The sequence below is a fragment of the Tenrec ecaudatus genome, chromosome 3 (genome assembly GCF_050624435.1).
Source record: "Tenrec ecaudatus isolate mTenEca1 chromosome 3, mTenEca1.hap1, whole genome shotgun sequence".
NCBI classification, from domain to species: domain Eukaryota; kingdom Metazoa; phylum Chordata; class Mammalia; order Afrosoricida; family Tenrecidae; genus Tenrec; species Tenrec ecaudatus.
In genome coordinates this window covers 155,793,011-155,937,189 of record NC_134532.1, presented here as the reverse complement: position 1 = coordinate 155,937,189, position 144,179 = coordinate 155,793,011, and the positions used below count along the sequence as shown (strand labels likewise).

General features: G+C 37.2%; 2 protein-coding genes across 2 annotated transcripts; one reads left to right on the top strand and one right to left on the bottom strand.

Annotated features, from left to right (window-relative positions):
* The first annotated feature begins 6,363 nt into the window (after positions 1-6,363).
* STAP1 (signal transducing adaptor family member 1) lies at positions 6,364-55,598 on the top strand. The gene is made up of 9 exons (XM_075543574.1): positions 6,364-6,483; positions 16,721-16,792; positions 24,978-25,091; positions 28,267-28,323; positions 34,485-34,657; positions 37,242-37,370; positions 42,304-42,373; positions 51,614-51,710; positions 55,537-55,598. Exons 1-9 carry the CDS (start codon positions 6,364-6,366, stop codon positions 55,596-55,598), a joined length of 894 nt encoding a protein of 297 aa, XP_075399689.1.
* Positions 55,599-61,530: 5,932 nt separating this feature from the next.
* On the bottom strand, positions 61,531-137,091 carry UBA6 (ubiquitin like modifier activating enzyme 6). The gene is made up of 33 exons (XM_075544252.1): positions 136,930-137,091; positions 131,322-131,384; positions 124,361-124,455; positions 123,855-123,883; positions 119,479-119,573; positions 118,944-119,055; positions 117,289-117,369; positions 112,212-112,334; positions 110,296-110,419; positions 108,447-108,550; positions 107,548-107,610; positions 106,773-106,849; positions 105,954-106,020; positions 104,444-104,587; positions 103,125-103,192; positions 101,871-101,949; positions 100,369-100,449; positions 96,999-97,076; positions 94,213-94,394; positions 90,361-90,466; positions 88,731-88,820; positions 88,534-88,614; positions 84,782-84,910; positions 81,375-81,426; positions 81,230-81,293; positions 79,875-79,944; positions 79,004-79,075; positions 75,872-75,989; positions 74,255-74,448; positions 73,141-73,268; positions 72,445-72,532; positions 72,152-72,246; positions 61,531-63,354 (listed from the first exon to the last, which is right to left on the bottom strand). The coding sequence occupies exons 1-33, from the start codon at positions 136,998-137,000 to the stop codon at positions 63,219-63,221; spliced, it is 3,159 nt and encodes a 1,052-aa protein (XP_075400367.1). The 5' UTR covers positions 137,001-137,091; the 3' UTR covers positions 61,531-63,218.
* Between the last annotated feature and the right edge of the window lie 7,088 nt (positions 137,092-144,179).

Sequence of the window (144,179 nt, the reverse complement as noted above, 5' to 3'; positions counted from 1 at the left end):
GTGCCCAGTCAGCCCTGTGCACAGAGGAGTGAAATGCAAAGGGGATGTAACAGGGCAGCAAGGGGACCAAGGTAAGCAAGTCTCTGAGGACTCCTGAAAATAGACTTCTGACTTGTGGGACAGGGCTTGGAACCTCATCAGACTTTATGGGAAAAAATATATGTCAGCAGACAAACCTGGAACTATCTATTTTTTTTTGTGGGGTTCTTTTCTTGTTTTGTTTTCGGTTTTTGTTTTGCCCTATGTCCATATAAGATAGGCAGGACAAACAATCCCTAGGAGAAAATAACGGCCATCTAGCTGAGAAACAGCAGAGTCCACATGGAAGAAGCACACCCGCCTACCCTGACACTATCACTGAAGACAAATGGGTACATAAGCAAATGTGGTGAAGATAGCTGATGATGCCCGGCTATCAAAAGATCTAGAATCTGGGGTCCTATAGACTGGAATATAAGCAAGTGGCCATATAACAGAGAAACAGCAAAGCCCACATGGAAGAAGCACACAAGCCTGTGAGATCACAAGGCATCGACGGGATCAGGTATCAGGCATCAAAGACAAAAAAAGAAAAATCATAGCATTGTGAACGAGGAGGAGTGTGAAGTGGGGACCCAGGGCCCATCTGTGAGAAGTTGGACATCCCCTTGAAGAAGGGCTGCGGGGCAGAGACAAGCCAGTCAGGGTGCAGTGTAGCAATGATGAAACATATAATTTTCCTCTAGTTCTTGAATGCTTCTTCCCCACCCCCTCCACTATCATAATCCCAATCCTACCTTACAAATCTGGCTGAACCGGAGGATGTACACTGGTACAGATAGGAACTGGAAACACAGGGAATCCCAGGACAGATGACCCCCTCAGGTGACCCCCTCAGGACCGTGGCAATACTGGGAGGGAAGGTGAGGGAGACAGGGGGAACAGATTACAAGGATCTACATATAACCTCCTTCCTGGGGGACGGACAGCAGAGAACTGGGTAAAGGGAGATGTTGAATGGTGTAAGATATGACAGAATAATAATAATAATTTATAAATTATCAAGGGTTCATGAGGGAGGGAGGGGAGGGGAGGGGAGGGAGGGGGGAAATGATGAGCTGATACTAAGGGCTCAAGTAGAAAGCAAATGTTTTGAGAATGATGAGGGAAACAAATGTACTAAAGTGCTTGACACAGTGGATGGATGTATAGATTGTGATACGAGTTGTACAAGCCCCCAATAAAATGATATTTTTAAAAGTAAAGAAAACGAAAATCTTAAAAAAAAAAGTCCCATGGACTGCTAGAAGAAAAAATATGTTTTGGAATAAGTACAGATAGACTGACCTTAGAAGCAAGAGTGGGAAGACTTCATCTCATGTAGTGTGGACCCGCTATGAGGAGAAAGCAGTCTCTGGAAAGGACAGCATGCTTGGTCAAGTAGAAGAGCAGCCAAAAAGAGGAAGGACCCTTTGAGGTGGACTGACACAGTGGCTGCAACAAAAGGGAAACATACCAATTGTGAAGATGTTGCCGAACTGGGCAGTGTTTCATTCCATTGTTCACAGGGTCACTATGTGTCAGAGTCAACCGGAAGGCACCTAACAACCACATAAGTTAGAATGCGCAGTAGGGTTGACAGCAGGGTTGGTTCAGGTCAAAGAGCACTGTGGCACAGTGGGTTAAGGGTTGCATTACAGGGCAAATCCACTCGCTACTCCACAGGAGAGAGATGAGCGAGTTCACTTTTGTAAAGATTTACATCCCGTGACTCAAACCAAATGCACTGCCATCAAGTCACTGATGACTCGTAGCCACCCTAGGAAGAGGATAGAACTGCTCCTGTGAGTTCTTGATACTGGAACTCTTTACAGGAGTAGAAAGCTTCATCTTTATTCTAGGGAGTGGCTGGTGATTTCCAACTGCTGATCTTGTGGTTAGCAGCCAGAGTGTAACCTGTTATACTACCAGGGATCCTCAGCCAGTGACTTACTGTCTCATTCCAGCCATGGTTTACTGAGCATCCTATCTCTCACTTCCTTCTCTCTTTCCCTTTTCTTTTTTTTTTAAATTACAAAAGGAAATGTATTTCAAAAGCATAGGGAAACATTTACATTGGAACAGGTGATAAACAGGCATCTTGCAAAAGAAAATCAATAGCATGAACTTTCTCATTCAAATTTTTCCAGGCAAAACATAACCTAAGTTGTACACTATTGCTTCATGGAAGGGGAACAGTGAGGGAAGAAACAAACTCAATATTCACCTTTAGAAAGTGAAGTCATTTCTGCTCAGCTTTGAGTTTACAAAAAAAAAGAAGAGTTACCCTTAATTGTTCAAATGTTTATAGCTGTTTCTGTACTTGAAGGATAAGTGCCAGGTTCCCATGTCGGTTCAGATTTTAAGAAAGCTTAGGTTCAGCTCAGCATCTTTTGGAATGTTCAGAGATTATTGCCACCGCTCCAGAGGTAAGCTGACCAACTTCCTTTGTTCCCTTTTCACTTTGCATCCCCACTTTCACTTCCTCCCTCTAATATACCAGTTCCCAGCTGCTAAGAAGGTAGATTAGATCACTTATCAAATCAGAAAAGTTTTCTAATTTTTATTCAGCCCACTTCTTAAAAACCAAATCATGATATTCTCCATTGCCTCATAAGCATGTGAATGTTGGACATTGGTTAAGCAAGAATGAAGAATAATTGATGCATTTGAATTGTGGTGTTGGAGAAGAATATTGAAAGCGCCATGAACTACTAAAAGGACAAACAAATCTGTCTGGGAAGAAGTACTTCCAGAGTGCTCCTTAGAGGCAAGGATGGCAAGACTCTGTCTTCCATATTTTGGACATATTGTCAGGAGAGCCCAGTCCCTGGAGGAAGACATCATGTTTGGTAAAGGGGAAGGCCAGCGAAAAGCAGGAAAGACCTCAGTGAGACGGCCTAGCGCAGTGGCTGCATCAATGGCTGAGGCATAGGACCACTGGGAGGATGGCGCAGGACTGAGCAGTGCTTTGTTGTGCAGAGTAGTTGTGGGTCAGAACTGACACAGTGACACCTAACCCACCAACACTAGAAATTGTTTCTCACTAGAGAATTTGCTTCACCTGAAAATGCATGATAACCTCACCCCTAGACTCTTCCAATTCTCTCGACTGGACCAAAGGCAATAGTTCCCTGCCTCTTCTAATTCATCGGTCTTTTTGTCTTATCTAGTTCCTGGGAACCACTGACACTTTACTTCATCTCCCAATTCATATTTCAAACCAACAACTTATAAATATTTAAAAATCCCCACTCCCCCAAATCCGTAATGCACTCGGTCACTCTTCTCTAGTTTACTGATAGTATGCATGGTTGTTTCTTTACTTGACAACTTCACTCCCAATATCCACAGCTGCTGTTTCAGTGGGACCCACACTGGTGAGACAAGCCATGCCGTTTCTTCATTAGGAAAAGATTAGATTTGCAATTTCTGACTTGCTTTGATTTTGGGGAAGAGACAGGTTAAATGGGGAGAAGGATTTAACATAGAGACCCCCTTGAATGAACTGAACCCTACCTTGAAGCTGCCTGCACCCTTGGACTGAGGGCTGGGTACTTGGGTGGGAGAAGAAATAGAGTGGCCTCCCAAGGATTGTGCAACCGGCGGTCATTGAGCCTTGGAATGGGTTTGGGCTCGCACTAAATCCTAGCTCCAACTTAAGAAGAATCAGCTCTCACATCATGGCCCCGCTCATGAAATGATCACTGAAGATAAGGGTGCTACAGCAAAGTGTGGTGAACGAAGCAGATGGTGCCCAGTGGTCAATCGGAAGAGTGGCTGGGGTCTTAAAGGCTTGTATTCAGATAAGCAGCCATCTGAGCAAGGAGTCAACTAAGTCCACATGGAAGAAGCACACCAACGTGCGTGATCAAAGATGACAATTAAACATTTGAATATGGTGAAGGGAAAGTATCAGAGCTAAAATTATGAACACCAAATTTGTAGAAAGCTAGGAAGGGCAGTGGGGGCCCAAACCCATCAACAGAATGTCTAGTCAAACTGAGCCACTGGCAGATCCGCTGTAGCCATTGACAAAAGGCTCAAACAGCCTTACTATTGGGGAGAGACCCTTGTAATCCCGATTATGCTTGATCGAACTTGACACTTGCCCAGACGACCTCCCTATAGACCTATCCTGAATTGGTTCTGGGTGCAAGTATTTCTTACTTGTTCCATGACAGAAATTTCTTCCCTGGCTTTTTGAATGTTGATGGGGTCTTTTCTTTCTTACTCCTTATTGTTTGCTTGGTCTTTCTATTATAATTATTTTATCCGTATTACTTTATTTAGATGTTGTTTTTTACTGATGCACAGGAGGAGTGGATGTATAGTGATAATAACTGATACAAGGGCTGGTGGGGGACGCAGGGGTGGGGGGTGAGTGACAGGGAGGGAAAGGAGATTTCAGGAATAAAAAATGAAGGCGGGAGCAGAGAGGGAGCACTAGAACTGACTGTGATTGCGCAACTTATTGTAAAGGCGATTTAACCATGGGAGAGGTCAATTCTAAAATTGATATGGTAATGAATGCATAGTTATCCTTAATATGACTGAACGATTGAATTATTGAATTGTTGATATGTAAATTATGTGCCCATAAAACTGTTATAAAAAATGTCTGAAAGGAAATGGGAAATAAAATAGTTAAATGTTTTTTATATTTAAAATAATACTATTGTAAACCATGTGCTGAATATCCTTCAGATCAATTAAACTTATAATAGACCATACACATTTAAATAAAATCATTTTTTAAAATTTGGGCTCATACAACTATTATCACAATCCACACATACATCGACTGTGTAAAGCACCCTTATACATTCGTTGCCCTCATCATTCTCAAAATTCACCTTCTGCTTGGGTTCCTGTAATCAGCTCATTTTCCTTTTTTCCCTCCCCCTCCCTCCCCACGTCCCCCTCCCTCATGAACCCTTAGTAATTTATAAATGATTATTTTATTTTATCTTACACTGCCCCGCATCTCCCTTCACCCACTTTCCTGTTGCCCATCCCCCAGAGAGGAGGTTATACATAGATCCCAGAGATTGGTTCTCCCTTTCTACACCCCTTTCCTCCCAGTACCACCACTCTCACCGTTGGTCCTGAGGGATTCATCTGTCCTAGATTCCAAAATAAAATCTTTAAGGCAGCACATTGACAGACTAGTTTTCCCCATGGAGTAACTAGTGAGTTAGAACTGCTGTGCTTGAGGTTAGCAGTCAACTGCTTTACAGTGAAACAGGCACTCGTAGACACTCTTAAGTCTCCTGTGAGACAAAACAGCTCAATGTTCGCATCTCACATCAGTCTTTGTCCTATGCCAGACCGGTCTCTCAAGGACCAGGTCTCAAAGATTTGGTATATTCTGGACCCAGATCTCTCACTAGATCACTGTAGGGATCCCACCTGTGCAAGAAGCTATCAGCGTTCCACAGATCAGATATAATAAAAATAGGAAATCTATAGCTCCCTTTGATAAATCTTTGCTAAATACCCACTAGTAATCAACCTATTCATAAAAAAGGAAAAAATGTTAATGCTCTCATATCGATATGTGGCTTACATTTAGTGGGCCATCAAAATGGCATAGAATCAGTTGAACCTTAGATTGATTGGTTGCTTGGTTGGTTGATTGATTCATTAATTCAAGCAAAGCTTGGTCCTGAAATATAAGGAGCCCTGGTACAGTCGTGGGGTACTCAATGGACTGCCAACCACAAGGCTGCAGTTCAAAACCACCAGCCACTCCACAGGAGAAAGATGAGGCTTTCTACTCCCACAAAGGGTTAGTTTCAGAAACCCTTTGGGGTCACCATAGAGTTTGGGCCTGAAATATTTAGGCAACAGAAATAGAGCTAATAAGATTATCCCATGAAGTAATGTTTAATGAAGTGGAGTTTATTCAAGTCGTGTTTTCTGGGAATAAAAGTGAATAGCAATAAGCAAACAAAAAGCAGGTGGAAAAATATAGCTTGTCCTTCATCTCTCCCCTCAAATCCGCATGCTCTGCACCTGTCTGTTTCTTTCATCCTGGGGTGATATTAATCTTCTGTTTATTTTGCTAATATAACTCAAACCCAGGTACATGTAGTCCACAAAGATTGTCCTCTAAAAAATTGGTGTTCTTTCTCACCTCAAAAAGGAAAGGAAGTGTGTGTGTGTGTGTGTGTGTGTGTGTGTGTGTGTGTGTGTCCTGTGAGGCCTGGTGGTGGTGCTGGGTGGTGGTTAAAAAGCAAGTTTGGACTTCCTCTTTGCACTGTTGCCTTTTCCCCTAACTCAGGGAGAGATCATTTTGTTTGACACTGGATACAGCTGACATCGAACTACCTACCAAAGGCTATGATGGATAAGAAGCCTCCCAAACCGGCCCCTCGCAGGATCTTCCAGGAAAGGTTAAAGATTACTGCTCTACCCTTGTACTTTGAAGGCTTTTTATTAGTTAAGCGGCCAGAATACCAGGTAAGTATAGAGATATTGACATTAAATCAGAAGCTTCTGCTTCATATAAAATGTATTTCATAGTAATGTAATGCGATAAGGCAGCTCCACGTTTCTTTTGGGATTAAACTTTCCCTTCTTTTCCTGGAGCTCAGAAAATATGATTCCAACACTGCTTGCTTTCTATATGATACATGTGTGTATAACTGGGCTGTAACAAGTCTCTGGGAAAGCTCCTTTGGCTTTTAGTTCTATTTTCCAGAGAATTTTTGAAATCCTCAGATGCGTGTTTATGTGCATACATAAATATAAGATTCAAATTAGTGTGGAAAGGTTTAAAAGATAGAATTGAGACTGTTTACCACTCTGATAGGAATGGGGATGGATCCAGCAATGCTTTGTGCTGTTTGACAGGGGCTTGCTAGGAGCTTGGGGTCACTCCGCGGTAGCTAATGACACTAGCTAGCCTGAAACACTGCTCAGGATCATTTAAAAAATAATATTTAGGATATTATGTATGGCCTTAGGTTTTTTATCCTGGCTGTTGCATACACTCACTAAGTCACGTAAATCTTTTTGTTGTAAGAAAACTCACAAAATGTTCCATCTTTTTAAATGTCAACAATTAAAACCTACAATTGGCTAAATCCGTTCTTTAAAAACAGTAATTTTAACTAATTTAAAATGAATGAGAGCAATACATGTGAATGTGCTCGTTAAGATAATTGTTTTAATTTTATGAAAATTTGGATATAATAAAGCAAGAATTTTAAGCATTTTCTGATATGAAATTTTTCAATAATAGCAAAATGTCACTTGAGGATATATTAAACATATAGAAACATGTGTGTGAAAACATCTACAATGGCATATTTTTATTTCTTGTGTGCATCGTTAGGTCATTTACTATTGCAGAATGAAGATTTGGTGATCTGAACTCTGTTGTGGGTGTCAAACATGTGCTAATAATACATGTCAGTTACGACTTTGGATACATGGTTTGAAAAGATTAGTCCTGGGAAAAGGACGTCCTCTTTGTTAAAGTAGAAACATGGACTGAAACATACCAGACGGTGAGGCTATGGAGGATCAGGCAATGCTTTACTCTAGTTTAAGTAGGGTCACCATGAGTCAAAGACAAGTGGACAGCAACTAGCAACAACACTGGCATGGTTTTCAGTTGACCACCCAGCTTAATCTTAGATATTTTTTTGTAAAAAGTGCCATCTTGACATCACAAATTCATCACATTGGTACACTGACAGGAGAGAGGAGTAGGGAAGGGAACAGTTTTTATTTGAAATTTACATTTGATTATTCTTTTAATGCCTCCCAAAGTCCTAAAATAATGGTTACAGAATCAGTTTTCTCTTTTAAATGATTACATACTTTTATTGGGGGCTCTTACATCTCATCACAAGATATACATACATTGTGTCGAGCACATTTGCACATATGCTGCCATCATCGTTTTGAAAGCATTCTTTTCCCGCTTGAACCCCTGATATCGGCTCCCCATTTCTTTCCCCTCCCTCCTGCACCTACCCTCCCTCACGAACCCTTAATAAGTTATAGATTATTATTTTCATATCTTACATTACCCCTCACCTGTTGTTAGTCCCCTGGGAGGAGTTTATAGATTGATCCTGTGATCAATTAATCAGCTTTCTTTTAATGTTTAAAGAACTCATGCCATTGGTATGGGTAGCAGAATGAAGAATTTTAGAATGTTAATAAAATGGGCCTTTAACTACTGGTGTGCCACTTGTAGTTGGTGATCTTGTGCAAGTTCCAATCTTTCTGAGACCCAATTTCCTTAATTATAAAATGGGATGAGTGTCATTTGTTTCCTTAATTATAAAATGAGAAGAATGTTATTTGTCCAATGCCTGGAATATATTAGGTATGTAATCAATTGACTTATTCAAACAATTTTATTGAGTGTCTTCTATGTGCTCACTCAGTTCCAGAGACACAAACATGAAGAAGACTTAGCAAGTTTCTCTTTAAGAGGCTCACAGTTAATAGGGATGATTGACATGATTGCTTCTCCTTAGCTTCCTTAGAAATTAGGCTTTGAAATGATAGGAATAAACTATAGGTATATGTATTTCTGATGTAATAAATTTTTCCATTTGGATTCATACCAAAGGATCTATTTACATGAGAGAGAGAAGAAAGCAAGAGGACAAACATAATGTCAACTTATTGGTTTCAAGGACTTAAAAGGATAACATAGATGAAACACCTGATGCAAATTGCTTCCCATTTCATTATTAGGCATATGCTTATCAACTTAATCCATTTGAGCCCACAAGTCATATGGCGTAAAGGAGAGCTATAATGATAGAATTTGATGATATGAAGAAAAGTTCAGGAAAATAGTGAGATTTCCAAGGACGCAGTAGCAACATGCCAAGGAACCTATGAAAGGAAAGTGGCCCTCGGCATAGAGGAAGGTCCTATTTGAAGCTAATGGCCTGTAGAAAGGTGGGACGTGAAATGGAGACCTTGAAGCTAGAGAAAATATAGCTGATGAGTTACCTGCTCTATAATAGGGCACTTTCACATTGAGAGCTGTTTTGGTTTGAGCTCTTTTTGTACCATGAACAATCAAGACATTTCCTTCAGGAAAATATTCCGTAAACATACACAGAAACCATTGCATGCAATTGCAGACAGACCCAGGTCAAGAACCTATGACTAACCAGGAAATCTTCATTGATACTACCCAAAGCCAACCCACTGCCACGCAGTCCATTCTGGTTCATAGTGAGACCGTCCTGTCTGAGGCTCTGAAGCCTTCGCAGCAGTAGCCAGCCTCAGCTTGCTGCCTGGAAGTGCTGCGGAGTTTTCATCCCAGGCCTTTCGTTAGCAGCCCAGCCCTTACTCCGCGGCACCACGGTACACAGTACACAGTGCTGAAATGCCACGGTGAGGGACGCAAACCACTATCGTTATAAATGGTGAAGTCCTATATTTTTTTAATCGTTTGGAAACAAGAGAGACTTTTGACAGTTTCTCACAGTTTCTTTAATTGGCCGTGTGCTAAAGTTAAAAATAGTGTGTGTGAAATGTCTTCTTGTTGATCTAACAACAAAGACACCGTCATCATAGTGATCTTAAAATAAAATATCTTTGATTAGCCTCCTACTTGCCTCTAATTCTCTAGGAAAAATTCAGCCTTGTCTCAGTTGTGTTTTCCAGCACAGTTGGCTATTTCAGTAACGTCCAAAGTTTTAAAATCACACTCCTTTTAAGAAAACCCTTTGAGAACAGATTCCTGACAGGAGACTATTCATTTATATGGATATTACATGTGTGTTCCTGTAATAATGCTCCATGTAAATTATTATAAATATACAACAAAGAAATTAATAAAGGATCTTAGTGGCACAATAGCTAAGCACTCAACTGCTAACCCTAAAGGTTGGTAGTTCGAACCTACTAGGAGGTCTGTGAGGAAATTTTGGCAATCTGCTCCCATAAAGATTGTTATTGTTATGTGCTGTTGTGTAGATTCTGACTCAGAGCAACCCTTGCGAACAAGTAGAACTGCCCCATAAGGGTTCTGAGCCTATAAGTTTTCCAGAAATAGACAGCCACATATTTCTCCCAAAGAACAGCTGGCGAGTTAGAATCACAGAGCTGTAAACTAGCAGACCTGTTCTGCAACTAAGACTCCTTTCCCAATTCTCTGCTTGTGGAGGCAATGTGAATCTGAATTGACTTGTGGGCATCTAACAATAACAATAGCAAAGGGTTTTTAAAGAGGAATTAATGAAATCATGTATCCAAGATACGAGTCATTGTTCCCAGCACTGTATCCAATAAAATAATACATTTTAAAAAGAAATTAAGAAAGCGGAAATGCAGAATCCAGACTGCTTGGGGTCAGGAATACTGCATGAGCACCTCCGAAACGATTGGCCTGAACTGACCTTTCTATGCTAAACCAACAATATCACTTGAAGGCATCGATTTGGTTCGATTGTTTGTAATTTTGCATATTGTGTGGTTAAGAATACATGTGCACAGCAACATAACAAAAACACCACCAACTCAGCAGTGTACACGCACCATTTGGTGACAGTACTTGGAATTGTGCAGACATCTTCTTCTTCTTCCTTTGTTGAGTTGTTACTCCCCGGCTAGCATAAACTCACTGCCCCCTATTGTTTCTGTCCATTTGGTCCACTGTAAGCCAAACCAAGTTAATTCTGATTTACAGAAATTCTAGAAGACAGAATAGAATGGTACCTTTGGGTTTCTAAGGCTATAAATCTATGGGAGCAGAAAACTTAAGAGCCCTTTCGTTAGCAGACCAATTAGTAACCCACTGGACCACTAGGGCTCTTTTGAGAGTCTATAGATAGCTCTTTAAAAAGCTCAAGACAGATCTTCTTTACTCATTAAGCTAAACTATTGTTTGGTTTTTAAGCCCCAATGACCTCTCTCCTGAAAACCTTCTGACAGCCCTGTGGAGCCCAGTACTCTGACGCCCACGAGGTCACCAGGAGTGGAAATCTTCATATTAACTGGATTGGGTTTTTTGTTTGTTTGTTTACTTACTTTGGAACTTTGGAACATGTTGTGAAAAGCCTGAAATCAAGAAATATGAGAAATCCCCCCAAGAAAATTTGAATTGTTTTATTCTGTAACCATAGGTCAAATCTCAGAAAATTCAAGTATTTTTCAAAAGCATCAATCACTTGCTTTGTTGCAGAAATTGCAAACAATGACACGAAACAAAATGTGCATGAATTATTGGATGGAAAATTTATGTGCTCTGTAACATTCTTCATCCAACTCACAGTTATTAGAGATGAAAGAGGAGGGGGTGGGAGAGGAAGGGATCAGTCACTCTCATGGTTTTACAGAACATTTTTCTGATCATAGAGACAGTATAGATTATAGCTTCTTGGATCAATTTCTAAATCCAGTTTTTCAATCTGTTGAGGAAATTACGGTAGGGTAATTTATAGAGGTTAATTATTCTGGTCTACTAAATACCTTTTCATTCACACACCTTATTTTTGTGTGCTGTCGAGTCCGTGTGATTGCTAACAACCCTCTCCGGAAAGGGAGAACTGCACCATAGGCTTTCTTCATGGGAGCAGACCTTTCAGGTTGTTTCTTCCATGAAATGGCTCGTGGGTTCAAATCACCAACCTTCCAGTTAATAGTTGAGCATATCCACCCTTATGCAACACATAATCCTATTGTAAAAGATCTATTTTAGATGCTTCTACTACCACTCACCCACATAAATTACCATGTGGAAGAAATACATCATGAAAATGTAAAACAGTTATCAATAATTTGAGTGATAAAGTGTTTCTGGTTTACCCACAACGGTTAGCTTTAATTGGACACCTGCTACGTTGTAGGCCCTAATACCTAGCATACATACCCTGTTAGTATATCCACTCCCTCTACGACTCTATGAAGCAATGCCTACTGTCTAGTCTCCCTTCTTCAATGAAAGGACTTCAAAAAGATTCAGGAAAATGGAATAAAAATAATGGAATTTTCTACACACTTTTGAAGCCTCCTCATATTCTTGTTTGCTTAACAGTGAACATCCACACCAAATTCTGCCATACAGTCGATGCCGACTCATAGCAGCCCTGTAGGACAGGGTAGACCTCCCCATGAGTTTCCAAGACTCTTTCTGCCAAGGAGCAGCAGCTGGTGGCTTGGAACTCCTGTGCTTTCGGATCACAGCTCAACACATAACCACCACCCCACCAGGGCTCCCTCATCCAACATACACAGTAATCGTTATGATTACTACTTTCGCTTCCATTTAAAACTCAGTGGAACTTTTGTCCGTTCACAGCGTTGTAGCACCATCACACTACCTACTTCCAGGACGCTTTCATCATCTCACAAGGAACCCCCTAGCAGTCATTCCCTATTTTCATACTCTGTTTACATGTTTCTACTCATGTGTTGAATAATCAGTTGAAAATGAGGGAATTATACATGCACGTCTACTTGTCACTTTAATTATTGGAAAAGTCTATAAGTAAGCAAGCAGTCCCTGAACAGCACCAATGGCTACGCATTAGTGGAACTGGTCCAGAAATATCTCTGGAGTAAGGCCTGGCAATCTGCTGCCGAAAGATCGCGGGTTTGAAACCCTACGGAGCGCCATTCTACTCGGCACACTTGGACGCACCGTGAATTGGCATTGATGTGAAAGCCACTAAGAGCAATCACAGTAAACAAATGGTCTAAATGTTGAGGCCACACTGTGCTACACTCTACCCCAGACTTAAACAGCGATAAGCCTCCTTTCTCTGAGGCCCTTAGTTACTGGGCAGGAAACAGCAAACACCTAGGCTTTCCTGATAAGCTGAGCTGAGAGAGAACCGGAAGAAGCTGTACTGAGCAGACCAGCTTTCCCAAGTTCACCTCCTAGATCCTCCGCAGAGTCATGCCCTCTGGCAGCACTGTGCAGACTGCACAGAATGAGAGAGTGAAGAAAAGGCACCAGTGAGACCACTAACGGGCAGTGCGCTTTGCTTATTGCATGAAAAGCAATGAAGAACATGCTTCTGATGTTGCTGACATTAAGCTGTGCCCTCTTGTCTTCATACATTGCTTAACTCTGAGATGTGTCAGTTAGATACGAATCTGGATTTAAAAAAACAGTAAACGCTTTACCTAGTTTTAGAATTTCTCCTCTTGGGGCCATCTATTGGCTTGGCTTACAATCAGATGTTTGTTGTTGCTGTTGTTTTTAATCAGATGCTGTTTTGAATTAGTTTTTTCTCTTATGGTAATTGCTTCTTGGTTCAGAAGCATTCGCTGTTTCTCCAGGGGGAACTAGGCTTTAGAAACACCACTGGACTTGGACAAAGAAACTTTGCCGTTTGGTAGATTACTGCAGCAGTAACACTACCAATGTCTTCTCGATTCACGTGCCTGTCCTCTTGAAATGGGAACTTCCTGTTCGTCGTGGAGAGCGCAGTCTACTTTTCTCTCGGTTGGCCATGAGACATGCTTCGGTAAACATGGCCTAAGGAGAAGCTTGGATAAGGCTTGCACCTTGGGGATTGTGCTCTCTGGCTCCTAGAAAGCGTTCTGCCACTCTGAACAAGTCTAGGCTGCCTTCAACTTGTGTTTGAGAAACACAGTGTTTGAGAAACCATATGGAGGAAGGCCCTAATTGGTCCAGTGTTCCCAGCCGTTCCCATATTCCTAAATGCAAGACAAATAAGTGAAGCCAACCTAGGTTATTTAACTTCAGTCAAGTATAGCCGGATCAGAGGAACCAGTGAATGAGTTACAAAATGGTGACAGACAGACAACATTTCCTGCTTTACTGCACGAGGTTTGAGAAGGGCTGGTTATACTAACCACACAACGGCCAGCCAGTCAAGTGTCATTCATAGCGACCTATCGCACAGGCTGGAAAAGCTACCTAAGGTTTTGGAGGCTACACATCTTTTGAAGAGAAATAGCCTCATTTTTCTAGTGCAGAAATGTTGGTGGGTTTGAATTACCAACATTGTGGGCCTTTTTTGGCTACAAATTAAATTCACCGCCATCAAGATGATTCTGATTAATGGTGACTATAAACAGATTTTCTCGGCCATAAATCTTTAAGGAGTTAGAGAGCTTCACCTTTCTTTCATGGAGTAGCTGGTGAATTTGAACCACCACCTTGCAACTAACAACCCAACACCTAACTGACACCACCACCAAGGCTTCAGTATCTTACTAGGTATCACAAACTACGAAGATCCAGGGAGCGCATGTGCAAAGACATGGCTGTCATTAAAAAGTGAACTTAATCTTGAGTTTTCAGGAGATACGGCAAATCAAAGTGAAATTGATTCTAGAGTTTTATTATTTGAGAGAGTGTATGCATTCCAAAGAGGTATGTTATGCAGGGAATTACTTGATAAGGCTCTTTTAGTCAAAATATTTGTAATTCCCACCAAATGACAGGATTGCATGCAAATAAGACATGGAAATCTAATGAAAGGATTGATCAGTTTGTCATCCTGCTGGATTTAAAATGAGCCGTTTCAGAAACAGGTATGGAAGAGGGGATCTCGTGATTATCAAGCAAGAAAAGCCGGTAGAGCACATCCTTTGGACCCTGAGTTTCCTTGCAAGCGGAATCTTCTCAATCCAGGAGACACGGAAGTGTGAGAGTAGAGCAGTGGCAGAGGGTGAGCAGAAGAACCCGAGCTTGAGGGTGAGATGGAGTGACGGGGTCAGGTCGACCGAATGCATAAAGCGGAGTGCCTTCCGCAAAGGACTTCTTGCAGAGTAGGGTGCCTGCAGGCACTTAATTGAAGGCTGAGGAGGGTTAGGTTTGGAGACTCTTGGAGCTAGAGCAGAGCACCAGGCTTAGGCTTTTGTTGGAGTCAAGCGTTTGGGGACATTGACAACAGTGCTAAAGGAACTTTGCAACATTTCCTGGGCAGGACAGGAGCCAAAGGCCACATGGCTGAGAGGCTGAGGACTAGAGAGACTAAGCTGGCACAACTGTGAAAGGTCCTCTTGGGTAGAAGAACTGTACCGTGCACATTTTTATCCTGTAACTTTTTAACTTAATAAATCACATAATCATGAGTATTATTCATGAGTTTCTGTGTAGAGACAGGTGGTGCCAGAATTGGTAGAGAAGGATGGAGGCATGTCTGATCTCTGACACAGACTCAGCCTTGGGCTAATGTTGAGTTTGAGTCTCCTCCTCCTTTGTGAAGTCAAAAAAGACAAGATGTGGCCCCTGTGCCATTCTTACCAGGTTTGAAAATAAATGTTTTGCTGGTAACCATAATGATCAAACACTATGTGAGAATTCGGCTTTTCCAGAAGTTTGAAACCACTAGCTGCTCCATGGGAGAAAGGCAAGACTCTCTATTCTCGTAAGAGTTACAGTCTCAGAAACCCACAGAGCAGTTCTGCCCTGTGCTATAGGGTCACTGAGGCCAAAATGACTTGATGGCAGTCAGGGGTCATCCAGGACAACTGACGTAAAGCCTAGTCCATAAAGACAATATTCTACAGACTACTTTGGTGAGTAGTGATTGAGGTCTTAAAAAGGCTTATGAGTGGCCAGCTAAGATTCAAAAATATATCTCATTCCATCCAGTGTAAAGAAGAGTGAAGAAACCAAAGACTCAAAGACATAAGTAGTTCAAAAGACTAGTGGATCATATCAACCACAGCCTCCACTAAACTCTGACGAGAAAGTCTAAATCTAAACCAGCTATCACAATAGTCGATGCTGAGTAGAACGAGAAAACAAAATTCAAATTTATAAGTAAGACCTAACTTACTGCTCTGATGGAGTCTAGTGGAACCCCTGAGACTATGGTCTTTAGACACCCTTCAAAGTTGGGACTGAACTTAATTCCTGAAGATTATTTTATAAACAGGCCTATACAGTAAACAATAATACCAAAGAGGAAAATGTACTTCAAAGCAGTCAAGTATATAAGACAACAAGGGTACCATTTTTCCAAAAGGAAAGTTCGGAAGGCAAGTAGGGACAAGATAGACGGGTGAGTGGAAACAAAAACAGAGGGTGGCAGGGGAGTCTGCTGTCACATTGAGGGTCTAGCACCCAATGTCACAAAAGAAGTTGTGTGAAAATTGTTGAATAGGAAGCTAATTGCTCTGCAAACTTTTACCTAAATCACAATAAAGTGCTACTTTTTAAAATTCAGTCTTGTGAATGTCATAACTAAGTCATTGCTCTCTGAGTGAAATTTTAATTTCAAGAATCAATGATAACAGTGTCAAATAGTTTATATCAATTTCTCATATATCCTTGTAATAACAATAATATTGACATTTCATGGAACTCAAACTATGAGCCAAATCCTATGCTTAGTGCTCTGCGTGTGTTAATTCATTCAATTGTTTCAACTGTCCTTCAAAGTATATATTATATGCTTCTCCTATTATGACCGCTCAAACTGATCGTTTTTTCGGTGTAAGCTTCCTCTAAAAGTACATAAAAAGTCAAATACCTCAAACCTCTGGGGAGAGCTTTGGGAAATGAAGACAAATAAAGTTGAAACCTCATTACAAATTACATGCTAAAATAATTCTGAAGAAGATTAAATAATCAAATGTAAGAATTGTATAACATGAACATTTAAATTATCTCAGGATGAAGAACCATTTTATATGAAACAAGTAATTAATAAAGTCACAAAGGAAATAAGCGGCAGGACAATGTGTGGATGTACACTAACAAAATATGCTTCTAATTTTTTTCCTACAGGAATTTAAATATTATTGGACAGAGCTGAGAGGAACTACACTTTTCTTTTACAGCGACAAAAAAAGTACAATAGTAAGTAGTTAAATATGTTTAGCTGATTCAATATTTTTCCCAATATACACTTGTCACATCATCTATTATTGACTTTAAATTGTCTCTCTTTCAATGAAGATGGTCTAGTAAAACCAATTAAAACAGGAAAATTTAAATCTCTAAAGGCTGCTAATTATGAGAAGACGTGTTACAGTTCCTTAGCTAACTCAGTAAGAAGCCATCAAATCATGCTTTTCTCTGTGCATTCTTCTCCTTCGGTCCCAGCAAGAAGAACTCCATTTGAACATAAGTTGTTTGGTACCAGGTGATAACTTAACTCCCCCCGCCCCTACTTTATCTTGTAGCCTGCAACTACATTCTGAAATGAAGAAGATAATTTCAAGAGCACCATATAATATATTACAAATAATTATTTTTTAAATTCTTGCAACTGTGTAGAGTGGGTACTATTTTAATCCCCGCTTTATAGAATAGTCTAATGGAAGGGTTAAAAATTGCACAAAATCATACAACGAATAAGAAGAGTTCTTGCTGTTGTGACCATATTCTTAATCATTATACCAAGAAGAGGTTGCTAGGATGAAATACCATGGAATTGTTGTTTACCAATATTGATAAAGGACAATGCAGTTCGCTTGGGAAATTTGGGGCAGTAATTTCAGGAGAAAGCACAGGGCCAGAGTAGGTAGCAAATGTTGATATTTACCCAAAATATCCAAAAACCAAACAACCAAACAAAATTAACTGCTGAGTCCAGTCTGACTCATATTGACGCTATAGGACAGGGTAGAAATGGCCCTGAGGTTTTTGTGACGTAATAATCTACAGGCGTAGAAAGTTTCAGGTGGTTTCAAACTGCTGACCTTGCAATTAGCAGCTCAGTATCAGTGATTTCCTGGAAGGAGATGCAAGCATCAGAAGGCAACTAGACGAGATGATATTTAAAGCTCTTTTAAAACTACAATTAAAGTGGTAAACCAAAAGTTATTATTTCTGCTTGTGTAATCACTCAATCAATTTAAGGTATTCTATCTAAATCTAACACCTCACTACCTCGGTGGCTTCCTTCGTTGTACCAGCGAAACTCACTCAGCTTGATCTAGACAATCTATAAGAAAAAGATCCTTATTCTAAAGACTTAATGAAAAAAGCTTACCTCCTTTGCTTATACTTCTCAATTTTTAGTTGTTCTTTATTCATTAAACCTAAATAGGGCAACCTAAATGCACCTTCAACCTTGTCATTGTAGAAATAACTCCACAAATTATTAATGTATTTGTTTTTTAATATACTATATTATTCAGAAAAATAAAATGAGAATTTCTAGAAAGCAGCAAAATAAGTTAAACTGGTGTAAATATTATCCAAATGTTTTCAATGAATGATTTTTCTAAAGCAGATTGCCAGCCCTTTCTTCTGAGGGCCCTGTGAGTGGAGTTGATCTTCTAGTCTTTCATTTAGCAGCTGAGTTTATTAACCAGTTTCGTCACCCAAGATTTCAAACTGGACATAACAGAAAGAAAAATAAAAAGAGATAAAAAGAAGAAGGCTTTTTATCTCAAGAGGCTAATTTATCTCATATTATACTGTAAACATCCTACCAAGTTTATTTCAGGAGGTTTTAATCTTTCTAGAACAGTGGTTCTCAACCTTCCTAGTGCCGCAACCCTTTAATACAGTCCTCATGTTGTGGTGACCCCCCCAACCATAACATTATTTTCATTGTTACTTCATAACTGTAATTTTCTACTGTTATGAATTGGGTAACCCTTATGAAAGGGTCGTTTGACCCCTATAGGGGTCGCAAGCCACAGGTTGAGAACTGCTGCTCTAGAGGGTAAGTCAGGCCAGTGGCATACGGATCAGTTTATATATATATCAATTACTCAGAAGAAATCTTTCTAAGTTCTTGACCATAAAGAATTTAAAAAATATGATCCTTCTTATCAGTGTTGTGTGGTAAATGTTTAACAACTGCCTCTCTAACCAAAAAAATATATTGATACATATATTGTATGTAAATTTATAAATATTATCAAACAGATCAGGAATGCTTGGCATACAATTAAAAAACTAATAAATTGTACAGTGCCCTTTGTTGTAACTTCTATGTAGTCAATTGATTCTCTGACAATGATCTTTAACAGACTCTTGTAATAGTACAGATTTGCAGCTCAGTCATAATTTGACAAATAGAGTTGTATTCTAATTACTGTTTGCCTAGTTCACTTGTCATAAAATACAATATATGAGAAGGCTAGCTGATATTTATTTATAATAATGTATAAGCAGAGAGTAATGCAATGATTATGTATTCAGAATGTCATGGGTTCATCAATGACACGAGCAATTTCTTCGTTGAATTAGATATTTAAGTTCTGAATGAATGTCTTGTCTAGTTGGGGTTGATTTACATTTTCTCCTTCAGTTCCTTAAGTCTAGGCCAGGGGTTGGAAAATGATGGCCACCGGCCTAAATTTGACCCCTGACCTGATTTTTATAAAGTCTATGCAAGTGTTTCCCAATGTGGGTGATGCTGCTCCATGGGAAGCCCTGGAGTGATCTAGGGGGGCTTTGAAAAGCAGATACCTATACTTTATCCTGGATTATGGCCTATAGTACAAAAGTTTGAGCTAACAATGGTTTTCAGTTTTAAATAGTTTTCTCTTAAAAAATGTGGCAGAGCCTGTTTGTGGTTTACACAACCTAAAATACCTACGCTAGGGCCATTTGGTAAAAAGTTTGCTGACTTCTGGGGACAGCCAACAAAATAATAAGCAGGCTTTGGTTTGCAATGTTTGCCAGTTTCCATTGTGTAAAAATTTCCACCAGGGTTTATTTAGAAATTGAATAATAGAATTTGTAAGACCAAGATTTACTTGTGAACAATACCTTTTTCATAATTAATGATGACAGAGATGGACTTCCTGGCTGGAATGCATATGAATAGCATTGACTATATCTGTGGGAAAAGAGGATGGAAACGCTCACTATCTTTAGTCGGAACAAGGCCGTGGGGTGGAACAGATCATTAATTGCTCGCATGCAAGTAGAAGACGAAAACATAAGAGCCAAGGAATGACCGCAAGTATATTCCTCCTGAATTTAGAAAGCATCTCAAAACAGAGGTGATGACAAGTCGTGAGATGACATCAATGGCACCATGCACAAAGAAAAGAAGAGGCTTTTGAAAAGGCCAAAGGAAACAACTGACACGGATGTCAGAAGAGACTCTGAACTGTTCTTTTGAGTTTTACTAGAGTAGCGAATGCAATAGGAGAAATGATGTAATGACAGAACTGAAGATTTCAAGGGGATGGCTTGAGAAGAGAAAATACAGATGTGCAAAAAAATACTTGGAGTTATAAAACCAAAAAAAGAAAACTGAAAGACCTGAAGTACAAATTCAACTCAAGTAACAATATTAAGAATCCTGTGCGCAGAATATTGAATGACACAGGAAGTATAAAAAGAAAATGGAAGGAACGCATGTAACACTATACCAGAAAGTTGCTCAGTGTTCAATTCTTCTAGAAGGTGCGATAGGATCAAGGTACTGAAGGAAAAACTTCTAGCTGCACTGAAAGCATTTCCTAAAATAAAACTCCACCAGCTGAGATGGTGCCTGCTACCAGATAAAACAGTATATGGGGTCTTAAAGGCTTGTTTCCAAACGAGCAGCCATCTAAGTGACAGCTCAACTAAATCCACATGGAAGAAGCACACCAACATCAGTGGCAGAAGGATTGTAAATCATACAATCCAAAGCCAAAGAAGAGAAAAGCTAGTATAATCGCTAGGGACGACAGTGGAAGCCAAGATACATTTGTGAGATTTACCCAGGAAATAAATCTCCATGATTCCCCTCCAGAATAGAGGAAGGGAAGGAAAGTGATTACCAAGTAGAGTGTATTGGAAAGATGACTATAGGAGATCAAAATAAGAAGGCTACCTTGAACAGTGAAAACTTTGTCAGTTGACCACCACCCCCCACTCTGATGCACATGAAGCTCGATCTGGTCTTCAACATGTTCTTTGTTTATTTAATACATATTGGGGTTCATCTCAGATGTGTCATGTCTTTGGGGTCACCTTTTGACTTTTCGTTATATGTTTTTCTATTTTTCAGTATATGGAACCCAGGATTGATGAACTTAGAGGGACAGCAAGTAGAATAATGGTTTGGGGAGGTGTGTTGGTGGGGTAAAAGGGGGACAATGTCAAGGGGTCCAAGAAGGAAATAAATGTTTTGAAACTGATTCTGATAGCAATTGTGCAATACTGCTTGATGTGATGGAACTGTGGAATGATATATCTTTATTAACTCACAATATATTGGTTATATTAAAAAAACGCAACCTATTGAAATGTTTCAACAAACGAATGCAGTACCAGAACCACTCAGAAGTCAAGAGATTTGGGAGGCAGCTTTCTGGCTAATCAATTCAAAGAGGATCCATATTTGTGTTCATTTCAAAGAAAAAATGATCCTCAATGGATGGATGGATGGATTGTGTTAAGTGCTGTAAGAGTCCCCAATAAAATGATTTTTTAAAAAAGAAAATAAGTGATCCAACAAAATGAAGAATTATCAAACAATATCATTACTATCACATGAAAATAAAATTTTGCTAAACATAATTCAAAAATGGTTGCCGTAGTACATCAACAGGGAATTACCAGAAATTCAGTCTGCTCTCAGAAAAGAGGTATGAGGGTATCGTTATTGATATCAGATGGATCTTGGCTAAAGTCAGAGAATATTAGACGATGCTTTATTCACAATGCAAAGGTATTTGAGTTTTTGTGGAGCATAACAAATCACGACTATAATTGGGGAGAATTGAGATTTCAGAATATTTAACTGTGTTCATGAAAACTCCGTTCACAGTACCAAGAGACAGTACTTTGGACTAGAACAAAGCGATCTTGTGAGATTTATAAGCAAGAAGGGGCCCATCAGGGTTGTATCCTTTCAACATGCTGGTTCAACCTGTATGCTGAGCAACTAGAGAAGCTGGAAAGGAGCTCTAGTGGTGTTGCAGGACTGCTAACCACAGGTAAGTAGTTCAAACCCACCAGCTACTCTAAGGGAATGAAATGAGGCTATCTGCTCCTCTAAGGATTATCAGCCTTTGAACCCCTAGATAGGCCTCACTATAAATCATAACTGACTCAATGGCAGTGGGCTTAGGTTTGTTTGTTTATTGGACTGTCTGAAGAAGAGTGTGGCATCAGAATGGAGCCATTAAAAACTTGCAATGTGCGTATGTTACAACCTTGCTTGCTGAAAGTGGAAGCGATTTGAAACACTAATGAAAATCAAAGTCTTTAATGTGGATTACACAACATAAAGGAAACTAAACTGAATGAAAATCTTCATCAGTCTATATGAGAAAAGATTGAAATTGTCAGGGATTTAATTTTACCTGGATCCATGACCAATGTAGTTATATACTCATTTGTCAATTTGAAAGGATTAAGAGTGAAGGGGTGGAGTCTAGCCTGTCAATCAGGTCGTACCTAATGAGGACTCTTTGTGGGCTTGGCCTTCTCCTGAGGATTCTGGGAACTCTGGTATTCCTCTTTGGAGGTTGGAGACTCTCTTTCTGCTCACTCCCTGCAAGACATTGCTGTGGAGAAGAAACACGGAGAGAGGCTGAAGCCACGTGAAGAACCCTGCCAGTGCTGAGATGATGTTTACAACACCACCACCACTGGATCCACGACCTCACTTTCCACCCACTGGCCTGTGATCCTCCTGCATTCAGCATCATTGCATGTGTTTTGTGAGTCGGAAGAGGACTTTATAGATTGGTATCAGACATAGGGGCTAATTCGGGCTTATGGACTTGATCTGGACTGGGCTGGGATGTTTTCTTAATGTTCAATTGCTCTTGTATATAAAGATCTTTCCTACACACATATAAGTGTCTATGAATTTGTTTCTCTAGTCCACCTTGGCTAACACAAACCAAATAATGAATTATATTGAGAAAACCTGCCACAAAAGAACACCTGAAAGTGTTAAGAAGCGAAGATGTTACCTTGGGGACTGAGGTGCACCAAACCCGTGTCATGGCATTTTCAGTGGCCTCATATGATTATGAAAATTGGACGAGTAAGGGAGACTGGAAAATAATTTATGCCTCTGAATTATGATGTTGGTAAAGAACTTGAAATAAGCCATGGACTTCCAGAAGGAAAATAATCTTGTCTTATAAGTATAACCTAACAACAAATGTGACATAATTGGATATGCTGTTGGGAAGATATGTGCAACACTGCATTATTATTTAGTATTTATCCATGCAGATATAGACAAATAATAAAATGAGTGACATGTTTGAATTTTAATTGCCTTTCAAAATAATTTTTCATTTTATTTTTTAACTTATAACCTATGTATATAAATACATATTTTATAGAGCTCTATTGTTTTTTATTCTTATTATTAAAATATAATTTTATTGGGCCCTCTAACAACTCTTATAACAACCCATACATCAATTGTACCAAGCATGTTTGTACATATGCTGCCATCATTCTTTTCTAGACATTTACTTTCTATTGAGCCTTTGGTATCAGCTTCACTTCCCTCCCCCCCCCCATGACCCCTTGATAAATTATAAATTATATTTTGAGAGTGATGATGACAACAAATGTACAAATGTGCTTGACACAATGGATGGATGTAAGGATTGTGATAAGAGTTGTATGAGCCTCACTAAAATTTTTTTAAATTATTATTATTTTCATATCTTACACCAACCCTTCCCCCACAGTTTCTGTTGTTTGTCCCCCTGGAGGAGGTGGTGTGGTTATGTGTCAATTATTGGGATTGGTTCCCCTTTCCGCCCCCTACTTTCCCCCCACCTTCCTGGTATTGCTACTCCCATCCCTGTTCCTGGTGAGCTCTTATCTCTTACCTGTACCTGTGCACATGCTCCAGTCTAACCCACAGTGAACGGCAGGACCGGGGTCATGAGAGTGGTAGGTGAGGAAGCCTCAAGGAACCAGAGGAATATTGTGTGTTTCATTGGTGCTTTACTGCTCCCTGGTTGCCTCATCCCTTTCTTGTGACCCCTCTGTGAGGGGAAGTCCCATTGTCTGCATATGAGCTTTGGGTCTCTGCCCCAACATCCCCCAGACCCCGACCTTCTCAACAATATGATTTTGTTTGTTTGTTTGTTTGTTATGGGTCTTTTGATATCTGTTACTTGGTCCAATGACACCTCATGATCGCACAAGCTGGTGTGCTTCTTCCATGTGGACTTGTTGCTTCACTGTTAGATGGCTGCTTGATTATCTTCAAACCTTAAGACCCCAGAAGGTATATAGCGCTATTCATTTTTAAAATTTTTTATTTATTTTAAAAACATTTTATTGTGGGCTTGTACAGCTCTTATCACAATCCTTCTATCCATCCATTGTGTCAAGCACATTTGTACATATGTTGCCATCATTTCCAAAACATTTTCTTTCTACTCGAGCCCTTGATATCAGCTCATTTTCCACCTCCTCCACCCTCCGTCCCTCATGAACCCTTGGTAATTTATAAATCATTATTTTTTCTTGTCTTACACTGACCGATGTCTCCCTTCACCCACTTTTCTGTTGTCTGTCCCCCAGGGAGGGGGTTTCCCCTTTCTCCCTCTGCCTTCTCCTTCAGCTCCTGGTATTGCTACTTTCATTGTTGGGCCGGAGGGGTTTATTTGTTCTGGATTCCCTGTGTCGTGAGTATAGCTCCGTTCTTACAAGAAGTCCTGGTGGCACAACTGGCTGCCAACTGCAAGGTCAACAGACTGAAGTCACTAGGTGCTCCATGGGAGAGAGATGAGGCTTTCTACTTCCATAAAGATTTCTAGTCTGGGAAACCCACAGGGGGAAGTTCTACTCTGTCCGATAGAATCACTATGAGTCAGAATCAATACACTATTAATAGTGCCTGTGTTTAATACCTGGTTTGAAAAAATTAGTGACAATTTAATGATTTGTTTTTGCCAAATCTGTTTGACCAGAATACTACCTGACTGTCAAAGGTGTTCTGGTTTGGGGTTGGGAAGCTTTGTGACACCAAGCTGAGAACCAGAATATTAGAAAAATACAAATGATTTCAAAGGACATCAATTTCCTTCCCTCTAAGATAAATGTCTATTATCTGTGAACTATAATTTAATAAGATTTCCCTTTATCTTTGCAGTATATTGACAAATTAGAAATAATAGATCTTACTTGCCTAACTGACCAGAATTCAACTGAACACAACTGTGCAAGATTCACCCTTGTTTTGCCCAAAGAGGAAGTGCAACTGAAGGTGAGTAAGGAAAAGCAAATCGTCTGTAGTAGATTGTGGCTATAAGCAGTATTCATCTCTTTCTGAGTAGTTGAGATCAAGGATATGGTAGGAAGAACATTGGCTCTTGTACTTTGTTAATATTTCTTACCATTAGCCAAGAGCTAGTTTTCTGACTCGGGATTTAAAATGACCTGTTCTGTTGTTTAGTGTAGAAACATGTTGAAACCATATACTTCTGTCCTCTGGCAAAGTCAGGCATCTACCTGGTGTTTTTCAAAGCTTTTTCTTTGTGAATCCTGAGAGTGAGCCAATTAAAGTTAATGAAAAATTATAGTAGCAATAGAAAGAGAACGTGAAATTAAATACAATGGAGTCAGAGAATTTCCCAGGAGACTATCAACTGATCTGGAAAACACTGGTCTTAAACTTTAAACTCTGGTATAATAGGAATCATTTGTGTATAAGTAATCCAGGTCTTCTCCTGAAATCTGCGTCCAGGAATCTGCAGTTTTAAGCAAGCTCCCTAGATGATTCCCTTGTTATGGTTAGGGGCACCGGATTAGAGTCAGATTGCCTAAGCTAGAATCCTGGCTGTTTTCATTTTTAATTGTGTAGTCTTTGGCAAGATGCTTGGGACCTTTGTGCTTTCATTTTCTCAGCCAAAAACAAGTTTTGCCCAAGTGTAAACCTCTCACTAAGGCCTATCTGAGCCGCTACAATAAAATTGCAACTCTCCCTTCCTAGTCCCACTGGCACTCCAAATCTCTTTTACCTGCTCTATGCTGTCATTTTCCCATAGTTGTTTCCATAGTGTTAGAATCTAACACTCTGTAATTTACTCGTTTATTACATGCATTGTCTCTAGGAAGACTAAACTCCACCAGAACAGTGTTTTACTCTGTTTCCTAATGTAAACCATTACCTAGGATAGTCTCTAACACATAAAGATTTGGTGAATGAACAAAATTTATAAAAGGAAAAACTGTATATCTTAAACTGTATATCTTTAGTGAGGCACCCTGAAAAGTAAATCAATTTATCCTCAGAGAACACATCAAAGTACTCAGTAGATGTTGGCTGTTATTGCTATTAAAAATAATAACAGTAATAATAACTGCTAAGAATTGAAAGTATTTCTGGATGAATTGCATTACTACTTCCTGGTTGTCCCAAAATTAAAGTAAATAAAGATTAAGTAGAGTATCAATGAATTGATATACAGCAAAGATAATTTTACTAATATTTACTTTTTTAGTTAGATAAACTTACACATAGTTTTCTTCTACAAGCAAACAAAAATGTATATATTGCTATAATAAATTTAAATAATTTTGTCATTGAAAACACACACAGCACATACACCAATTCAACAACTTATACATGTGTTTTCTGGAAACAACAGGGGAAGTTTAAGTTTTGATTATTATGTTTGGATGTAGTCCCTGTTTCTTCCTGTGTGAAATGGCAAAACTGAATGCTGTCAATGTATATGTTGAGCTCAGGGGTAGAATTCACCATTTGGTTATCTCAGAAACTATGCGGCTTATGTAAAATGGCTGACAGAAAGCCTGGATCGGTTTTGATACTCTCAGAGACCTGATCCCATAGTTTTGTATCAATAGGATAGTTTAGATAAGCTAAATAAGGATTGAACTTGACTGTTTTAAGAACTCAGTTTTGTATCTGATTCTACTTTGTTTATACTGATTTCTTCTGCTTATTATCGATATAACAATTGATAGAAATGTTTATTTGGAAGTATGAAAGTAGGGAGCTTGTAAGCCCACTTGCCTCAAGCCATTAATTTGATCTTTAGATGGGTTTAGGGCACACCTGGAAAGAAGGTTTTGAAAGGATTTACCCCCATCCCCAGTACCATAATGTGTTAGTCCAGGTAGATTAGAGAAACAAATTCATAGAGGTTTATATACAACAGCAGTTAAATAATGAGGAAACATCCTAACTCAGTCCAGATCAAGTCCATAAGTCTGATATTAACCCATATGTCTGACACCAATCTATCAAGTCCTCTTCAGACTCAGGAAACACATGCACTGATGCCGCATGCAGGATGATCATAGTCCAGTGGGTAGAAAGTCTTTGGATGCAGTGGTGTTGTAAGTATCTCAGCACTGGCAGGGGTCTCTACATGGCTTCTCCGGTTTCAGAGGTCTGGTAGCATCAAGGTAGGTCCATGTGTAGTTCCATGTGTCTTGTCAGCTGCAATCTCTCCCAGGGAGTGAGCAGAGAGTCTCTCCAGCCTCCAAGGAAGACAAACCCAATTTCCAATAATTCTCAAGAGAAAGCCATGCCCACACAGAGGCCTCATTGGCTATGATCTGATTGACAGACTGGACTCCACCCCTTCACTCTTAATTCTCTCAAGTCCCAAATTGATACCAGATTCTGTAACTACCACACTGTATGTTTAAATAATTTTGTCATTGAAAACACATACAGCATATACACCAATTCAACAATTTCTACATGTACAATTCAGTTACATTGATTAAATTTTTTATATATACACCTATTTCCACCCTGTTTTTGAGTTGCTTCTCCAGCATTAACATAAACTTACTTCCCACTAAATATTTATCTCATCTTTCAAGTAGCTATAGTCCATTTGATCATATATAGATCTTAAAAGAGAACAATGCTCAAGGGATATATTTTTAATAGCTAATCTAAACTGTTGTTTGATTTAAAAAGTACTTCAAGGGATATTTTATGTTTTATGTTTAAATATTATTCCAGGGGATTAATCCAGAAAATTGACCCAGAAAAGCTTAAATTTCATAGCAATTTGAAATTCTGTTCTGCCTACCATTTTTGATCAGGATTCTTCTGTAGAATCTTTGATCAGTTTTTCTGGTGTCATTCATAGAATGTTTATTTTGACAAAAGAAAATAGTATTGAAATATTTCATAATAATTTACATTAGTTGTTCTAAGAAAAAGGAAAATCATTTTCTTATTCCTTTCAACTGATTTTAAAAATTACAATGGACTTTTTAAAGCAAGATGTTTCAATAAAAGAACAGGACTTTGGTCAATCTTGGTGAATTTTGATGGATTACATATGTTGGGTCATAAGGTTATATGCAAATTTAAAGTTATTTGAGCTTAATAGAAGTATGACTGTTCATCATCACCTGTGGGTTTTGATTTTGTCTTTGTCACTCATTTTTAGACAGAGAATACAGAAAGTGGGGAAGAATGGAGAGGCTTCATTCTTACAGTAACGGAGGTAAAAAGGTTATTACTTGTGCATCATTCGTTCAACAAATATTTTTTGAACACCTGCGATAAGTAATCATAATGAGAGAAGGAAGATACAGATAATAAAGGTCATGAAACCCAATTCATCACTCATTTAAATTGTATCTTTGAGGGTGAGGTGTGACGGGAAGAGAGGTCAAGGTCTTGGTTTTATCTTTTGGGAACAGTGATCCTTTAAAAATTCGACGTGTAGTTTATGTAGCATCTTCTAAACCCCGACCAAGTCCCTTCCTGTTTATTCCCTTCTAATTTATCCCTATTCACTTTACATACTTAGCAAATACTAATGGATTCTGTAAATTCCATAGACCATCTAACAAGAGAGATCATCAATTAAAGTCATCTTTAAATATTGGTTTAGTGAGTCTTAAGAATATCTATTCGACCCTGTGGTGTGAAGTCAGAGGCAACTTTTTTTTTGCTTATACTTAACCATTGCAGTAAGATATATTTTTAAATAAAGCCACCATTGTACTGTCTTAGAAATATGAAGTGCTTAGAATACTAGCCCCCAAAAGACCACTCATTACCGTGGTGTCGATTCTGACTCACAGTGACCCTGTAGGAAGGCACAAAAATATCCTTGTGAGTTTTTGGTTTAATATACATGTTTATGGGAGTAGAAAGTCACATCTTTCTCCCTTGGAGCAGCTGATGGATTCTTACTGCTGACCTTGTAGCTAGCAGCCCGACACCTAACCCACTATCTCAGCAGGACTCCACCAAAAGAGCACAGTGGTCTCTAATAGTTTTTTAGAGGCTATGAAAATCTTCCATTTTTATTCTCCCCGCCCCATCCCCCAAAAAGGATCAAACCCACCCACTGTCTTTTTCCCCAGCTCATAGTTATACAGAGTTTCCAAGGCTGTAAGTCTTTATAGGAGCAGCCAGTCTCATCTTGCTCCGTGGAGCAGCTGGTGGGCTCACAGAAGTTCAACACTTACCCAACAATGCCACCAGGACTTGAACCCAGACTCCATCCCAATGTGATTTTCAAGTAAATGTTTTCCAATTACATGAAAAATGCCTTATCCTTCCCCAAATGGATACAGGTACAGCTGCTGGTTCTCGGTCTTAGGTAATAATAGTTAAAAGGTGGAGTTAGTGAAGTCTTGCTGTTGTGTCTCCTTGAGTTGAATCCAACTCCATAAGCAGAGGAGAGCTGCTCCCACAGGGTGTCCTAGGTTGTGGTGTGAATCACTGGCTTCAGTTAGTAATGGAGTGCAGAGTGCTTCCCCAGCAGGTTGCCCAGGGAAGTCATAGGAAGCGGGAAGGGGGGAAGGCAGACAATGAAATATGTGAAGAGTATGTTAGCTTGGATGGCGACAGGGAGAAATTATTTAGAGAACTGTTTTCTATCACTGTTTCTCTAGTCTCTATTTGTTGTGGAGAGCAGTCGTGGTGATTCTCAAACTAGGGTACAAGACTAGGTATCCTAGAATTGTTGAGAATAAAAACAAAAGAAATACTAGAGATTTATAGTTTCCATTAACAGTTGGATTGGGGCACACACAACTTAAGCTGTACATTTCAAAGACAGGAAGCTACCCTAGGGTTCATATAAGAGAATTTTTAAAGTCTTCGTGGTTTTGGCTGTTCTTTCAAATCATTCTTGAAAATGGCCTTCAAAATCTTTTTTTCAGAAATGTGGTCTTTTCTTAAGATGACATCCTGACTCACAGGGGTCAATCCCTGACAACAGAGCTCTCAGATAAGCAGGTGTCTCCTTTTCTGGAATGCAGGCATTAGAAAGAAAGGATTATATATAAATTTACTACCCCCTTCTAAAAAAAGCTAGTTATTTCTGAGTTAAAAAACAAAAAAAATTACTGGGAGTCATTCCAGTTATCATAGCCTTCCATAGTTCCATCACCTTAGGCAGTATTGTACAATTGCCACCACAATCAGTTTCAGAACACATTCTTTCTTCTTGAACTCCTTGACATCAGCTCCCCTTTATCCCCTCCTTCACCACCGCCCCCACAGGAACCCTTTTTCTTTATGCCCTATCTTACACAATCCAATATATCCATGCACATACAATTCTGTTGTTCAATTCTATCGATTGGCATGATGCAGTCATCAGTGCTATCAATTCTCTATCCCCACCCCCACCCCATCTTCCTGTACCATCAGGGAACCATTACTCCTGCTACTGTTCTGAAGGTCTATCTATCTTGGCTTTCATGTACTGAATGATCTTTTTTTCCCCTTTAAAAAATTATTTTATTAGGAGTTCATACAACTCTTATCACACTCCATACATACATCAATTGTGTAAAGCACATCTGTACATTCATTGCCCTCATCATTCTCAAAACATTTGCTGTGAACTTAAGCCCCTGGCATCAGGTCCTCATTTTTTCCCCTCCCTCCCTGTTCCCCTCTCCCTCATGAACCCTTGATAATTTATAAATTATTATTTTGTCATATCTTGCCCTGTCCGACATTAACCCTTCCCCCACTTTTCTGTTGTCCGTCCTCCAGGGAGGAGGTCACATGTAGATCCTTGTAGTAGGTTCTCCCTTTCCAACTCACTCTCTCTCTACCCTCCCAGTATTGCCACTCACACCACTAATCCTGAAGGGAACATCTACCCTGGATTCCTGTGTTTCTGGTTCCTATCTGTTTCAGTGTAGAATTGGGATCATGATAGTGGAGGGTGAAGGAAGCATTTAGGAACTAAAGGAAAGTTGTATTTTTCATCGTTGCTACATCACACCCTGACTAGCTCGTCTCCTCCCCGAGACCCTTCCGTAGGGATATGTCCAGTGGCGTACAATTGGGCTTTGGGTCTCCACTCCGCACTCCCGCCCTCATTCACTATAAGATTTTTTGTTCTGATGTTGCCTGATACCTGATCCCTTCGACACCTCATGATCAAACAGGCTGGTGTGCTTCTTCCATGTGGGCTTTGTTGCTTCTGAGCTAGATGGCCGCTTGTTTACCTTCAAGCCGTTAAGACCCCAGACACTATATCTTTTGATAGCCAGGCACCATCAGCTTTCTTTCTTCAAATCATCTTAAATAGATAAATGAACCTACACAAATATAACATGATAAATAAGGTAAAACAAATAAAAAACATAATAGTACGGGGAGGAAATAGTAAAGAACTAAAGGGGAGTTATGTGGTTCATCAGTGCTATACTGCACCCTGGATTTATCATTCTTTCTGTGTGGCCCTGCTGAAAGGGACTGTCCAATTATCTTTCAAATGTTTTTTGGGTCTCCACTACATTCACACCCTTTCTCAATGATTTAGTTGCTTGTTTTTGAACTTCTGATACCTTTTCCAACAACATCTCCTCATCACACATGTTAGTGGGCTTTGCTGCTTTCCTCCTAGGTGGCTGCTTGTTTAAATACAAGTCCTGTAAACCCCAGAAGGTATATCTTTTAATCATCGGGCACCATCAGCTTTCTTCACCATATTTGCTTACGCACCCATTTTGTTATGAGATAGATAAATTATTACCATGTGGAACTGCATGCTGGGTAGCAGCCATGCTCTTCTACTCTCAAACTTAACTCTTCTTTCTTCCCCCTGTCCCTAGCTTCCACAATGCTGTCTCCCATAGTACTCTCTAGTTTTTATTGTCTATCTCCTGTAGCACTTTCTACTTTTCTGTTGGATTCTGTAATTCATTGCAGATGATAAATGAATTACATTTCTTCTCGGTCAGGTCCACCAGCAAGATTGGTGGCCCTCAGTCTCTTGCGCTGTCTTTGCCCTGCTCTGCAATGTTACACACCTCTTTTAGGGCTGCCAATAAATGTTCAAAGGGCAGGCCACTCTGTTATAAGCTCCAACCTGAAGGCCCTCTGCTCCAGCTCTGTGGGTTAGGAAACCCAGCTCCCCCACCTGGGTCCCCAAAGGCGTCTCAATACACAAGCCAGCCTCCTGTTCCTAAGAACTCCTCTTTACTGTGAGTGGGGACATCCACCATTTTCTCTCATACTCTACTGGTTTCTCTGCCACTCCTCTGTTGTCAAAACTGTCTCCTGTATCAAAGAGGTTCAATGTGCAGGGTTCTCAGGGTCCTAAGGATGTGCTCTTCTCTTGGTTTTTCTCTCTTGCTGGTAATGAAATCCCTCACTTCCTGGTCTGGGAGATACCTCATTTTATACCCAGCAGGATGACAGTCACGGCTAACCCTGTTCACAACCACTCAGAGCTAAATAACATAATCTGTCATTATCTTCCTCTACTTCCTTACCCACACCTATCAAGAAAATGAAGGGCATGTCGGTGGGAACAACAAAGGCCATGTCTAGAAGAGCCATGTTAAACAATTCACTGCATCACACAAAGCTACAACTAAAACAAGTGGATAAAACTTGATATACTTTATTGGAGTACCAAATATACTTGAATATAAGCAGAGTTTTTCAGGAAAATTTTAATGCAGTTTTTGTGGTAAAATTAGGTGCCTCAGCAGATTTTTCGGTCAGCTTATACTCGAGTATATACAGTATTAATTATAGATGATATTTTAGCCCAAATTTTCTTTTTCATGTTTTTCCCTCAAGGTAAGGATAATGAGCATTATTTTACATTAAAACACATATGGATAGAGCCAACCCATGGGTTGCAGGCTGGATGCATTCCTATATCTTTAAGAATTTATAGAAAGTCAAAACACATGCATATAATCTTTATGTAGCCTTATTCTAATGTAACAAAAGGCTCAAAGCCGTTCTAATGATTTCAAAGCTGCAATTTCAGCAAGTGAAGGTGCTTACGAAGAAACATTTGTTGCTACTGGGGTTGGATCAATCTTTACAAAGTGAAGGCAAATTTACATAATATGAAAGTACAAGAAGGCGTTGTATATAAGTCAGAAGTTTATAACCCAAGGAATGCCTGTATATTAGTACGGAAAATCAAGTCCATATGAATTTCTAAGAGAAGGTACGTTGCCCAGAGTGTTGTTTTTGGTGTGATCCCACATCAGTCAGTGTGCTACTGTTAGAATTTTGGTGGAAAAGTTTTGAGAAGCTTATATTGTAGTTTAAAGAAGTGAGACTTCACTTTTGAACTGCATAGACTTATGTTTGAGACTCAGTTTCACAACTTACTAAGTATGTGACCCTGTACTACTTTCTCTTTAATGCTTATGAGACTTTTTTTTTTTTTTTTGTCAAGTAGCTACAACCTATCTTGTGGAAGGAATTGAAACTATGCATTTAAAATACTGGGGATGGGAAGAAGGTGGTCACTGAACAGAGTGCATTGGAGAGATGATTATAGACGACCAAATGCATAAATCTCACTTGAACAGTTAAAACTTTGTCAGTTGATCCCCCTCTGAAGCATGATGGATCTGATCTGGTTTTCAGCATTTTCTGTATTTTTGTTTTGTTTGTTCATGTTACACTGTATCTCAGAGGTATATGTCATTGTGGATCATGCCCTTGAAGTTGTGTTATATGTTTTTATGTGTTCCAGTATATGAAACCTAGGATTGATGAACCCCATGGGACAGGAAGTAGAATAAGGGTTGGGGGTGGGGGTATAGTTGTGGCGGGGCAAAAGCGCAACAGTGGCAAGAAGTCCAGGAAGAAAAAGAACGTTTGGAAATTGACTGTGGTAACAATTGATGTGATTGAACTATGCAATGATAGATGTATTAACTCCCAACTAATAATACATTTTTAAAGTACTGGGGACATAATAGGCAATCTATATAGATTAGCTCTTGCATTATGAGTCTAGGTGATACAAATGGTTAAGCACTCCACTGGTAGTTGAGAGCTTGGCAGTTCAAATTCATCCGGAAGCACCTTACACGAAGGGTCTAGTGATCTGCCGTGGAGGTGTCTTGAAAGCGCTCTGGAGCCGTTCTACTCTGCACGTAAAAGTCACCATGGGTTGGAATTGATTCAGTGGCAAGTAAGACTATCAGCTAGGTGGGGGTACTCTGCTTTGGGGAAAAAAGAAAAGAAATATTTTCTCTTCGAGTTTTAGTTGGTTTTGTGGTAATTCTAAGACTTACCCAGACTAATAACTTTCACGGGTGATGCATCCCATTCATCTCAGCCAGTAACTGTAGGTGACTAACACCTGGTCAGGCCAACCTGCACTAAGCCCAGCTAACGGTTGACTGTCCTTTTCATTGGTTTCAGCTGTCAGTTCCCCAGCATGTGTCACTTCTACCCGGGCAAGTAATCAGACTGCATGATGTCCTAGAAAGAGAAAAGAAAAGGAGGCTGGAGACGGAGCCGCTGCCTGGTGCGTCTGCTGAAAAAGAGAGAGAAGCCCGTGAAGAGTGTGTGGATACAATGAACCCTATGCCAGTGTAAGTCCGCGATGAATACGGGTTATTCACCAGATGGTTACATCCTGCTTGGTATAACAGAAGTGCCTCAATGGACATCGGGGCAGGAACAACAGGCTCAAACATAACAACAGTTGTGAGGATGGTGCAGGAAGGACAGTGTTTCATTCCGATGTACACAGGACCCCTGTGAGTCAGAATGGACTTGCTGGCACTAACAACTGTTAGTTATCGAGCAGAGCTAGCCACCTGAGATACTACGTTGTCTTGGTGTAAACGGCCTATCTCTGAATATGCCACATTTCCTCTTCTATGCTATGATAAAACAAAAACATACATTTCAACCAACTCCTTCACCACAAAGGAAACCCCCTACCACCCACACCTTTAGACCAAATAGATATTCTTTTCAAAACTCAAAGCTAAATGAAACTGCTACCAAGAACGAAGAAGACATTTTTTACTTTACAACTCTACGACTGACCTTTTCTGCTTGTGAGAAAATTATACAAAATAAATGAACATTTCTGAATGTTTTATTCAATGAAAAGGCAATCAGGGAGTAATCATTGATCCTGTATTTTGAGGAAGAGCTCCTGAATGTGTGAGGTGATTTTGAGGTGGGAGGGAAATCCTAGAACATGCTTCAGCCACATCCAGTACGTCCACCTTTTATACTGATATTGTTGAAAACTAGTAAGAGCCCTTTCTCCGGGATACATGGTTTCTGTGTCAATTAAATCCGTCCTGGTACCCTCTTTGACAACAGATTCTGATACCTATTCTAGCTGTATTAAAATCACAGGAACATGCCAACGATCACTTTTAGCTAAAGCCTGTGATAGCTGAGAACTGGTAGGTCATCTAAATGTTTTCCCCCCTCAGAAAAGTAAGGTATATTACTTACACAGAAATAAAAACAATATTAAAAATCCTTTTTTATCACACCACTCAAAGGTAATTGCTGTTAGCATTTTGGCGTCTTGCACAGCCTCTCAGATCCTTCCCACACTAGTCCCTGGAGAAGGACGTGATGGGTAAAGTAGAGGGATAGCGGGAAAGAGGAAGGCTGCTCATGGACTATAACTGGGTTGACAATGGCTGCAAGTACAGGCTCAATAAGAATAGGACCAGGTCGTGTCCTTAGGACTGCTGGGTCAGAACTGACTAGATGGCACCCACAGCAACAACCATAGCTGTGCATCCCAGTAACCAAAGACATATTAAAAACATGTGCTTTATTTTTACTCTGTACACTAAAGCACGAGTAATGTCATAAGAAAGTCATATTATACAAAATTGGTGGGCAAGGCATACCTTATAGGAGGAGGCTTCAGAAATTCACAAATTCTCTGTAGGCCCTCTGGTATGAGTTGCTTAAAGTAGAGGCATACAGTAGAAGCAATCATGGAGTTGTTTTTCATCCCTGAAAAGAACCTACCACCAAAAATTAAATATTCTGAGACTGGGGATACATTGCTAGTTCTTTACTTAAATATTGAAGTGATAGTGGTGATTATATACTCATCCATAGAAAACATTTTGTCTGGGTAGAGCAGAGGACGTACACTGGTGCAGATAGGAGCTGGAGGCACAGGGAATCCAGGGTAGATGATCCCTTCAGGACCAGGGGTGTGAGGGGCGATACTGGGAGGGCATAGGGAGAGTGGCTTGGAAATAGGGAACCGATTAGTAGGATGTACATGTGACCTCCTCCCTGGGGGACAGAAAACAGAAAAGGGGGTGAAGGGAGATGTCGGACAGGGCAAGATATGACAAAATAATAATTTATAAATTATAAAAGGACTCATGAGAGAGGGGGAAGCGGGGAGGGAGAAGGAAAAAAAAGAGGACCTGATGCAAAGGGCTTAAGTGGAGAACGAATGCTTTGAAAATGATGAGGACAAAGAATGTACAGTTGTGCTTTGCACTACTGATGTATGTATGGATTGTGATAAGAGTTGTATGAGCCCCTAATAAAATGTTTTTAAAAACAGTTGTATGAGGCCCAATAAAATGATTTTTAAAATTTTTTTAAAAAGAAAAGAAAACACTTCAAGTTTTCTTTGCTTAAAAGACCGTGGAAGCATACCGGATGGAGGGTCTCCCCGTGAGCATACTCCTAGAGGCACAGTCTTGGGAGAGTTGCCATAAAAGGAAGCTTGGAAGTGCCGTGGTTCAGTCACTGGGCTGCTCACATGGTGGTCAGCAGTTGGAACAGACAACCACTCCCACAAGAAAGATGTGGTCATTTGTTAACTGGAATAAGAAATCCCCAGGAGCGAAAAGGGCAAGGGCTCCAACACCAGCCAAAAGGTTGAGGGTTTGAATCCATCACCCAAAGGCTCTTGGGAGGAATGGTGGTTTGATTCCAAAAGGTGACAGCCATAAAAACTTTATAGAGCCAAGTTCTGCTTCAGCACACATGGGGTTGTCATGAGTTGTAATGGATTCAATAGCAATTAATACTAACAATTATAATAAAGTTGAAAGATTTGTAAAAAAGTTAATAACTGCAGATCTCATAGTTATTTAGTAACACCTTTGGGTAATGTTTTCATCAGTTGAAAAGCATACAAAATTCTAATTATTTTTTCTTTTATAGATGTTTTTATATAGTGTCCCGGAAAGAAGCAACTGAGATGCTTGAGAAGAATCCTTCACTGGGAAATATGATCCTGAGGCCTGGAAGTGACAATGGAAACTATTCCATCACTATTCGGCAGGATATAGAGTATGTTTATTTTTTAAATATATGGAGTAGTTAAAAGCATGCTATCAGTTGGAAGACAAAACCACATAAATATAGACCAGCACCTGCTATGCATTTTTGTTGAGGCTAAAAATATGAATAGGGAAGAACTGTCTTCTAAGCAATGTTGAAGAGTGAGCCCAGGCCACGAACAAATGATTACCTTTCATATAAATGCATCCACAGAACTCTGATTCTTGACGTTACTATTCTCTGCATATCATATCTAAGCAACTTCAGTAAAATTTACCCTGTGGTAAGTCAATTCTTAAAGCTAATTCTGACACCAAACTTCCTGCTATGGTTTGTGCTTTTGAAATTGCTGTGACCTGTAGATAGATACTTTGGAAAGTCACTAAATCTGTCCATCAATCTACCCCATAAATAGCAATAATTTTAAGTATGAGGACATTGACATTGAGAATGAAAAATGCAATTAAAAGGAAGCATTAAGTTATAGGTTAAAATTAAAATAAGACCCTGCAGGTATATGTCTGGAATGATCCACGGCAGAGTGGGCTTCATTCGCTCTGCATAGACAGAATGGCCTGTATGCCAGCCATGTACACGGAACAGATGACAGGAATGTTAGATGGTAATTCTGACCCAGAGAGAGTATTGTTACACTATTGATGTCTGCTTCAACTTAATTTTATAGCTGTATAACTTTGTTTTTCATAGATTAATATTTGAAGTCACTAGATTTTCAAGTAATATGATAGAATATAATAGATTATCTAGTTAGACCGTTTTGAATTCAGAATTTAATTGATTATCTGGGCAAACCCCGAAGAGATAGAAGTTATGACTATTATGATAGTCAGAGAGTTTGGAAGAACTCAGCGTATACTGGTGAAGGATATTGTCCTGTGCCGAGTTTAGAAAATTGAGGGTTACAGAAGGTACAGAACGTTTCTCTACTTCTACTTTTTTTTGCCCTAATCATTTTTCCTCTTCTTTTCTTTTTTTACATTTTATTAGGGACTCATACAACTCTTATCACAATCCATACATATACATACATCAATTGTATAAAGCACATCCATACATTCCCTGCCCCCTTCTCAAAGCATTTGCTTTCCACTTAAGCCCTTTGCATCAGGTCCTCTTTTTTTCCCCCTCCCTTACTTCTACTTTAAAAGGAGACACAACTGAATAAAAAATTAACCTATGAGATACTTTAAAGGAAACCATCAATCGACTTGAAAGTGAAATGAGAGAACAAAAAATGTTTCGTTTTCTTCATGTTTTACATTTCTAAGTCATATTAAGTATTTGACCTATGTGCATGAAATCATGCATGAAATTCTGCGTGAAAAAATCTCAAGACTGAAGGGCTCTTTAAAGACTGTTTTCCAGATCACTTGTAAAATGGCCTGAAGTAGTGGAGCTTCTGCTTTGTGGTTTTTACTTCTATGTATTTGTATGCATTTATATCTACCCAGGAGCATGAATCTAGCAAAGGTGTTGGTATCTAGATTGTGCAGCTGAATTTTTGTAAACTCACTTTTGATTTGAACTCATATTGAAATTCATGCTTTTGTATAGCTAATGGTCACAAAAAGTAGGTTTTTTTAGGGGGCACGGAAGAAACTCTGATGACGCCCCCCAAAGTTCATATTTAGAAAGTAAGAAGTGAAAGCAAATGATCGAACTCGAGTATTCGACACTAGAGTCAGTTTGTGCTTATTTGGGTTTCAGGGGAGAATTTGTACCTGGAAAATGGTTAAGACTTTTAACTGCGACTACAAGAGTTTGATTTAACTAGATATTTCTGGAATTAAGGATTATTACATGTGCTCTCGCAGGCCTCAGTGCACATCTCTTAGAATGCCTGTTTTAATAGCTATCTTCACAGTAAATACTACAGTCTGAGCTAAAATTCAAATAAAAAATTTAATTGGTATAAGTGTAGGCTACTGTGAAGCACCTATGTTATCCACAAGACCAATTCATTCTCTCAGACTGTAGAAGTGTACAGCTATACAAGTGAGATGAATGTATTTGGTAAAACACCAGCTAAAAAGGACAATTTGGTTTACAAAGCAGTACTTGAAAATAAAATTATCTCCCATCTGCTAACCTCAGCTATGGGATGGAAGGCAGTTCTTTGGAAGAAACAAAAGTCATTCAATGCCAAATTGCCAGGTGCCTCCTCTTGGTGTAAAATATCAACCCAGTCATGTATGAATTCATACGATATCAAAGGGAGTCTTACAACAAACTTCCTGGTTTGGTTTTGTTTGCCTGAAATTGTTCCAACCAGGTGGCAGATTAGTAGCAAAGTCATTTTAGAAAGCCATCAGCTGAAAAGCAACAGAAAATACTTAAAATTAATTCTTGGAGGTTCCATAGAAGTTACTTCTATTATCTCTAAAAAAGCCAATTTAATGTTGCCACAAAAGTGGAATAGGATACATATACACCTTAGATATATGAAGATATATAAGAAGATGCACTTAACTAGCACCTCAACCCTAAGAACAAGCAGGTCTTACGATGCAGTCATGATCAATACTTACTTTAATGGAGGGATCACTGAAGATGGGAGAGCTACAGCAAAGTGTGATGGAAAAAAATCAGATGGCACCCAGCTACCAGAAAAAAATAGCATCTTGCCTCTTAAAAGCTTGTCTTAAAAACAAGCATCTATGCAAGAAATCAGCTAACTACAAGGTGGAAGCATGCCAGCCTGTGTGATCCAAGGATTGTAAATAATAAGATCCAAGATCAAGAGAAGGAATAATATTAGAGCTTAAATTCTGAGCACCTGGTTTGCAGAAGGCTGTGGATGACAGTGGAAACCCCAAATCCATTTACAGAGTCTCCATGGTGATTAAGTCTCCATTGAATTCCCAAGACCACTGGCCAAGTTTGTGATTGGCCTTGGAAAGTGAATTAATGCAGATATAGTTATGTTACATTTTAACATCTTATTATTTGTTTTCCCTTTTGATGCATTTTTAATTTGCTCGAGTTTTCCCTAATTTCTATTCTCTTTTGGCTTGAGGGGTTCCTGTGCTTTATTTTGTTTTTGTTGTTTTTATTGCAGGGAGGTTGTATGATTTCCTTTATAGGAAATCCAGGGTAGTTAAATCTATAGAGACAGTAACTAAATTAATAATTTCTAAGGATTGTGGTAGGAGGGATTGGGGGAAAGTTGGGAATAATGAAGAAAATGTCCTGAAACTGATTGTGCTGATTGCCAAATTCTTTTTAATATATTCAAATAATTTAATTGTATAGTGCATGAGTTATATGTAAATAAAACTGTTAAATGTATTCCTTTGCAAAAAAGTTTTATTTGAGGCTAAGAATAAGAATTTATAATAAATCATATTCATGATTCATTACAACAGGCTACTTTTTTGAGGCCATAATCAGAAAAAAGATAGAAAATTGTATCTATCTTTTTCCTTTTTCCAAGAGGAAAACAAAACAAAATATTAGGAAAGAGCATAACATCTAAGAGTTGAATCTAAGTAACTATGATGAATTTGTTTTCCACCAGCTTCTCTCCTTCAAAAGTTAATCTTTTCCCCTGGTCTGTGTGACATAAGCACATAAGAGAAAATGAACATTAGAGGAAAATGAGCTCCAAAAGGTTTTATATGTATATATCCATATCTATACACATGCAGTTTTTTATTTTGAATTGGGTGAAGGTTTATAGGACAGATATGCTTTCCAATAAAAATTCATATATATAACAATATATTGCAATCCCCACGATGTAACATTACTTAACCCACATTCTCCCTTTGTTTCCTGTTTCCATGTTCCCATCTGTCCTACCCCTTCTGAACTTTGTCCTTGGGTAAATCAATCTTTTGATCTCAAAGGTTGATTATTCTAAGGCATGGGTTCTCAACCTTCGGGTCATGACCCCTTTGGGGGTCGAATGGACCCTTTCACAGGGGTCGCCCGATTCATAACAGTAGCAAAATTACAGTTAGGAAGTAGCCATGAAAACAATGTTATGGCTGGGGGTCCCCACAACATGAGGAACTGTATGAAAGGGTCACAGCATCAGGAACGTTGAGAACCACTGTCTAAGGCATGCATACTTCCCTAGTGTTACTGTTCCCCATCGAGACTTGTCTTCTATTTGGCTGAAAATTGAGCCCTGAGGGTGAGTTCTTTTCCAGACGAAAAGCATAACTAGAGGCCAGAGTCTTGGGGCTTCCACCATTCTCTATCCAACAATAATCTTGGTTTTTTGAATGTTTCAACTGGCTAAACTTAGCCTTATTAGTCAAAAGTTACATGAGACCTTTTGACTGTTGCACCTTTTCCTCTAGCCACTTTGTTGTGAAGGATGATGATGAGGGTTGTTATTATCATTCATTGCCCCTGTTTGTAGAGTACCATTTGTATGCACTGTGTTAAGTCATCCTGGAAAAGTAGCAGATATCCATAGTGGTATATAAGCTAATATGAAAAAGAAGATAATTTTTATTGGATTGGTGATAAAGCTAGGTAGAAAATAGTTTTTTTACACTAATTAGTTTCTGTCTCCTTTTATATAGAGGACAAATATTTAATTGATACATGGTGGTGTAGTGGTTATACATTGGGCTGCTACCTGCAATTTCAGCAGTTCGAAACCACCAGTAATTCTCTCACTCCATGGGAGTAAGACTAGGCTTTCCACTCCCCTGAGGAATTACAAGCTTGGAAACCCACAGAGGCAGGTCTGCCTTAGGGTTCCTCTGAGTCAGAATGAACTTGATCACTATGAGTTTGGTTTTGATTTGACATGCAGAAATAGTGAACAAAGTTTAAAAAACAGATTTAAAAAACACCAAAACTTTTTTACCATAGCAGTCATGGGAAAATACGATATTTTATACTCATTTTGGCATTGATCTAAGAGTACAATTAAATGGAGATTAACTGTTTGTTTCATTTTTAGTCTGCCAAGAATCAAGCACTACAAAGTCATAAGGAAAGGGAAAAACTACACGATTGAACTGGAAAAACCTGTAAGTAAATATTTCTTTGTTGTTGATGAACTTTTTTCTGATCTTGCCAAGCCTAACTTAGAGAAACCAAAGAAAGATGGAGAAACAAACATGTTGCTTAGGAACCTAGTCCTGCTGAAAAAAAGAGCAGAAATTCAGGGTGATAAGTGAAGTTTAGGAAAAACTAAATGAAGCAGAATAAAAAAGAATATGTTTCTAACTATATTTTTTTCTCATCAAGTCTTTATGATTATTATTACTTCAGGGAGAAAAAATATTTTTTACGAAATTTTATTTATTTATAATCATTTTATTAGGGGCTCATACAACTCTTATCACAATCCATACATATATCAATTGTGTAAAACACATTTGTACATTCATTGCCCTCATCATTCTCAAAACATTTGCTCTCCACGTAAGTCCCTGGCATCAGCTCCTCATGATTTCTTCTCCCTCCCTGTTGCCCCCTCCCTCATGAAGCCTTGATAATTTATAAATTATTATTCTGTCATATATTGCCCTGTTTGACATCTCCCTTCACCCACTTTTCTGCTGTCCGTCCCCCAGGGAGGAGGTCACATGTAGATCCTTGTAGTAGGTTCCCCCTTTCCAACCCACCCTCTCTCTACCCTCCCAGTATTGCCACTCACACCACGAATCCTGAAGGGATCATCTGCCCTGGATTCCTGTGTTTCTGGTTCCTATCTGTACCAGTGTACATTCTCTGGTCTAGCCAGACTTGCAAAGTAGAATTGGGATCATGATAGTGGAGGGTGAAGGAAGCATTTAGGAACTAAAGGAAAGTTGTATTTTTCATCGTTGCTACATCGCACCCTGACTAGCTCGTCTCCTCTCCGAGACCCTTCTGTAAGGGGATGTCCAGTGGCCTACAATTGGGCTTTGGGTCTCCACTCCGCATTCCCCCCATTCACTATGATTTTTTGTTCTGATGAAGCCTGATACCTGATCCCTTCGACACCTCAAGATCATACAGGCGGGTGTGCTTTGTTGTTTCTGAGCTAGATAGCCACTTGTTTATCTTCAAGCCTTTAAGACTCCAAACTCCAAACATCTTTTGATAGCCAGGCACCATCAGCTTTTTTCACCACATTTGCTTATTCACCCATGTCTTCAGCGATCATGTCATGGAAGTGAGACACAATAATATGATATTTTGTTCTTTAATGCCTGATAATTGATCCCTTCAGCACCTCGTGATCACACAGGCTGGTGTGTTTCTTTCATGTGGGCTTCGTTGCTTCTGAGCTAGATGGCCGCTTGTTTACCTTCAAGCCTTTAAAACCCCAAACGTTACATTTTTGGATAACCGGGCACCATCAGCTTTCTTCACCACATTTACTTATTCACCTGCTTTGTCTTCAGTGGTTGTGTCGGGAAGGTGAGCATCATGGGATGCTAATTTAATAGTATTCTTGCATTGAGGGAGTACTTGAGTGGAGGCCCAATGTCCTTCCGCTACCTTAATACTAAACTTATAAATATATGCACATAGATCTATTTCCCCATCCTCATGTATAAATATATTTGCATTTGTACATGCCATTATCTAGACCGCTATAAATGCCTGTTACCTCCTAGCTCTTTCCTCTATTTCCTTTGACTTTCCTTCTGTCCCACTATCATGCTCAATCCCCACCTGGGTTTCAGCAATTCCTCTTTACTACATTACCCTTGGTCATTCCCTGCCAGGCCTCTTACACCCTTCTCAACACCAATTTGGATCACTTGTTGTTCCCTTGTCCCTGGATTTGTTAACACCACTACCTTTCCTCCCCCTCTCCCATGTCCGCCTGGAACTGTTGGTCCCATTGTTTTCTCCTCCAGATTGTTCATCCAGCCTATTTTATTTAGACAGACCTGCGGAGATAATAACATGCACAAAAACAAGACAGAGCAAAACCAAGCAACAGTATACAACAAAATAACAACACACCAATGACAAAAAAAGAAAACACAACACAACAAGAAAGAAAAGCTTGTAGTTAGTTCAAGGATTGTTTGTTGGCCTTTAGGAGTGTTTTCCAGTTCAGTCTGTTGGGGTACCACGCCCTGGCCCCAAAGTCCACCTTCAGCATTCCCTGGGGACCTCACCGCTCTGTTCCCTTGCTGTTCTGTTGCACCCCTTAGTGGCTTTGCCTTGGTGTGGTGGGATCAGATCGGGCACAATTCCCACACTGTCTTTGGTGTTGTCTCCTGTGGCTATGGGTCAGTGACAGGTGTCTTGTCTTATAGTGGGGCTGGGCATGTGGTGCTCTCTGTGGACTGGCTGCTCTAGTTGGGAACATCATTCTCACGGCCTGGTGGGCCAAGATGTGCTCCACTCTCTCCTCCTCCCCCTTCATATGCTCCTGTGTGCTGTGATCAGATATGTCCCTCTCCCGGAGATTCAATGACATCCTTTGAAATAAATTCTTCTGGGGGGAGGGGCAGATGTTCACGTAGTAGTTGGGATTTGGGCTGGCCCCCTAAATTTTATTTTTTGTTATTGAGATACATACAGCAAAATCTATACCATTTCAACAGTTCCTACATGTACAATTTAGATTGTTTTGAGTTGTGTAACCATTCCCATGCTCCATATCCGAGTTGTTCCTCACTATTAACATAATCTTTCTTGCCCTAAATTTCCTTCTAATCTGATCTCAAATAGATCATTTAAAAAAATCATTTTATTGGGGCTCAAACAACTCTTATCACTATCCATACATCCAACCATGTGTCAAACACATTGCACATTTGTTGCCATCATTCAAATAGATAATTCTTAAAAGAGTATAAGGCTCCAGGTAGACCTTTTTCAACTAGTAAATGAAACTAATGTTCAGTTTTAAGTTGATGTCAGAGAATATATTTGGTTTAAGGTTTAAATATTATACAGGGAAATAGTTTAAGGTAGTGGTTCTCAACCTCCCTAATGCCATGACCCTTTAATACAGTTCCTCATGTGTGGTGACCTCCAAACATAAAATTATTTTGGTTACTACTTCATAACTACTGTTTGCTACTGTTATGAATCAGGCCATCCCTGTGAAAGGGTCATTTGACCTCCCCCAAAGGTGTCACGACCCACAGGTTGAGAACCACTTGTTTAAGGGGTTCATTCATTCTCCATAGTTCCAGCAAGTGTAGTCTGTGAAAATCTGAAATTCTGTTCTGCATTTCCCCACTTTTGATGATGATTCTTCTATAACATCTTTGAGAAAAAAATGTTCAGTAATGGCAGTCAGACACCATCCAGTTCAATAAGGCACACATTTCATGTTGTGTTGTAGAATAGCTCCAACTAGTAGTGACTCTATGTGTAACAATGAAATACTGCCTCGTCCGGTGCTACCCTCCCAGTCACTACTGTGAAGACACCATGTCAGTGCATTTTATTCAAGGTCTTCCTCTTTGTATTAGGCTGGATTCTGTAAAGAAGTAAAACTAGTGACATACATATATTCAAAGAAAGAAATTTATATCAGGAACATGGCTCACACCGTTGTAGAAGCAATCAAGTCCAGTCTGGTGTAAGTCATGTGTCAGATTCTAAGCCAGAGGTTGTTCCTGACTTGGGTAGCTGCCAAGGCTGAGGAAACCAGGAAGCAAGAGGATGGAGCAGGAAGACAAAGTAGGAAAATCACAACAGGTGGATGTAGAGACAGATTAGCAGTTCTGATGTTAAACTCTGACAGTTCTCAAAGTCAGAAGTCTATAGGGTAGGCTGTTAATAGCTTCCAGGGTCTGCAGGCCAGTGGCTCAAGTACAAAGAACTCATGATAGATTCAACAGAGCCAGGATTCTGACCAGCAAGAAGAGGGAGGGGCAGCTTTCCCACAGTGTCTATTTATGTATATTAAGTAGGCCATACCCCCATGGAGACATCATCAGGCTGAGACCCGAGTAGAGGGTTGAACTTCACGCTAATCTTTCCACAAGTGCTAGATCCAGGGAAGATCCCATCCTGGAACTGTTTACATTATGATAGGTGAGAAGAGCTGCGATGAACATTGATTGGTACATACATCTCTGTTTTAGTCTCAGCGTTCAATAATTTGATATACACCTAGGACTAAAATTGCTGGGTTCAACGGTGGTTATATTTTTAGAGTTTTTGGTTTGTTTTGTGGAAGCACCACACTCTTGCATAGGGCTGTCCCATTTTGCATTCTCAGCAATGGAGAAGTGTTCCAATCTCCCTGTATCTTCATCAACATGTAGTACTAATTTTTAAACATCCTAGTTTTCCTACTAGGAATAAAATACAGCTCATTGTGATTTTGATAATGGAGTTGAGTATTATGAACTTTTAAGATCTGCATGGGCTCAAAATGACAACAGTAATTCAAAAGATTAGATAGTAACCTTAGAAGGTGGAGACTTTGTTAATTAGTGAGGAAAAACTAAAAAAGAGGGTGTGAATGATTGTATAACTCAAAGAATTTAATCAATTTTACTAGATTGCACATATAGAACTTGTTGAAGTACATTTCACTGTATATTCTCAACAATGAAGTTTCAAAAATAAAAATCATGTATGGGTTGAGAAAAAAATGTTTGTTAAATGTTTTACATCCTCCAGTTACGAACATTTAAGGAGCCCTGGCTACATAGTGGTTATGTATTGGCCTAGTAACCACAAGGTCAGCAGTTCGAAAACACCTGCCACTCTTGGGAGAAAGCTGAGGCTTTCTACTCCTGTAAACAGTTACAGCCTTGAAAGAGCCCAGGGGGCATTTCTACCCCATCTTATAACGGCACTACAAGTTGGAATTGAATCAATGGTAGTGAGTTTGCTTTTTGTTTGGAATAAGAAACATTTGAATGTGCTTAGTTTTATGGGGAAAATTCTTTGAATGCCTAGTTCTCTAATATCCAAGATAAGCAAAAGTTCAGAAATTCCCTTTTATTTATTTTAAAAATTATTTTTAATCCCCTTTTAATAACAACAATCAGTGAAGAAAGCAGGTTTATCTGTAACCCCTCTCCTACTTTAGCTGATAATCATGGAGTAAAAAATATAACCATTGGATACTAGTGTTTGACTCCAGAAATTCCCTTTTATTTATTTTAAAAATTATTTTTAATCCCCTTTTAATAACAACAATCAGTGAAGAAAGCAGGTTTATCTGTAACCCCTCTCCTACTTTAGCTGATAATCATGGAGTAAAAAATATAACCATTGGATACTAGTGTTTGACTCCACTGAAGTACTTTACATACATATATTATCTAGTTTAATCTTTGTCATCATCCTGAAATTGATATTGATATGCCTACTATCCAGGTGGGAGAACTGTTATTTTCACTGATCTTAGCCATGGAGTGATGTGGCTTGAAACTAGGGTACTGAAAAAGTGTAATATAGCTTTGTGTTCCTAGACTACGGTAATGGGGGAAAGGCAGCCAGGAAATGTTTTTGATAACATTTCAATGGAACTGATGGGCCTTGTAAATATGTATATTTCTCTAAAATCAAACTGCTCGTTTCTCTGCTTCTATAAACCCATTTCTTTGACCAGGTGGATGAAGGGACAGTATAGTTAAGTTTATGTTTTGACGATAACTCCTAGAATGCAGTAGTGACCTCTGCCAACAGCAAGACAACTGTTACCTACATGCCGTTTACACCTTGTCATAAATGCCTTCCAGCTATTCATATGTCATAACCATGGTTGAGTAAGCCTTTTCAAGCATTCAAAAGGAGACAGAAAACTATTATGAAAGTATAATGCAGGTAATTAAGAGAGGCAATGGTCAGGGATGAGGGTACCGCTGCATCTGGTGAACAGGAGCTCATTTACATGTTGTTATAATACAGAACCCATAGTTTAAGGAAGGCCTACAGCCTGAAATAGCCTTTAACCTTTCATCGTCTCCAATACCACAGCACAATCAAGGTCTTTTTGTGAATTGTATTCCTTCATCCAGGTTACTCTGGATAGTCAGGTTAAACCTGACTTCACATGTAGAAAAACAGGGGATGGTGACACATTCAGTTACCCGTATCCAAGGAAGGCATTCTCTTTCAATGTGGTATTAAAATGCTCACAGTCGCTAGTTTTAAGGGTTCTTTGATGTCAAGAAGAAGAAACCAACTATAGCTAACAAGCAAAAGTTAACTTATTATAAGAATATAGGGAGCACACAAAATGATTACAAGACTAGAAAACCTTCAAGAACAGCGAGCAGTTACTTGTTACTAAAAAGTATCTGAAAAGAAATTGTAACCTTTACTTATTCCTCTACATAAAATTCCAATTCCAGGATGGGAGCATTTCCTGGGCTAGCTTGAGTTATATTATAATTCCTCACCTGGGCAGAGAGCAGGCTACCTCATTATTGGTTTGTTACTGGATCCAACAGGAATGGAGTATTTCTTCAACCAGAAACTATATTTGGTTAGAAAGGGGTTAATGAAATATTTTTACAGTGCATTACTTCAGGTACTCCAGAGAAATAGAACCAATAGCATACACAAGTATAAGCACATATACAAGTGGGTACCCCAAAAAACACAGATGATTTTTTTTCTCCAAAGCTATGTATTTAATTTTTTTACAAAACCACCTTGTCACCTTCAAAGTACTTTCCATTACACACAAAATATTTGTCAAATCTGTGATTCCATTCTTGGAAACATTTTTCAAACTCATATGTTTGGAATAGCTGACAGCACCTCCTTTTTTCCTTCACTTCTTCTACACAATGAAATCGCTGTCCTTTCATGTCCCTCTGCGCTCGTGGAAATCACATAGAGAAAGATCAGGTGAGTAAGGTGCATGGGGCAAGAGAGACATGCTGTCATTTGTCAAAAATTGGCACACTGAGATGGCTGCATGAGCAGGTGCACTTGTCATGGTGGCAAAACCAGTCCACCATCTGCCACAATTCAGGCCTTTTTTTGGTCACACAGTTATGCATCTTTTCAGAACCTTTATAGAAAGCTTGATTGACAATTCGATCTGGTGGAATGAACTCCAAATGCACTATGAATGGACATTTTCACCTGTTCAGGAAGTTGACAGACATCCAGAATGAGGTTTTTAATCACTCAACCAACAATTCACCTTTTTGAAGTGAGAAAACCATTCATACACTTGGTTCACATCCCCCCTCCCCTGCCACCCCACAGCACTTTCCTTATAATCTGTGTTCAACATCACAAGTTTCTGTGGCGTTTTTCCTTAGCAGGAAACAAAAGTTCACAGCTGCACTATTCCCTTAAATTGGCCATCTCTCTCTCTCTCTCTCTCTCTCACACACACACACACACACCCCTGCACCATTCTCTTAAATTGGCCATCACACACACACACACACACACACACACACACACACACACACACACACACACACACCCTGCACCATTCCCTTAAATTGGCCATCACACACACACAGCCCCTGCACCATTCCCTTAAATTGGCCATCACACACACACACACCCCCACACCATTCCCTTAAATTGGCCATCTTACACACACACACACACACACACACACACACACACACACACACACACACACACTCTCTCTCTCTCTCTCCCCCCCCCCCCCCCACACACACACACACTCTCTCTCTCTCTCTCTCTCTCCCCCCCCCCCCCAAAATGAAGCTCTAGCAAAACTATTTTTACAAAAAAATTTACTGTGACCAGAGAGAACCTTTCCAACCAAGCTGCTTGGTGCTCGCTGTTGGGGGGGGGGGGGGGAAGGGTGGTGGTGGTGGGGGGGTGTGTACTATGAAAGCTCCACCAGTGTAGCTTTTTTCTACTTTTTTAGGGTACCCTCTTGTATTTCACCTTTGTCAAAAATCTGTTGACTGCATTTGCCTTCAGCATTATACTCTTTTATGAACTATCTCAATGGAGTCAAAATAGCAGCTCTAAAGTTTAGATACATATGAGGTTAAGTAAAAAAAAGTATTGCTTTAAAATTATTATAACACTTATTACATTAAAATTTCAAAATGCCGAGTGAAGGACTCGTCGACACATCTTCCATTTAGGTCTATAGACTTCTGAAGGCGTTTCCATTTTCCTCTAAGAATTATGTACTTTCAGTTTGCATTGTGTCAAAATGGGAGTATGGGTGTCCTAAAGGGACTCAGAGCATGTTCCTTTTCAATGATATTTGAGTTTTAGGAACAGAAAGAGCTGAAGGGGTGAGGTGAGGAAAGTAGGGTTGATGGGTAAGGTTTCCTAATGAATTTCATGACATCCCTCGTGACCCATGAATAATGTGATGCATTGTCATGACAGAAAAAAATGCCTCAGTGTAGCGTTCCTGGCCTGTTTCTTACCAATGCAGTTTCCAATTTTCTCCCGAAGCCTCTCTGCTCATCCGGCATCCTTTGAGAAAATCTACCAAGATTACCCTTTTGGAACTCCCAAAACACCATAATCTGAGCTGACCTCTCTGCTTGAATTGACTATCCAGTAGATTCCCTAAGAAGTAACTGTTTTTATTGAAACTTTTTTGGGAAGGTACCACAATGAGACTAAGACAAGTGTACTAATGGATGAATTTGTATGCAGCCATCCACAGACAGCAGAGACGTATTTAAACACATTTTGTTTGGGATAGGCCCATGCATATATGTATTGGAACCTTAGTAAAAATACTGTTTTGCATACCTCCCTATATATACAAAATATACACATACAAAATATATAAATGCACAACTTTATCATTGTGCCAAGTGAATCCTCCCTCACAATCACTCCACGGGGGAGAATATAGCTGCCCCGTTTGGGTAATAATCAAGTGGGTTTTTTTCCTAAAGAAGTGGTTGGTTGGTTTGAAACACTGAGAGTTCAGTTAGCTGCCAAGAACTTAACTCTGTGCCACCAGTTCTCCTTTATGTAAAATTAACACAAAAATGTGCCCATCCTAGGTGGGTAAAACCATGGTGCTTTAGTTATCGAGTGCTACTGGAATGAAACATACTGTACGAGCGTGACTTTGAAGAACAAAATTTATTTTCTGAGTCCCTTCTTTGTCTCCATTGTCCCATGGAACTTGCCTGGTGCCTCTGTTGCCTTTGTCTGTACCTCCCTTTATTAGATCCCATTTAGGAAGGATTGAGTTTAGGAGCCACTCTACTCTGATATGACTTCTTTGCTGTAGCAAAAGAAACCTGTTTCCCAGCAAGATCAAATTCCTAAGTATAAGGCTGCAATTTATACTTCTCAGTGGGACATAATTCAGAATACATTGTCATTCAGTTAATCTGTCCTCTCTTTCTCTTATACAGGTGACACTTCCAAACCTTTGCAGTGTCATTGATTATTTTGTGAAGGAAACTCAAGGAAATTTAAGACCATTTATATATTCAGCTGATGAAAACCTTGGTATGTTCATTTTATTGCTGTACTCAGTAAAACAATTAAAAAAACCTCTGCCTATTAATAATAATAGCCGGGAAGGAACTGCGGTTTAGATTTTAACTGATCTGTTTTGAAATCATTTTGGTGTTGACTTAGAAAACCAAGGGAATATCAATGTAGCCTGAGTTATAGAGTATAAACTCATTCTAGCCGAGGTATACTGTCAACAAAAATTTTATTCCATCATTCTACTTGCCTTTAATACACAAGCTCAGGGATGAGAAAACCAAACTCATGCAGAGACATGGACATCAAACAAGGAATTTGAAGGAGCGATCTATCAGTTATATTAAACGCTCCAGTCAAAGTCAGTTAGATGAACATTAAGGGGAGAATGTGGGGAGGAGTCATTCAGCAGTAGGTAACTTGAGAGTTTTACTCAAAATAAAGGGAGAAGTCAGATGGCAAGATAAGGAGTGGGTGGTGAGGAACTACAGATACAAATATTAGTAAGGATCACCTATGGAATTTCTGAGCTTTTTGATCAGTATTTCAAGAAGGCGATATGGTTGAATCAGCTTCGATACACAGCGACCCAGTGGATAACACGAGAAGAATGCCCGACCCAGTGCCGTCCTCACTCATTGCCGCTGGAACTGTATCAATCCATCTTACTGAAAGTCCTCTTTCTTTTGCTGACCCTCTGCTTTCACCATCTTTCATCCAACATATGAGATGAGGCCTTCCCATTTTTGCTTCTAAGGGACATTCTAGTTGCATTTCTTTCAAAACAGACTTGCTCAAATGAAAATTAATAAAAATGGAGACAGCAAGACATTAACCCCAGCACAGTCTTAAACAGGCTATGCGAGCTTGAAACTGGCTGTTTGTACTGCAGTCATTGGCAGAGCGAGGCACGTTCTTTGTGGTAGTCTCTCTTCTCCATCATCCGAAGCAGTATCTGCTGCAGTCGTTTGACAAGCCCTACACATATTTAATATAATACTCCCAATTGGTCTGTATTTCATAGTTACCTAAACAAGCCTTTGTTCTGACAGATTATAAGAGAAACAATCTTATTTGGTTGCCACCTGTTTGGAAAATTTTACTAATGAGTTAAATTTTACTAATTAAATAAGTTTAAAGTTCAAGTTCCTTTTGAACTACAATTGGCTACACTTCCTAGAACTATAGGGTAGTGGGGAGCATAGAATTCCCAGTCCCCCCTATTTTTCTCAGCGTATAGGGTTTCCCTTTTCATAGTTCTTCTGGCTAGGTCTTCATGCTGCCACTGCCAAAGAGCAACTCCTTGACTTGGAGTTAGTCTCAAGGTCAGAGTGAGCAGAACAAACATTAATTGGAGAATAAAAATGCCCCCCAAATGGGGCACTTAGACAAGAAACATTGCTTTCTGAAAGATGGCAACCAGGTAACTACTGCTCTGTGACTGAACTGGTTAAGTGTGCTTTGTGATTGGAAACAAATCACTCAAACACTGCAGATTTCTTTGTTACAAAATAAAGATTAGGGGGAAACATGGAATTGGAAGAGCTCAAGGAGAGACTTCAAATAATTGAACTATCTACTGAAGAATGACGCGTTTTCTTTCAAAAGCATTTAGATGGTGGATGCATAAACAGGAAGAGCAAATGACAGTGGCAATAAAACCCTCAAGAAAAGCTAAAAATAAAGGTTAAAGTCCATTTTGAGAAACAATGCTTTTTAAGGAAACAGAGGAACCTTAGAATTGTTTCAGGAGTTTGGAGTCATAGCTAAGTGTTTTAGTCTGGGTTCTCTAGAGAAGCAAAATTACATATATATCAATCACATATATGCTACACGTCTAAATTTATATGTGCATATCCATATAAGTCTAAATGTATACATGTATAGGTAGGTCTATACATAGAAAATTTTATCAAGAAAATAGCTCACATAGTTGTAGAAGTGGGCAAGTTCAAGACTGGGCAGGTTCTAAGTCCATGGGTCAGATCTTAGGCTAGAGGCTTCTCCAGACTCATGGGGCTAATGCGGCTGCTGATTAGAATATTAGCACAAAGGCATAAGGCTGGTGACTGCAGATCCAAGGTTGTCAGGTCAGAGGGAAGGCCTCTTAAGACTCCTAGGACAGGTAAGCAGTACAGTAGGCTGTTGGCTTGAAGGTAAAGAACTGGAGATGAATGAGCCAGATGCAAGGTTTGTGCCCAGCAAAAAGTAAGCTTTCCCACAGCATACTCTTATATTGAAGGGCATATTTCCGAGGCAATTAATTGCATCAGGACTGTGACCCAAGTAAGGGTGTTGCATTCTACCCTAATCTTATTCCATTGGGCAATGCTGCAACTGATTCCTTGTGAATGTGTTAGATCAGGTCATGGGAATTATTTAGTGTAAACTGCAAAACGGGTTTGGGCATACATGGGCATGTGGGAGCCTGTGATAAGTCATTGTCAACTTCGCTTGATGTTGCAGTTTGGCAGCGGGTCTCCCTTCTCAGTCCCTGCAAGGCTCGCGCCAGTTCACAGCCTGATGCTGCTGCCTGGAGGATTTGGCATACTTGATATAAGTAAATGCTGCAAGGGGTCTTCTCTTTTTGCTTGGTGAGGCCGCCACATGTCGCTGCCCAGTCTCGCCTCTCCGTTGCACGGGTCTGCTGCAAACCACTTGTGCCTGCCTACAGTCCAGCACCGCCTATCTGCGGGGTACTGCCACCTGCAGCCCACCTCCATTTATAGTCCAGCTTTACCTTACTGCTACCTGCTGCCGTCTGTTGCCCGCTGCCACCAGGCCTTTCATTTCTGCTTCCTGCATCTGGCAACCATGTGAATTGGAAGGGCCTTTGGCCTAGCACCTGACTCAGGGTTATTAGCTGCCATCTTGGCAGCTGTTCAAGCCACTCTCATGATGCAAATTTCTTCTTTGATATAAATGATTTTTATATACATGTGTCTTGGATTTGCTTCTCCAGCAAAAACAGCCTAACATTATATCTGTTAAGAAATGGAAGTTTTAAAACACATAAGGCAGCAGTTCTGAACCTGTGGGCCACGACCCCCTGGGGAGAAGGACCCTTTCACAGATGCCACCCAATTCATAACAGTAGCAAAACTAGTTATGAATTAGCAACGAAAAATTTTTTGTGGTTGGGGGGGGGGTATCACCACGACATGAGGTACTATATTAAAGGGTCACGGCATTAGGAAGGTTGAGAACTAGGGAACTGAATAAAGGCATTTACAAGGAATCTTTTCTACAATAAAATGGTATTTTCTCTGACCTTTTATTAACCCCAAGTCTGCACTCCAATTTCCAAAACTAGAAGGCGAGAGAGAGAACCAAAATGGTTGATGGTCAGAAAATAAGTATTTTGAAAATATATGCTACTTCAAAAAAAGGGTAGGGTGGGTAACAGATATAAGCTAGAGAGAAAAAATCTATACAGAAAAATTTATTGGGAATTGAATTAGAGGTCCATGATAGAATAAAAAGCAATTCAATATTATTATTTCGTTAAAATTTTATTAAAAGATCCTTGGTGATACTGTGGGCTAAGCACTGGATTGTTAAAGGTCGGCAGTTCAAATCCACCAGCCACTGTTTTGGAAATAGATGAGGCTGCCTACACTCCAGTAAAGATTGTCATGGAAACTTTATATAGGGTGACTATGCATCAGAATTGACTTGATGGCAGGGTACTTGCTTTTAATTATTTTTTCTGGTTTGGAACATTTATTAAATATCTATATTATTTCAAGCACAGAAATGAAAATAAACCTAAAAAGAAAATTAAGAAATAACTTGCTTAATGGTATTCATAATTTAATTAAGTTTTCCTATCCAAAATTTCTAGGCCAAGATTCCAAGATAAATGGGAAGAGAGAGAGATTGAAGAAACATTCAGATATGAAGTGAAGAATGATTGTATTTTTAAATTTTTGCTTTTAAAGAAAATTGCTTGTATCCTCTTGATTGTAATTTCCAAGTCACTTGCTTAGACACAAGAATTAAGCGTTGTATCATATAATTTCCCAGTCTTTTCAGAATGAATACAATTTACTGGAAAATTACAGAATACAGGAAACTGGTATACATATAAAAATTGAAAACATGAGGCCCTTTTAAAATGGAGTTTTAATTTCCCAGGCTTCCATTAAATATAATTCCGTAACACAATTTCCTTAAGTGTCTTTAATACATCAGAATTCTAATTGTAAAAAAAGATCACTACATGTATTAAAATTGTTTTACCAACTGATCAGATAAGAACCATTCTAATATTCTAGATAGAAGTTTGAACACATTGAAGTCTTCTTTCCTATTACCCAATGCTATATTTCTATAATTGGAAATAAAACTTTGTAAACCTATGATTTCATTTCCCCAATATTATCTTTTTGCTATCTCAAAATCAACTAGTACCTGCTTTAATAAAGATTAATCTGTAAGGATGTCAAACGGCTATACAACCACCTTATTTCAAAAGGCTACTTAACATAACTACCTCATTCGTAAGGATAGCCGTTGGAGCATGGTTCGAAGTAATCTACTAGATGACTAGTCAGCATCTAGTCAACTCCACAAAATTACTGGTTCCATGACTCTAACTAGATCTGAATTAAAATCTCATGAATATTTTCTACACACATTATTACTATTTTGAAGGGCCAGAGTTGGGTCCAACTTAGTAACTCTATATACAACAGAATGACACATTGCCTGCTCTGTCTTCCTTGAAATTGTTCTTATAAGCCTGATTGCAGTTATTATATCAATCTACATCCTGGAGTCTTTTTCTTTTTTCTGATTGTATCATCTGCACCTTTCAGGTTAATAGTTAATACGCTTTTCTCAAACCCTGATGTAGCATTGTTCATATAGTCCAGCTGCAGTACTTACATAATTTCATGCCAACATGATAAATCTAGGGTTGGAGCATAGCCTGTCAATCAGGTGACAGCCTAATGATGCCTCCTTGCGGGCGGCATGCCCTCATGAGGATCCTGGGAACTTCCTCTCCCTCTATCGTCCTGTTGACAAACCATATGCAGACCAGACCCATGCCAGAGTAGAGATGCTTCCATCGCCACTGGGTCAAGACTTTTCAGCCACTGGCCTGTGATCTTCCTGCATTTGGCAACATTACAAGTGGCTACATGAGTCAGGTTTCATGGACTGGTATTTATTGGACTTTGACCTTGATCTGGAATGGGCTGGGATATTTTCTCAATATACAATTGCTCTTTGATATGCTGCTGCCTCTTATATACATATGAATGTACCTGGATTTGTTTCTTTTTCAATTATTTTCTCAGCATGCAAACTGAATAAGGAAAGAATACAATCCTGATGCATACCTTTCCAGGTATTAAACTATGAATTTATTCTCTTGTTCTGTTCTACCACCTATCTCGTAATCCACACACAGAATGTACATGAGCACAGTGAAAGGTTCTGGAATGCCTATTTATAATATTATCCATAGTTTCTTACATCTACACAGTTGAAAGCTTTGGCACAAACACAAGATCTTTCTGGTAGTTTCCACTTTAAGTTAAGGCCCACCTGTAATTAACAAGGCTATCTCTGGTGTCGAATCTGGCAGCTGTTTATAATCCATGATCTACAGCAAAATTTTACTTGCATATTATGTACATGTTCAGTAACTAGTGGTACAATCCAGACACACTCACATGAGAATGCTTTACATCAAGAATTATATATCAAGCAAAACTCCCAGCCCAGATCATGTACTTAAGTCCAATACTAGTCCATAGGTCCTCTTCAGGCTCACGCACCCTCATGAAATGAAGCAAAATGCAGAAAGCTAACAGGCTAGGCTTGTGGATCCAATGCATCTACAGGGCTCCAGCAGGTCTCAGCATCCTGACTGGCCAACAGGAAGGTGAAGCAGAGAAGGGAGGTGGGGGGAGGATCCTCTTTGTGAAGACGCACCCACCAGGAGGTACCATCAGACTGACTTCATCAAATTGACATGGAAATTATGTAACTACCACACCATGTCATTACTCTTGAATTTGTCATATTCAGCACAATAAACTATCAAAACAACACCATGTTGTGTGCAGTGAAAATTAGATAGTGGCTACCTATCAGAAAGAATAGCTTTGGGGGAGCCTCAAGACTTTTCCTAAAACAAGCAGCCATGTAAATCAGGTATCACCCAAATCTGCGTGTAAGGAACGTATCAGCCTGTATGACCCAAGGATTATAATAAAATCCACAGAGAATCATAGAGTTGCCAACCATGCATTTGTGACAATTTTCCTTGACCATCCACCTTTTGTATTATCAGCAAACCCTTGGACACTTATGATGACCTCATACTAATGATCCCCATCCATCTAGAGGTGTTTTGTCCTGTTTAGACTTTAATATTCATAAAGACAAAACTGCAAATATCCTGTCCCACTGTGGTCTGATTTTCCTCTCATGGTGTTCTTTATATGTATAAAGGATCCCTGGTAACGTTATAGGTGAGGCATTATGCTAATTGTAAGATCAAGGGTTCAAATTCACCAGCCACTCCAAGAAAGATAAGGATGTCTCCTGGAGATTTAGTCTCAAAAACTCTACAGTGGGTCACAATGAGTCAGACAGTGAGCGGTTTTATCCAACAAAGGGCAGGATATATATATTTTTATAAATCAGTAAGGAAAGTCAATAGAAAAATGGGCAACATATACCAAGACAATTTGTCAAAAAGAAAGCCCATTCGACCAATGTAACTTATGAAAAAGTGAGCTTTTAATTCTAGATACCAAGTAATATCTCAATTGTTCCTTTATCTGAAAGAAAGCCCATTCGACCAATGTAACTTATGAAAAAGTGAGCTTTTAATTCTAGATACCAAGTAATATCTCAATTGTTCCTTTATCTGATTGACAAAAATGAAAATGTTGTCCAAGATGTGAAACAGGATTGCTTAGGAAAAAAAACAACCCCAAAAACCCAAACACCTCACATACACACTAAAAGCAGGTAGGAACCCTAGTAGTGTAATGGTTTGCCACCCTATAGAATTGCTATGAAGTGGAAACCACTCAATGGCAGTGAATCAAATAGTGAATCTTGTATGATATAGCAATTTCACTCCTAAATATATACCTAAAAAAATTCTCTACATATACACTAGGAAATATATACACTATTCACTGTGAAACTAATTGCCTCAAACTAAAAATTGAATGCAAATTATATATTATAGGGTAAATTATGAGGCTTCAAAAATTTTATGGGAAAATGGAGTAAAGACAATGAAATCTGTCCAGAAGCTTTTTGAAGCCACCTCATAAAGCAATGGTAACCAAGTACAGTCTTAAGTACCATGGGTGAATTAAATGATAATCCTGAATGACGAGGGTCACAAAAGAATGCATACAGTATTAATTTCTAAAAGGTCAAAAGTAAACTTTAATGCCTAATTTACACTCACAGGTGGTAAAACATAAAACAAGAACATAGTTAAAACAAAAGACACGACAGAGCGTTTGCTTGTGATTTGGAAGGGACATCTTGGGAACTGCTGAGATGTAGTTAACGTTCTACTTCTTGACTTGAATGGTTACAGAAAACTAAAAAATAATTCCAGTTATAGAGACTAGCCAGGATATGAGAAGAAAATGAACACAATTACTTGCTGATTACTATGAATCCTATGACCTCAAATTCCCAACTTTTTCAATCTGTGAAAATAATCGTTGAACCCATACTTAGGATTTGCAATCATGATGAATTTATGACTATAATGAGAAAAAACATAGGTCAAGAGATGTTTCCTCAAGAACATAAGATAACAATATATTTGGTCTACATTTGTACTAATTCCAAAATAAAACAAACCTGTCTTACAAGTACGGCCAGAATGCTCCTTGAACCAAGGATGCTGAGACTGCCTCGTACTTTAGACATGCTATCAGGAGAGATCAGTCCTTGGGAAAAAGTACATCATGCTTTGTAAAGGGTGACAGACTAAGAGGAAGAGCCTTGATGGGATGGACTGACATGACTGAAAAAATGAGCTCCAACATAACCATTGGGGGATGCAACAGGACGAGGCAGCAGTCAGCAGTGTTTTGTAGTGCACAGAATCTGTCAGTGAGAACTATCATCTAACAGTTACAAAACTGTGAACTCTAAATAAAACTGATTTCTAAAAAATGTGTTGTCAATGTATAAAAAGTAAAAACAAAGATACATATCTATTTCTGAGTTCTACTTTTGGGACAAATTGTGAGAAATTTATAGGTAAATAAAAATACTGCTCTGCACTCTAGAAAGACTCTGAAAGTCCCCAACCAGCAGTCGCATTTTTATCAGATTGTTCAGTTTTATGTGGTCACCACTTCCTCCCATCTGTTAGCAGAGGTTCCAAGAGGGAAATGGTAAAGGAACCATACTCACTATTTATCTCGACTGTAGAACTCGGCAATTAGAGAACACCCAAACCTTTTTTTTTTTCACAAAATAGCAGAACTGAAACCTCAAGAGCCAATTATAAGAAGTTATTTATAAAGATGTTGTCAATTTTCTTATTTTTACTAAGTAAAAAATTACCCAGTGGTACTGTGCCAAGGAATACTGCATAGCTTAGATTCAGAAGTGTGAGAAAGGGTTGTATCCTCTTTTCATACTTAATTTGTATGCTGAGCAAATCATCAAAAGCTGGCTTATATGAAGACAAGCTTCTATGACATCCGGATTGAAGGAGGGCTATTAACCACCCACAATAGGCAGATGACACAGCTAGCTTGCTGAAAGTGAGGACGTGAAGCACTTACTGGTGAAGACTTGCTGATATAGCCTTCAGTATGGATTTCAACTCAATGTAAACAACACCAAATCCTCACAATTGTACTCATGTGTACCATCATGGTAAATGGAGAAAAGGTTGAAGTTATCAAAGATTTAGTCTTTCTTGGATCCACAATCAATGCTCATGGAAGCAGCAGTCAAGAGATCAAAAGATGTTGCATTTAGTAAATGCAGATCTCTTTAGAGTACTGAAAAACAAGGATGTTAACTTTGAGCACTCAAGAGTGCAAGACCCAAATCACGGCATTTTTAACTGCCTCACATGCACTTCAAAGTTGGGTAATGAATATAGAACACCGACGAAGAATCAATACATTTGAGTTGTAGCGCTAGAGAACAATGTTGAAAATATCATGGACTTGTAAAAAGACAGGCAAATCTGTCTTAGAAGTATAGCCAGAGGACGCCTTATTCACCTTACATACTCAGGATATGTTGTCATGAGACACCCAGTCCCAGGAAGACATGCTAGGTAAAGTTAAGAGCAGTGAAAAAGAGGAAGGCTCTCAAGGAAATGGACTGACACCATGGCTGCACTAGTGGACTCAAGCATAGGAACATTTGTGAAGATGGTGCAGAACTGGGCCATCTTTGGTGCCTGATGGCACCTAACAGCAACAACAGTGTACAAAATCTTATGAATTTTTCATCTGTTACTGTCAATTGTCAACAGTAATTCCACAGTAGAGAAATAAATCAATAAGAAAAATGTCATTAACTTTATCCTGGCTTTCTAAATAGAATTATGTATGTACCATGGGCAAAATACCCCAAAACAAAAGACGACAAAATGGCTGTTGGTTTAAATTATTAAATGAATTCAGTTGCTTACTGACTTGATTTTTGGCTGCTAACACTGACAACATGGTTCTAAATTTACTTTTGAAGAGGTCTGTAGACAGGTCAAATATAAGCATACTATCAAGGTCACATTTAAGGATTGACAAATGGCTTCCCAGAAAGTATCGGTTATTGTCCAAAAGCAAACAAAGTAATAAGGCTGGAAAAAAGATTTCTTAAACAAACATTATTTTATTTTTTCTAGCCAGTGATGTTCCAAGTCACAGGGCTTTAATTTTCCTGGATTCAATTTTAAATAACACAAATTTTAAGCATTACAGTTAGTGGCTATGTATGATGGGAAAAGGTAAGACATAGAGAACAAAAGGTAATGATTGGCTTTATTTCAGGGAGCCAATTCCTTTCAAACTCATGTCTATTTCTCCCCACTTGCAATGTATTTTCTTTTAACCATACAAAGTCACCTATCACCCCAAAATGTATTTTTCTAAGTGAGTGTTTTAATGATACTTTTACAGAGTAATCAAGCAATCCAACTGGCCAACGAAGTAAACAACTTGTACCTGGAGTAAGACTAAATACAGAATGTAAAAAGGGACAAAATTGGAATAATACTGATGTGAATCTAGCTTTTAGTTTACTACAGTACTTGAACTAAATAAGAGGACAGAAAATAAGTTGTGAGAGATAATTACTCTCGGTAGTTACAAAATGCCAACTGCTTTACAAAGCTTGGCAACTTTAGAAATAAAAGAGTTACTTGCTATTCTCATTGAGTTTACACAGTGGTAATGCACTTTGTATCATTTCAATGAAAGCACTTCTGCAATAGTTTTATACCAGAAAACAAAGTTTCTATTAATAAAGGCTTAAAAAAATAAATTTTTATTTTAGCCAAAATCCTCCTTCTGGAAATGGAGAATAAAATAAGCTCTTCTTTAAAATAAAAATGATTATTATGCTAATTTTTGTCCACTGGACTGTTGGACAAAAAAAAAAAAACCAAAACAAAACTGAGACTCAACTAGTGAAGATTTTAACATTTTTAGTTTCTATCTATTTCTAAGGACAACCCTTTTACAAACCCTTTCAGTTTTATATATTCTGGCAATTAGGTTTCGTTTCAAATAAATAAAAGTCTACTAGAACGCATATATAAGAACCAAAAGATTAGCAACATTTATATGTTCACATTTATGGATTCTTTAAAGAGGGTTGTCAGAGTCAGTATAATACTTAAACATTTAGTCAAAAGTTAACATGTATTATCTGATCTGCTCGTAGCTTACAACAGTGATGCTATCAACAGTAAGCCCAATTTTTGGAATGATAGTGATATAACAATGTAATAGAGGTTAATGGGCCGTATTATTTTAACTACACAATTTAAAATGTCACTTTTCAGACACTGCCACCACCCTCTCCTCCTTTATCCACTGGTGTTAAATTCTCAGGCTGAATAAAAGTGTAGGCTGCCAAACACTACTTGGATAGAAAAACGGGCATCAAATACTAACGGAGGTAAAAAAAAAGGTAAATTTTTTTTGCAAGGTGTGTTTGTTACTTTGAATTTCTTGATTGATCCTCAAACTCTTTTGGTCATGGATGGATACTTTTCACTCCATCCAGAGAGGCTAACACATACATTTGTTATAAGCATTATACAATGGAATTCCAGTTCAAACTTGTTTGTGATCACATCTGTGCAAGAAGCACTAAACAAGTATATACTATTTTCCAATTTCCAATGTTTTACAATTCTTCAGTGTTGTCTCCTCTTGGTGTCTCCCTTAATTAAGCCTTCATCAGGGAGAAATCCATCGTATTATGAGCTGATATTTTTAGATTCTGACTGCACTCCTTCTAGAGAGCAAAGAGCAACTAGAAGAAAAGAATTTGCTAATCAGTGTCATTATTGAAGTAGTATCTTACTGGAGGTCCAGGCAAATCTTCATCTCCATCGCTGTCAGGGGCAAATGATACAGTAAGATCCACATATTTCTTTTCAGTCGAAGGCTTCACAAGCTTATGCATTCTAAGGAAAATAAGTATGAATAAGTAATTTGGTAAATTCCATAAAATGAAAAGCGTGAATTGCTAACTAATGTGACCCAGAGAATCTGGACTTGTGGCTAGATTCTAAAGTCATCTTCTATTATATAACAATTTTTCTTTTGAAAAATGCTAAATGTTAGGCAATCATTTACTAACAGTGAGTCAAATTGTAGTTATGTTTTCCAAGGCAATAAGAACATCTTTCTCCATCATTACAGTCTGTAGGTTTGAACTGCCCATCTTTTGGTTAGCATCTGAGACCTTTAACCATTGCACCACCTGGCTGTGTTTGAATAGATTATGTGGGTAAGGAGCTCTGGTGGCACAATGATTTAAGCACTGGGCCATCAACTAAAAGGTCTAAAATTTGAACCCACCTGGTGCTCCCTAGAGAAAGATGTGAAAGCCGGATTTGATCAACATTTATAAGCTTTGGAAATCCTATGGGGGCAGTTCTACTCTGACCTGTAGTGCTATTCTGAATTGATTCAAAAGCAACATTTAAAAAAAAATAAAACTGATCTGGACCACGACTGGTAATAATAAAGAATACAGTTTAACAAAAAAACAAAAACAAAGCAAAATGTAAACAATGCTTTTAAAACACTAAATACCAATCAAGTCTGGAGGCATCATTATGTAAGCTAGAAACACATGATTAAAATTTACCTTTCCCTTAATCTATTCTAATTAGTAAAAATAAACTTTCTACTTGCTTTTTATCAATAGTGCTCTAAATCAAGCAGCTTAAGAGTCTTATCAGCTTTTACAACTGGTTCCCAGCTACCCTCCCCTCTCTAATCAATAAAGGTACCAGAATTTTAAAAATGTAAATTTGATGCCATTCAGCCTCCTGATAATCTACCGTTTCCCCAAAAATAACATTGTTTTATATTAATTTTTGCTCCTACAGAAGCGCTAGGTCTTATTTTCAGGGGATGTCTTATTTTTTCATGAAAAATATTTATACCTATTTATTGTTTATTGTTTTATTAAAGGAGACCTTGCACTTCCTGTCTGCTCCGGCTGCGCTGCGGCCAACAGTAAGCTGCACGGAGGCGCCTGCCACTGAGGTTCAGTCCAGAGTTACTGTAGCTTTGGGGGCCTTTTTCTCGGGGGATGTCTTACTTTCTGGGAAACAGGGTATCAATATTGTGTTATTCTTTGTCAGATTGTTTTTGTTTACCTACTTCATGCCAGGTTTTGAACTATATGGTCTTACTTAATCCTCAAAAGATCTTCATTTTACAATATTTAATCCCATTCTATCATCTTTCCATTCTATCATCCATTCCTATCACATCCTTTATGATTCAAAAATATGTGATTTCCCAAACAGATTATGCATCATACAATGTAATAACAACAGAGAGAAGTGAAGATAAAACTTAGAAGGGAATCGGGTCATTTAGAACCCTATACACTATTTTAAGATGCTTGGCTTTACCTTGGAATGGAAAGCCATTTTAAGATGTTGAGCAAAAGTGGCATGATACAACTGGTGCTTTAAAACATGCCGTGCTCAGATGCCTCTAAGGAGTAAGGTCAGATGCAAAGGCTGTGAGGAGTCTACTGCAGGAATACAGGCAGCACATGACAGCGGGTATAGTTGAAGTGACAAAAATGGTTAGGTTCTGGATACAAATCTGGACAAAGCATAATTTCCTAATAGATTAAAAAAGAGATATGAAAGAGTAATAAATGAAGATTAATTAATTGCCAGTAGACCAAGGTTACAGGAAGGCTTTCATTTAACTGTGTTAAATTCAAACTTGGACTGAGTTTATCTATTAATAATTTATGCCAGTTTTAAATTTGTTTCTGTTCATCTTTTTTTGCTCTGCTCTGTGACACTCAAGTTGTTGGTGTTAGGTTCCAGCAAGTCAGTTCTGACTCATGATGACCCATGTACAACAGAACAAAACAATGTCTGGAACAGCTCCATCTCCAAATTGTTGTTATATTTGAATTCATGGTTGTAGCCACTGTGCCAATCCATCTTGTGGAGGGTCTTCGTTTTTTTGGCTGCCCTTCTACTTTATAAAGCTTGGTGTACTTCTCCACAGAATGCTCTTTTCATCCTTGCCTCTAAGGAGCAATTTGGTCACACTTCTACCAAAACATATTTGCTGATACTTTTAATATTCTTCACTAGCAGCGTAATTCAAATGCGTCAGTTTTACTTTGGTCTTCCTTATGGAATGTCCAACTTTCATATGTATTATGAGGAGACTGAAAATTCCACAGCTTGGGTCAAGTGCACTGAAGTTGGACCCTCTAAGTACTTCTAGTCTGCTGGCTGGCAAAATGTTAAGATGACATTAACAAAGGACACTAGGGTGATATTCCACAATAATAGCATCAGGAAGACACTTTCTGTGTTTTGGTAAGCCATTTTATACTCAGTGCATTCACTATCAGTCTTTACCACCAGCTCAAGTTGTGAAACTCCTACCCAGTCGCCTCCTTCTAGTAGGTTCTATGATAGCTGGAACCATAGCCTTCAGAAACTGTCATTTTTATACAGAAGGCTACAGTAAACCTTTGATGCAGTAAACCTTTGCTGATCTGCAGTAAACCTTTGCTGGGTTTAATTTCCATTGGCCAGCTACATGCTTTTGGTAAGCACACGAGGGTAATTATTAAAGTTATTGCTACCAAATAATTAGAAACCTTTATAAAAAGTATCAAAATATGAAGCTACTGTTTTACAACACAGCTGTCATTTGTAACTATTCACTTATGAAGGTGGTGTTTCCATCTCTCTAACCTTTCCCTCAAGAATTCTGCACCTGCTAAATTACGCATCAAAACAAGATTGACATCCTGGAGGGCCTCAAACTGTGCTCATTGTATATTTTCCTGGTGTTTGGGGAATAAAATTCAAACTGAATGGGCAAAATCAGGGCTGTATAGTACATGGGGGTAACGTTTCCAAATAAAATTCCTGTAGGAAAGCCCGTGCCATCCTTGAAGCACCAAGGAATAAACAGGTACACTGTGATAGAAAAAAATCCTTGGTGTAACTTTTTCTGGCTCTTTTCTCTAAACTTAAAATAGTACATGAGAAAAGTCCTTTGGAAAAAAATCTATCTGGATCGGTCCTTAGGACCCCCTTAAACAGTCTTCATAATTTTATAATTTGACCGCTTAGCCTAAAACTGAACTAGCCTAGCACGTCCCACTGAAAGCCACTGTTTTGACTGAATTTTGCTCTCTGAATTGGCATATTCAAGACGCCTCATAGTTACTATTTGTTCTAAGTTATTTTAATTAGCCTCAATGTTGCTTAAAGACTGATGGAAACATTACATCTTTGAGCTAGCTTATCTTCATGGAAAGCCTTTGGTATTCATCAAACCAAAAATTGGCTAAGGCCAAGATGTTTGCTTAAAATTAAACATGCTGATCCACAGGAGATTGAAACTCCTCTCTCATCTTTTGTTGGTAGGTGCTATTCAGTTAAGACTCACCATGGCCCAATGTACAGCATAAAGAAACACTACCTGTTCCCGCACCATCGTCACAAACGTGATGTTTGAGCCCACTGTTCCAGTCACTGTGTTAGTCCATTTGAGGGTTTTCCTGTACTTCATTGCCCTTCTACTTTATAGCAAGTTGTCTTTTTCCAGGGAATAATTTCTCTTGTAACAAACTCTTCTAAGGAGCATTCTGGCTGTACTTCAAAGATATTTGTTCTTTTGACGGTCCATGGTATCCTCAGTATTCTTAATGAGCACCAAATTCAAATGCACTGATTCTTCTTTAGTCTTCCTTATTCAATGTCCAACTCTCAGTGCTTAACAGGCAGTTAAAAGTACCATGACCTGGGGGTCAAGTCCACTTTAGTCCCTCAAGTGACACCCTTGTTCAAGAGCTTACGTGATCTTAAGCAACATATTCCCACAATACCTCATTTGAGTTGACAGCTGTTTCCATGAGCATTGATTGTGGATTCAAGCAAGATGAATCCTTGACAATCTCAATCTTTTCTCTGTAAGATTCCCCAACAAGTGATAATGTCTCTAAAGTGGACAAAAACCTGAAAAACAAACTAACTGTCATCGAGTTGATGTTGACTTAAAGCGACCAGAGAAAGATAGAGTAGAACTGCCCCTGTATTCCGGGCCTGCAACTTTTTCCAGAAGTATGTATGGGTTATATAAAGTGGAACGGGGACATATATAAAACAACCAAAGAAGAATGATGTTGAGCTTGCACTTAATCAAATGCCCCAATCTATAAACAATTTAGCCCTTGCAATATGTCCCTACTAAGGACCGCTTTCATGAAGATAAGGGTTCCACAGCAACGTGTGTAGACGTCAGATAGCACCCAGGTATATCAGAAAAACAGCAGATGTAGCAGTGGTTCTCCACCTGTGGGTCACGACCCTTTTGGGGACTGAACAACCCTTTCACAGGGGTTGCCTGAGTCATAACAGTAGCAAAATTAGTTATGAAGTAGTAATGGAAATAATTTTATGGTTGGGAGGGTCACCACATCATGAACTGTATTAAAAGGTTGCGGCATTAGGAAGGTTGAGAACCAATGATAAAAGAGTTTTACGGGTTTGTGTTAAGACAAGGAGCCATATATCTGAGTGAGATGTCAGCTAAGTCCATATGGAAGTACACGAGCCTGTGACTCATTAAAGACTAAATAATAAAATTGAAGACTAGAGGGAATGGGATCAGTGTTTAAAATCTGAACACCTGGATGACAGTGAGGGCCCAAAATTCATTTGTAGAATCCTCATGTGGATTAAGTGTCTACTGAATACTTCTGATCATATACCAGAGATGCGAATAGATTTGCTATTAGATTGCACTGGAAAGTGGATTCATGCAGACGTAATTACATTAAAATTTAACACCCTACCACTTGCTCTTCCTTTAGATTTAAAATTTGTTATTTTTATGAGTTCCTGCTTTCTTTTGGATTGAGGCTTTTCTCAGTATGATTTTTATATGAAATCCATGTGTGGTAGTTACATAATCTGTTGTGAATTTGAGACTTAAGCATGAAGGGGTAGAATTCAGCCTGTCAATCAGGTCACAGTTTGATGACCTCGTTTAGAGGTAGAAGAGATAAATAGCTTGCTGGAGACAGGACACATACACACTCATGGTGAGATATTCCTGGTAAGAAGACACGTGGAGCTAAGCTAAAGTCCTAGAGCCATGTGGAGAACCCTGCCAGCACTGAGATACTTCCACTGCCACTGGTGCCACAAGACTTTCCACTCACTGGTTTGTGATCTTCCTGCATTCGGCATTAATGCATGTGTTGCACGAGGAATTTATAGACTGGTATCAGATATGGGCTATTATCAGACTTATGGACTGGGCTGCTTTTTCAATATACATTTATTCTTTGATATAAAGCTCTTTCTTATACACGAGTATCTTTGAAATTGTTTCTCTAGTCCACCCAGGCTAACAAACCATGTTAGCTAAATTCATACAGTAACTATATTAATTTTCTTAGGGCTATGATAGAGGTAGTTGGGGGGGGGGGGAAATGGGGAGCTAATGATAATGAGTATAAGAATGAAAATCATATTCTAAATTTGATTGTAGTGATTGTGTAACTCTTTTTAATATATTTAAATCATTGACCAGTATATGTGAATTATATGTCAATAAAACTATTAAACATTTTTATCCTGTTTATCATGCTGGCTATTGGTCCAGTTGTAAGGATTTTTTTTCTTTACATTGAGTTGTAAACTATATTAAAGGCTGAATCTTCATCAGCAAATACTTCCAAGTTCTCTTTACTTTCAGCATGCAGAGTTGTGTCATCTGTGTATTACAGGTTTTTAATAAACCTTTCTTCAATCTTGATGCCTTGCTATTCTTCATATATAGTCCAAGTTTCTGATTAGTAGCAGATGTTTGCATTTGTTTCTTCTCATTTTTAGTTGTGTCATCAGGAAATGAAGGTCTCACCTGGGTGCAGTTTGCTATGCATTGGCAGCTTGCGTGTTATGATGATGCTAAAAGCAATACCACCAGTATTTCAAATTATTAAGCAGGGACCGTCAAGGTGAACAGTTTTCAGTAGAGCTACCAGATGCATCACAAACTACAAAGGCGAGATAGGCTGTGGATGCCAGTGGAACAATGTCATATAAAGCCTCTCAGAATATGACTGAGGAAGCGCTGCCTTCTCAAAGAGAGTCAACCATAAAGGGGAGGTGTGGGAGCGGGAGCAAAGCTTCCAGGACTTTCATTTGCTGATAGGTATGGCTCGAAATGGAGGAAACAACTGAAAACCCATTTGTGGTGAAAACCCGTTAAATGGATTGACATGATTCTTCCATCAATAGTTTTTATAAGTCACTGGGCAGGAATATGTAAATAAAGTGAAGAGGGTTCTAACTTGGTAGTAGTCAGTTTCACCATTCCTATGAGAATATGTTAGGCATGTCAGAAGAAGGAAATATCAAGATGATCAAGAAAGAAGTGTTACTCGAGAGCATGCTATGCTAAGATCAGAACACGGAGTAAAAGGAGATTACCAAAGTGCAAGTATAGATGGTGATAAATATAGAGTTTGGGAAAAGAGGAATCAGCAAAGAATCAAGGAGTAAGGGAGCATAAAGAAAGCCAAAAGTATCTTGGAAGCCAATGACAAAAAAATTGTACGAAGGAGGAAAGAATGACCAGCTGTGACAACTGTTACTGACAGACCAACTAAGTCAAGAACTAAGAAATGATTATTTAGCAACATGAAGGAAACTGTTAATCTTAGAAATAGGCTAATCAGATGAGAATAGGCAAAACTGAAGTAGAATAAGGTTAAGAAAGAAAACTTGGAAAGGAAGGATCAGAACAGCAGGCAAGTATAATTCTACCAAGGAATAGTGTAAGAAAGGAGCACCAAGATAAAGGGTTGAGCCTGGAAAATGCGGGTCAAGTGGGTCAACATAACATTTCTGAAGATGGGAAAGACGACTAAGTCTCTATGCAAGGAGTATGATCCAACAGAGACTAAAAGCTGATTCCGGAGGAAAAAGTAAAGACTGCTAAAGAATGCCCTTTAATAGGGAGAGGGATGGTGTTCTTGTATACACCTTAACATGAAAAATGTCTTCTGAAGACCCTTACTGGCAACACTGATTTACATTGGTTGGCAAGATAGATAATATGGAGTGTCTTGTTCAAAAGAGGGGAAAAAATGTTAGCACTTAAAGAAAATTCCTTGAAATTTCTCTGCAAAAGTTTTACTAGGATTATCTATTGTAACTACTCAGAATCTAACTAAGCTGACATTGTACTATTTTAGAAAATAGGGTATTAGAATGATATACAGAGATTCACATATGCAAAAAAAAAAAAAGTAAAGTGATAGGGACCTAAATTAGCAAGGTCTCCTATTCAAGTAACATTCAGGTTAGAGTAAACCTTATACCAACAGTTTATATACAGGGAGGCTTCAAAAAGTTGATGGAAAAATGAAATAAAAAGTTAACAGTTTTTTTCATGATCTTTTTGAAGCCGCTGTGCCTGTCTGTAATAACTGTAGAGATTTCTCTAAACTCTCACTTCTAATTCATGAGTAAACCCTATAGACTTTACAAAATAGACCCCAAATCAAGCCATTTTCTATGTCAACTGCCACCATCCTGGTTGAAGCCACCAGTGTATCTGGCAAGGATTATCACCAAAAGCCTCCCAACTGGTTTAAAGTACCTTTTCTCTCCCTCCTATCTAGTCTCAATAAAGGGATCAAAGGTACTTTTTTTTTTAAATGGGAGACTATGTCACTTGGTTAGAATAAGTTCCTCTTTTGCCCAACTCCCATGTTCATGACCTTCCTTATATCAAATCATCACCAGTAGCAACTACACACCAAGTTTAATTAAGTTAATACTATTTACATTTTCCCTATCTCTTGAACCAATTAAGAATATTTTCATTGCAGAGCCTTTGACCTTAAAATCCCTGAATTCAAAACTTCTTACAAATGTCATTTTTGCTTTCTCTCTTTGAGTCTCTGTACAAATCCTTCTTCATCAGGTAGGCTTTTTTCAGATCCCAGAAGAATACTATTATAGCAAACTAAAACATCCATTCCCCATACTATTTTTTTCTCTTTATTATGCATTACTATTTCCATAGCATTTTATCACCACCTGACAAAACATACTTATCTAGTTGTTATGAAAGATTCTGGAGGTCAACTTTATTTTGCTTAATATGGTATCCCTGAAATTTAGAACAGTGCCAGATACCTAACAGGTATACTTAAAAAAAAAAAAACTTAAGTAAATGGGTAAAATTCTGTGGCATTTTGGTTTTGTTACTCTTATAATTCTGGTCATTGGACATGGATCTACCTTTACTCACTATGTTGAAAAATATCAGATTTTTAAGGCGACTTGCTTAAGAACTCACTCTAGAAAGTAAATTCACAACGGTTTTATACGCCTATGATTTTTTCTTGAAAGGTAACCTTTTGGCATACTCTTCATCTTTATGGATGCCATTAGGGACCCAATTTCATTAAGTCGATTCTGATTCATAATGACCCTGTCTAGGATTTCTGAGGCTAAGATGGCAGCTAGTCTTATCCTTCTCAGACTGAGAGGCTGATGGATTTACACTGCTGACATTATAGTTAGTTCAATGCATACGTGCATGCCATTAGATAAAGGTAAATCACATGTTTTTATTTGAACTTTTATACTCTATATTTAATTTTCTAGTGCATCATTAGATTAGATTTCAATTCCTGTGAATCTTTCACATACACTATTTGATACTCACGTTAATTTCAACCTTTTAGCATGACCAGGCATTACAGGAACATAAAGCATCTTGACTCCCTGTACAACCATTGTTGGCTCAATTCCATATTTTTCCTAAAGTTAACACACAAAACAGAAAGTCAAAACATCATCCAAATATAAAATTTTGGGTTATAATGTTGAGTTACAAACCAGTAAAAAGAGACTATAGAAACTCCTGTTAAATACTACTGGTAACCTTAAATGACAGATATAAATGAACAAAAATAAACTCAAAATTATGTATGGACCAAGTAAGTAAAAGTGCCTTACTTTAACAGCATTTATGAAATCCAAGAGGGTAAAATCTTCTTTTCCATTTATAATCCATCTGTCCCAAATTGTAAATGATATTCCATTCCTGTTGTAAAAAAATTAAGACACATTTCATTTTTTCCCCTTTAATTAAAACACAAATCCCAGACCAAAATTAAGCACACAAAAAAGTAAGTTCACTGCTATCAATTCGCTTCCAGCTAAGAGTGTCATGAGATTAGTGATATACATAGAGCTAGAAAGCAACATCAGGGGGACAACTTCTCAGAATATTTCAGAATCTTGTTTCTCCATCACACTAAACAGGTAATCATTTTTTATGAGTAGCTTGGTGATCCTTTCATTAGCTAATGCATGTGTTCTTCTGTCTGTCTTTCTCTCTATAACAACAGTTGTATGGGCTTCATTTTCAGGACGTTGCCATTTCCTAATGCTGTACAGGTGGGCCGTTTCCAAATAGAATCAACAGTCAGATAATATAATGCCTTGTAATTCATCCGACATAGAAAGACACGTATCGAACAATAAACAAAGCATAATGCTATATAGTACTTTTAAAGTTCTTTGGCTGCGTTCAGCCAAGAAATGCCTCAGGGAGATAATATTTGATTTGGTTTTACACAAATAAGAGGAGTTTAATCAAGCAACGATTTTATTTTACTTTCATTACATGCGAAAGTCCTTCATGCTTACCTGATTTCAGTTTTTCTTACTTCACATGTCTCTGTAAACACTAAAATTGGAATGGCTAAGTTAAGGAAACAATTTTTGTAAGCTTCAAATGGATAGCCACCAGCTACTTTAAGCATCTCCAATGCAACCTAGGTTAACAACAAAAAAAGGTGATCTGATTATATATAACAGGCTAAATCATCATCTATTTAATTTTCCTAAATCATTCTGAAGCACTTCCTTATAAAAAGTAAAAAACTGTTATTTTACTGTAGTGCAAAGTACTTCTAAGTCTCTCCACATTTAGTACATTTTATACTTACAAACTGTTCTGGACATGAACAAAATTATTCAGAAAAGTTACTAATTTGAGCATGTAATTTCATATGTAGAAAGTCACTTACATAGACTCCAAATCTGCTACGAATAACAATATAGTACTAAATAGTGAAGCATAGCATTTGAACACCATACTAAATATCCTGAATCATTAAGAAATAATTTTAATGGGAACAGAACTAAATGAAAGTATCACAGAACGGTATGTACCGAACAAGATGTGTAGAAATACGTATTTAAAAAGAACTGGAAAAAAAAGGACTAGACAAATCAAAATCTTAAGGAATTCCAAAGCATTGATAGAAATTACAATTGTTTTTAACAGCAAAGAACTTAAATCTACTCTATCAAAGAATAAAGATGATGGCAGTTAATTTTATTCATAATAAACAGAGCCTCTGCTCTGTATATAGAATACAAATGTTATTGATAGGACTATTACCTGTAAGAAAAATTCTAATTTATTTATCTTGAGCATAGTTTTTTTTATATTGAAATACTTTTTGTTGAAATATTCAAAGTAGAAAGCCTCTTTTTCACCTGTGGAGCAGCTGCTGGTTTCAACCTGCTGACCTTGCAGTTAGTTCTATATAAAACCTATGCCACCAGGGATCTTTTCAAAGCACAGATTACTGTATTTTTAAAATGTTTACAATGACAAAAATATGATCAATAATTTACCCCTTCACTCTAAAATCTGAGTGACTAGAAATGGTTGAAGGGTTATAGGAGGTTAATAAACCTAAAAGGCAACAAAGAAAAACAACATTATAGTTAGAATTGTCAATAAACTCACCAAACCAGACACTGCAGCAGTGGATGTTGCTATAGCAGGTATAATTTTACCAGCTATACGTTTTGTTTTGAAACGGTTAGCTGGTTCAATGTTATACATCTTGGCACGAAGATTGGATGCAGCTGTGATGAAATCTATATGTCCATTATTATCATCATCTTTTTCAAAGGAAAGTACTGCCATCTGAAGGTCACCTGATAATAGAAATAAAAGTGTCCAAAAATAATAAAGCTGTAACTTGGTAAAAATCAATTTGAGCTTATTACTACTGAAGAATAAAAAAAATAATTTCAAAGATGGGAGGATTAGAAAACTGAAATTATTGGAAGGTCTTTACAATGATGTACTTAATATTACTAAATTAGAAGTCTCTATATAAATAAATGCTTGCCCCTTCAGTGAAGATAGAAAAACACAAAGATAAATAAGGTATGTATAACAAGTCATGTTATCTTGTGGTTTACAATAAAAATAACTGAAACTTAAGACAATATTCTAAAACTGATCCCATAAGCACTATTCTGGAACATTTTCTCTCTCATAACTAAATACAGTGGGCCAATGTAGCTCTCAAGATCATCTTGTAAACAGGAGTAGCCTGCTCTGTGAAGAAATGAGAAAATAAGAAAAGGTAGTATGTTGTATTAAAATTAAAATTATTAAGTAAAAACAATTACCTTTTACTTGTAAATGAAAATTTTAAATCATTTTACATAATTTCTCTTAGAAAAGTCATTGGTACATGCACAACATTAGAGAAGTATGGAACTGTTGATTTGTAAACAAAATGATGGTAAACAGGACTAAAAACATTGATGGTTGCTATAAAAACAGGACTTTATGGACTAAAAGTACTGTTTCCCTATGTTTTGATATTCAGTATCATTTAAGAAAAGTGCTTCTGGGTCAACTTAAAAGTCCCAACTGGAGGTTAAGAATCTAAGACAGTGGTTCTCAACCTTCCTAATGCCGCGACCCTTTAATACAGTTCCTCATGTTGCGGTGACCCCTTAACCATAAATTTATTTTCGTTGCTACTTCATAACTATAATTTTGTTAGCTATGAATTGGGCAACCCCTGTGAAAGGATTAGTTAAGCCCCCAACAGGGACACGACCCACAGGTTGAGTATCGCTTATCTAAGAGAGATGTTTCCTTTTATGCCTATAACTTAATTGCGCCTAATAATTAAGTCTATAAAGACCCCATTTTTGTTATTATGGTAGGCACAAATTAAACTGAGATCATGAAACAGAAACAAAAACTAAAGCAAAGCCGTTACTTGACTTGGAAAATTAAATATCCTTTGTGGATGGAGATGCCAACAAACCAAATAAATCCAGGTCTGTCAAGTCCATCTCAACTCACAGCAACCACAGAGGGTAGACTGCCACATTTTCCCTGCAAAGCCACTGGTGCGTTCTAATCACCGACTATGCATTAGGACGAGAGTTAGAAAATGGAGAATTTAGTCAGTTTAAAGACTATCAGCGACTTCCATGTGATTATAAGCTCAATTAAAACCATTGTTATTATTTAATCCCACAAGCCTTTGGTAGATCTTAGTGAAAATAAAGATACCCCATTCAAAATCTTTTGATAAATTCTTGCTCTTACGTTTGGTAGCTTCATTAGCTGAAATAGCCTTTTCTAGTTGGAAAATAGCATTCCTCTCATCTTCACTGCTAATAGGAGCATGATCCGGTTTCCTGGCAGATTCATCTGTTTGAACAACCTTTAAATAGATGTCATATTTTTGTTAATGTTAATATAGTCTACATCTATTTACAGTTACCATTATTTCCATTTATCCACCTATCAAAGAAAGTTGTATTCTTTCCTCCATTTTCATCAGATTATTAATTATAGTATTCATATATTTCATTAGTAACTAATAGTATTATTACTTATATATATGTCTACAAGTTTATTGCCTCACTCTGGCATGTACATTCTGTAAGAATAGGAAATCTTTATTTATCTTGTTCACTGAGACTGCCAATATACCTAAAACAAACTTGTTCCTAGCAGCCTCCCCTTTCATTGAGTCTATTCTGACTCAGTGATGCTATGTAGCTTTAGGTTTCTGAGGCTGCAAAACTATGCAGGAGCAAGTAGTCGTATCTTCCGCTCGGGGAGTGGCTGGTAGGGGTTCAACACTTACCCAATAGAGCCATCAGTAGGTGTCAAAAATATATACTGAATACGCTCTTAAGCTTTAAGAATTCCATACTAAAATAAATGTAACATTAAAATACCCAAGCCAACTCATGTTTCCAATGTAGTATAAGTATCATCAAAATCTTTACAGCACACTTTTAAAGAAGAGTGTGTCTCCTCTCCCTTCATAGGAAAATTTACCACCAAGGGTAGCACATACCACAAAAAATTAAGCATATAAAAGTACTTACTAATACAATAGTGAAAACAATATTAAAATAATTAAAAATCAAACAAGAAACTTAGTTATATTACCACTAATAGTATTATTCCCTCAGGATAATTTATTACTTTAAAACTATGTAGAGATCTATGCAAGACAGATAATATATTAAAGCAAGAGCATTTAAAAAAGTTATTGAAGTCCACTTCCCAAATTTGCATCTAGGAGTTCTGCCAGTGACAAATTATTGGTTCCCCGCTATGCTTTTTAAAAATATAAGTCATGGGCATTTTAGTTAGCAAACATACCTACTGGCATAAATTCAACTGATAATATTTTCTTCTCTAAAATAAAAACTTAAATGTGTAAGACCGAAAATAGCACTTATTTCTTAAAATTTGAAGTGGCTTGCAAAGGGGCAAATAGAATGGCTGTTTCATGGATAATTTTTAGAATATACAAGGAAGATACATAGAATTTTTATTAACATTCCCAACATTTCTTCCTCCTTCCCACATTATTTACCTGGTAAAATGTTAACCCAATTTCCCTAGCTATACTAAGTCTCTGATTTATAATCCACCCTCCAACCCGCAACCCAGGTACCTCTTAACTACTTACATGCTATTACATGCATGCAATATACATGAGGTCTTCAAAAAGTTAATGGAACATTCTTACTATGAAAAAAGGAAACCTAGATTTCAAAAATAGTTTTGTACCAAAATAAACTCATAGCAACTTGCTAAAACAAACCTGAGCGCAAACAAGGATAAAGTATCAGTTTGTGAAGAGCCCCTATTACTTTGGGATGTTACCATCAAAAACTAGTCCCTGGGAAAGGATATCATGATTGGTACATGGTCAGCGAAAAAAGGGAAGATCCTCACTGAGATGGCCTGAAATAATGGCTGCACCAATGGGGGCAAACATAAAAATTGTGAGGATGGCAAAGGACCAGGAGGCATTTCTGCCTTGTGTTAAGAACTGACCAGTGGCCCCTAGCACAACCACAACCATTTCCTCTTGCTTCCTTCAATAACAACTTCTGCATTGATGATCTTTCAAGGACGTTTTGTGCACATATTCCTATAGCCATGGCTTTCTCACTCCATTGTCAGTATGCCTGGCTCACTTTCTTCAAGGTTCTGCTCAAATATTACTTAACAAAAATGCTTTTATCTTCCACCTCATATGAAATGATAACTCATCACTCTATATCCACTCCTCGCTCCATTTTTTACCATTTAGCATTTATCTTTACATTACAGTATTATATACTTACTGTCATTTTTTGTTTATTTATCCTGGCCTTCATTAGAATATACTTTCCATGAGAACAGGAATTAACTTTTATAGAGGTATTGGCCTATTCACATATATTTATATGGCAATACACTGAGGTAGTGCACAGACTTTGGGCCTCTGCTTAAGTCCTCCCTCAACACAAAAACACTTTGGTTCTAACATTCTGTGATGCTTACTCTCCCGGCAAGATCGCTGATGACAAAATGCGTGCGCAAGCAAATGTGGTAAAGAAAGCTGATGGCACCTGGCTGTTTAAAGATACAGGGCCTGGGGTCTTAAATAAGCGGCCACCTAGCAGAGAAGCAACAAGCCCACATGAAAGCAGACCAGCCTGTGCAATCATGAGTTGTTGAAGAGATCAGGTAACAGGCATTAGAAGACTCAAAACAAACAAACAAAAAACCCTATTGCTGAGAATGAGGGAAGTTGGAGCAGAGACCCCAAAACCATCTGTAGACAATGGGACATCCCCTCACACAAGGGATGAGTCAAGCAGATCGCAGTATAGCACCGATGGAACACACAATATTCCTGATTCTTCGAGGTTTCCTGACCCGCCCCCCCCACCCCCATCATGACCCCAGTCCTGCCTTTTAGTTCTGGCTAGACTGGAGCATGTACACTTGTACAGATAAGAGCTCACAATACATGGAATCCCGGTCAAATAAACTTCTCAGGAACACAAATGGGAGTAGCGATACTATGAGGGGAGGGGGAAATGGGGCAAAGAAGGGGGAACCGATTGCAATGATCGATTGATCGATGAATAGCCACCCAGGGGGAATTAACAGCAGAAACCATGGGGGAAGGGAGACAGTGGTCAGTGTAAGATATGAAAGTAATAATTTATAATTTATCAAAGAGTCACGAGGGTGGGATGGAGGGAGGGAGTAAAAAGGAGCTGATACCAAGGGCTCAAACATGGAATAAATGTTTAGAAAATAACACTGGCTATCTCTGTATAAATATGCTTGAAATAATTGATGTATGGATTGTTATAAGAGCTGTTAAAGAGTCCCCAATAAAATGATCTTAAAATATTTAATTTTTAAAAATACCTTGCTGGAGGGTTTGAATTCCTCAACCTTAACTTCAGAAAGAATATTCAAGAGTGCATCTGCTGAGAAGTCCTGTTTAAAACAAAAAGCATAATTAACAAATGTATATATCTTTGAAGTCAACTATCACTCTTTTGTCTCTTTCAGAAAACCAGTGACTAACACTATTCGTACAGAAAATCAAAAGCAAAACACACAAAAAAACCCTGTACAATTTGAACTAGATCCAAAATAGTGAATGTTAACTATAAATCTGGTTCCATTATATTACATCAAAGACAAAATGTTAATCCAATTTCCTTAGTCTGCTCAAAAGCATAACAATTTAGTTCTAACCTATTTGTGAGGAAAAAATCACTAATATCATCTGCTCTCAATAGGTCAGTATTGGGATCTTCAGATGTTAGCCAATGAGAGTGGGTATGATAACAAGAGTAAGAAATGGCATATAGGGCAGCATTTTTTAATTTCCTGAAAAGCATATAGAACAGTATCACATATTAAGTCAAATAAAAGTTTAACAAGGAGATTATAAATATTTTAAGTTGCTATGAAACTATTCTCTTTGGATTTTCAGAATTATAACTAAAGTTAATGCACAGGTTCTATATGCTCTAAAAATAATTGACTGCTTGTATGAATTTGGCTATTTCACTAATTAAATTTAGAAATGTTCTATTTTCTTCTAGTTAGCAATATTGCAAACAACTTTAAATTTTCCTGTTACAATGGATAACAATGGAAAAAAGTGTTAACTATGGTATTTACAATACAAGAAACACATTTTAATGAAATTAGTTGGGAATTCATAAATTTTTTTGCATCAAAAGTTGGTCTGTTATCACTTGCTAGGGCCTTAAAACTATCTTACCTTCTCTGTAAATTGAACGCAATATATAGTAGCATATAGTTTTGCAGCACTCTGAATGAAATTGAAGTGCCTAAGGAAATTAAAAAATAAGTTTAAATATGCAATTATGTTTAATTAAGATTTTTAATCTAAAAAAGGTGTGGAAAATGACATTTTTATTTGCTATATGATTAATTTTCAAAAAGCTACAAAGTGGTATTCTGATCTGAACCAAAATATTATGAAGCTATAACAGAGAATGCACCAAATTTCTCTTCTCAGAAAACCTTACATCCGAGTATAAATAATCACTGCTTTGAGGTTTGGGCGAATAACTACAGATAAGATAAATTGTGCTAGTCAACTATGACCTTTAGTGACCCTATACTATATGACAGAGTAGAACTGCCCCTGTGTGTTGCTTCAATTTTTTATCTTTTCAGGAGAATAAAACCTCATCTTTCTCTCACAGTGACTGTTGATTCCGATTGCTGATCTTGACATTAGCAGTTCAATGTAAAACCCACTACTCCACAGAGCTCCATAAAAAAGAAATTATAACACATTTGATCTTAGAAGAGTAGGTAGCATGTTCAAACAAAACCCATGTATTTTCTTAAAGATAAAAAGTTAAGTTTTAAAGGACCACCAAAATAAGGTGACTAAAGCTTAAATAAGTACCAAACTTAAAACCTACACAATCTTTCACTGCCATTGAGTCAATTCTGACTCAAAAGGATCCTATAGGACAGAGTAGAAATGCACCCTGTGGGTTTCCATGACCATTACTCATTATGGGAATAGAAAACCTTGTTTTTCTTCTGCAGGGCAGCTGTTGGTTTCCAATTGCTGATTTTCGGGTCCACACCCCAATATGTAACCACTGTGCCACCAATAACACCAGATGAGAAAAACTATCTTTTGAATGGCAAGCTAAGTGGATTCATTAAATCTATACATGTAAGTAGGTGCTTTGGTGACACAGTGGGTTAGGCTGTTAACTGCAAGGTCAGTTCAAAATCATCAGCTCCTCTATCTTCCCTTAATGAATTATAGTTTCTGAAACCCACTGGGCAGTTCTACTCTTTCCTATAAGATTGCTGTAAGTTGGATATCCACATGATGGCATTGAATTTGAGTTTTTTGGGTGTACAATTGAGAATCTAATGCACACCCAATATAAACACTGTGTGCATATATTTATTCGAAGACTAGCTCCTTTGAAAACCACCAATTTAAGACTTTCTATGAGGTTTAGCCATCGTTTCTTTTTATTTTTAACCACTTTCATAACTGAGGTTCCTGAGGATTTCACCTAGTTGGTTTTTTTTAAGTGCAATAAATGACACCAATAAATAAAACTGGAATATACTTACAGAGGTTCATTTAATTCAAATTTTATTGGTGCAGGAGGCCTTTTTGGTGATTGCCAAAACAAACCTAACAAAAAGATACAAACATTTTCAATATAATCATCTAGTAATACATGAAAATTACTTCTCAATTCTTGGTTATACTTACTGCCATCTTTTAATCGTGTATCCAGAGGGAAACAGTGAAGAAGTTGAAGAGCCTAAAGAAAATAATGAATTCAAATTAAATCTATCAAAATTATCTTTGGTAAACATTTTCAAAATTTAACTTTTTTAATTTAAATTTTTATAGTCAATATATATGTAAGAATCAATGGTTAAAATGGATTAAGATACATAGTAAAGTTCCCACCACTCTTTTTCATTTTACTGGGGGCTCTTACATTCCATTAATTCTATCAAGCATATTTGTACACATTGCCATCATCCTTTCCAAAACATTTTCTACTTGAGCCCCTGGTATATTTCCCACTACTCTTGTATTAGTCCATGCATATGTTCTGCTGCTGACCCAATACTTGGAGCAACTTCTAAATCTTTTTAAGCTTTTACATGTTTGCAAATTTTACCTACGTCATAATGTGTATCAGAACTTAACATTATCTCTCCATGGCTAAATATTATCCCATTCAAATAGAAAGGTGTCATACTTTACATAGTTTCCAGAGCTAACTCTCGAAAGAGAAAGTGAAAACATAGGAATGCAGGGAATTTTCTATGGTTGAACCTGTTCATATTAAAAAAAAAAAATTGAAGTATTTAAAAAAAATCTACAGAAGATAGAGCTTGAAAAAAGAAATGTCATTGATAACAAAGGTGTGAGGCAGAGTCCTACTATTTGGCATTTACTTTTATTTCCTGAAAGGTACCACTTCGAAGTCTCCAGCATTTTGGGTGTTTGTCATCTACAATCAAGAAACATTTAAAGTGTGGTGGCCACACAGACCATGATGCCGGGTAATTAACCTCAGGAAAGTAGATGGATATGACTTAGTAATACATATTCATTCATACAATCAATCTGTACAATGCAATGAAGCTGATAAAAAGTTTTGAACATAGGAAGTCGAAGCGCTTCAGACTGGCAAGAGTACATGCTCTTGGTCCTGAAGACAATGAAAACCTCCTGCTAAGACCGTTGATGGCCCTGCTCGATCTCTCTCTTAATTTTTTATTCTTTCTGGTTAAAATAAATAAAAATACTCCATGAGCTTCTCTGGAGAATGGACAAACCATGGAGGATAGGCAGGGGCTTGGTGACTGAAAGTGTGTTGACTTAGCTTACCGAGGCTAATTCTGAGAGGAGCTAAACCGTCAGAGAAAACGTGCCACATGATTGGCTAGCAATAATAATGCAGATGTGGAAGAATAAACTGTATCCATTTCAAGTTTCATGCTGTTACTACTAGTTTATGATAATGGTGGAATTTTCCCACTTTGCCCCTTTTTGAGTGCTTAGCGTATACACAATATAAACAGGAATGGAAAAAGATCATACTTTATTGGGTTTTGAAACAAAAGGGAGATCAGGAGACAGCAAATACAAAATTTTAAAAGTCAAGAAGTAAAAAAACCCCCAAACCCCATAAATATACATATATTAAGATAAACTGCCTTTATATTATGATAGAGTATGCCCTGCTCTTTCCCTTTATAATTTCTCAGAGAATAAACACAGAAATGAAAACATAAGTGTTTTATATATATGGTTGAACTCTTGCATATTTAAAAAAAGTCAATGATGTTATTAGGTGCCATGAAGTTGGTTCTAGTGCATAGCAAACCTATATACAATAGAACAAAATACTGCATGGTTCTGTGCCATCCTCCCAAATGTTCCTATGCTTGAGCCCACTGATACAGACGAAGTATTAATCTTCTTTTTCGCTGTGCTTCACTTTACCAAGCACGATGTCCTTCTCCAGGGACTGTACTAACAGTATGTTCAAAGTATGTAAGGCAAAATCTTGCCATCTTTGTCTCAAAAGAACATTCGGGCCACTTTTTCCAAGGCAGACTTGTTTGTCCTTTTACCAGGTATTTTCAATATTCTGCTCTAGCACAATTCAAATGTACTGATTTTTCTTTAGTATTCCTTATTCAATGTCTAGCTTTCACATGCACATGAAGCAATGGAAAAGACCATGGCTTGGGGTAAGCACACCTTAAGCCTCAAAAATAATATTCTTGCTCTTCAGTAGAATTACCTAATCAATGTCTTTTAATCTCGTTCATGGACATAAGACACATTCATGAGAACTCCAATGTATTCTATGTCTATCATGACATCTATTGGTCCAGTTATGAGGATTTTGATCTTTTATAATGAATGGCAATTTTTGATCTTCATCAGTAAATGCTTCAAGTCCTCACTTTCAGTTAGCAAGGGCATGTCACTGGCATATTGCAGGTTGCTAATAAGACTTCCTCTAATCTTGATGCTGCACTCTTCTTCATATACTCCAGCTTCTCTGATGATTTGTTCAGCACTGACCAAGTATGACTACATATGGTTAGAGGATAAAGCCCTGACACGCACCTTTCTTGATTTTTAAACCAGGTAGCTTTCCCTTGTTTTCACACAACTGCCTCTTGATCCATGTACAAGTTCCAAATGAGCACCATGGAGTGGTGCAGAATTCCCATTCTTCTCAAGGTTATTTACAGTTTAATTTATTATGGTCCAAAAATCGGAATGCTTTTGCATAGTAAATGAAACACTATAAATAAACATCTTTCTGGTATTTTCTGTTTTCAGGCAAGATCCGTCTGACATCAAAAATGTTATCCCTTGTTCTGAATCCTGCTGAACTTCTATCAATTTGACTTCAATGTCCTGTTGCAACCATTGTTGGATGATCTTCAACAAAATTTTTGCTTGTGGGTATTATCAACAAGACTTCTATAGTTTAATCATTCTGTCAGGTCATCTTTCTTTGGAATGGGCATAAATATGGATCTCTTCTAGCCATCTGGCTAAGTAGCTCTCTTGCTGGCATAGGTGAGTTGAGTGGTTCCACATAAAATACATATATATATTTTAAAAACCTGAACGTAGACAGATCTTGCATTAAGAATATCAATGATGAGAAAGGTGTGAGAAAAAGAAAAATAAGGAGGAGGAAACAACATACTCTATGAAGTTGGTACCAACTTAGGATGCTAATTATACAGGTGAGGAAATGATAAGAAAATAGTTTTCAGATATGGGTAGCAGAGCAAAAGTCCCACAAGATTCATGAATAGCTTTACTTTCTCTTAGAGTCTTACTTCTACGTAAAACGTGTTATTTATGCTAAAAATAATATTTGAAGGCCAATGTTGACATAACTGACAAACCAACATGTTAAATTGTATTCTTTAACTGAGCAATTATTTTAATGGATTATCTATAATCAATCAAATTCAAGCAATTAAAAAAACCTAATGTCTATCAAACTTGCTCCCATTTAGTTAATTTCTGAAAATCAGATATAAAGCATTTCAAGTCAGTGAAATTATTAAAATAGCTAAATGAGTCAAGGTCAGATGAGACCTTAATGCATACTTACTTACCTTATGGTTGAAATATTTTTCAAACTTTAATCTTGCTAATGCTACACATTGGGACCAATTTCTAGGTCTCTTGCTAAGTAACTTAACAACTTGAAAACAGCCTTCTAAATTGTGTCCAGTTTGTATCTTCTAGAAAGGATGACAAAAAGAATGTATTTTCAGTTAAACATATATACACATAGTATTAGCCCCAATTTGTATCATGATTAAAAAATCTACTTTCAATCCATTCTTTCCCTATCTCTTCACCCTTTCTTTTTCGAGAGGTGAATGGATGAGATAATACAAGAAAAGCCTCAAATTTCATATCTCACAAAGTATGTATTGTCTTCCATGTTCTTCTGAGGTGCCATCGCTTGACTCACAGACCCTACACACAATGACTCATCTTACACAATCCTTACAATTATGTTTGAGTCAACTACAGCCACCTTTTCAATTCATCTTATTCAGTCTTCCTTCTTTTCCCTAACTCTCCATTTTACCAAGCATGATTTACTTTTCCAGGACTGATCCAAAGTTTTTACACTGAAGGCAAAAAGTTTTGATTATTAGTAAGTGCTTCAACCTCTTTGATTTCAGTGAACAAAATGGTGTCCCCTGGGTTATCTCAGGTTGTTAACGAGCCTTCCTCAAATCCCGCCACCATATTACTCTTCATAAAGGTAGATTTTCAGATTTACTCCGTACACAGATTAAGTATAGTAAAAGGTTACAACTCTAATGTACACCTTGCTGATTTCAAGCCAGTATCCCTTTGCTGTGTGCAAACAATTGTCTCCTGATCCATGTATAAGTTTCACATGAGCACAATTAAATGTTCTGGAATTTCCACTTTGTAATGTTATCCATAGCATGTTATGCTCCAAAGTAAAATGCCTTTGTGTAATCAAAAAAGTATCTTTCGTATATTCTCTGGTTTCTGCCAAGTTTCATCTGATGTGGGCAGTGATATCATTTTATGTCCACTTTTGAATTATGCTTAAATTCCTGTTGCACTGCTGCCAACTTTTTATGAGTTATTGTATGCAAAATTTTGCTAGAATGTGGTATTAATGACATTGTTCAATAAATAACTTGTATTGCAGTGGGTTACTTTTCTTTGGAATAGGGTCAAATAATGGATCTCTAGGTTGCTGTCTTCCAAATTACTTTACTTCGACTAGAGTGAGTGCTTCCAGCTTGTTGAAACATTTAAAATGGTAATCTACCAATTCCTCGAGTCTTATTTTACATGAATGCTTTCAATTCCATGTGGACTTCTTCAATACTACTGGTTCGGGATCTTATGCCTCTTTTTTGATAATCTAACAATTTTCCTTTTTGGAACAGTGACTGTATTCTTTGCATCTTATTTTGAGGCTTCATGCAGCCTTCAATATTTTGCTTATTGCTATTGTTCACTCACAGCGACCATATGTACAACAGAAAGAAAATGTCCGGTCCTGTGCCACCACTGCATTTGAGTCCATTGTTACAGTCACTGTTCATCATCTAATCAACGGTTTTGCTTTTATCAGCGACTTTCTCCTTTACAGAGCTTGATATAGTTTTCTAGGGGCTATCCTCTCTTGATAACCTAAAATACGAGATGCAGTCATCCTCCTCACTTCTATGGAGCATTCTAGAGGTTCGTCTTCCAAAACAGACTTGTCTATAGAATCCTTCATTACTTGAACTTACTTGAGGCCTGAATTTTTACTTCTTTCAGCTTGAGAAATGGCAAGCATGCTCCTCCATTTTGGCTTTCTAACTTCAAGTCTTTCAACATTTTATTTTAATACTGTGTTCTCAATTTGTCCCGACTTCATAATTCCTTGATGTTCTTCAAGTCATTATACAACTTGTCTTTAGTCATTAGTGTTCAACCTACCCTTGAGGTTCTTCCTTAAATCAGGTGGGAAACACTCAGGTTATTAAGAATCCTGGTGGGTAAGCATTATAATGCTTTTATCAAGGTTGGAACCACAGCCACCAGCTGCTCCTCTGGAGTAGATTGAGGCTATTTGTAAAGATTTAAGTCTCAGAAACTCAGAGTCATAATCAACTCGATGGCCAGGGGTTTGGGCTTGGTAGACTGAAAACTTATGTTAGCTCTCAAAGACTTAATTCTATTTAGCTCCAACTTGAACTTACATATAAGGAACTGATGTTCTTTTCTATAACCAACCTCCAGCTTTGTTTTGGCTGATGACAATGAGCTCCATTTTTTCCTTACTCATTCATATAGGTTTTCATATAATTGCATTTCTTTGTATTTCATCTGGTGGGGTCCACCTGTGTTATCACATGTTATTGACAAAGGTATTCAATGATCTCAAATGGTTGACTATTCTAAGAAGTGCTTACTTTCTAGTGTAACTGTTCCTCTTACAGATCTATTGTTTAGCTGAACACAGTACAATGGGAGTGAGTTCAGTTTTATGCTTAAAGGATGACTGACTGAGGATCATGATCTTAGCAGTTATACTAGTCCCCATATGGTCATTAAGCTTGAGTTTTAGAAATTTTTTTGTATGTTTTTGCATTATGGTCAATCACCCCTTCCCCCACCCCCCCACACTCTATCCTGGACCTTCTAATGTGACCCATTTCAGAGTGGTTGGTACTGGTATCCAGGATCCACCTAGTTCTGTTGATCTGATGATTAGAGAAGCTGATGATTGCACAGCCCATTAGTCCAATGGACTGTTTCCATGAGTCTTTGATTTTTCTTCACTCTTTGCTCTGGATGGGAGAGACCAATAGTTGCTTTGATTCCAGTTTTAAAGATTGTTCAAGGGAATGGCTCCAGAAAAGTCTAAAGTCTGTAACTTGAGATTTTGTTTTACATTTCCCTTTTATTCAGGAGTAATCAGATTAATCTTCTACAGTAATCTTATCAAGACACTCATCAATGGTAGATGGGCACCATCCAGGTCTTTTGGGTCTTATGGCCAAGGACTTAGTTTTTCAAGGAGACAATTAGTCCCACATTTCATATTATCATCTTATTCTGGACCCTCCTTGCTGTTGCCCTAGATCATAGGTTCTCAAACTTATTTAGCACCCCTTTCAGAAATAAACAAAAACCACACACCTCCTCAGGGCTTCTCTGGAAATTAAAAATGTTTAAACTATGGCCCATAATAAATGATAAAATGAAGGTATCTGCTTTTGAAATGCCACTGGATCATTCCAGTTGGCCCTCCCGGGAGTGGTATTGCTCAATTTGGGAAAAAACCTAATCAAGACAGAGACCAATTATCTTACATGGTACCTTCCAAGTCACTGAAAAGATTTTAAGATCCCAGGCACTATGCATCAAACTAGAAGGTAACAGAAGAACTAAATACATGATTAAACCAATTAACTCTGATGGTCAATGAAACTATAACCCTAAACCCTTGCAAATCAAGGAACCAAATTCACATGTTTTTGGTTGTACGTAGGAGGTCACATCAGCCTGAGGTATCGCCTTATTGATTGTATACAATACTGCTTTACCCATTTTGGAAGAAAATGATTTGCAAGCAACATAAAATAGAACTTGGGTGGTACAAGTGGTTTGAAATCAGTAGCTAATCTGAATGTTGGCAGTGTGAGTCCCACCCATTATAGCAAAAGAGTAAACACTTTTGGAAGTGATTATTACAGAACACTTCTATTCTGTAGCACATGAGTTGGGAATTAATAGCAGCTAGTAACGATGCAACTTGAAAATAGGATTACATTGATATCAAATGTTAAGTTATTAAGATGTATTGGTTTACCTGTAAGACTTCTTCTGCAGAATGATAGCTTTGCCAAAACTTGTTGAACAATGAAGGCTTGTGGGAAAAGGAACTCTCAAACTATAATAGAGAGGTGGGCGAGGAGAGTGTTCGTTATAAATAGCCTGTTTAAAAGCTAGAAATATCTTCTTGCCTATCTCAAAGAAAATAAATTCATTAAAAAAAAAAACCTTTACCTTATCTCTTGCCCACTGTATAGTGTGTTCGATAGCAGCTGGAAAAGACTTCAGAGTACAAAATGGTATTTCCTCCTCTGGAGGATCCCGCTATTTAATGAAATAAGACCAGCAACAGTTAAGAGAAACAATGGAAATTTATTATGGCTACATTTTCCTTTTTAATATTTTGGTTTACTTTTGAAAATTTTAAGATAATTAAAAATAAAATCTGAACATTGATTCTTTTATCTTCTTTTCCTTTGCCACTAAGAAAGAAAAAGCAAAAAAAAAAACAATCCTGTAAGCACCTAAAACTGTTTAGTAGTAATGCCACATTAAGGCTGACTACATCACCTCACTATCTGGGCAATCCTTTGACATCCATTATGGGTGATGATAATAAACAGAATTCTTTTACTCTTTCCCCAAGTATTAAGGGCACATTTAAATTTTACAGCTCTCTCTAGTTTGAAAAGAATTCCCAGAATCCCTCAATATAATGGGAATTCCTCCATGGGGAAAATTTTTTTGAAGCAAATATATATACATACCCTCCATGTTTGCTATGGTTTCTTGCAAATATTAAATGACTGACAGATGTCTATTCCGCTGCATATAACAGAAATTACTACTGAGGACACCTATATTCAATTATAGGGTAACTTTTGCCTAAACTTACTGGTTAATCCAATCTAAATGACTCATTTTTTCCCTTTTTCACTAAGATGTATATTTTAGTTTATTTTTCCCATTAAATAGCACTAAACATCGAAAAAAAACAAGATAAACCAGAAGGTAAAAAATGAAGTAAAATATGCAAGAAAGGCTTATGGAAAATGCATTAGACTCAAACAGCCATTGAGAATTTGTAATATTCCCTCCTTTGGAAGTCTTTTAATGTAACACCTATTAGACTTTCTTCTTCATTTAATGGCCTTTAAAATCAATTTGTCAATTTAGTGTATTTTCAGTAGACATCATTAGTTAAATTTTGGTTACACTACTACCTATCCATTAAATGAAGAAACTAATTTCCTTTCCCTTTGTAAAAGAATCTGTTACTAATTGATTAGCTACACCGAGCGAGCGAGAGAACACGTGCGCGCGCACTTACAGGTGGCACTCTTTTTTAATGCTCCATCTATTATATAAGATACATAGATACCCTCGCTACACGAAAATACTTTAATTATTTTTCAGTAAGATTTTTAGATGGTCCACCAGTGTAGGGATGGAAATCTAAATAAACAACATTAGGTTTGAATTTTTGACAATGAGACTATATTCCATATGCTGGCTATTATCTAACATAATAAACTGGATTTTGGGGGGGATACTTTTATTCTCCACTACCAGTCTAATTGTTCTTATCAGGCAATCTTTAAACGGAAAAGCTGATGGAAAACTAAACAAAGCACTTTGAAGACTAAATAGCAAATAGAGGCAATTACTCCAGAAACACCAAAAACAAACTTTTATTGAGTTAAAGAAAATAAATACTTTTAAAGATACAATTTTCTCATGTGTATGAATTTCACTGGAACACCAGAGAAAAAGAAAAGTTAAATAAGTCAAATTTGTTGACTGTTGAAAAATCAAAATAAATCTGAGCTTGAAAGAAGAAACATTTATTTTAAACATTACTCACATGACTATTATAGGATTCAGTCAAATGAGGAACAACAACTTCAGTGTGTCCCTTAGTGCCCATTGTTCCAGAGTCTAAGAGAGGTCGTAGATTTGCTAAACAACGGCTAATTAAAAAGATAAATAAGCAACAAACATGAACAATGTAACAAAGGGAAACAGTATTTACTGATTTGAACAGATTTATTTCAGATATTTCTTGGTAATAATACTTCAAGAAACAGATAAATTAGTATCAGTATCAAACAGCACATTCATCACCTTCCACCCCAGACCAACTATAAATTTTGTTGTTCACTATACTAAAATGTTTTCTCATTACTATTATCACTACACCTCCCCACCAGAAACATCAATTACAATACCTAAGGTTTTGTCAATTTTTTTGTTACAGCTTAACTATTAACTATGTTCCCCTCTCATTTCTTGCTTTTTATTTGCTCTTATTTTCTGACTACACTTCTTCTAGCCAACTATAATCTTAAAACGTTCTCTTAAATAATATTAATACTTTCATGCAATACAATATGAATAGAAGTTAAAAAGTACTTCTATAAAATCATGGAAATCTTTATTAAACAAATATCTCAAAGTTTAAAGCTATTAATTAATACTACCAAAGAATTACCACATGCCGCACGGGACAATTTATAATGTTCCCAATAAAATAAGGATGTTTTTAAAAGTGAACCAAGGGCCTATATAAACTACGAATGGAATTTGAGCTTGCGTTTAATCCCAGCTCTCATCTAATTAGTTCTGTCATCTTATTTCATACATGCTCTCAGGAAAAAGTTAACTGAAGATATGGGTGCTATAGCAAAGTGTGAAAAAAAAAAACAAATGATACCTAGCTTATCATTAGGAATAGCATCTGGGTTATAAAAATTTATCTTAAGACAAACTAAGTGAGGTGTCAGTTACGTCCACAGGCAGAAGGGAACCAGCCTGTGATCAAAGGACAGTACATAATTAAATCCAAGATTAGAGGGATGGGGAATGGTATTAAATGTTTAAATTTTGAGCATCCAGTTTGTAGGCTAAGGATGACAGTAAAAGCCAAAATTCCATTTGTAGTATCCTCACGATTAAACCTCTGGTGAATCCTTCCTGACCAATGAACAGGAATGTGAATATCCATTTTACCAGATACAGTGCATTGTAAAATGCATAAATGCAGGTGTAGTTAAGCTAAAATTTCACATCTTATCATCTGTTCTCCCATTTGATCCATTTTAAATGTGTTCTAATTTTTAAAATATTATTGCCTGTTTTATTTTGATGAGTTTTTCTGTTATGTCATTGATATTTTGGGGTATATTTTTGTATATGAAATCCACGAGAAGTAAATCTAGAGATAATAACTGGATCAATAGTTTCTTACGATTATGGTGAGGGGGAGGGAGGGGGAAGTGGAAAGCTAATGAGTGCAAAAAGAAAATGTTCTAAAATGGATTGTGGACAATACAACTCTTTATAATATGATTAAACCACTGAATTAGTTACTATTTTCCATCATACCTTCCACTTAGGCCTATGCAATTTCGAAGACAGTTCTCTCAACTCTCTATCCTATCCTGGAAAAAAATGTGTACTCTTTGGTTCAAAATAGCTTGGGGCCACATGTGTCCTCCTTAGGCTACACAAGGGAGAAAAAAAAAGCACAAACTCACTGCCATCAAGTCAATTCTGACTCTTAGCAACCTTGTACAGGGTAGAATTGCCCCCACTGGTTTCCCAAACTCTTTACAGAAGTAAGCCTTGTCTTTTTCCTGTGGACCTGCTGGTTTCAAATGGCTGATCCTGTGATTAGCAGCCCCATGCATAACCACTACACTCCCAGAGATACTCACTCAGGGGAAAAGGAGAAACAATTCTCCATCAGCCCAAGGCTGATTACGACAAGACAAAGGTCAGAATTGCCACCACCCTCCATTCTTCTTTTACCCTATTCTGACACCCACTGTACTCCACTTCTTTGCTACATTTGATAATCCATTGCAATGTGCCACAGAGCACTGAAAATACAATTATGGGGTTTATTAGGGAAGTTAACAGGTTATTATAAGTCAGGGTCAGAAAACATTAAGGATACAGTCTTTGGGCGACAGCCAAGAGATAAGTCTTTCTCTAGACTTCAGCCTCTCAGTCATGCTGTCCCGTGGCCTCTTTTCCATGAGCAAGGAACCTTGCCTACTACTGTCTCACTGCTTCAAGTTCTCAGTGGTATGGTTTCTCTGCTCAGTCTTGTTAGGGTGCTTCTGCTCTATTTTATGGTTTACAGCCCGATGCCTCCAATGCCCCAGCACTTCAGGTAGGAATCTTGCAAATGTCCACTAGTAGCTGTTCTTTCTTTGCATTCACAGGAATGTCTGTTCCTGCTTCGGAAATGGTTCTCTTATACCTATAAGAATGGCAAAACTGACCCATCTGAGTTTGCACCCTACATTTTATCTGCATGGTTCCACCCAGTCGTTAAGTGGGAATGACAAAGACATTGAATAGAAGAGCTGTAAGTAATACCACTGCAACACAGCCTCCTTGAAGGGCTCAAATCATGTTGAGTGCTGGGAAAAAAAGGAACTCGAAAGGGTCAAGATCAGGGATGCAGGATGGATGAAGTAAGGCTTCCCAATGATATCTGTAGGACAGAAGCTTACTACCATCATAGAATGAGCAGGCACTGTGATATGTGGGAAAAAATTCCTTAGTCCAATAGTTCTGGTCTTTTCCACAAAAATGCCATTGTAAAAAATTTTTAAAAAGAGTCTTTCTAATAATAATAAGCCCTAAAGTTTCCATGACTCCTTGACACTTTGTGGGAATCTATCAAGGTTGCTCCTTTGGAATTCCCAAGGTTTCCCTAAATTTCTAAGCTGTCTTTAAGTGGGTCAGCAGACTCTCTTGGAAGCTGCTGTTCTGATTGGACCATTTTGGGGAAGGCATCCTAATGAAACTAAGATTATCAAGAGAAAATGTATGCGGTTATCCACTGATTGCAGATGTGTTAAAAAGTTGTTACCTTAGGAATAAGCTTGTGGAAGTATGAATTAGAGCCTTAAAAGCAACACTTTTTGACCTCTCACATTTATTTTCTACACTTAAATTTCTTTATTCATTTTCTCTTCTCCCCTTTTTTATATTTGATTTCACACTTTTCAATGATAAACTTTCCTCTAATGATTAATATATGTTCTACCATGTTAAGAGTCATATAAAGACCTAAGAACGATTATATGAGTAAGATATATTAGTTATTCATTCTTCAATTAACATTATATATTAGGCACTGAGCATATCATAGTGGGAAAAGAAATGGGCCCTGAATATAGGGTCAAGTGAAATCACAAACATTAAAGTATGAAATCAATAAAGATAAGCCTATAGAAGGAAAAGTAGAGCGCGCTGAAAGATTATTCCCAAGAATATTTCATGTAGATGTGAGAGCTGAAGTTGAAAGACATTTAGATTTGGAGCTGAGGTACTGCAGAGGAAAAAGGAGTACAGGTTGGTAGATTTGGAGCCAGGGTTTTAGAACAAGAGAAATAGAAGTACTAACGTGTAAATCTCTGAGACAGAAAAGTGTATGATGTCATGCAGCAACCTCTAAGAAATGAAACTGAAGTAGGAGCTGAGGAGAAACTGGTATATTTTAAGCTGGAGTGATAGACAGGCAGAACTCCATTAACTTTAGCTATGCTACAGGTTTTAGATATTTTCAAAAGTATTTTTATGCCTGAAGAGTACAATAGGTAATAAAATATAGCAATAAATGCCAGTAACTCTGTAATAAGTAGGTATGATATAGAAAATAAAATATAATTTTCCATTAACTATAATTTCAAGAACATACCTGTCTACATATCTTCTGGCTTCCACATTATCTAATGCTGTAATAATTATATCTTGTTTAGTATAAAACTCATCATTGTAAATGGTCTCAGTGGCTGGACATACTTTATTCAGATGTGCATCTATCTTTAATTGAGGATTTATTTTCAAGGTTGCACCAGCAGCAGTATAGCTTTTAGGTTTCTAAACAAAAAAAAAAAATTCTCTAAGAAACAGAATAAATGAATGTAACAAAACAAAAAACCCCCCAGATTACACACTTTTAACATAATGGGAGTATTCAATAAAAGTAATGATACCATTTTAATTTCTTGTGTGGAAATTATATGATTTAATAATGTACTTCAGTCAATTTTTTAGATGAATAAAAATCAAAACAACCTGTATTTTATATAACGAGGTGCTTTAGAATTCTAAAAACATAGGCAGCTCGAAAAAATTCACAGAAAAACAAAATCCAAAGATAATGAAATTTTCCCACAAACTTTTGGAAGCTCCCTTGTTTGAAATACTCAGTTAAAATTTTTTTTCCAAATCAGTGTTTGAAATATAGAAATGCCTAGAATAAAATAACACAGATAATAAAATACTAGAACTCTAGATAGCATAAATTATGGCTTACAAATATCGCTTACTACTTCGATTATTAAATCTTCATTACTATTTTAAATAGAACTACTTTCAAACATTATTACACTTCAATTTTGTTTCTAAAAGAGGTACATTCTTTTCTAGATCATTATTAAATCATCTGAAATGTTTCAGGTATGTAGTGAAATGACTTCATTAACAACGCTGGAGTCTCTGCAACTCCCACCAAAAGCCTTCTCCTGATGGATCTGTACAAAAGGATAGGATTCAATTGGATGTTTCTGTTAACAGGGATTAATTGTGATCATAATCCTGCTGTGTAAAGTGAGTTATCTTCACAGAATTAAGAATAGTGATTTTCACTAGAACAAGAGTAAAGCCAGAAGTGAAGTGAGTCATTTGGATCCCAAGATTCCTGTGCATTGAATCTTGTTGATCCAGGTTGGACAGTAGAGCAGTAGCAGAGTCAGGAACTAGAGTTGTGGACTTTCAAGCCCAAGGATTAAAAGTAGAATTAAGGGCTTTTAAGCAAGAGGTGGGTGTGTGGAGCGGGAGTGCTCCAGGATGAGACTTATGGTAGAAGAGCATGCCTCTGGGCATTTACTGGCAGCCCTGAAACAGTGCTGCAACACTGTACAAGCAGGGGCACAGGCCAGTGAGTTGTGTGGCTCAAAGGCTTTCAAAGACCAGACAGAGACCTGCCTGCAGACAAAGTTGAGAGACTTCTATCCAAATAATTTTCTCTCGCGCTTTTATAACCTGTTAGTTTCCTCAATAAATCCATAATCATAAGTACTGTTTGTGAGTTGTGTGTACATGTCAATGAAAGTATCAAAACCAGTTGAAAGTAAGTTTTGTGGGGTACAGTGGTATCAGAAATGGTAGGCAGGTTGCAATGAGGAGGCATGTCTGACCTCAGCCCCATAGGGATCATCAGGCTTGGCCAGCTGATGTTAGTGATTTTCCTCCCCCCTTTCATAACTGCAGGCGGATCAAAAGTGGCACCCAAGTCATTTCTTTTTTACAAGGTGTTATGAGAGCTCATGCGTGAGTATTAGATCTATAGATCGCTGTTTGAATTTCATCCCTAATGGCATTTTTCTTTCATATTGTTAGTTTAGCATGTTTCACTTCTCAGTGTATAAATCTGAAACTGTGTTGAGTTCAGTAAAATGAGGGCAGACCTTTATCATTTCTTTGCAAGTAAAATGTACCAATTTAAGCAAATGGTTTGTGTCTGTATCTTAGCTCATAAAAGATCCTTTTTATTTAAATAAGTGAAGCAATTAAGCTAACATATTATGCCACCTGTTTTTAGTTACATTACTAAGCTTTGTTTGCTAACATTGCTAATGAGCCACTAAAATATAAATGGAAAGATAATATTACATAAATAAAATAATGCTTGCTTCATTGATTAAATTGTTTTCTTTCCTTAAATATTTTTCTCTTTAGAGTACAGGATTAGACATTACGGCTGCTAACTGCTAAGATGGGTGGTTCAAATACACTAGCTACTCTAAGAAAGAAAGATCAGGCTGTCCGTTCCTAAGATTTATAGTTTTTATACAGGGATGCTGTAAGTTGGATTAGACTTGATGGTAGTCAAAATAGGACAGGCAGAAAATCTGAAAGATTTTTCTGAAAGATTATTTTAAAATAAAAAATGTTAAGCAGTCAAATAAGATCAAGAGAGTACAAAAAATACTAAGTGCTAAATTTTACCTTTTGAAGCAAAGGCTTTCAAAAAAAAGTGCCCAGTTTGTGATTCATTAAAACTTAAAAATAAGGAAACGTTTCCATGCCCTTGTTGATCAAAGTGAACTTGAAGCTACTGCCAGTGTATCAAAGTTCAAGCATGAATATCCCCAATTGACATTAAAACCAATTTTTACATTACAATCATTATATTTTTCCCTTTACCATGTCTATTTGATTATGTAAAAAATACTAATAAAATGCTGTGCTTGTTAAAGCACAATTTTGTTTATAGAAAAGAGCTTTTCTTTTTCCTCAATAAAAACCAAACTCACTGCTATTGAATGGATTCTGACTCAGTCACCCTGTGAGAGAGGAGAACTGCTCCTGTTTGTTTCCAATGCTGTCGCGCAGCTCTTCTGGGAGGAGAAAGCATGGCCCTTCTCTCTATAGTACAAATGTTGATTTAAATGTTAATCATAAAAGCAACCAACATACCTGTATGTGATGGGGACGAAACAGAAACTGCCTATTCAAGTTTGACTTTTCTATTAAGTCAGGATCTGTAATTGTAATCTAGAAGAAAAAAAAACAGCAACTTTGTAATCTATTTTTTGTCTAAAACAATTGTCAAATTATTATAAATTATTTTGGGTGGTCAAATGCTAAAGTATTTTTAAAATACTGTAAATTACCATATATACTCATGTATAAGCTGAGTTTTTCAGCACTTTTAAAATGCTGTTTATGGGGTAAAATTAGGTCCCTCGGCTGATATTCAGGTGGGCTTATACTCGAGTACATAGGGTAATACTTTTTACTTTGAAAAATATTTATCAGGCATGCCCAACAAAATAAATGAGTTGCAATTTCTTTCCAGAATTTTTTTTATTTCTACCATAAAATACATAATAGTTTACCCAAAGGTATACTAGAATTCCATTTTAATTTAAAAAACTTTTTATTATGATTTGAGCAAATGTTTACAAAATTCATAGAATGTTCCATGACAGATTGTGGTTCCCACATGTAACAAGCACTTTCCTACTTCCTGCCTGTGTTTACCGCTTGTCCTTCTTTCCTATCCCATTCTGCCTTCTAACTTTAGCCTTGAGCAACTGCTGCCATTTTGATCTCCTATGGTTCATTGTTCTAAGGTAGCAGTTCTCAACCTGTGGGTTGCGAATCCTTTGGGGGTCTAAGGACCCCTTCACAGGGGTGAGTCACCCCATTCCTAATAATAGCAAAATACAGTTAGGAAGTAGCAACAAAAATGTTATGGTTGGGGATCACCACAACACGAGTGACTATATTAAAATGTCCTGGCATTAGGAAAGTTGAGAAGCACCATTCTAAGGGATGTTTATCTCCCCAAATTCACTATATATGATTACAGTTCATCTGAAAGCTTAGCAGTGGGGAATTATTTCAAAGCCAGCCTTGAAAGATTTTAAGCTTAATAAAAACTTGTTTTTTTCATTTGTTCAGATTTTGAGCCTTGTTCCACATTTTGCTCTATCCCAAACTTTCTAGTGTGATCTTATTCCAAGTGGTTGATAATCATAGTTGATTCAATGCCATTCAGTGTTGGTTCAATAGTCATTTGGATTTTTTTTGGTGTCTGACTTTTCACTCTGCCTCAGATGGAGGCGAGGCTATGATATGGTTAATCTCAACTAACATGGGAAAAAATACTATTTCAATTCACTACAGCACAGTCTGGCTGCCTGATTTGGTAAATAAGCTTTATTTGAACTGTCTTACCCATGTGCACATAACCATTTAACATGATTCAATGTAGAGCTGATATTTAATGACAGATTTTACAGTCTAAAATCCTGAAGTATTTGCAACCTGGCTCTTTAAGAGAAAGTCCAGACTTCCGTGGTAAAGAATACCAGAGAAAACAAACAGACCCAACATAATCTATTAGTCATAATGCTTAATTTTTTTAACCTTTTTCTCAGACTGTTCCAGTTGTCAAGTGTTGGCTGGTGTTCTACAAACACATGTGACTTTCTTTTCATTGGTATTTTCCTGGTTATGTTTTTATTTTGAGCATGTCTGTGAAATTACATGTTTAGAGTATCTCTTTTAAATAGCAAGCATATGCAAAAAATTCAAAATAAACAAAATGCCTTTAAACAAAAAAATTAATGAATTGATAGTTTCATTGTTGATATTTAACGTTTTCCTGTTTCTTCCTATGCCTCTCCTCATTCTCACCCTCCTTCCTGCTTTCTACTGGTCATGGAAAATATGTATTGTGAAAAAACTAAGGCTGTATATGGTGCAGTTGAACAACTCGTATCATTCTTCTTTGCTAAAGCCTTTCTAACTTCTACCAAATGGCTGTTGTTGGTTTTGGTTAAATAGGGCACTCTGTACACAATTCAGTTGACTCTGCACAAAAGACTAAAATAGAGCCCAATCCTCACAACTGATGCAGTTATGTTTGAGTCCACTGTTGCAACAACTGTGTCTATCCATGCAGTTGAAGCTCTTTTTGGCTCCTTACCAAGGTGTTATTTCCCAAGGACTGGTTTTGATAACATGGTCAAGTAAGTAAGGTAAGCCCCACCCAACCTCAATTCTAAGAATTCTTTTCTGGTTGCACTTTTTTCAAAACAGATTTATCTGCTAGTAGGTTTGATTTTTCCTCTAGATTAAAATTTTTGTCAATTGTATTTGAATAGATCTTGATTTACCAGCAAGGTTCCAATGTTCTGTCTAAGTATCACCATAATGCAGTTTCACATTTGTTTTAGTCAGGGCTCTAGCATGGTTAATGATCCTTAAGCTGAAAGATTCAGTCTCTGCTTTGGACTTTTAAACCGTGTAATTTTGGACCGTAGACATCAGTATTATGCATGTTTTCAATATCTCATGAGTGCTTCAAAAGAAACACTTTTTGCCATGACTTTTAGCACAGTATTTCATCTTTCTCTTAACTTTTGGCACCTGCAGATTTCTCTCCCCAAGATGGCTCTGTAGACAAATGTTTGTTTTTTTCCATTTAAACTTTATACAGCACATTTACATAAATTTATAGATGGAGACAAGTCCATATTAACCTATGTTGTCATATTGCCTCAAATCAGTAAGTTTCTTTAACACAGTTCTTTTCCTGACCTTTACATGCTGATGTGTATTATAAATTTCTAAGGTGTTTAAGTATTTAGATTCTCAAATGCGCATAAGCAAGGATATTAAATTTCAAAAAATTATTGTAGGTAATAATATACACTATATCAATTCAACAATTTCTACAAGCAGAATTTATACCTTAACTTGTGCTTCATTTCCGATTAATTAAAGCTTATTGTTTCCCAGAGTTCTTATTTTATCTTTTGAGTTGTTGTCATTTCGATACCACATGAATAGTTCTCAAAAGAGATAGTGCTAAAGGCAGACCTTTTTTAACTAGTTAAGCTAAACTATTACATGGTTTTAATACGATTTCAGGGGCATTATTTAAATAAATAAAAATAATAAAGCAATGAAATCACAATGGAAAGCTAGTAAAAAGAAAACACCAGAGAAATGGGTTTTTACTTAAATAAGTGAGTTTTCCAATTAAACCATATTTATTCTTAAATTATCCACAAGTGTCTATTAGTCTACTTCTTTTGATAATCACCAACTGAGACGACATCTGAGTACTCTGTAACTGTTTAATGTTTACTCTTATTTTAATATTTACCAATTAATAAGTGTCTAATAAAAACAAAAATAAACAGCAAAATGCTTTTATATTTAATTTCAAAACAATGGGATTCATTCAGCATCAAATAACATCAAAGAAGAAAACCAGGAAGAAACTTTAAAAGATGATCAGAATTTAAAAGGTGAAGAATTTATTTCTTACCAATCCCTTCTTTTTGCCTGTGCCAACACCAAGTAAAGCAAAATTTTTTAACATTTCACAGCCTATGGCTCCACATCCTACCTGTGGAAGAGCAAAATAAGATTAATTAGATGAAATAAAACCAGGAACTTCTATTTACTAAATAGTAATTTCATCTAAAAATTCTTCAAATTGATAGGCTATAATAAGTACATGTATCTTTAAATGTCTTTGTGTCTCACTGAAATTGAGTAAAAAAAGTAATGCTAGCAATTCCTTTATACAAGATTTAAAAAATTCCAAATAAAAACCTAAACACTGAGCTCATTTTTATACACAACAGAAGGAGAACATAAAATAGTACTGCAATATTTTGATGGAAAATTTTCCTTTGGTTTAGGCATTTATCAATATTTAATCGACTAAGAGAACTATTGTAAGACTATCAGTTTAAATAAATAGGAGTAAAAGCAGATTCTATTTGTGCATTTGTACCGGTTAACTTTTAAGTTTCAACTTGGCAATGCTGCTCAGTTGTTTGACAATCTAGATGTTTATTAAGAAATAATTAACATGTGATTAATTCAGGGACTTTTACATAATGTAGATTATTTTCCATAATGTGTATGGGTCTTAAGAGCAAAAAAGTTTTCTTTAGGAAGTATTATGCCAGGAGTCCTTTTTCACTATCACGGTCAGAAATTTGCCAAAATTTCAAGCATGTTTGCCTGACCTACAGATTTAGACTTGTCAATCCTTATAATCGAATAAGCTAATTCCTCACAATAAATCTTTCTCTGTATTTATCTCTTACTGGCTGTTTCTCTAGACCAAAGGACAGGAGTCTTTTTCTGCCAAGGACTGTTTGGTTGTTTCTAACATCATTTTTGAGGGCCATTTAAAGTTTATAGCTCTTATAACAATCCATACATCAACTGTTTCAAAAACATATGTATAAATGTTGCCATCCATCATCATTAGTAAGAGCCCTCAATAAAATTTATCATATTAAAAATTTTTTTTCCAACTTAAAAATTAGGCTACTGTATCTATTCAAACATTTAATTAACTTGCCCCTAATGTGATGGCAGGAGCCCTGAAGGCAAAATGGTTATGTAATGGGCTGCTTACTGCCAAGGTCAGCAGTTTGAAATCACCAGCCACTCCAACTCACAAATGAGGTTTCTACTTCGGTAGAGTTAAATAGTCTTGGAAAGCCGTGGGCAGTTCCACACTGCCTTACAAGGTCACTCTAAGTCTAAATTTACTCTTTGGCAGTGAGGCTTTATATACAATGGCAGGAATTGTTTCTCTTTAGTGAGCTCACTGTTAGCTGGTATTGATGACTGTGTGGTTCTTATATGGCTTGGTAGGCTGGATTATCCCCACCTCAGCTCTAGAGGACAGGTTTGTAAACTTATTTGGCCTGTTGTTCCCTTTCAGAAAAAAAAAAATCACTCAGCGCCCCTCTGGAAATTAAAATTTTTGTACGACAGTCCATAATCCAATTAGTTCATACTTACTAAAAAGACATTCAAATTTTGTAGCTTCTGACATAAAGAATCTCCAATGCAAGCTCGTAGGGCATCATACCTGTCTCCTCTGAAGAAAATGCATACCAAGAAAACTATAAGATAACTATAAGCAATATTAAGGCAGACTTCATGATTGTTAATAGTTTAACACTGTACTTTAAAATATAATACTTTCTAAAAGTTCCCCTGAAACAATCATATAAACAATCCAATTTGAAAGAAAAAAGGCCCCATAAATAAGGCTTTTTCTACTTGACTTGTTAAATATAAGTTCCAGTAACTTAAAGCAAAAGCAAATTTATCTAGGAAAAAAAAAACCTAAGAGATTAAAAATTTGAGTGTGGACTTGCAAATTTATTTTTTAAAACAGCTTCAATAGCATATAATTCATGAATCATACAATTCAGTGGATGAAATATATAAAGAGTAGTGTAATCATCACTACAACCAATTGTAGAACATTTTCTTCATTCTTATACCATTACTAGAACTTTCCATTACTCCCTTAAACTCTCCTGCCTATTGGGCAGGGTCAAATCTTAAGGACTAACTGTTCTTAGAGGAGGGTTATGATTGAGTGCGAGCTCAGTGTTTAGTGCAGAGATTTTTAATAAAAGTTCTTAGAAGAATCTATGGATGGCCTTTGGATTTGTTAACCCTCTTAAATTGGGAGTTTGAGGAGAATGACGCTAGATTAACAATGACCAATATAAGTAAAAATGAAGGCAGCGGTTTTTTCCAACTAACATCAATATGGTACTTTGAATACTGGACTATTCTGACATTTAACTTAAAACTACATTTTAAAAATGTTTAAAAGGTATGGTATCAATAAAACACTTAAACCGATTGTAGAAAGGAAAAATGACTACCGAAGTAGGTAAGTTAGAAACTCAGACTAGGTAACCTATAGAGACAACAAGTGGATCAATAGATTTAAAAGGGCACGACACAGAAACAGAGAGGAAACTGGGAGTTTACAATAATGAATAAAAAGAATTGTACTGTAAGTGATTATAGTGATGGCTGCACAGTTCTTATGCACGCGACTGCACTTTTAAAATGTACTATGTGGGAATGTACAAGTGAAACTATTACAGAGAAAATAATTATGAAAACAAAAAGAGTAGTAAAAAGTTGAGAAACATATAAAACAAAGGCATGTTTAGCTCAAAACCCGTTTTTCTAGTTTACTAGTTACAAACATATGCTAAGAAAATGCAATAGTAATATCACTATTACCGTGGGAGAAATTCTTCAGGTTTAGGTTTGCCTATTGTTTCGACAATATCTGCTGCTTCGATATATAACTTAAAGAGGACAAAAAACAATGTACTTATAAAACTTAAATTAATATTATAATACTTTAGCAATTAAAGATAAAAATGTTAATTCTGAGAAAAACTATTAATTATAAAATCTAATTACTTTTCATGTAATGTATACATTTTAATATTCTCTAATAGAATGGTAAGCCTAAGGGAGTGTGAAAAAGATACAATTTGGTTCATACTACTTAGCAATCCTGAAGATCATATATTCTAATTTTAACAGAAAATGCCTCTTTCCAATATATTTTCTTTAACATAAAACTTAGAAAACCCCATTCAAACCAAGCTAAATTAGAATTTGATCACCTTTTGAGATGAAAACCTTTAGTCTATACTTTTAGATATGCTGTATGTCAGATATAAATTACATATACTACATTAAAAATGCTTTGACAAGGTAGAATTCTAACATTTGCTTAAACAATAATCAGTATATTAATTTTTTAAAAATTCAATCTCACTCTCATTTTTATTTGAGCACTTAACAGGCCAAACCTGGAGAAGACAAAATACTTATATGCTCAATTATAATACCACAGAATTTATATTAATAGCACAATTAATTTTTATCTTATTATTTGAACAGTTACAGCTAAACCACAATGACTTTGTCCTGTTAAATAATTTATTAGCAAATAGCATTAACGTGTATACTTTAATAAATTACTAATAAAAAATCATTCTTATATTCTCCACCTTCAGAAAGGAATAATTGTGAAAGCAGCTCTAGAATGCTGGCTGAGGGAAAGAACAAAAACTTAGCTGATAGTATGGAAGACCGATGGAATGTTACAAGAGAATTCATTCCTTTACTCTCAGTATTGAGGGAAATACATTCTACAATAACAACCCACTAGTCCCAATATTTGACTGTGTGAGTTCCAATCACAGAATTAAATTTTGGAGACATTACTTCCATCTCTCATGTACCACGATAAATAAATCAATAAACCTAAGGAAGTTATAAAAGTATGTTAAAAATGTTAGATAACATCACCCAGTCATTGTATAGTGGAAGAATTAATTCTTAAATATACCCAACCCAAGGCCACTGAGTCACTTCTGACTGACAGTAAGCCAGTAGGACAGAGTAGACCTGCCCCCATTTAGTTTCCCAGGCAGTAGATTTGGAGTAAACCACCAACCTCAAAGTTACAACTTAATGTTTAAGCCACAGTGTCACCAAGGCTCCTTTAAAAAGATATAGAAATGTTAAAACACAGAACTAACCCACTGGCACAAAGGTGAAAACTTTCCTGTCACAGCTTTCAATACTTCTTGGCTGGCAACACCTCCTACTGCTGCAGCAAGTGGGGGTAGAAAGCCTTGAGCAGTCCAAGAGAGCCAATTCACAATGTCAGCATTTACTTCAGGCTGAAATAACAAGCCACGAAAAGACAGTAAGGTTAACAGTATTCAAATAGTACACCTGAAAATGCCGTATGGGAGAATTGCATAATGTGAGATTACTGCATCACTTCTATAAAATTGAATTTCTGCAGTATAAGCATTTGTCTTAAACTTTATGATGAAAAGGCACTTACATGTGACCTTACACAGCGTTTCCTTTTACCAGTACCTGTTCATTTTTCCCTTTTAATACCGTGTTAACATCAACACATCATTAGAACTTGAATGTTTTTCATTTGCTATTTTTGTTAAAAACTATTTCTGAAAAGTCAATATTCACAAACTAGAACTTAAAAAATAAAGAGTCATTTTCATAGAATGGAAGTGAAAATTAAAACAAAACAATCTAAAAGAAGGGATCAGTTTTTGCTAGAAGTGGCAAAAAGCCCCCCAAAATGGATGCATTCTGAAGCAATTTATTGCTAAAAAGATTGTGATAGTTCCAAAACCCTTAATATATCTGAATAATTGAATTGTATGTTAATTATTTCAATAGAAAAATATGTAGAAGACAGTTAAAAGGAAGTTAAGAAGAAATATAATACAGAATGGCTATATACTGAGTTAACTAGCATATTTTAAAAAGGCAAAGAGTTCTAACAGTCTCTGAATAAAATGTTACATAGTGAAATGTGGAATTATTTTTTGTATAACATTTGTGAAGACTCCTTAATGAGCATTGGTTCTTTTTCTTCCTATTATTTCCACATTAGTAACTTGAATCAGTCTTAAGTTCCATCTCCTAAAGCTCTCTTTAAAAGATGTTCGATAGTTTCAAGACATATGTAATGCAACTAAAGTTTACTATCTGTTTATTACTCCACTCATTCCATTTTAATATCCTATATTTCAATTATTTGCCAACCTTTCTTCTTCCTATTAGCTTTAGCCTTGACTCAGATGGACTGTGATCGAGATTTATTCTGTCACTTAACACTGGGATATTGGTGGTAGCGATAATTAAAAATGATAAGAAGTTAATTTGGTCAAGCAACCTTGTACTAAGTGATGTATTAGATGCTCATATAATCCTTTACCCAGATCAAGGAAATTTTTAGTTGGCCTATGATAATTAAAACCATAAAATTCTGAGCTTCCTCGCAAAATCTCGAAAAGATGAACTATACTTAGCTACTACAAGAGGAGAAATAAAACAACATAGTATTTCAGTATTAGGAAACAATATTAAAAGCTTCAAATTATGTTAAGAGAAGCAAATATAAAACTCCAAAAGAATACCTAAGATAAATAACTTTCCTAGTGTTACAGAATTAATAACAAAGTTAGACCCACTATAAATTAGGAAAAATTCCTTATTTTGAATATTCACCTTCTCTCCCAAGGTTCCACTTATATATGTTGCTAGTTTCAACAGTTCTTTTGAGTCTTGTTGGCATCTAGGATTGAACAGAGCATTCACGCTTACTTTTTCATCAAACGATTGATCATATTTAAAACTGATATTTAAATAACAAAGAATGCAGAATTGTGCCAGACTCATAAAAGGTTCCACTGATTTAAGAATACATTGCTTCAAAATTTATTACTTAAGATTTAGTTATAAGAATACAAGGCAAATTTTGCAATACTGATTTAATATTAATACAAATGAAAAAGACTAATACTCAAAGTTTTAGGTTTTAAAAGGTCAACATATTCAACAAAATGGTTAAATATTTAATACTGTATATACTCGTGTATAAGCCGAGTTTTTCAGCACATTTTTAGTTCAGCTTATACACATGGGTCAGTGGTACCCCATCGAGGTGTAACATCTCAGGAGTGATTGCCGTTCCTCCGCTGGTCATTCAAAGACCCACTGACCCTGCAGGGCTTTGAATGTTTGTTTACTCACATCTAACCAATCAGGGCCGTCCTACGACGTGGACGGCTCCAATTCGCAGAAGCACCCACAGTGATTCACTTACACTGGCAGCTGAACTGGTAAGGATGAGTCTGTGGCAGCGCTCCGTCCCTCCCCTCTGGTCTCTGTTAATTCACATCCTGCATTTCCCACACAGGCTTATACTCAAGTCAATCAGTTTTTCTGGTTTCCCAAGTAATAATTAGATACCTCGGCTTATATTTGAGTTATACGGTATATTCTTTTATAATAAAGAAAAAAGTTACCATTAAAAACAAACATTACCCAATATTAGGCTTGCGCCTGTAGTTCTCCTGGAACTGGTCCAAGGCAAGCATAGCTGTGTGAATCTCTAATGGTGCCTATTTTAGAAGATTAAAAATTAGCCAACATTTATAAAAGTGCCTATTAAGTGCTAGATTCAAAGTTGTTTTGAAAGAATAATTTAATTCTTGTAAGAAATGTATAATATAGTTATCTTTATTTAATAGATGAGAAAACTAAAGCTTAAGGAAATTTTTCATATAAAAGGTATTTATTTTTCAACTCCAGGTGTCTGATTTAAATTTTGCTAGGTCACAAAATAAATTTAGAGTAGCATCAAATATTTGTGTACTATCACTTATTTGTTTGCTTTTCAATTAAAAAATCTGAAAACTTAGCGGCTGCTTTGCTTATACAAAATATATTTACTGCTATAAAATTATATCCACTACTAAGGAAAAATTGCTTCAATATTTTTCCTTGGAGAGACAGGGAGGGAAGAAAGGTATTGTATAAAAAGTACACAGTCTAGAAAATACTTTAAGATGGTTATCTTTATTCAAATTATTGATATCTTTTAACTATCAGTGTTAAAAAAATATCACCACAAAAGTTAAAAGTTCTTCCCATTTTCTAACGTGACCTCATGATTCAATTCCCATTTTTCATTCTCTGATGCCAGTTTTAGATACCTAAAGATATTAAATCTCAGAAAAGGCATATACATGGCCATTCCATACTTAACTTGATAATCAGTTACCAATTCCCCTACCAAATCTGCAAAGTGGTTATTTACCTCAGGTTTGCTAAAATCCGGAATAAGGTACGTGGGATGTTTTAACTGTCTTTCCAACGATTCCTAAAACGAAAAAACCACACAACACATGAACAAGTGAGAGACTGTCCAGTCTGACCAGCTATCCAGCTGAATGTCATTAGCACTAAAAGCACTGAAACATACAGGATTGGTTTAATGTTATAATTGAAATTTTAAAAAAAAGAAATAAAATAGCTACAATTCCCCCTTGTCTTATTACTATACCATCTATTTATTACACTGAATGCAGTAAGACGACTTGTTCTACATAGTAAATTTGGGGGGAAAATTGGTGTATTTTGAAAATTTAATATAGTTATATTCCAGATCTCAAGATGTACTTGTTCTGTATTACAGCACTGACAAAATGCACAACAGTCCTCTAGTTCTTTAATGCTTCCTCCCCCCACTATCACGACCGGAGTTCTACTTTACAAACCTGGCTAGACCGGAGCATATCCACTGGTACAGATTAAGAGATTTTGACACATAGAATCCAGGACAGTTAAACAGTCCCCCCTCCCCCTCCCCAGGAACAATAATGGGATAGCGATACCATGAGAGTATGGGGAAGTGGGGGAAACTGATGGCAAGGATCGACATAATAGCTACGACACCCACACTCACACCCACTGAAGGGGACAAATAACAGAAACTGGGTGAAGGAAGGCAGTGGATGGTACAAGATATGAAAAGAATAATAATTTATAATTTATCAAGGGTTCACAAGGGTGGGAAGGGTGGGAAAAAAGAGGAGCTGATACCAAGGGCTCAAGTAGAAAGAAAATGTTTTGAAAATGATGATGGGAACTTATGTACAAATATGCTTGATACAACTGATGTATGGGTTGTTATTAGAGCATTAAAATTAGACTTACAAAGTAGAATATTTTAGGAGTCTTAACTTGAACTGCTATGCCTCCATGTAAATATGGTTCCAGTTTTGTGGTATCACCAATATGAAAAGCAAATGGCGACATAACTAAGAAAATAACATAAAAAAATTACATAGTGATACAAGTATTTAAATTTAATGATTTGTTACCATAAAGATATATAAATCTTCCCCAATATATAAATTTAAGAAATTTCAATAAAAATTATTTTATGGAGTGAAAGAATGTAGAAAGCTAGACAGACCACACTTATTTTGCAATGTGAACTTATTTGCTGTAAAATCCGCTCACAGTAATGTTATGTTTAGTGGAACAAAATGTTGCTTAGTCCTGCAAACTTAACAAAAATAGGAAAGAAACTTTGGGGATGGAGGGAAGAGCAGTGAGAGATGTTCATTATTAAATAATAAAACAATGACTAACACAACGTGGCACTAATTCCTGAGTAGACTCAAGAATTCTGAAGACCAAAGTATGTAAGAAAAATTAATAGAGGTGGCACCTCAAACCAGAAGGAAAAAAAATACATCATTCAATACATATTTGGTGAGAACAGAGAACATATGGAGTAATACTCCAAATGATTCGATTTTAATTATGAAAATGCCTAGATAAAAACACTCTAAAACTTTAAAGTAGGATGTGGATTGCTAACTATGGCTCAAAAGCTGGAAGGCATAAAAGACTGAAAAATGTAGCATCAAAAGTCTGGGCCATGACAATTCAGTTGTCTGTAAACGAAATCATATAATTATAATTTTTAAAGCTATAAGAGGATAATCTTCTGGTGACCAAGTCTAAGTAAACAGGCTGTATAGATGAATTATTATTTATATTTAACAGTTTTTAAGCATGGCTGGAGGAAAATCACAAATTATGAGAGTGTTTTATAAATTTAGTAATTTCAAATGGGCACTAAATGGATGCTTTACCTTTCAGTTGATATAGCCAGCTAAGAACTAGGCATCTGAATTTGGAAAACTCACCGCCACCTCACACAAGTACAAAATGCACTCATCATTTCCTTGTAGAAATCTAGTCTCTTATATTTCATAAGAGTAATTGTCAGTGTTAGAATTTTGAGATTCATTCCCTAATTTCCAGTACCAGCTCTGCCTTATCTTATTTTAGTTCCTTGAGATTTGTCTCGCATCTAAGCCTCTTATTGTTTCATTCTGTCTATAATATTCTTTTCCATAACTTCCTAAGCCAATGAAATCTCCAGTTTTACCTGACATCCTGTCCCTCACATCTTAGGCAGAGAGTTGGAGAAATTAATACAAGATCAAAAAGAATAATCAATTGGATTAATAAAAGCATTCTATAAAATTCACATGATGATCTTGTCAATACTGTAAATGTAGAGGATGAGAGAAGATACAACTAATCCTTGGAAAATATACAGTAGGAATTTCATGCTGCACCTAGAAATGATGTCACAAAAGTTGGATAGGCCTGAACAATGAGAAAACATCTCTATTTGATACCCCTCCTTCAGGCCTGGGGTTGCTATGCATTTTGTCTACTTTAGTGAAAATTCTTAAGTTAAACTTTCATAGGCTACAAAATAAAAATATAAATTAAAACACAGGATCACCACTGCTGCTGTTCCTAAAATGGGTAGGTATTCTTGCTAGAGTTGGGAGTTCTCAAATGCTCTGAACTTCATTTTATAACATTGCTGTTTGTAGCATTTTTTTTCCATGTGAAAACTTAGAAAGCAACAGCTATACCTCATGTCTAAGTTGATGTTTTGTTCCCATCTTATTGTTTGAATTATAAAAGTGCTGAATAATAAATATAAAGAAAGTAATGAAATACATTAACTTACCAGTTATTTGTTGTGTGGATCCATTTAACCCTGTCATTCCATTAATTTCTCGAAATGTTACAAACTGTCCTGTTTCAAGTTTATGAGGACGATTTTCAAGGCAAGTAATAATGCCAGGATTAGCCTACATATAAAAGAGGAGTCTACTAAAAAACAAGTTTGTGCATTTACAAATCTTACACAAAAAGGATATGCTACCAAAAATTTCCAGAATTACCCCATATCAAAGGCATTCATCTCAAAAGCAAGCTTTTAAAAAACTGTCAGAAAATAATCAACTTGTTTTACATTATCAACAATAAAATATATATATATTTGTGGTGGGCTGTTTAGGATTCCACACAGAAATTTAAACTATTTCTAACTTTGAAGATCAAAGAAATTTAAGGGAAATGATCGAAATATAAAGGACGGACAGAGGTAGCTTGCAGCATGCCAAATGCTATAAAGAAATACTTCTTAAACGATCTTATCAGGCGAATAATCAAGAAATTTACTTTTATTTCCAAAGAGGACAGATGGGATGAGTCAAGCAGGTATATGTAATCCTACACATGGAAAATTACTACCATATAACTGCATTTTCATAAAACCAAAAGAAAAACATTCTGTCCTTCTTGCAATTTTGTAGGTTTCAAATATTTTGCTGCTTAATATGAAAAATTAAAAATCCCAAATATACAGAAATAGTGATTGTTAATATATAAATGTATCAGAATATAATTCATAAAGCTCTAAGAGTTCATTAAGAAATAACTTGCTGTTAAGATAAATGAGAACACTAAAAATATTGCCTAATTCATCATGGATAACTTTCTTACTTAAGTCTAACTATTCAATAAAGTAAAACACCAATGCAAACAAGAACCGACTGAATCTGATCTTGAAAGTGTGACAATTTTGGGAACAAATAAAAACAACTAAAAAAGGTTAATGGGTTGGCTAAACATTAATATGCTTCAAAGAGTAACTTTGGGAATATACACGATTTCGCAAAGATTTTTCCTTTAAAAAGTGTAAGACAAGAACTACATATATGGAGAGTTTAATAGGATACTGATTTCATTTCTTGAGATGGACTGTGTGAATACATGTTTCTTTAAAAACAAAACCAAGAATCACCCCTGTACCCTGATTCCTTATTCCTCAACCCCAAATACTGGTCTTAGTGGCTGGGGAAAAAAAAGTGGAGGAAAAGTAAAATTGAAATGGATTTGGGAGTCTTTAGTGACAAACAAGTTCATCTCTAACAGTAAAAGTAGAGAGATGCATTCATACTAGTAAGCAAAAGTATACTTGGTTTCTTTGGGCTTTAGTGAAATTTGATAACAAATGCAAACAAAATACAGCAATTTAGCCAAAAAGAGAGTAATGAAAAAGAGATCAAATGCATTTTGTAATTCTATCAGATTTACAAACTATCAGCCTAGAAAATTATGACTATTTCGATTTGAATATTAATTCCTCAATCCTCCACCCAAAATAGTTTTAAAAATAGATTTAAAAGCTCTTGTCTATGATGATTTAAGAGCCCTCTTTCTGTATCTAGAGTTGGATCAGGTGACCTATCAAATGCTCAACACATCCATGTTCTGACACTGTAAATAGTTTAAAAAAATTCAGAATTACAAGTCATGCTCCATAGGAACATGAAGTAGGAAAAATTAAAATCCATGAAAAATCCATATTTTGATCTATCATGCTTTATTAAACAATGTTACAGAGAATTTAAGATACTTAACAATTACCATTCTAACTGCAAGTTTGCTACAATATAAAACAAACAAATTAAAATATTCTCTCATCAGCTTATAGTATATACCAATATTATATAAACTTAAATTTTGCTAATATATTTATGAAAATGTCATCAATTTTCAAAATATTATTTTTACAAAATGTTAATACAACCATACTTGAGTTATGTTTGAAATAAAAATTTCTTTTGGTTCTTCTCCTGTTGTATCCACAACTTCAAATTCATCTCCAAAATCACAAAACAACCGTGACCAAATTCCATAGACATCTGCACTGATGAACTGTGAAATAACAAATAAATATGTTCAAACTTATTTTTTATATAGAGGAAAAAAATAAAACCTGGCACAAATATCTTAGACCCTTTGTGACTATTTTGTTATCAGTTAGGTCTTTGGAGATATAGAGAATCACTAGCAGAAATTGTAGATTGGTTTAGGAATTAAAGATTTTTATATTAGTAGAGAACTTTCATATCCAAATTTGGGTACAGGAAAATTATTTTTACAACCCATTGAATAAAGCAGTAAAATGAGTAACAGAAAACGAACTATAGTGGGTGGGGGTCATTGCCTCCCTGTGAAGCTGGACAGTAGGATAGTACAGGTTCCTAGAGTACAGCAGATTCTAATCTTCTAGTATAGTGTGGCCGCCACCCTAATGGCAAGGATAGATGGCACACAGCTGTGGCACACTGGCCTTGTCTGCCAGAGGCCTTTCTATCCTGTGGGTAAACAGCCACACATATTCAGGGCTGGAGCTGGCAGCTTTGGCAATGGCTGGTTCCCAGTCATAAAAGTGATTTCTTTTAGTACTGGAGAAAGTCGTTTGCAGAACACGGGGAAAATCCTGTCAGAAGAGTTTCTTTGAAAACTCAAGGGTAGGCTGGTGAGGTTCTGCTGCTAGTAACCAAACCTCTGGGTCAACAGGCACCAAGATGAAAACCTACCATTAAAATGGACAGGATAAAAATCGAAATGGAAGCCAAAATTAATATTGGGCACTTGTGAAATTATGTGGTAATTCCGAAAGAAAATTTTAGCGCATGTATTGTGTAGAAATATGGTACTTAATTCTCTCAAGACCTCCAAAAGCTAGTATTTTTTGTTTCATATTATCTCAAAATTTTTATGCTTTAAGTTTACTATTCTGTTATTCACTTCCCCTAACTTTAAGAACCAAAATAATCTGTCCCGGAAGAAGTATGGTTAGAACGCTCTTTAGAAGCATTAAGACATTTTCTCACTACTTTGGACATAGTATCATGAGAGCCTAGCCCCTTGAAAAGCCCATCATGCATGGTAAAGTAAGGGGCAGCAAAAATGAGACTTGAAAGGATGGTCTAACAAAGTGGCTGGGACAATGACAAAAGGGCTGGACAGTGTTTAGTTCTGTTGTACTTAGGAGCATTATGAGTCAGAACTGAAAACACATTCAGAAGAATTTAGCTAGAAGACATGCAGTCAAAGGGCTCCTTCAAGGCAAGGATGGCAAGACTTCAACTCACACACTCTGAACATATTATTAGTAAGTTATCAGTCACTCCAGAAGGACAGCATGGTTGGTAAGGTTAAAGGTTGGTGAAAAAAGAGGAAGACTCTCCGTTAAGTTGGACTGAGAGTGGCTGATGGCAGTTGTTCTGCTGTACAAAGGGGCTTCAAAATGATTATGGAATTCTAGTACCTCTCCATTCCATTTTTCCATGATTTCCTTGAAACCCTCTTGGCACACAGTCGTGATGAATCAAACCTACATGATGGCACTCAACAATCTAGTGGTACCAGCAATAGGATCTCTTAATTCAAACTTGCAAATGCTGCTACCTTCAGGTTCTTTCCTCTTTCCTGAGACCTCATGAGCAGGAGAGGAGCAATAGAGTGTCTCTCTGGCTGTTATCTGGATCCTTGCCCCCTTGGTATGGGTGACATCATTCAAACCCCCAAAATAAAACCCATTGCCATTGACTCAATTATGACTTAATAGAAATCTCATGAGATTTGCAAGGCTGTAAATCTTTACCAGAGCAGATAGTCTTATCTTTCTCAGAGTGGCTGATGGTTACGTGCTTACCTCCCTTTTTTACCTGACACCACCAGGGCACCTTGAGTAATAGTATAGGCTGTATAAAATGTGTTCAGAATGGCACGTCTCTGGATTAGACAACTGGGGCTGAAAGGGCATGCTCAAGCAACAGGAGCTATGGATCCCAGTGGAAGTTGTTGCCTGGGAACCAAAGCAACAAGTCTGGATATACCCAGGACTCTAACCTTTAAGTTAAAGGAGAGAAGGCTAGAGGAGACTGAGTGACATGGAATGGGTTTCTCTTATGGTGAGCTTTCAGACTCGAGTTTTGCAATTCTCCTAAAATGATTAGCTGGGCAACAAGCTGCCAAATTATTGGATGAATTCCATTTGGTTCTAGGAAATCCCTGACTTGATAAAGCTGTCTGCTTTGGTAAAGATTCTGTTTCAGAAACTCTATTATAGTAAAGGGTGCTTGAGGTCAGGGTCAGTTCATGGAAGAGACATTGTGGGGTCATGTCAACGGGCCTTTGGGGGTGATGAAAAGCAGTAGTGTGGGGCCCAACCAGCATGTCTGTGCTAACACCAACCACCCAAGCCTTGCTGAGATGTAACCCTTGGCAAGACAGTGACTGTCCTAACTATGGAGGTTTGGGTGTGCAAAACAGGTTTGCCTCGAGAATTGTAGTGCCAGCATAAATTTGACACAAGTCCAATATTATGCTGATGGAGAGTTGGACCACAGAAGGCAAAGCCAGCCAAGAAAAGCTGCAGAGACAAAATGAACAGTTATGCTATGTCTAACCAGAGATGGTGATATACCTGCTGGCAGACACAAGTACCAACACTTGATACACAGCATGCACACTCAATGACACACAAATGGACATGAGTAATATGGGAAGGGCAAGCAGATTCTCTGCAGGTCAAAAATGGGTTCTTTTACTGTAATATTAATGATGGTGGGTGGTGGCTATTTGAGATGGAGGGCATAAACTCACTTAAAATCTGTTCCTATGGTTTACTATCAATAGCCCATAAATTAGAATGACTTTTATTTACAAACACTGCACCGGGTGTTTTTGTGTGTGCAACAGTTTAGTAGATTAGATATTAATGTAAAGTCCTCCTTAGTCTCATGATTATTTGGGATTTACAGTACAACCTACCTGCATGTGTACATATCCAAGGCAACTGGTAACATTTCATTCTTTCTCCATGTAGGAGAAATTCAGTTACAGATAGCCTTTCACCCAGATGCCCCAAAAGGTTTTTGCTAGAGCAACCAACCAGACACAATGCTGGCTCTGTCAGCATTTATACTTATATAAATAGCCACTTCTCCATTTCCTTCCACTCTGTTGACCAAACAGTTGTGCAGTGGCAACTACCCTCAGGAACTACACAATGCTGAACATTATGCTAGCATAACTGGGGGTGCATGTGACATATTAGAAAAGACTGTTTACAAATTAATCAGGACAAATATAAATAACGAAAGAGGGCAGATAAAAATTGCAGTTCAAATATTCTTCAAGACTGGAAACAAGTCTTTTTAACAAATTCATTTTTCTTGGGAGAAGCAATGACTAGAGTAGCTAGCTGCTTGTGTTCTCCTTCAGCAGGTTCAATTTTCCTGCTGGGGATAATCATTGAATATCTCATTGATATTCTGATTGAATATTGCCTAATGATATAAACAAATGGTACAGAAACCCAACAACTCTCAAAGGTGTCCACCATGTCATAGACAGGCATCTCAACATCTGGATGAATACTGGCATTGGTAGGACTTGAGACCACTTTCTTTGCCATCTGTTGTCCTACTTAGATGGAGAGGGGAACTATTGGGAAGTATAGCCATATTGAAAGATGATGGTCACTGTGACATCACCTTACCACCTAATCAGGCAGGAGCCTTGAACCTAGAACAATTTACAATGGAGGCCAAGAACTAAGGCTCTATCAGACCTAGTTTCTTTTACCTACTAACAGGGAACTCCTGCCCTGTTCTCCTTATGTATATATGTCATCAAGTATCTGGCCAATCCAATTATAATTTTCTGTTCCCAGTGAGAAGCGGATGAGGTCTCTCAATTGAACGACCCTAAGTTGGTTGCAGGTAGTAATTCACTGGACAATGGCTGAAACCAATTATTGTTGTTGATCTTGTTCTCTCTTCTCTGTGAGTAAAGTAGCATCATTCCACCCAAAGCCTATGTGTCTTCTCAACCATGGGTTCTGGTTTGACAGAGACCATTATTCCCCATTGAATGGATCTGACACTCTTAATGAAATTAATTGGAAATATGCACAGCGTAATTTCTAGATTTTCAATCTATTTCACTGGCTTACGTCTATCTTTACACTAGTACCCTATAATTTAGAGTAGTGTAGCTTTGCAATACATTTTGAAATAAGAAGTGTTAGTTTTCCTATTTGGTTCTTTCCCCGCCCCAACAGATTAATTTGGCAGTTCTGTATGAATCTGAAAATCAGCTTTTACATTTCCATTAAAAAAAGAATAAGAGGGCTGGATTTTTTAATAAGGAATTGCATTATACTTGTAGGTCAGTACACAAGTTCATTTTTACACTTGCATGCTTTTACACAAGTTGCTTACTCTGCGCTTTGATATTTCACCCAGAATTTTACATGACAGACTCTTCAGGGCGCTATTTAAATGTCTTCTCAAAGAGGATTTCCTTGGCTTTCCAAATTAGTGCTGGCTCTACCCAACATCATTCAGCCATGATACTCTATTTTAAATCATTTCATTTCCTTCATATCACATACAACTATTTGAAAATATGATGCTTTTATTTATTTTCATTAGAACTTTTCATGTGGATATATTACAGAACATTTTTAATGCCTAGAACTATCTCTGCTACACAATACTAAGTCAATATTAATGAGCATCTTCAGAATCACGCCATCTTTTTTTTTATTATTTTATTGGGGGCTCATACAACTCTTATCACAACCATTATGCCATCTTAAGGTTAAATGATCAATTCAGTTTATCATTCTTTCCATTCCTAGCTTTAATTTCCCCTTAGCCGCTATAATTTTCCTGTAAAACAAACTTATGCCTTTGATTGTCCTGACGTAGAAAGAGCTCATGTAATCTACTGAAGAGCTATCAATTTGGACAGTGAAACTATCTATATTCCTTTGCTTAACTTTGTCATTACTAAATGATACTTTTACCTTAATTGGAGGGCACTGAGAACGACAAAAGTCATCAATCTTCTTTTGCAATGAAAGTTTGATCTCAGTCAATACCACACACTGTTGAAAAAAAGCAATGACAGACTATAAAATCCTAATTATTTAGGTAGTAGTAAAAAGTAGACGTATAGATCAATAGTACATAAGCATGCTAATACAGCAAAATACTTGCTATCTTTATTTAAAAAAACACAATCCTATTATATTCCTTTCTAGCAAAATTAAGAATAACAGAAAAACCTCAATTTATTTTCATACGAACTTTAAAGTAGTAATATATTTAAAAAATAATATACATAAGCTTAACTTTTAAATTATTATTAATTGGGAGTTAATACATATATCATTTCATAGTTCATTCATGTCAAACAGAATTATACAATTGCTACCACACTTGGTTTCCACATAATTTTTCTTCCTGTACTTGACACTGTCTCCCTTCCTACCCCACCCCACCCCTAAAACCTTTATTCTACTTGCTATCCATATAGTTCAATCAAACCTGAGTTTCACATACCAAAACACACAAAAACAAAACCCAAGTTCATTGTTGCATTTTCTGATCCTTATTTGTAACTTAACTTCCTTGATTAACTGTATATATATTATTAATGAGTTTCTGTGTAGCGAGACAGGTGGTGCCAGAGGAAGGATGGAGGCATGTCTGATCTCTGCCTCATAGGACTCAGTCTTGGGCTAATGTTGCCTTTTGATTTTCCTCTTCCCTTGTGAAGTCACAAAAGACAAGAAGTGGCTCCTGTGCTGTTCTTACAAGGCGAAAAATTTCGTTGTGCTGTTACCATAATGATCAAGCATTATGTAGGAATTCAGCTTTTCAGGGGTCCTGGTGGAAATTGAAACCACTGGCTGCTCTATGATAATATGCATCATACTTTTCTATGGCTGTACAAGAGTACAGTGGGGCGTAAGGCGAAAAATTTCGTTGTGCTGTTACCATAATGATCAAGCATTATGTAGGAATTCAGCTTTTCAGGGGTCCTGGTGGAAACTGAAACCACTGGCTGCTCTATGATAATATGCATCATACTTTTCTATGGCTGTACAAGAGTACAGTGGGGCGTCAAAATGGTCATGGTAAGCAGAATTGAGAGATCACAGATTTTTCTCCCATGAGCTTTATCACTTCTATTTTCTTGCTCCTTAACTTTGGGCTTGATTATGTCAAAGGTTTTGGCCAATGAGTAAAATAATAAAAACAATAGGAAAACAAGTGTGAATAAGGACTTGAGATTTGGGGAGCAGAACATTAATAGCCTAGAATTCAAGTCAAGCTGAGGCTCTAGCCTGGAAAAGTTGAACTATGGCTGAGGCATAGAGGCATGAGGAATTCGTATGTAAGTGGTGAAATAAAACTCCAAATTTTGGGCAGTATATTATGCATATTATTTTGAATTATAATATAATGTTACTATAACTGACTGGTAACATTACTTCAGTTGTTCTTGCACCTTTTCTTAAAATGGAACATTTGAAATATATTGTAATAGAAATCCCATAATATAAATTTTTATTCTGACCTTCAATACATTAAGCTAAATTTTTGTGGCATATTAACACTCTATGGCTTATCTTGGAATGTGCTGATAACATTTAATATAAAATGGAGTACCAACCTGGTATCTATCTAAGAAAGAGAGATCCGTGTTTTCATTTAGAGGAAAAGATGATGATGTGACATGAACATATGGATTCAATTCCGCAATATGATGAAGTACAGCTTCAGCTCTAAAAAAATTAAAATAAATGATCTATATTATTTTTTCATTGTATATAACCAACCTCTAAGACTTATTTGACATCAATGGAAGGAAGCTGACATGGAACAAAATTTTGATGGAAATTTAAGTTACAGAAGAAGCCAAGATAAATTTACTTTTATACATTGCTACAATTTTGAGATATAACATACTATCATTTTCCATAATAAGGCTGCTAATGATTCTGCTAATACAGAAGTAGTCGATTAGTTCTATAAATTCATTACCTGGTAGCAATGTGTGTGTATAGGTATATATGCTAATACATGCATAAATTTAGATGAATCATGAATTAAACAATTGAGTGACAGATGTTCTGAAAACAGAAAATATTCCATAAATAACAGAGTAAAAAGAGAACTTTTTAATACAACAAATATCTCATTTTCACCTGTTTCTCTTATTAAACACATCATCTTCACAGAGAAAGAAGTTGGTTCCTAAATCCCATGGTTGGCATTTTTCTGTATCATGAATTGTAAGTGCCTTCAAAAAAGTAGAAAGCATTTGTTAAAGTCAGGAATAAGACACAGAGGAGGTTCATTACCTTCAGTATCATTGTTTATCTAAAAGCCTCTGTAAGTAGACAAAAGGAAGTCACCAAAACCAAACTCACTGGCATGAGTCAATTTTGACTCATAGCAATTCTGCAGGACTGGGCAGGGCAGAGTATAAGTGTCCCCTATGGGATTCTAAGATTTTAACTTTTTAAAAATAATAATTTACTAAAATAGGAATTTAAAAATACTTTTATAGGGGGCTCTTACATTTCTTATCACAATCCATACATTCCTTCAAAGTGTCAAACACATTTGCCGCCATCATCTTCAAAGCATTCTATTTCCACTTGCGCCTGCTGTCAGCTCATTTCTTTCCCCACCCTCCCTCATGAATACTTGATAAGTTGTAGATTATTTTTTCCATATCTTACTTAGTCCTCTGTTGCTTCTCACCCACTTTTCAGTTATTTGTCCCCCTGGGAGAAGGTTCTAAGTTGATCCTTAAGATCAATTGCTCCTTTCTCTCCCCACCCTCCCCTAATCCTCCTGGTATCTCTACTCTTCTTGTTGGCCCTGAGGGGTTTGTCTATCCTGGATTCCCTGTGTTTCAGGCTCTTATCTGTAGCAGTGTGCATGCTCTGGTCTAATCCGATTTGTAAGGTAGAATTGAGGGGAGTGGGGGGAGGGGAGAAGGAAGCACCAAAGAGCTAGAGCAAAGTTGTGTGTTTTATTGGTGCTATACTGCATCCTGACTGGCTCATCTCTTCCCTGGGACCCTACTGTGAGGGGATGTCCAACTGTCTACAGATGGGCATTGAGTCTCCACTCCATGTACCCCCTCCTAGCCCCCTTCACCTTGGATATGGTTTTATTCTGGGCCTTAGATGCCTGATACCTGAACTTTTTCACTGGTGTAGACAGCCTTTTCTTTCTTCCATGGAATGGCAGGTTTTCTAACTGGTGACCTTGTGGTTAGCAGCTCAGAGCATAACAACTACACCACCAGGGTTCAATAAAAAGTGATTAAATTAGAAAGGATATAGGTAATATATGACTACATACATCCAAAAAATCCAAAAGAATCATAGGAAAACTACTTCAAACAGTGAAAGAATTTAAAGAAGAGATGCGCCACTAAGGGTGCAGTATAGCACTGATGAAACATACAACTTTCCTCTAGTTCTTTAATGCTTCCCTATCTTTAACGCACTATCATGACCCTAATTCTACCTTACAAATCCAGTTAGACTAGAGCACGTACATGGGTACGGAAACCCAGGGAATCCAAGACAGATGAACCCTTCAGAACCCATATTGATACTGATACCAGGAGCTTAAGGTGAAAAAGGGGGAAACTGACAACAATAATCTACATTTAACCCCCTCCCAGGGGGACAAACAACAGAAAAGTGGGTGAAGGGAGACATCAGACAGTGTAAGACATGACAAAATAATAATTTATACATTATCAAGGGTTCATGAGGGACAGTGGGGGAGGGCGGGGAAAAATGAGTTGATACCAAGGGCGTAAATAGAAAGAAAACATTTTGAAAATGATGGCAATATAAGTACAAAAGTGCTTGACACAATGGATATATGTATGGATTGTGATTGGAGCTGCACGAGCCCCCAATAAAATGATTAAAAAAAATTTTTAACTTAAATAAGGAACAGATAAAGTCAATTTAAAAACCCTAAGTTCACTGTCATCAACTTGATTCTGCCTCAGTAACCCTACAGGACAGACCAGAACTGCCCCTGTTGAGTTTCTGAGACTGTAATATTTTACCAAAGTAGAAAAGTCTCATTTTTCTCCCTTGGATTAACTCATGGTTTTGTACTGCTGACCATATGGCTAGCAACGCAGAGCACAAACAAACTTCATTCTGTTTTTTAGTAAAGAAAATTTAAGTACTTAAGTCTTTCAAAATAGTGTTCAAAGAAAAAAAACTGGGAAAAACTTTTAATTTGTAACATAGGGCACAAGCATTATTAAAAAGGCAAAAGATAAATGAACATATATATGTATATAAAAGAAATGCATATAGCTTTAAAAATATGTAAGTATGTTCAACCTCATTCATAATAAGAGGCACAAAACTAATGTCTCTTCTCCTATGTCTTCACTGGAAAACAATCAAATGACAATATAATCTTGAAGGGTGAGAGGATTCATACACTTCTGCATTACAGGTGGGAATATATGAAAAAGCACAACACCAATGGAAAGGAATTTAGCAATCTATAGCAAAAGGACATATTATGTCCTTTTATATCGTTAAATAGTTTGATAGTGCAACACCATTTCTAGAACTTCATCCTGAATGAACGCTGGGTAAAATACAAAAGGCAATTATGGACTAGCAAAAGACTGCTAACAAGCATAATAATCAAATGTGAATCAGAAATTTCACCTTACAACCCAAATCTGGAGACTCAAATTTCATTGTCCACTCATTAGGAGCCAAAAAATAATTACCAGTAGTGACTTATTAAAGATTAGTGGGGCTGTGTAAAAAGTCTCAAAAATTTGAACAGGATCTCAGGAACCAAAGAAGAAATGATAGAAGCATCAATGAGAACAGCAACTATAACAGATAATAAATGGATCAAATGTGTTCATCTCTCTCTCTCTCTCTCTCTCACACACACACACACACACACACGTTCAGTAGTCACTGTTGGAGGATAATAGGAAACTATTTTAAAAACAGGTAAAATATTTATCCTGCTTTTCACACAAGTACAAAATAAACTTGACCAAACACTGCTATCGAGTCAATTCTGACCCCTACAGGATAGGGTAGAACTGCACCAGTGGGTTTCTGAGGCTGTAACTTAAAAAAAAAAAAACAAAAAAAAACCTTAACTCTTGGTGGGGAGTAGAAAGCCTCCTCTTTCAACCGAGGTTTAGCTGGTGGATTTGAACTGCTGAACTTGCAGTTAGCAGCCCAATTCATATGGCAACCGTAAAAAGAGGGGAGAATACAGTAATATAATTGTCTCATGGGAAAACTTGTCACCAGTAAAATGATACTGGCAAAGAATCCAATCTGATTCTCAGTATTAGTTTACTGAAAACAAAAGCAGAGGCTCATGTGACAAAATACTTGATTTAACAAATGTCAAAAAAATCATGAAGGGAAAGTTTAAATGAAAGAAAGTTTAATATATAGACTTTAGTTGGATTCTTACTAGATCAAGTTTTAATAATTCAAAGGCAATTAGCAAAGTATGAATGAACTCTTTTTAGATACCTCAACCACTTCCTTGTATTGAGGCCATTGTATAATCCAATGGTTCTCAACCTGGGGGTTGAACAACCCTTTCACAAGGGTCGCCTGATTCTTAACAGTAGTAAAATTATAATTATGAAGTAGCAACGAAAATAATTTTATGGTTGCGGGGGTGGGGGGGGTGTCACCACAACACGAGGAACTGTCGCGGCATAAGTAAAGTTGAGGACCACTGGTATAATAAATCTCCTCTTTGAATGCTTATGTTAGTGATCTGCTTCTACTAAATGGACCTTAGCAATATTACTTTTCAAATTAGATTTACAGATGATTACAATTTGTTCTGCTAGTCTATTCAGATAAAGCAAGCTGCTCTGCTGAGCTATCTAAGGTGAAGTCAAAGGTCAAGGATAACATATAAATGTTCAACAGCCAGTGAGTGAGTAAGCAATCCTCAGTCCCATGAAGCATTGGATTCTGAAAATCACATATGAACAAGCTTGGGCAGCACATTTTTGATCAAAGCTTTGTGAAAGACCTTCACGCAGAAGACCCTGAAAACTTGCATCTGATTACCAGCCCACAAAAACTTAAGCCATTCAGTTTTGTAGCAACAGATAACTAATAAGTTATAGAGATGTTATATTTCTAAGTATGAAAATGGTATTTGTTTTTAAAAGGCACCAATATATTTAAGAGATACATACTACAATACTGTAGAAGAATGTAATTTGATATATGGAATTTGCATCACAATTAATTTAGTAGGGGAGATAAAAAACAGGGAGACTGAAATAAATCTGGTCATCAGCTGGTACATGAGGATTTGTTAATCTTGTTTATCTACTTATATAGATTGAGATTTTTCAAAATAAAAAAATCTCAAGATAAGAGAAAAGCAGAACATTAGAACAAATTTGATATTTAATAATGAAACAGTAGTTAAGTGTAAGTGTAATGTTATCACTATTAATGAAAAAAAATATAAGTTCATAGCAAATGATTCTTAGCAAGAATATTTTCTCCCTTACCTTAATCCCTGCAAGAACTACATTCTTTGCTACAATGGAAAGAGAAAAATGAATAGCTTAATATTAAGAATGCATATTAGAAATGTCTTCATAAAGTTTGGTCAAATCTTTTAATTTTTTTTACTATTCAAGAAATGTAAGGTTCTTGTAAGAACTTAGGCAAAACAAAGGTTAACAAAAACATTCACAATCACAAATCACAACATTATTTACCCAGACCTAAACTTGTTTCTATGAATTTACTTATGTTACTACAATGAATTAATGCATTTGGCACTGATCCTTCAGGATTATAACCATCATATATGAGAAGCAATAAACATTACTGATTTCTGATAGTAAACTAACAGTATCATGCACTGTCTTGCTTTAAAATACAAGTGGAATATGATTAAATTTTTTTATCTAATTTCCTTTTAGAATAAATAAAAAAGGGGAAAAGCTAAATTCTATACAATATACTCCTCAAAAATACTTTATAAAATTAGATATAAAATTCTGCTTACCAATTTCCACACCAAGGCCACCCATACCACTTAAGAAAACATGGGACTGGGCCATCTTCTGCATAGCTGTGTCTCCAAGAACATACCTCTGTCGACTATATGTAAAACACAATGTAGAACAAAAATATTTTTCATTAAAACCAATAGCCTCCAAACTGGATCCTGGTTCAGACTTATTTTTAAGAGGACTAGCACAGTTTAAAAAACTTAGAATTAACTGCCAAATGACATATTTAAAACATTAGATTTCAGATTTGGTATCATAGTACACATATCTGTATCTCTATATGCTTACTGACACTGAGATTTGAGTTAACAGTTGCTCGGTTTACTTCCATGACTCTTCTCATTTATTCCTTAGTGGCCTCCTCTACAGGTAATTGAGCCTGTTAGCGCTATTTTAAACTTTCAGTTAAAGTTAAATTCTGAAGCAAGAATTTGGTTTTCTCCAAATTTAGATGACATAGAACTGAATAATTTTGAATGTTATCTTTAAATGTAAAAGCTGCCAAATATATAAGCTCATGGAAGCTACACATTTTAATGGCCATAGGCAGTATAAGAGAGGAAATTTAAAATAACTCTTTATAGATTATGAACATTCTAATGGAATTTCCGAATTATGATTTGAAAGATGATTTTGTTCAAAAATAATTATAGAATCTTTGGATTAAAGGTATTTCCTTTTGGAATTCTCTTGATTTCTAGTCTGCTTTTCATAGTCATGACAGTCTAAAGAGGTTTTTCTTTTTGTTCAAACCAGAATAAAATTCATACACAAGCTATTTCTTTCCTTATTCACTACAAAATATAATAAGCCCTTGCCTTTTCAAATTAGTATTCAACACTTCTGTTTTGCTGAGTCAAAATTGACTTAATGATATGAGTTTCAAAGTAAAAAACTGGATTTGTCATTTACTAAAAATCAACTATAGCACGTATGGTGTGGGTTATACACTCTTATCACCTTGATTTTTAACTGTTCTTTAACAGCTTTCCAACCTTTGCTGTAGCATTTTCATTATTCTTTTCCAATTCCAATTATGATTTTTAATATATTGGGTTAATTTGGAGTATATTTTAGGTTTTTAATTACACATAAAATACCTTAGCTATTTTTTGTGATTTCTATCTTAAAAGACTTGTGAGACTTTCTTCAATTTTATAAATGCTCCCCAAGTTATTGAAAAGAATGTATGCTATACTATTGTTGGGTACAAAGTTCTTTACGTACACACAGGGCTAATTTTAATAATCATATTTAAGTAATCTTCTGTTATAATTTTACACATGTTACCTTGAGTACTAAAATTTCCCCAACAGTGAGTTTGCCTATATTTTCCTTTTATTACTTGTACCTTGCCAATACCTAGTTTGTAATATTAACACTAAGTGCATACTGTCTTAGGGCTCCACGGTAACTCACACAATGCTCACAAAACCTCTGTAATTTCTAGAATATTCCAAGATAGAACTTATGCAAACAAAAACTAGAATAAAGACATGCTATTACATCCATAAACACAGACCTGGCCTGATTCTTTTACATTCATCCCTTTCATACAATGATCCTATCCACACAGGAAGTTATTTGCAAGGTACAACAGAAAGAAAAAAACCCCACTAGCATGCCATTTTATTATTATATGATTAGTCCTAATTTATTATCATAATGCAGGGTATTTTGGTAAAAGTAGCATTAGAAAAACAAGGCTGGAGCCCTCAAATAGAACTCATTGATTTCTTCAGTTCAATCTTGAAGCTGGCAGGCAGGCTCAGGAACATCTTCAGAAGGGAAGAGAAAAAAATCCGTAACGTACATATAGGGTAGGTGTGAGTTAAACCACCAAACAATTACTTTGTGGGCAGTAATTGTTTAGGATGTCATTAAAAAATTTTAATTGTGAAAAAAATGCTATAAATAATACTAAATGCTTGTTAGCAGTTAAAATTAGTAGATATTAAGGAATTAATTTTGTGTTGTAGAACGTGCTGTTAAATCAGTTCTAATAACAACCCTAATGTACAACAAGATGAAATATTGCCTGGTCTTGTACCAATTCTGTTGGGAGCCCACTGTTGAAAGCAATGTTAATTCATCTCATGTGTCTTCCTCTTTTTTGGTTTTAAATTGACCCTCTATTAAGTATGACGTTGTTTTCCAGGGGCTAGTGTCCCTCATGATAACTTATTCAAAAAACACTTATGCATTTTGACTGTACTTAAAACTACTTTGTGTGCTTTTCGGGCAGTCCAGGATATATTCAATATTATTTATCAACACCTAATTCTAATGCATTCAGAGAATTCTTCTCTGATCTTCCTTATTCCCTGTTTGGCTTTCACATACATATGGAGTAACTGAAACAAACAAAAACAAAAACCCATGGCTCACGCTTTAGTTTTCAAAATAACATCTTTACTCTTTTACATTTTAAAGAGGTATTTTGCAGCAGGTTTGCCCAAGGCAATTGATCGTGGCTTGACTGCTGCTTTCATAGGTATAGATTGGGGAATCCAAGAAAAGTGGAATCTTTGCTAACTTTTATCTTGTCTACATTTATCACTCATGGCCCACTTGTGAGGATTTTTCCACCCTTTACACTGAGGTACTGAGGTGCAATCTTAATGAAGGTTACAGTCATAGAGTAGAGCCTAATTGCTGAGATGTAATTACTTTTTAAAACATGTTTAATATATATTTATTAATTTCACAAAACTCAGAGAATTACTTATGTTTGGGAAAAAACCTGTTAACTGAAATTTAATTATAGTATTCTGAAAGAAATAAATGTTTATTGATCTTATAAATCTCAACATATAAGAGACCTGTTACATTTAACATTTAGTGATTTAAAATCAATAATATGCACATTGGGGGTGGTGCATTAAAACAACACTTATTTGTTCAAAATGCCTTCATTCCATAGAGATACACCCTGCTCCTGCCCACCCATCCTATCCTTCTAGTGGCCAGAATTCTCCAGATGTAAATCTGAGGTACCCCATTTGACAATCTAGCAGAGAATGCCTGAAAGGTTATTTCAGAATGAAATATTTAAATACTTTTTTAATTACCAGTATCTCCTGATACTTGCGCATCTCTTCTACCCTACCCTTTCATTCTTCTGGCTTTGGTTCTTGCCCAGCTACTGGACTAGTAATCTACCTGCTTTTGCCTCTCTATATCCAATCTTGAGTTGTACACCATAAGTCAATTTGAACCTACTATCTAGTTCTACTCAGTAATCATTTAATGAGAATTTTATAAGGAAAACAACAATATATACCACAAGGGGAAAATTTTTGACTCTTCAAAGAGAGACCAGTATAAATTGTTAAGAAAAATTTTAAGTAACTAAATACATATCACAGAATAGACATTTGAGTGAATTTTAAGAAAATGTTTTTAAGGCAAAAAAGGGAACGCTCAGAGCTGAGGTGTAAAAAGTATTGATTGATAAGGTAAACCTGGTCTCATTCCCAGTGTAATTACAGGAAAAAGTTAAGCTGGGTCATATTCTATAAGCCTATAAAGCTACATTAATGCATTAGGACTTGTAATTAGAGACAAATAGCCAGGTCTAAGGCTATAAGAAAATAGGACAGTTTCTGAAATTTATCTTCATCCTATTCTAACCTGATGCAGTTTACTCTGGAATCTAGTTCTTTACCTAAGCCCATCTCTAAGCTGGGCAGTGACTACAGTCCCTTGCTTCATGCCCAGTCCCTACCATAAACTGTGAACACCCTGAATCTTATACAAGTACACACTACGTAGTTATTTACTTCAAATTACACACACAAAACCATTACTCTCTAGACTCTCAACAATAATAAAAATTTTAATCTAAAAATAGAAATAAGCTTTTTCGTGAATATTTAATTTGGCTTCTATAATACATACATGCTTCTTTGCATTTCTAAGAAAATGTATAACTAAGTAATAGGCAGGACTGTGATCTACTTTCAAAAGGTGAGTTATAAAACCCTATGGGGTCACCATGAGTTGGACTGCCTTGAGGACAATGGGCAACAATTATTTTAGTATACACTACGACTAGTTACACAAAGTGTTGCCTTTATCTTTCATTATTTTTGTTCTATGGATTCCTATTCTATGATAAATTCTTAGCAAAGATTGCAATTTAAATTAAGTACTGTGAAATTTATCATAGAAAAGGAACATTATTTGGGGTGATTTCTCAAGAAACCACTATCAAAAACATCAACTTTCCAAAGCTGATTTCTATACGACTGAGGTCAATATATATTCCATCTTACCATTCTGAATCCAGTTGTCCAAAGCACTCGATAATGTAGCTGGGTATAATTCATTGAAATGACTACACAGAACTCACAATATGAAGGAAGTTAACAGGCTACTTCAGTTCAGAATATAGTTATTTAAAGAAGACAGACTCTTTTTAGCTTTGCCCTCAGGTAGGCCTCTCTCTGGCCTTGGGCCTCTCAACAACAGGACCCATTGGCTTCAGCTTGGGTAATGTTACAAAGCTCTTCCAGAGCTGCCAATAAATCCCATCTCAGCCTGAAGGCATTCAGCTGTAGCTCTGTGGTCCCCTACTTTCTTACCCAGGCCTGCCCATTAGGAAAAAGTAGTTTGGGAATAATGACAATGGCCAGAAGTTATGTTAAATAATCCACTACACTGCAAGTTCATTTGGTAAGCCATTTAGAACAATGGTTCTCAACCTTCTTAGTGCTGCGACCCTTTAATAAAGTTCCTCATGTTGTGGTGACTCCCCCCATCATAAAATTATTTTTGTTGCTACTTCCTAACTATAATTTTGCTGTTATGAAATGGGCAACCCCTGTGAAAAAGGGGTCATTTAACCCCCAAAAGGCTCATGACCTACAGGTTGAGAACCGCTGGTTTAGCGTATGCCTGCAATCAGTCAAGTACTTAGAGTAGCCAACTACACCAAAGGACATGCTCCTGTAGGTAAGAAAATTTTTTTCTTATGCTTCATACTTCTATTTTTTTATTAAATACTTTTATTGGGGGCTCTTACATCTTTTTATCAAATCCATAACTTCATCCATTCTGTCAAGCACATTTGTACATATGCATAATTTTTAAAGCTTCTTTCTTCTTGAGCCCTTGATATCAGTTCATTTCTCCACCGCACCATCCATGAACCCTTGGTAAGTTATAGATGATTATTTTCTTATCTTACATCGTCCTCCACTTACTTTTCTGTTGTTTGTCCCCCTGGAGGGGTTATATATTAATCTTTATCATCAATTCCCCCTTTCTCTCCCTAACCACCACCACCTCCATCCCCCTCACCACATACCTTTCCCTTATCCTCCTGGTATCTCTACTCTCATTTTTTTGCCCTGAGGGGTTTATCTATCCTGGATTCCGTGTGTTGCGGGCTCATTTCTGTAGCAGTGTGTATGTTGAGCTGGTCTAATCAGAAGATAGAATTGAGGTCATGATAGTGGAGGGAAGGAAGCATTAAAGAATTAGAGGAAAAGGATGTCTTTCATCTGTGATATACTACATCCTGACTGGTTCATCTTTTCCTTGTGACCATTCTGTGAGGGGATGTCCAATTGTCTCCACTGTAAACTACCCCTCCCCCTTCACTTTGGGTATGATTTTGTTCTGGGTCTTAGATGCCTGATAACCTGATCCCATCTATACCTCATGATCACACAGGCTAGTAGTACTTCTTCTATGTGGGCTTTATTGCTTCTCAGCTAGATGGTCGCTTGTTTATCTTCAAGCCTTCAGCTTTCTTCACCACATTTACTTATGCACCCGTTTTGTCTTCAGCGATCATGTCAGGAAGATGAGCATCTCCGAGTATTGGATTTTTAGAACAAAGTGTTCTTGTGTTGAGGAAGTACTTGAGTCGAGGCCCAATGTCCATCTGCAACCTTAATTCTTAACATATAGAATTAAGTATATATATCTAATTTCCCTCTCCTTATATATAAATGTATTTACAAATGTACAAGCCTGTATTTAATAACAGCTGACTTGGTATTTTCTGAGACGTTCAATCAAGAAAAATACAGCCACATAAAGCATATTAAGCAGAAAATTTAATCTAACTTGCAAACAAAAATTATGTTCACAAATCAGCATTATGGAGCTGAAGCTATACATTTTCCCCACAAGGATTATAACTAAATAATGAATAAAAGTAGCCAATGTCTTGCTCTCTTTAGGGAGAGCCATTTATCATTCCATGAAGAATATGCCCCAAAAGGCTTTAATAATTACCAACTAACACTTCATTTCATAATCAGGACACCATGTGACAAAACAATTTTTACTAAGTAAAATTAAGTGTAAGTTTTTCATCTATTTTTCTAAATATATACCATAATTAGGATTTGAACTCATAATTAATTCTGGATTGCACGGGGCGGGGGGGAAATCGGGGATACATATTAAGCATATTTTTCAAATTATACCTACAAAACCCAGCTATTTTTCATAATTATACAGCAAAGAAAACTACTAACTTTTAAATGGGAACTATCTTCCATACAAACAACTCCAATTATTAGAATTCTTAGGCACAATACCAGTGAGATTTTAATATTTCTTTAAATTTGTAATTTGTATTCTGTAAAAGTCACTAAAATTTATTCAGGATTTAAATCATGTTATACTTTCCCACTATCTAGATATTATAAATACACTATACTGCCAGTAAGCGTACACAAAGCAATCGTACTCCTGAATACTATTATAATCATTTTTAGTCATCAACTTAAACTATAGAAAATGATACTTAGGTATTATCAGAGCTTTCACACTATAGTCTTTTTAAAAAGTAAAAAGCTAATTTTTTTTCATTTTAATTTGAAAAAACACTTATGATATACTTACAAAATTTGCCCTACGCTTGATGGTATCTTGAAAAAGATAACTTGAAAGCAATGAATTAAGAAAAACTTTCTGCTTCTACAAGGCTCTTACCTGTATAATGCATCATCAATCTCCAAAGAGTCTGTCGACATGATGGGCAAATTTGTATTTGTTCTGAAAATATACAAACAAAATTATGAGAAAGTATGGTTATTATTAAATTTTCATGCTCTATATTGCTACATTTTAAAGTATGTGATCAGGGTAACTAATTACCAAGTTTTGTAAGAGTAACATTTTATCATCACTTCACTTTTAATTGCTGTTAGCTGCCATTGAGTCTGCCCTGACTCTGGCGACCTCAAGAGAAACAGAATATCGCCTGATCCCTGTAAACCATAAGATTTTCATTGGCTGATTTTCAGAATTAGATTGTCAGACCTTTTTCTTAGTCTATCTGAATCTGAATGCTTCACTCATAAAACTCCCCAGAGCGGTGGTAGGCACAAATGAGGTATGTTTGGCCAGGAACCAAACCGTCACATGAAAGGTGAAAATTCAGGGGTAAATATTTTCAGGTATTATTTTACCATTACTATATACATTCTGATGAAATTTAAGTTCTGGCAGTTTTCTTGGTAGTACTTCACGAGCTTGGATGTTTTGCTCTTCTGTTGTCTACATGATGTTCCTATATAGTCACTCAGCCTCATGAAATTTGATGACATCCATATACTGAACTTATTTGTTCTCGTCTGACTTCTGGATTTTACACACTTTCCAAAACAGATCTGTATTCTGACGTCTGATTGGTATCACAAACATGGTTAATCATCTGAGTTGGTTCCAACTCAGCAACCATGTAAGACAGAGTAGAACTACCTCTAGATTGCCGAGGCTGAGAGCTGTAAGAGAGAAAGCAAATTGCCTGACCTCTCCCTTTGAGCTGCTGGTGGATTCTAACCACTGATCTATTAGCAACTGAGTGCTTAACCATTGTACCACCAGGGCCTCTATTACAAATATAAGCCCAAAATAGAGCTCAACTCCTGCTCCTTAACCTATCCTTTCTCAGTCTTCTCGCAATTTGTTTCTTATATGACTATCTACTTAATTGCTCAGGTCAAAAATCTAGGTATCCTTTCTTAGCTCATTCCCTCACTTTCTCTATCTGTGATTATGTTGATTCTACCTTCAAGAGCTAGCTCAAATCTGAAAATGAAAGCATTCACCTTTCATAAAGGAACCAGACAAGGATGCCCCTTATCTCAACTTTTATTCAATATTGTGCTGGAAGTCTTAGCCAGAGCTCTTAGATAGTAGAAAGCAAACAGAAATTCAGATTGGCAAAGAAAAGCTCTCGCTAATTGCAGTTATGATTTTATATGCAGAAAATGCCAAAATTTTGACCCCCCCCAAATGTTAGCAACTGAGATATTTGGCTGCAAAGAAGTATACATGGTTAACATACAAACATCAGTTAGATTCCTGTATACTAAAGAAAGTTCTTTTTTCAAAAATTAGGGGCTCATACAACTCTTATCACAATCCATACATATACATACATCAATTGTATAAAGCACTTCTGTATATTCTTTGCCCTAATCATTTTTGAAGCATTTGCTCTCCACTTAAGCCCTTTGCATCAGGTCCTCTTTTTCCCCCCTCCCTCCCTGCTCCCCCCTCCCTCATGAGCCCTTGATAATTTATAAATTATTATTTTGTCGTATCTTGCCCTATCCGGCGTCTCCCATCAACCCCTTTTCTGTTGTCCGTCCCCCAGGGAGGAGGTCACATGTAGATCCTTGTAATCAGTTCCCCTTTTCCAACCCACTAGTCACCCTCTACTCTCCCAGTATCGCCCCTCTAAAGAAATTAAGAACATAAAACTGACAAATGGGAGATCCCCTTGCAGAGGGGTCTAGGATAGATGAGTCAAATATATAGCTTTCCTCCAGTTCCTAAATGTGTCCTCCCCATCCCCCCACTATCATGATCCGAATTCTACCTTGCAAGTCTGGCTAGACCAGAGGATGTACACTGGTGCAGATAGGAGCTGGAGTCACAGGGAATCCAGGGTGGATGATACCTTCAGGACCAGAGGTGTGAGTGGCGATAATGGGAGGGTAGAGTGTGTGTGTTGGAAAGAGGAAATGGATTACAGGGATCTGCATGTGACCTCCTCCCTGGGGGACGGACAACAGAAAAGTGGGTGAAGGGTGACATCGGACAGGGCAGGTAATGACAAAATAATATTTTATAAATTATCAAGGGCTCATGAGGGAGGGGGGAGTGGCGAGGGAAGAGGAAAAAAAGAGGACCTGATGCCAAGGGTTTAAGTGGAGAGCAAATGTTTTAAGAATAATGAGGGCAATGAATATATAGGCTGCTTTACAAAATTGATGTATGTATGGATTGTGATGAGTTGTATGAGCCCCTAATAAAACGTTAAAAAGGGGGGGGGGAATAAAACCATTTACAATACAATCGCCACACAAAAAAATACTCAAGGGTAAACAACCAAAGAAACAAAAGACTTGTACAAAGAAAGCTTGCTGTGAACACTACTACAGCAAACTAAAAACCTACATAATGGAAGAATAATCCATGCTCATAGATTTCACTCTCATGAAGTGAATGCCAACCCAACAGTGCAGGGGACAACTGCTCCTGTGAGTTTCTGAGGCTGTATGGGTTTTGTCTCCAGTTACCTCTCCAAATCCAATCAAGGCTCACCATTCTCACCCACTTGTTAACTATTTTTAGTCACACTACTTGCTGTGCTTCAGAAAGCTTGCTTTGATTTCAGGCTTTATATTTGCCGTTCCTCTGCCTAAAATGTTCTTCCTTCACATTAATGCATAGCTAACTCCTATCATTTAAACACCTCTAAAAGTATTGCCTTGTTAGATAGAGACAGTCCTGATCACTCCATTAATGACTCTTTATGTCATTCCTAACTGCTGTATTTTATGTCTGAAATATTATTTTTAAATGTGTCTACTTGTCTATTCTCTGCTTCTTCTCAATAGAATGCATGCCCAATTAAAATTTCAATACTGTATCCCAAATACCCAAAATAATGCCTGGTATTTAATAATAATAATAACTAACATTCTGCCACACATTAAGTGTTCTAAATATTCTCAGTTAAACCTCTCAACCACCTAATGAGATAGATACTAATAAGTACTACTCTTCACTGAATAGAAAAGGCATAAACTGAGGTGGTGAGCCTTTAACTTAAATTACTTGCCAAAGGTTACAGGGCAGAATCTGTGATCCAGTCAGTCCAGCTCTTAACTGGGCTATACTGCCTACTACCTCTCACAGTAGGCATAAGAGAAGCATTAAAGAAATACTTATTTCAATTAATTTTAGATAAGGGGAAGGGGACAGGGAAGACCCTAAGGTATCGTGTAATGATTAAGCATGTGACTGCTAACCAAATCATTAAGTCTAAAGCCCTCAGCTACTCTAGGGAAGAAAAGACCTGGGAATCTCTTCCCATACAGATTTCAACCCAGGAAACAAAGCTGTTTGACTACCCTGTAAGGGTGCTACAAGTTGGATCACCTCAACAGCACCTGACTTACATTAGCAACAGTTCATCTACAGCAGTGTACCTAAATTTTTTCATAGCATAGTATATAAAATATATACTCGTAGGAAACAAATGAATCACTGCCAGAGGGAACCAGTCAAGGGCATTTGGACCTGATCCACCACTTTGAGAACCCAGATTATCATCATCTTAGCCAATGTATAATCCATTTTAGGCTCTGCAAAACTGTCACATACAATACTCTTAAAACTGTGTCTGGAACACAAATCAGTTTTAGAATCCACTGTTCTAAAGCTTGGCATATAAAAATAGGCCAAAATATTTTTAAACTTGTGATAATACTGTTATCATTTATCTTACCAAACATTGGCTGTTGTCATCAGATGTTATCAGCTAATTAGTTATTATAAAAGTCAACCAGATAGTAGACAGTTATCATGGATCAAATTGTGCCCCTCATAGGAGCCCTGCTGGTGCAGTGCTTAGTGGGGGGCTATCTGCATGGTCAGCAGTTCGGAACTACAGCGGCTCCCCTCATGGGCAAAAGACATAGCTTTCTACTTGACTGAAGACTTCCAGTCTGGAAACTCACAAGAGAGTTCTATCCTGTCGTATAGGGATCTCTTGGTATCGCCTCTAGGGCAGTGGGTTTTGAGCCGGAGGTTAGGCCATAATTCACAGTACAGTGTGTGGTTGTCCTCCATTTTGTGATCTGATGAGATCCATTTTTATCTGTGGTTAATGGTTCCATTTTAGAGTAAGTTGGTCCACCTACATTAAGACAGTGAAATAAAAAGCAAGGAAACCCACTGGTATGACTAAAAATTATTTTTCTAGAAACTGAAACACTCTCCCTTGATTTTGGACTTAAAGCTAAAGAAAATGAGATTTAATTATCAGAGCTTTCAGACCACAGTTGTCTAAAATGGCAAAAATCTTTTAGAACTAGGAAGAGGATAACTAACAGCTTTGCTAATTATGAGTTAACTAAAAATATAGTAGAGAAGTACAATTAAAACCCCCAAATTGACCCCATTGATGGAGCAGATTCCGACTCATCGAGTACCAACAGGAGACAAGAGAACTTGTGCGTACGGTTCCCGAGCCTGTAAATATTTAAAAAGTACACACCTTCAGCTTTCTCTGAAGAGCAACTATACGGTTCACAACATTGACCTTCGGGCCGGCCAAAGAATGGATAACACGTTACGCCACCAGGAATCATTGCGAAGGAGACTAAAAAACCCCAAATGCCGTTTAGTCGATTCCAACTTACAGCTACTACCTTAGAGGCAGAAGGGCGCCTTTCCTTTAGGTTTCCGAGGCTGCAAGTCTTTACAGGAGAACCACCTCATTTTTCTGCCATGAAACGGAGCGGCTGGTGGGTTCGAACCGCTGACCTTTCGGTGAGCCGCCCGACGCCACCAAGGCACTGGGCCACCTGCGCAGCCGTGGACGAAGAGCGAGGACCCATGACCCAGGTAGGGACCTTACCCTGGTCGTGGTTAGGGAGTAAGTACTCCCCAAGAGCTAACGTCGCCCCAGGACGCACATCCCGCCCTCTTAGGTAGGGGACGATTAGGAAACACGAACGGCTAAATTGGGGATTATTTTCCCAACTTTCTGAAAACACCACAAACTACGATCAAGAGGCCGCAAGCAGTGCAGACTGCTCCGGAACCATCACTAACTGCCCTCGGGTAACGCTTTCCCGGGGGGCGCGGCGGCGGAACGGACGCGGCGGCGCGCCGAGCTGGACTCCCAGGAGGGCGGGCAGCGGGCGAGGGGCTTGGCGCCGGAGTAGGAAAGTTCACACCGAGACGGGCGTCGGGACTCTGGGCGGGAGCCCCCCGCCACCCCCACCCCGTCCGCGGGCCGGGAGAAAAGATGTCGTCAGACCCCGAACGGAACTGAGAAAGCGCCGAAGGGGGCGGGAAATGGACTTTCTCCTGAGAGAAACCAAGAGCGTCCGGTGCCCGGAGCCCGCGCCGTCACACCCACCCCGCGAGCCCTCGGCGCCTCCTGGGGCCCGCTCGTCTCGGCCCCTCGGCCTCTCGCGCTTCTCCCGGTCCGCCCGAGGGGAGAAGCAGAGAGCCGACGCTCACGTCCTGCCTGCAGCCTCTCCTTTCCTCGCGGCCCTAACCGTCCTCTCACCTGCCGGCGCCCCAGGACGAGCAGGACGCCGCTTCCCTCTCACGCGCGGCCGCGAACTCCGACTCCTCCATCGCCACAAGCCGCCGCCGCCGCCGCCGGCTACTGAGAAAGCAGAATAAGGGGCGGGAGCGCAGGGGTCAAGGGGCAGGCGCTGACGTCACCGGTGGGGGCGGCACCGAGGAGCGCCGAACCGACCGCGCGTTCCCGTCAATCCCAGTGGCGTCCTCGCTTCCGGTTTGGGTGTGGCCACAGGGCGGGCTTTGTAGCAGGTGACTGTAGGAAGCTCGCCGTCGTTCCCTGCGTCCCACAGACATATATGGAAGGGAAGGAGTGACGTTTCACGTCACGTGTGGCCCAACGGCCGAGCGTGCGGGGCAATGGTGACCCGTTAGCGAAATGATGGGATTGCGTAGCAAAATTATTAATATTTTATAACAAGAAAAGAAACCTTGTAATTTTGTAAATGAAAAACTAAGACGATTACTAATAGGAATTCCCATCTCAGGACTACTAATAGAAATTTCCAGCCCAGGATTCGATTGATTAAAATTATACATTTAATAAGTGATTTGGGGGCACGTACACTTCCGGTACTGTGCTCAACACTTAGTGCAGCCTGGTGTCGATGTAATAGAAGTAGTAGACATAGAAGATTTCTATCGTAATCCCAACCCCAACCCAACCCAGTGCAGTCAGTGATGAGGACACATAACAACTCTAGGAGAGAGTAGAATTGCCCCCATATTGTTTCCAAGCTGTAATTTTTTAGAAAGGCCCACTGCGACATCTTTCACCTGCCGGGGAGCTGGTGGCTTTTGAAACACCGATCTTTTGTTTAGCATTCTCCCCTTTAAAGAACTGAATCTAGCACGAAGTTCACAGATATCATAGACTCATGTGATTTTTAGGATTAGGGTATGTATCTAGTTGGCCCCTCTCATTTTATGGATGACTTGGTCAAGGTCATAGATGTACCGACATTCAGATGAAGTACCAGAACACATGTCTAAGGCCTAACATAATTATCTCTACTGATTTCCTGTTTAAACTTAATTTGGACCCAATATTAGAATTTGATTTTCATTTTAAATAACAATACATTGGAAGAAATGTCTGTAGGATAAAAAAATAGTATATTTTTATCTGGGAACATATATGCATATTTTAGGAGCCCTGGTAGCAGAGTGGTTATGAATTCGATTGCTAACTATGAGGCCACCTGCCACTCTGTGAGAAAGGTAGGGTTTTCTACTCCTGTCAAGAATTACAGTCTCTGAAATCCACAGGGCTCCTACCCAGCCCTATAGGATCATTTTGAGACAGAATTGACTCGATGTCAATGAGTTTGGTAGGTTTTCAAAAATTTAAATGTTTAGCAAGTTTAGAGATATACATACATATGTGTGTATATACATAGTATATATACATATATGATGTCTACTCCTGGCTAGTGATTTACTCTCTTCACCTCCTACCTCAGATAAACATCCCTTCAATTATTTTCTGTTAGTGTGAAAACCTTTTCTTGACTTTTAAAAATAGTGGTCTCATACAGTATTTGTTCTTCTTTGACTAAAATAAAAATGCACTGCCATTGAGTCAATGCTAACATATAGTGAACCTAAACACAGTTTTCTGAGCGTTGTAAATTTTTGCAGAAGCACACAGCCTCATCTTTCTCCTGAGAAGTAGCACATGGTGTGAATCATGGACCTTTTGGTTAACAGTCCAATACTTCCATGATTACGATTATTTCATACAGCATAATATCATCTAGGTTCGATATGTGCTGTTCTGAAGAGTTAGAAGTACCAGTTTACTTATCAATCCTTCCATTGATGTGAATTTAGGATGTTGTGAATACTGCTGTGATGAACAAGGTTATACATATAATTATTCATATCATGGTCTATATTTTTCTAGAAAGAGCAAGATTTTCTAAAATTTATTATGTTGATTAAAAACTTTTTAATGAACTATTGAATTGTAAGATATGGGAATTATATATCATTAAGACTTAAAAATCTGTTTTGTGTTTATAGTCTCTTAAATTCTGTATTTTCATTTGTTGTGTATTTAATCACATTTATTTAGAGGAATTAATTGGCGATTATGGCTGATAATGATTTCCACCTAAATGATAGTTCTAGTCTGTTCCTTCAAGAAAAAGGGAAAACACAAACTCAAAACCAATCTACTACTCTTCTCTTCTTTAAGTATCGATTAGCTAAGTATCTTGGGAAACTGAGCACTATTCCCCAAGATGAAGTATATCCTAAAGGTGTTCAGGGCAGTCCCAATCCTCTCTGGTTTAGAGGCGGTGGTATGTTCCAGTTCTTGTCAATTTAAGGAAGTGTTAGTGTTCTGGGTAAAAGATACAAAATGGACAAACATTCTTTCGTTTTGTTTGTGAAACTTGAAATGAAACAATGAAATAAAAGAAAACTCGAATGGAGACAGAGCAGTTGACTCAGAGCTCCTGTTATTGCTGATAAGGGCTTAAAGTCTGGAGCAACAATTTAGGGAGAAAAAAAAGAAATTTTAAAATTAGAAGACAGCACTATGTGGAGATCAAGAGGAACTCAGGCTGTATTGGTGCAGCATCCTGTTTGAATTGAGCATACTGAATATAAACTTTTTACTTTGGAGTTTTACTTTGGGGGAGTTACATACAGATGCTTTTAATGAACTCAGTTTTTCAGGATAACTGGGGGAGCAACCGTTGACCTTGAGCAAGCCAACAGCACAATGTTTCCTTGTGCTTTGAACCGCCTCAGGTTGTCTCTGTTGATTAACAGAAAGCATTGCCTAGTCTTGTTCACAACAATCAGGCAAATAGAAGATTCTTCAAGCTATCTAACCCTTCCAGGTGACACCTGCATTCAACTTGTTTTCCTTTGAGCAATGTAGCAAGTTATAAAAAGTCCGTATAGAGAATGCATTAAGTAAAGTAGCTTGTGCTACATTCTGAATTAATCAACTCTGCATGCCTACTTCTGGACTTCCTGTAACAAATGAGATGAAAAACAAGTTCAGATCTCACATACCCATTATAGCAGAAAACATACTAATAAACAGTGATGCTTATAAATTATACAAACAGATAACATTTATTGTGTTTGTTTCTCATTACAAATGCAATATGAGTTCATTATGGAACTTTGGTTTACAAGAATTTATTTAGGAAGAAAATAAAATTTTATTACTCACTTTATTTACATTTTTGCATGTATTCTTTTATTGCTCTTATGCATGCATTTGTATATGTTATATATAACTTCTGAAATTGAACTACTTGTCAAAGTTTTTTAACTTACCATACCTGTAAAAATGATAAATGAGATTAAAAGTCAACCTTCGTATTTTATTTAGTTTCATATTGACGCCATTTATAATTACACAAGCCCTTTGCATTGGTTCAACATATGAAACTTGACCAAAGTTTTTTAAAATGGAATTTACATAATATTCTAACTGCCCTAATGAATATTATCTTTCTGTGACTATTAAGCAAATTTGGAGAGTAAATTACATTCAGGGAGGACCTAACACATTTAGACTGATTACTCTCCTCAATATTGATAATACTGAGCCAGACTCCCTCCCTTCCCCATTTCATGGCATTTAAAAACTATGATATCTGTTTCTCATGCTGAAATTAAATTTGTGAAATCTTTGTTCTGTCATTGTCATTAGTTCTTTACTAAATTGAGTTGCTGAAGAAGGCTGACATTTTGCAAGTGTTATAGACTAAATTAAAAGAGGAAACAATATTAGTTATTTGTTAAAGAAAAAGCAAAACTCACTACCATTGAGGCAATTCTAACTCATAACAACCTTACAGAACGGGGTAGAACTGCTTCTGTGGGTTTCTGTGATTATTACTGGTTACAGGAGCAGAAAGCCTCCTCTTTCTCTGGTTGAACAGGAGCTGGTGGTTTGAAGTGCTGACTCTGAGGTTAGCAGCCCAACTCGCAACTACTACGCCACCAGGGCTTTCTTTGGAGCAAAAGAACAAACCAAAAATACTGCCAGTAAGTTGCTTCTGACTTATAAAAATCCTATAGGATAGAGTATCAAGGCTATAAATATTTACAGAAGCAGTCTACCACCTCTTTCTCCTGCATAATAGTAAATGGGTTCAAACCGTTGACCTTTTGGTTAGTAGCTGAGTTTGTTTTTTTTTCAAGTAGAAAGAAAATGGTGTGTTTTTTTAAACATTTTATTAGAGGCGCATACAACTCTTATCACAATCCATACATATACATACATTAATTGTTTAAAGCACATCTGCACATTCCCTGCCCCAATCATTCTCAAAGCATTTGTTCTCCACTTAGGCCCTTTGCATCAAGTCCTCTTTTTCCCCTTCCTTCCCGGCTCCCCCCTCCCTCACGAAGTAGCTGAGTTTTTAATTCACTCTGCTGTCATAGCTCCTTTACTCTGCAGAACACTTGCTTTTATCCAAAGAATCTCTATCTTTTTTTATGATTGTAAGTAGAATGAATGCCTAATATCAAATATAACATACTTAATGGTACGTGTGTCTTTAAGCCACAATGATTTTTGGAGTTATGAATTTTAGTTTAAATCCACATCTATATTATCATTATGCACCATATTATTCAAAGTATACTTGTGTGAATACACTGTGTGAACATTTTATCTGCACATGTAGCTATAAGAGAGTTCTGGATTTGAAAAGGATGATTTAATAAATTATAGCAACATAATTTCATTATCACATTATTTTGCATGCATATAAACATGAATATTCTGATGTTTTAAAGCAATATAGCCTTAAAATATTTTTAAAATCATGAATTCTTTTTCTGTGTCAGGGTCCCTTTGACCATGTGGTGTGGCCTATAAGCACTCTCAGGCTGTTTTTGTTTTTGTCTTAACTTTTTATTATGAATTGGGTAAAGGTTGACTGAGTAGAACAGCTTTCCATTCAACAATTCATGTTCATTGTATTTCATCTCAATTTTGCAATTCCTTTAATGCACCATCATGTATTCCACTTCCTTCCCGTGTTTACGTTTGTCTTTCTTTCCTAGACTTTTTGAACTTGGGCCTTGGGTAAATGCTCTTGGTTGGAAATGCTTTATTATTTGAAGGAATGCATACCTCTCCAGTGTTAATATTTCTGTATAGATTCGTCTATTGTCTGAACATTTAACCTTGGGAGTGTGTTCATTTCCAGGCTTGAAGGGTGACTAAGGGCCATAGTCTCAGGATCGACCAGTCCTATTATGCCAATAAGCCTTTTACGATTTTGAGTTTTTCTCCTATTCTATCCAGGATCTTCTAACATCCCTTAGAGAACAGTTGGTAGTGGTTGACAGGCACCATCTAGTTCTTCTGGTCTCAGACTAGTGAAGACTGATGTTCCCATGGTTGGTTAGCACTTTGGACTAATTGTTTCCGTCCATCTTCCATTTTCATCACTCTCCCTTCCTTCAGAAAGACCAGTAGTTGTGCCTTAGATGGGTTCTCATGAACTTTTAAGACCCCAGTCACTACTCACCAAAGTAAGGACGTAGAACATTGTGGATTGTGTTATGCCATTAAATTTTGGTGTCCCCTGGCACTATGGTCCTGAAGGCCCCATACCCAGCAAGTCATTCCTTCAAAGGATTTGGTCGTCTCTAAGAAATTTTCACAAATTTTCCCTTGCATACCATACATATATTTACAGCAAAGGCAAACACCAATATGCAAATATCCTCTTCCAATCACATATCAGGATAACGTTTTAAAATATATAAAATTAATACAAATGGGTGTAAAGAATGGCAAATTACATTGATATGTAGTTTTGTATGGAACAATAGGTTACAGACAACTCTGTCAAAGTTATAAATAGCCCTTTAGTTTGTGTGTTAAAAAATACTGGCTTGAGAAAATACTCAATAGAATACTTTCTTGACTGTGTGAGAAACAAGTTGATATATTTTTTAAACATATATGTTCAAGTCCTTAGATTGTTTCTTATGCAAATGTGATATTTTTTGCTTTGAAATCCAGTAGAAAGTTTCATCTAGTTTGGGAATAAGTGTTCATAGTCATGGAGAAGGATCATTTTGTTATGTACATTCCTGTGTCATGTATTGGGATCATCAATATGCATGTCTTTAAATTTGACTTTAAGCACTTTAGCACACTACAGATTTTGAGCCTTAACTGTCGAGTTGAGCCATGGGTTAATTAATGGAAAGTTTGAGTTTAGTAAAAAAAAATATGAATGAAAGTATAGACAGAAGGCACACAATGATGGTAGACATAAAATTGGTGCAGATATATTGGAAAATAATGTAGGATTTGAAAAAAATCCCCGCAATAATATTAATGAAGATATAAATTTAGCTAGCAATTTACTTTCCGCAATTCCCATGTCCTAGAACTTTTAGAAATTACATTTCGTATTTTTTGTGGTACTAGATATTTCACATGGATCTAATAATATATTAACTTAAAAAAAGAAAGTTAAAAATGTTTATTTCCTGTAACTCACTTTTCTTGCTTTTCTCATTTAACTGTTGCTATATTTCATTGTTTACACCCCTTTCCCCTTTTTATGGAAGGAGCAGATACTGGCCTGAAATAAAAGAGCTATGGTTTTATAGTCATATTTTTAAAAGTATGTCACTTAATGTGATTACAAACAAATTTACAGGCTTGTGTGTTTTGTTTACTGTTGTGCATCATCTTTGATATCCTTTCTTACCTTTACATCTTCAAACTGTACTTTTTCTTACAGAATATCTTTTTGCACCCCAAATATGTTTTGTTTGTGCACAGCTCTTGGATTTCTTACTGATTTTTTCAACTAATGTATGAATTATAAGCTTTAGTAAAGTCAGGACATAGGAAAAATCCCCCATATTATTCAAACAAAGGAATATTGTACATGATATGTAATCAGTATAGGTCTTGATTGTATTTAAGAATACACATTATTGTCACAGTTAATCACTACAGACTAAACAGGGAGAGAAATTATCTGAACCTTTCTTCAAATTTTAATCCCTCTCAAACCCAACCCCCTTCAAAACTTCCTATCTTGTGCTATGTATGTAAAGAATGGGTAAGGCAGCACTTCTCAAAAGTCTTGAGGCTGGTGAAGTGGTTAAAGGTTTGGTTGAAGAGTACTCCAAATTTCAGAATGCTCGAAGACAGAATAAATAAGATTCACTGAATCTATTATTTTTTAAACCAAAGAGGAAAGAATCATGTGCCTTTAGTCC

Excerpts from the sequence above, each read along its gene's own strand:
- STAP1 (XM_075543574.1), top strand. The coding sequence starts at position 6,364 with ATGATGGATAAGAAGCCTCCCAAACCGGCCCCTCGCAGGATCTTCCAG. Across the intron at positions 25,092-28,266 it reads AAGAGGAAGTGCAACTGAAG|ACAGAGAATACAGAAAGTGG; the intron begins GTGAGTAAGGAA and ends ACTCATTTTTAG. Across the intron at positions 34,658-37,241 it reads ACAATGAACCCTATGCCAGT|ATGTTTTTATATAGTGTCCC; the intron begins GTAAGTCCGCGA and ends TTTCTTTTATAG.
- UBA6 (XM_075544252.1), bottom strand. The coding sequence starts at position 137,000 with ATGGAGGAGTCGGAGTTCGCGGCCGCGCGTGAGAGGGAAGCGGCGTCC. Across the intron at positions 106,850-107,547 it reads CGGATTTTAGCAAACCTGAG|GCACCATTAGAGATTCACAC; the intron begins GTAAATAACCAC and ends CTTCTAAAATAG. Across the intron at positions 72,533-73,140 it reads GTAAGAAAAACTGAAATCAG|GAATGGAATATCATTTACAA; the intron begins GTAAGCATGAAG and ends TTTTTACAACAG.